Source organism: Dysidea avara, chromosome 2 (genome assembly GCF_963678975.1).
Source record: "Dysidea avara chromosome 2, odDysAvar1.4, whole genome shotgun sequence".
NCBI lineage: Eukaryota > Metazoa > Porifera > Demospongiae > Dictyoceratida > Dysideidae > Dysidea > Dysidea avara.
In genome coordinates, this window is record NC_089273.1 from 8472881 (window position 1) to 8617059 (window position 144179).

Here is a 144179-nt window from a genome sequence, read left to right on the forward strand (position 1 = left end):
TCATATAATAATATTTTACTTGACTGATTACTCTATTAGCTCAATTTGGACCATTTGTTATTGAGACCACCAATGAGTGAAAATCTGACAAGTACTTTGCACGACGCATCATGCAAGTTAAGAATACGTCATCTAAAGTGAGTACTTCTGTATGTTATGTAGTTGACTGCTATTTGCCACAATGACACAATATTTGTGCCCACTGAACTACACACTACAGCTGATTACTCCTCTTAGGATTCAACTCCTCGGACCATTAACCAATTCCAGTACTTGTGCTGGCCAGATCACTCCTGTCCATCAGAGGCTTCCTCCATCATGGATATGATTGAGATAGTTGAAACTGTACAACGTAAGAGTAAGAATGGAACCATCACTGTCCAGAGTACTTCAACCTTTTGCAAAAAAATTTCGTGCAAAAAAATTGCATGCGAAAATTATAGCAAACTACATACAGTAAGGTCATCTGTCTATTTGCATACAAAATGACTTGCTGGGTAAGGTCAGGAAATTTTAGCCCAAAGCTAACTTGAATAGACAGGTTTCATTGCATAACCATCATTTCAACATAGACTGGGCCTGCAAAAATAGGGCATGTGAGCACATAAAATTTGCCTACTTTTTCAAGTTTATCGCCCATAGCTTTTTGTGCCAACATGTTTTTACTTTGAAACGTTCAGCAGAGGCTTTATATTACAAGTTGCAGAATGTAATATTTTATTCCAATACTGAGATATACCCTGTTGTATGACAGGGTGTAGTTTGTGCCCACATGCCCTATTTTAGTAGGCAATGGTAACAAATACAAAGCCTAAAACATTCCTTCCTACCAACCCGGGGTAACATTTGTAGCCTTTCATGTCTACACATAGGAACTTGCACAAGTACAGCATAACAGCACTACAAGGAGGCACACTTACCTAACATAGTGGGCACACATCAACTCAATTTGCTACTGTAGACCTAGATTTCTATCATCAAGGGTCCTTTTATTATGGGCTCTTGCTATTATTAAACCAATCAAATTTCAAGTTATATTAGTATGCAGGCCAACACCACATATGAAATCAGAAACTTTAGACTTTTTGATTTATTGAGTCTCCTGATGATGTTAGAGAATTACAGAAAGATATTGATGCACCCTTTTGTTGGTCAAAGCTATGGCTTCTATTATTTAATATTACAAAGTGTAAGGTCCTCCACATTGGTTCAAGCCACTATCAGGTTCCCTACATACTGAACAGCATAATAATATTATTGAAACCGTCAGTAATATGAGAGATCTTGGTATACAAATTGACACCCAATTAAAGTTCCATCAACAGACAACTGATGCCGTGTCAAAGGAGAACCGAGTACTGTCTGTAATCAACAAGTCTTTTGAATATTTGACTAGGCCTGTGGGAATTATGCTTCAAATTTCCATCATTATTCTATGCTGAATTGCTCCTAAAATTTCATCAATATGTTCATTTTTATTCTTTTTATGATTCTGGCTTCATCATTATTCCTCACTCAATTACAGTTAAGTAGTTAAACACCAAAACAAAGCAAAACAGTCAATCTAACACATGCAAAAAGTCTAGCAAAACATTGCATACTAATTTCTTAATTATTATTATAATATATAACTGTCAATAACTGCATTATTATACACATATATACTGCATTATTATACACATATAGCTAGCTAATTTAGCTTTTTTCTTAAGGATTTACAGCACAAGTGCTGAAGGTCTGTAGGACACCTGATCCTACAGCCTGCTCTTCATTAACAAACAAACAAACAAACACATTAACTTTATTAAGTATGTTTGAAAAGATGAAGAAAAAAGGAAAACATCCATGACTGGACCTGGGAAGGCTCGAACCTGCAGCCATCTGATTTGCTCATAGGTAAAGTTCAACAACTATTATACTGCAGCATTAATAAGGGCACCTCTATGTAGTCTTGTAATGAACTTAATTAATTTTGCTGCTGGGAGTTTAAAGAAGACTTCAACAGTGAAAAGGCTCACTCAGATGCTGCTGATAATGACTGCTATGTATTGTTTTCTGTTACTTAGTTTGTCTGGTGTTAGTTGAATGTGCTGATTATTCATGTACTATTCTCATTTATTGGTAATATTCCCAAATTATGCTAGAATAATTCCAGTATACCTTCTGCAATCAAAATTCCCAAAATTATTCCCACAGACCTATATTTGACCATCAACACACTACCAGTTCTTTACAAGACTTAGGTGCATCCAATCTTGGAAATTTAGCATGGGGACCCTTCTATATATCCAAGACATCAAGAGAGTATAAAGAGTACAAAGATAAGCCACTAAAATTAATCCATCATTAGCTGCCATGATTCCTTATCTAGACAGATTAGATACATTAAATTTACCATTATTACAATTCAGACGGAGAGAGGAGATATGATCTTTAGAATGTAATCCCAACAGCAATATATAAACTAACCTGTGACCTTCTTCATTCAGTAAAACAATAAACTATTTTCTTCTCAAAGTCCACAACTTGTCTATATGCTTTGGCTCACTTTACAGAACTAAAACCCACTATTGATCCTATGAAGTGTCACTATATTAAAGCAGAGGAGATCACATGGTTTCATCAAAGAAACTGGATAATTTCTGAGAATGCTTAGAATGCATTAATGAAAATAGGAGGTAAGTTATATCCCTCCTAGGAGGGGATATAACTTGTATATACTACCTCCATTTCTCATTAATGCATTCCTGAGCACTGATAGCAGTGCTATTATACCACTTATACACCTTCTATTCCCTTTGAAGTGAGGTGTGATAGTGGTATATATACGTTACATTTATATTTGGTCTCTCAGCAGTGACTTGTCATTGCTCTTACATTATCCACAATCAAAATTCACATGGTCCCATATAAATACGCTCGCGAAACTTTCCTGCAGTTTCCCACACTTGCAGGTGAGTCACCCAAGTGGAATATATTAGTTGTAACATGGGCACGAGTGATTTGCTTGAAATATATACACGAGCACAACGGCTGCGGCTTCATGTTCGTGCATATATTTCAGAAGGCAAATCACTCGTGCCCATGTTACAACTACTATATGCAAATCTCTTTTCCTGTAATTAGATTGTAAATTGACATTTACACATTCAGATAAATTATAATCATTCAATAATTTCTTTATAATAAAAATTAATGTTTTATTGTCTTGTCTAAAATAAATGCATACATAAAGGATGTTTTGGTATACAAAAAATTAAATAATGAACTAAATAGGTATAGTTTTTTAATTACACATAATGTCGATGCATTGAAAAATTCATATAAATTAGAGCATAATATTATGTAGCTATACTAGACATTTGCTATAATAATAATTACTGTATTAGTCCACATGAACAAAAGGTGTTCAATGAGAGTAGCTACAGTATATACAACCGAGATGCATGTTCATTTATTATCCGAAGTTTGAAAATATCAACTTGTTAGTTTCTTTTCTATTTCTGTTTATCATCTCCACTTTCTGATCAATATCTGCTTTTATTCGCAAATTAGTAATATTTGGTACCCTAATGTTTTTCAAGCTTGAAGCATTTGATAGCTGTTTGAATACAACTTCCTTTATAGTTGCATAACTAAGGGGATTATTGTTTATTAAAAGTACTTTAAGTGTAGAATGATATGCAAGTGAAGACGCTGCCAATTGTCTGGCTGCAGAATCCTCTATATTGTTGTAACTTACATTAAGAACTTTAAGTGCGGTACTCCTTGACAATGTACGAAAAATTTTATCTGCACCTGAAGTTTGCAGCATGGTGCCTCTTAAGTCTAACACTTCAAGTGATGGGTTCTGGTTTATAACTTGACATATTTCAATAACAGCTTTCTGATCCACAGTACCACTCTCCCTCAGTGTCAATTCTTTTAAGAACTTGGTGGATTTCAAAGATGCCACGATTGCTGCTAAACCAGCTTCAAATTCATTTTGTGACACATTCACCACCTCCAGTTTCTGCTTATCTTTTAAAGCACTGGCTAATTCATAAGCTGCTATAATAGAGTTAATTCCATTGTTGTTTATGTTGAAGACTTTCAAATTGTGATGGTGCTTTTGTAAAGCTTTGCAAAGTTTAATACATCCTAAACTCTCCAACATGTTTTGTGAAACATCTAAAATCTCTAGTGAGGTGTTGCTTTTCAAAATTGCAGAAATATCATTTGATGCTCTTACCTGTATGTTATTGGAACTCACATCTAATACTTTTAAGGAGTAAATGTTCTGTAGAGCACTTGCGATGTCACTCATTCCTTTAGCTTCAAGAGCATTCCTTGAAATCCTTACTTCTGAAAGGTTCGTTTTGCTATTAAGCATAGAAGATAATCCAGGTGCTGCATCTGGGTTTATAAAATTGTTGTGTAAGTCTAACACTTTTAACATTGTATTTTCATTAAGGGATTTTGAAATAGCTAAAGCTCCTTGTGATGAAATTTTATTTGCACCCAGATCCAAAACTTCTAGGCAAGTTTTGTTTATTAGGCTATAGGCTATGACCTCTGCTGCGTCATCATCGATACCGTTTCTGTTCAAAATAAGTGACCTCAGATTTTGGATATCTTTTATGCCCTTAGCAAACTCCTTCACTCCAATGGAACCAAACTTGTTTTGGGAAACATCTATCACTTGCAATAGTGGTGACACTCTTATGGTAGATACAAGACTGTCCACAAATCACTCATCTTTTAAAGAACAGTTTGGAATTTTCATAACCGTTGCATTTAGTTTCAAATACTTTACAATCTCTAAGTATGTGGATTGCCTAGCATGTATTTTGATATCAGACATGATGATCATCTTAGTGGTGCTGCTGGCAGACAAGCTATTGACCAGATTATCTACTGCAGTTTCACACAGACTGGGCTCAATGAGAGAGAAATTTGATAAACATTTTAACGAAGACAATGCAGTAGTAAAGAAATTTACCATTGGTTTCTGTACACCAATCTGAGAAAACTGCAAAGTCACAAGATTTGTATTCTTAACTAATAAGTTTAAAATATCTTCTAGATGCTTTACATTAACTGGACAGTTATACATGCTGAACTTGGTCAACTCACACTTGGTACTGTACAATCCTATGACTGTAGTAATGTGATCCCCTAGCACACTGTTTACATATAAATGACAAGTACCAACGATTTTTAATGAAGGAAAACTGCTAATGCTTTGTTCAATGTAATCTGCTGCATCAGCAGAAATCTTATTACCATCCATTAATAGTAGCTTCAGACATGTATCATCAGGCAAATATGATATAAGTGACTTAGCTCCTGCATCTCCTAGCTCATTATTTGAAATGTATAGTTCTTCTGTTTTGCAAGATTTCACTAAGTCTGCTACAGCACCTGCGCAAATTTCTGAAAGCTGATTGCCAGAAAGGTTCATGATTTTTATGCATACTTTGGATTGTCTGTTTGAAAACAGTGCTCTCCATAAATCACGAAGACCATGGTCGTTGATATGACAGCTTGAGATATCTAATTTCTCCCACTTTTCCATATACGAATAAGTTAAAAAGAAACCAAGAGTAATAACATTATTAGGAGAAAGAGTTCTTTTACTCAGATCTATTTGTTTCTTCTGCACTGACTCACTTACAGCTTTGCACATGGTTTCATCTTGTGCTTCCTTAAAACACTGAAACAAATAAAGACACTTTATTTTATCTTGCAATATCTTAGGTGAAATGTAAAACTCTTTAATTTTAAACAGTTTACTGGTAAGGGAAAACTGGTTACCGGACAGGAAATGCTTAAAAGCAAAAACTTTACCTTTAGTAATGCCCACATATATGATCCAAGTGTTCAGGTATCTTTCATTCCAGAATGTATCTCTGAGAAGATTCAACTGTTTATCATCAGGTAATGATTGTATGTAATATGCTGCGAGGTACTCTTGGACTGATGAATGAATGAAATTGAAAGACAGGGTCTTTCCATTTGTAGTAAAGTGCTGTGTGGCTTGTAACAAGCCAAACCCATGGACTGTTGCACAATTTTCAGTAATCTCTGGGTACACTCTTTGAACCTCTTCCAAACCAAAAACCATGTGATCTTTCTTTAATGTATCATATGAAAATTGTCCCAGTTTCTGTTTGATGGAATCAATAGATGAATCCTTCTTCTGAACTTCCTTGTGCGTTTTCACATCTTTTTCAATGTGAAGTTTAATGGTCAAGTCAACAAATTTTTCATAGAACTCTGTACGAGATCGAGGGAGATTATTCTTTGTAAACAAAAAGAGTAGGATGGTCATGTACAATGGAATATAGCACATACTACTAACAGTAGGATGACTATCAAAGTATTGCTTCAGATTTGTAGTGTCATCTGGTTTGTTTGCCAATGCTTGTTGAATGTATTCTTGCCTATCATTGTTTGTAAAGCCTATTATTTCTTTTCGACAGTCTGCAAACTGACATACAGATCCATATGTGAATGAGCGAGATGTTATAACTATGTCACATTTGCGTAATCGTTGGCGACTAATCAACTGGGAAATCAAACAATCACCCGGTAGCTCTACAGACAGTTCATTGTATCCATCTATTAAAATTACGAGAGTTGCTCCTTCTCTTTCCTTTATGTACTGATAGATCTCGTCAATTGTCTCTTCACATTCAAGATGGCAGCAGTATTTAATTAGATCTTTAACTTCTTTTAGAACTTGAATTCTTTGCTCATGAGCACGTAAAAGAAATAGAAATTTCTTTGTAGAAAGAATCTGATCTTGAGACCACTGGTAAGCAATTTCTTTGCACAAGTACGTTTTACCAATACCAGGAGGTCCATCAATTAATATGACTTGTGGTGAAGACATACCTTCATTGTCATGGAATATATCTGCAATAGCTTTAGTTACATTATTTTGTGATAAATATGCTGCTATTTCTATTGAATTGATGCTCAATTGTCTCAGTGATACAGGACGCAAACTATCAGGTAATTTTGGGATAGTATTGATATTCCCTTTGCATTTCAATGCAGCCATCACATTGATCTCTTGCTTGGACTTTCCTTTAGGTGTATTTTTATGATGGACTAATGCAATACTATTAAAGAATTTAGGCTTATCTGGCCATAGGAGCCATTTTTCTTCACCTCCAGTAAATTGTGTGTCTTTGTAAAGTTCCTTTAGGTAATTTGTTGTTTTCTGTATTTCAACACCTGCGGAATGTTACTGTAATAATGACAAGTATAACTACTTAACTGTGGGATATGTACACAAACACATGGGCCAAAAATTAGCTAGCTAACTAATTGTAGTTCTATGCATTGAAATTATTAACAAGTACAAGAAAAAAATAGGAATTTTAAATTAAACTAGAGTTGGGACAATGTAGTGCCTCAACAAAAAGTAGCTGGATCCAGTACTATAGCTACTATGTATTGTATTGTCAAATTACTGTAAAGCAGCGGCGGAGGAAGTAGTTGATATGAGGGGGGCTCTGCTGGGCTGACCCAGACTTATTTCTGTAGTTTGGTAAGGTGAGACCAAAAAAAAAAAAATGGCTACCATTTCTAGCTGATAAACTACATAAAAATCCTTACATAGCTTGCTACACACTGACTACTTTATTAGAGTGACTGCTCTATTAGAGTATCTCGATCTTTATATCACGGTTTTCAGCCCCACTCCAAGAAAGGTAATTTCGGTGTGATATTATTCTGAGGGGTGGCTTAAGCCCCCTAGCCCCCCCCCCCCCCCCCCTTTCCGCCGCCTATGCTGTAAAGCTATGTTTAAGAAGTTAATAATCCCGCTGTGTGGTGGAGATTCTATTATTGAATACACGTGCAGTAAGGATATTTGGTCCTTTATTGCTTTACAGTAACTGGACAATATGCATACTAGCTACTCCCGGATCCAGTACATTTTGTTTGGGCACTACATTATCTCTACTCTAGTTTAAAGTTCCTAATAATTTTTCTTATACTTTTTTGTAAACTTTTTTATAAATCCATGACTACTTACACTCTTGCATAAATAGCACAACAAATCTTGCCCAGGGTGAAGAACAGTACTCCAAAGTGAGGGGGAAAGTCTTAGGGGGTGGAAGTAGGCCCCGGCCATTTATGCCAGCATAGTTTAAAGCATAATAGGTGACCAAAAGCATCAGCAATTGTTTAGCATGCTCAAAATGATACAAATCACCATAAAAACATATTTTTGAAGTGCTGTACATACAAACTCTATTTTATATAATTATGAAGACTCTTGGTATGCAACCAAGTAAAGTACTGTAAATTGTAGCAAATGAGTGCCACAAAATCAATATTAAATAATGTGGCTCCTGTAAATGAATTATAGAAACAAATGGTGGATAAATTTGGCCTTTCTGTACCCAGTTTTTACCTAAAGCCATCACTCTATAAAACTAATTTATTGTGTTAATACAGTATATAGCTACACCCTTAAACCTACAGCCATTTTAAAAAAATGCAAGTAATGAATACACATAGTCCAGTAAACTGGATCATACACGTGCCTTTCAAACCAAAGTTCCATGATACAAAAATTGTTAAAGTTATCTAAAAACAACAAACACCATCTTACTCACCATTAAATTTTGGTTTAGTGCACCAAGGCATGTACTTGAGTAAAATGTAATTTTTACAATTTGTGCTGCAACAATGCAGAGGAGGTTGGACGTGCTATAAGTGCTACTTAAATATATTGCTCTTAATTGCATTCTTTTCTTTGGTATTTCACGTGACCCTCAATAGTCGCAATACTAAACTGAAAAACTGTGGAGTTCACTGCGGTCCGTTAAATATTCAGATCGTCCTTCACGTAGGCTTCAAGGCTAAGTACTTTGTTTTCTCAAAGCACTTGAGATTCATGCTGAAATTAACAAATTGTGATTTGATGCATACAACTTCACCAGACTTGTCACATACGTTTTCTATAATGAAACAACGACCCTTCACTGCGTTACACTTGAGATCACTGTATTACCTTCCTCAATAAAACCGATTTGCGTAACTTATTTTATTGGCGCTTTAAACTCTGGCTTTGTTACCAGCCAAATCAGTGGGGTTTGCTGGGGATTGCCACGCCGTTAGATTTAGAAATACATAAACTTTCAAATGTACTATAGTTTTAATAAAATTGTCTTGAAACGAAGATTTTCCAATGAAAATGTACAGCTCACGTGAACGCGTCCAACCTCCTCTAGCAACAATGTAATCAATTATGCTTGTCATCTATAAATTTTACCATACAAGTACCTCAAGTAACTCTACCCTTTGACATGTTGGTTGCTATGGAAACTTGTTTTAATTGTACGCTAATTGGATACTACTGCATTTTGGATTTTTTGTATCTACTTTTTGGTATTACTTTAAATCTTCAAAATCTTGATATTCATGGGTGACTAGTCAAAACTTCAACAAATCTATCAGAGCAAATTGTAAAATTTGTCTACAATAAATACTTTGTAAGAGAAAATGTCCATTTTAGGCAATTTCGTAAAAACATTTCTCCTCCTACAGATAATTGTTACAAAAAATTTTATTGATACCAATGTGCGCATAACAGGTGGGGCTAAATTTCTTACAAAGCAGATTTTGCAATATCTGTTTATAGTTGGAAGCAAAAATAAAAACATTAAAAAACCACTGAAAATAGTCCAATTTCTATTTAATGCACACCAGCAATCAGTGTAAATTGAAGAATTTTAATTAATTTTGGTAGGGTAATTATGCCTGATACTTTCCCACTTCAACCATGGGTAGCAAAAGTTCATAACTATAAACACTTAAGAATATCGTAAAAACCTTGATATCCTATAAAAATGTATAGGCAACTCACAGAGCCACTTTAGAAATTAATTAAATTTAAAGATATACTTCATCGCAGTCATCCAACCCAGAGCTTCCCACTATACTTTGGAAAGCACAAAAGAACTATCTCTCCATACTCCTTATAATGATGTACAAAAGAACATAATTCGGCTGTACCTTCATCCTATCAACTATCTCCTAACGTTATGTTGCTCCTTATGTGATAGCGATAGATATCATGCAATCAATTAAATGTGCAATGATGAGATGAAGGAAAAAGGACATGAAATGATTCAGTGCTTTGTAGTGGGTGATTTTCTTGTAAGTTTATACGTACACAGTTAGGTAACTTACTCTTTGCCAATTAATACAATCTGTTATTCTTAGAAATGGCACGTATTCATTACTTGAATTCGTATAATTAGAAAATATGGACATGCGCCCTCACGCAGTAATTGCATTGCTAATGGAAAATGGAAGGAAACCTTCAGAGCTAAAGGTAGCCGAGTTAAAGCTGTGGTTGACATGTAGAAACGTATCTACAAAAGGTAAAAAGTCTGATTTAATAGCAAGGTCAGTTCTAATTTAGCCAAGCTAGGTAGCTGCACAAATATCAGTGGTGACCACACACACCCCCCATCTCAGCATAGTCGCTGCATTACCATGATAGTCGGCACAAAACTTTTTGGGAGCCCAGCGAGCATGACCCTTTTGTGTTACTGTCAAACTTACCTGCTACACACAGTGGCTCAATAAATGACAGCAACAGAAGACCATAGCAAGTGTACGCTTTATTAGAGTAGTTTGCGAAGGTATGTGCTATATTAGAGTAAGAGGTGTACGTTCTATTAGAGTAATTGTATAGAGGAAATCTAACTTATCTATCATTATTTGAGCAATATATGTACAATATAATACAGTTGTGTATATTTTCAATAATACGTGTGTGTTGTTACAGAGTGAATGCTTGCATCAAGTTTGGACTGACAGGTGGTCGTGATGTAAAGTCACTGCTTTCAAGTAGGGAGGCTGAGGATATATATTATATTTCCTGAAGGTAGCTGGGTTAACCTAAAAACAGCAGTGTTTCAAGAAGGAGAGTTTTGTTTCACTTCAGCTGAAATTGTTTCTTATTTTGTCTCACGATCAGTCCTGATGGTTTCCTGCAGGTGATCCAAAGCCATAAACCAACGGCTGAAAACTTGTTTATCTGTGGGCATATTCAGTGCATTGAGACAGTGAAATACGATGGTCACCTGCTCTTTAAGGCAAAGAATTTACCTGAAATGAAAAAGGATAAAGTGTACATCATAAAAATAGGTTTGAATTCTATCTACCATAGATTCTCTAAAATTTCAGCATCTCTAAATTTCGGCAAGCACAGGAAAGTGTCTAATTATAAGCGCGTTAATTTTTTTGGAACTTGGAGAACTAGTTGACAAAGGTCTCTTGAGTACTGAGGATTCTCAGTGACCTCACACAATATGCTACCTCCATGCTGGATGAAGCACCAAGTGTAAAATTGTTAAGGGAATGTACCCAACGACATCATCCTGTGACATCACGACTACTGCAAAATGATCTTCGCATGGTTCGTTCTGTACACAGAATAAAATCTCACCTGGCCCCACATCTCCTTGTAACATGATACACCCTCAGATAACGCTTCATTAAGCCATGGAACACTTCATACAGCATCTGGTAGCGAAATGTATCATGAGATAGTTTAATAATATTACTGATTGTGGTTTCTATTTTTATTACTTGGTGAAATCCTTTATTACATCTGGGTGATTGTATTCAAAAGCGATGTGGTAATGACATTGACCATCCCTCCTGGATGATGTAGGCAATCATAGTATATAGCGCTGTGGCCAAGTGAGTGTTGTGGTACCATCAGCTCCACTTCAAGGCATTCCTGTTGGTCCCTGTAGAAAGAAATCCAGAAAGTAAGCAGTAAACGGATCGCAAATAACATAGCCATGAAGCGTGCAGACTGTATAAGGATAGATCCCTAAAAATTCTACAATAGCACTGGGTTGGTACATTTTTCCCTAATTGTTCGACCAGACACAAACGGAATTAATTTATTTCTGCTGAACTTTTAGGGAATCTACGGTAGTTCATTGGATATATTTATGCCAAATGTGGATGTCCAGCAGGCAACGGTCCACAAGGTAGCAGTAAGCACATTGGTACCATATCTTATGCTTTGGTGGATTATTGCAGGCTACATATGTTTCCCCAATATGCAACATGTATAGATATTTCCCAGCAGTGGAATATACCTCGACCTACACGTATTGAGCCAATCCCTGTTGAAAAGCTTGGGTATCGTCATCGGGAGTTGCATTCTACAACTTTACGAAGTAAAGGGTCAAAGATGCTGTATGACCCTCACCCAGTTAAACACAGAGCAGTAGATCCAAAGCTCTTGGAGAACCTACATTGCAATTTGTTACAACTTGAACAAAAGTGTGCATTTACAAATATATTCCTACCAATGACTGATAACATTGAACTTGATCATTGCTACCATAATAAGAGTACTGACACAACCAATAACAACAGCACTGTGGATACTACATCAACATCCACACAAGCAAGTACACAGAAAGGTGACGACAATGAGGAAGAAGTCATTGATGAGAACACTGAAAATGTAATGTTAACATCTACATCAGCCAACCCACAAATAGGCCTGCGCCTAATATGCCGGCATAATTTTGAGAATAATAGGTCACCAATTTTGTGAGAATAATTCCGGGATAATAGGATGGTTACAGGAATAATTTTAGAATTATCGAACATTCTGGGAATAATCAGTGGAATTAAGGGGTGTGCCTCTTCTTGATTAGCTAGAATAACGAAATAAGCTACTAAGAATGATAGATAACTGGCGTTATTATACGAGTGCTGGCTGAAAGGAGCTGAAGAGCCTCTAAAAGATTGATTTACTCTAATAAAACGTTCAAATACTCTAATAGAGCAGTCAGATCATTTCATGTTAATAATCTGTAGACAGCATCAGGGATTTAACTACAGTATTACCTGCAATTCTCATAATTGTACATCTTATACTAGTGTATTTCTTTAAGTCTTTCAACAAACATATTGATATCATTATCCGCTAAACTTAGCATGTAGTTATAGCTCTACCTTTAATACACTGATAATTGAAAACTCTTTGATTATTACTCTCAATAACTATTTTAAGCCTGTTGTAATAGCTATAACAATTATGTGTAAAGTTGAATGTTTCATTTATGGCTAGCTATTAATTAATTCTGGTAAAACTACTTCTTATATCAGTATCTTGAGAACTAAGCAACTATAGCTACAGAAACTAAATGTGGAATAATAGGCTAAATAGAAGAATAAAAAAAGAATAAAAAAAGAATAATAGGAGAAAATGTTTGGGAAATTCTGGAAAGAGTAATAGGCCTACCCACAAATGAAGAGATGTTTGAAGAAAATACCAACCCTTCTAACCCTGATGAATACAATGACACCACAAGTTAGTTTGACACCACTACATGTAGCTAACAAGCATCAGCAGCGCATGCAAAGCACTAAACTATTGTCACTTACACATGCGTATTCTTGACGATGTATACATAACAGCTGACCAACATGTGTATTCCAATTTACTTGTTTCAATATTATTTTGGAAGCCCTAGTATTGGTGGAGAGCCTTGCAATTGACTGACAGCAATGGTAAAAATGGATAAAAAGTATGGCAATAGCACACTCATTGTATTTGAATCAATATGCCAAAAGTTTCTTGTTAAGTGAATTTGAAACATTTCTATGAGAGAATTACGGCTGTAGCTTTATCCAGTTTTCTGCTACTCTTGACTAAGTGCATCAGGCAAGCAGCAGGAAATTTCATTGAATGATTTAAAAATTCTGTGGCAACTTGATGAAAATGATTTGGGTCGACCTGAAAGCACTTTGGTCTGATTTTACCCATCCAATGCTGTCATGTCATGGTGAGGGAAAATCATGGCAGGTGATATTTTATCATGGACCATGCCCACACCTTCATCATTCCTACCATGCAGCATGATACTATAGAGTACTATCGTATAGTATGATACCAATACAGAATCTGTAGTAATCATCACTTACATTCAGACTGAAGTGTAGAGTTCACAGCAGTAAATATTTTTGGCCATGATGCTTCTTCATCAACATTAAGCCATTCCTTCAACATGACTTCACAGTATTTTCTGCAACCTCCTTGGTTGTCTTTTTCTATTATATCTAATTCTTCATGATGCATCCCAAGGAACACTCCAATCCTTTTCCATTCTTTTGCAAAGTGGAGTAAAACCTTTTCATACAATTCTTGAAGGGTGGGACGAGAAGCACCTGTATAAAATTATTTAGCATGCTCAAAATGATACAAATCACTATAGAAACATGATTTTGAAGTACTGTACATATAAGCTGTATTCTATATAATTATGAAGACTCATGGTGTGCAACCAAATTAGGCTTGCACCAATTATGCCGCCATAATTTCGAGCATAATATGCTAGCAAAAGCATCAAGCATCATGCCAGCATAATAGGGTGATTTTCAGGAATTTTAAATAAAACGTGCAATGCTCACGCAAAAAAAATACTGCACAACACAAAAATATTGCACATTGTTACTGCATTTCAAGTCAAAAACCTTGCAGTGTTATTATTTTTACTATTTCTTGACTGATTATTAACAATAGTGATGCACCAATTAATCAGTTAATAATCAGAAATCGGCTTATCAGCCACATTTTTGCAATATCGGTATCAGTAAAATTAGCCGATTAATCAGCCGATTAATTTTACAGACCCTGATGATATTGTTTTCATAAAAGTAAGATTAAAATAGTGTTTTAAAAATGACAATTTTACCAAATACATGTGAAATTTTGGTTAACATTAACATCACATAGGTTATCAGTATCAACCAATATGTGAATTTCAATATTGGATAATCGGATAATCAGCTAAATCTCTTATCGGTGCATCACTAATTCACAATAAGATCAAGATACTTTAATAGAGCAGTCACTTACTCTAATAGAGCAGTCAGGAAATGCAGATATACTCTAATAAAACAGTCAGCTCTCAAGCATAATCGTGATTTTGAGGGCATAATTTTGAGCTTAATAGGCTGGATTTTTTAGCACTACTCAAAAGCATAATAGGCAATTTTCAAAGCATAATTGGCTCAAGCCTATGTCTAAACGAAGTAAAGTACTGTAAATTGTAACAAATGAGTGCCACAAAATCAATACTAAATGATGTGGCTCCTGCACATAGAAATATTGCAGGAATGAATGGTGGACAAATTTGGCCTTCCTGTACCCAGTTTTTACCTAAAGCCATCACTCTAAAACTATTTTATTGTGCTAATAAAGTATACAGTTTGTATGAATGCTTTATTAGAGTATACTTGACTTTTCTATTAGAGTATCTTGATCTTGTATGTAAAATGCTTTTTCATGTCCCATCTGTGGATTCTTCTCTGAGAGATGAATGTAAGTTTAATGTGTCTCTGAATTGTTGAGCTGTATATGCTGTATACTGTTACTCACTCACTTTTGTGCTACCATGCCCACCAAACTTAATGTGTTAGACCATAGATCAAGACACATGGTAGTGTGTCATGCGGCCCAAGAAGCCGGCGTGCCACAGCGTGAGTATATTAATAGGAAGAAAGAAAATGCAATTTTCACACCTTTGTAGCTCTGTGATCCTTTATTTGATTGCAGCTAAATTTGCTACAGAGGTGCCAGCTAGATAGGGAAGTCCACATTCCACATTTAAAGAACATCGCTCCAGTAATTTGTAAGATACGAGCAGCCAAAGTTAGGCTATTTTTCGTTTTTTTCTTCTACTTCTGCTTCTTCTTTTCGCACATTTTACAAAATCTGCCATAAATTGCGAACACGTGCTCTGATCAAGCTGAAATTTTGCACACTAAAAGGGCTCACTAAGGCAGATCTCAGTACCACCTTTGGTAGGAATCGGATAAACATATATGGAGTTATGACTGATTATTTGCGTAAAATAAGCTAGAAGGTCTGTCACGCCCACAGGGTAAACTCCATGAAGGAATGAGCTGAAAATTGCTATGTAGATGGAGTAACTATCGTAGGAGTACCTTTTAGTTGTTTGAAAGGAATCCAGATAAAGACCATTGAGATATGACATAAAACCCAACCTGTGTTACAATTATGCAATCGACTTTTATGAATATAAAAAAAAAACATTAGTTTTCACGCCTACCAGGCAAACCACTTAGAGCAATGAGCTGAAAATCGGTGTGTAGCTGAAATAACCATCATAGAAAGTCCTCTTGCAGTAGTACAGAAGAATCAGATCACAAACTACTGAGTTATGATTCCAAAGCCAACTATGTGTAGCCAATGCAAGATCAAGATACTCTAATAGAACAGTCACCCTAATAGAGCATTCAGCTACCTTTATAACAAGTCACACTGAAGAGAGTTCAGCTAAAAAGAAACTACCCAGTTGAGAGTTCATCTACATAAACAAGTTAGCTACTCTATAGAGATCAGCCACAATGTTCAGCTACAAGTAAGTCATACTGTAGAGTTCAGCTACAAACAAGTCACTCTGTAGTACAAACAAGTCACCACATAGACAGTTCAGCAACCAATCAAAAAACCACCCAGTAAAGAGTTCAGCTATACAAATAATTTATAACTCTATAGAGATTTCAGCTAGAAACAAGTTACCCTGTAGATAGATCAGCTAGAAGACATCACCTTGTAGATAATTCAGCTAGTAGTGAGATCAGCTAGAAGAAGTCACATAGTAGAGAGTTCAGTTACTATAAGAAACCACCATGTAGAGAGTTCAGCTGCAAACAAATCACCCTGTAGAGAATTCAGCTATGAACAGATCACCCTGTAGAGTTCAGCTAGAAACAAGTCACCATGCGGAAAGATCAGCTAGCAACAAGTCATCCTGTAGAGAGACCAGCTAGAAGAAATCGCTTTATACTGATGTAGAGAGTTCAGCTGCAATTAAATCACCTTGTAGGAGTACAGCTATGAACAGATCACCCTGTAGAGAGTTCAGCTAGAAACAATTCACCCTGTAGAGTGATCAGCTATAAAAGTCATTCCATAGAGAGATCATCTGGAAGAAGTTACCTTGTAGAGAGATCAGCTACAGAGAAATCACCATGTAGATAGTTCAGCTGCAAACAAATCACCCTGTAGAGAGTTCAGCTATGAAAAGATCACCCTGTAGAATTCAGCTAGAAGCAAGTCATCCTGTAGAGAGACCAGCTAGAAGTCGCTTTGTATGTAGAGAGTTCAGCTATAAAATCCACCCTGTAGAGAGTTCAGCTGCAGATAAATCACTCTGTAGAGAGATCAGCTTGAAGAAGTCACCTTGTAGAGAGTTCAGCTACAAAGAAACCACCGTGTAGAGAGTTCAGCTGCAAACAGATCACCTGTAGAGAGTTCAGCTAGAAAAAAAACCCTGTATAGATATCAGTTAGAAACAAATCACATTGTAGAGAATTCAGCTACAAACAAATCACCCTGTAGAGTGTTCAATTACAAACAGATAGCCCTATAGGGAGTTCAGCTGGAAATAAGTCACCCTGTAGAGAGATCAGCTAGAAACAAGTCATCCAGAGATCAGCTAGAAACAAGTCACCCTGAAGAGATATCAGCTAGAAGTAGTTACCATGCAGAGAGTTCAGCTACAAAGAAACCATCATGCAGAGAGTTCAGCTGCAAACAAATGACCCTGTAGAAAGTACAGCTCCGAACAGATCACCCTGTTGAGAATTCAGCTTGAATGAAGTCATCCTGTAGAGAGATCAGCTAGAAGGATCACCTTGTAGAGAGTTCAGCTACAAACAAATCACCCTGTAGAGAGTTCAACTATGAAAAGATCACCATGTAGAGAATTCAGCTAGAAGAAGCCACCTTGTAGAGAGTTCAGCTACAAAGAAACTACCATGTAGAGAGTTCAGCTGCAAACAAGTCATCCTGTAGAGAATTCAGCTACAAACAAATTGCCCTGTGGAAAGATCAGCTAGAAGAAGTTACCTTGTAGAGAGTTTAGCTACAAAGAAACCATCATGTAGAAAGTTCAGCTACAAAAAAGTCATGCTGTAGAGAGATCAGTTAGAAGACGTTACCTTGTAGAGAGTTCAGCTACAAAGAAACCATCATGTAGAGAGTTCAGCTACATCCTGTAGAGAGTTAAACTAGATTGAAGTCATCCTGTAGAGAGAGCAGCTACAAAGAAACCATCATGCAGAGAGTTCAGCTGCAAACAAATGACCCTGTAGAAAGTACAGCTCCGAACAGATCACCCTGTTGAGAATTCAGCTTGAATGAAGTCATCCTGTAGAGAGATCAGCTAGAAGGATCACCTTGTAGAGAGTTCAGCTACAAACAAATCACCCTGTAGAGAGTTCAACTATGAAAAGATCACCATGTAGAGAATTCAGCTAGAAGAAGCCACCTTGTAGAGAGTTCAGCTACAAAGAAACTACCATGTAGAGAGTTCAGCTGCAAACAAGTCATCCTGTAGAGAATTCAGCTACAAACAAATTGCCCTGTGGAAAGATCAGCTAGAAGAAGTTACCTTGTAGAGAGTTTAGCTACAAAGAAACCATCATGTAGAAAGTTCAGCTACAAAAAAGTCATGCTGTAGAGAGATCAGTTAGAAGACGTTACCTTGTAGAGAGTTCAGCTACAAAGAAACCATCATGTAGAGAGTTCAGCTACATCCTGTAGAGAGTTAAACTAGATTGAAGTCATCCTGTAGAGAGAGCAGCTACAAAGAAACCACCATGTAGAGAGTTCAGCTGCAAACAAATCACCCTGTAGAGAGATCAGGTACAAACAAGTCACACTCTAGAGATATCTGCTAGATACAAGCTACCTTATAGGGATCAGCTACAAACAAATCACCCTGTAGAAATATGTGTTGGAAGCAAATCACCATGTAGAGAGTTCAGCTAGAAACAAGTCACTCTGAAAAGAGTTCAGCTACAAACAACGAGAGTTTCAGCTACAGTTCAGTTATGTAAAAGAAGTCACCTTATTACCTACAGTATGTGATTATCAATCAGATTATCAATCATTGTTAAATATACAAATATTTTTATCAGAAAGAAAGCTGTACACAAAATTTGTTCCTTTGTTCCACAATTCCTGCAGAAAAGAAAACAAGTTAAAAGGAAGCACCAAAGCTAGTTTATGGCCGGCTTTGTGGCTTGCAATACAAAAAGTAGTGATATCTAAACCAAAACAACCAAGCTGTAAAAAAAGTGTAGCCCCAAAAAGGCCAAGATGAAAAAATATGTGAAATCCAAGGTGGCAGCCAAGAAATGGCTGTGATTGTAGGTTAATGGCAAAAATTTTAATTATGATAATTCAGGTGAATTTGGTGACGAATCCTAGTGGACGAGGCAATGCAAATTCACCTGAATTGTTGTAATTAAAATTTTTGCCATTATCCTACCATCACAGCCATTTCTTGGCCACCACCTTGGATTTCACATCTTTTTTCATCCTGGCCTTTTTGGGGGCCGCCCTTTTTTTGCAGCTTGGCTGTTTTGGTTTAGATACTGTATAACAACAAATATTGGTAAAACTAATATTTTGGCAATTTGCTAAAAATTTGCAGTTGGTGAAATTTTAATTTGGCAAAATGCTCACTTACAAAACTGTAGAGAGTTGAGCTAAGATAGAAGTCACCCTGTAAAATGTTAATCTATATTTCTAGTCAGTTCAGCTACCTACGTTACAGTTTCCACTTCTATATGTTACTCCCAGTCAAAACATGTAAATTTACGGATTATGGTTAATGTATTTTGACCCTGTTTGATGGGGGGTAAGTTAATGTGATACTGTAATGAAAAATAGTCCAGAAAAGTATAGAACTTAGGATAACTGTGCAACTTAAGATGTACAGGGTGACTTGTGTGAATTATTGTGGTGTGCAACTTATTGTCTCTTATGCTAGGTGCAATCAAATGAGACATTATAACTTCCATTCTACACACTGAAGGAGTAACTAACATGTTGCATCCTGCACATCTCCACATAGATCAATGTTGCATGGAAGCGGGTAGTCTGGGGATGCACAGATAATTATTCTCTGGCAACAGAGATTCTTGGATAACCCTCCAGACACGGTAGCATCATTAACTTTAACAATGCTTACTATTTTATATTTACTAGTTTAGCTACAAATGTAAGCATTAACTATCTGGTAGCTGACTGTAGCTATACCAATCCACTTTGATAGCCATCAGAGCCAGCAGATAATACTCCACACATACAGGTGTCCCCTAGTGTAAGCAATTGATTATCAACCAACATCTATTATCAACCAACTTGACGTTTTTTGTCGTCTCATAGAATCTGGACTAAAACACGGAATTTATGTTGCATTGTGCTGCCTTGTTTTGCTCTCCTACTAGCTTAATTAACCCTCTCACCGCCAAATTTGTAGAGGCTCCAAACTACTGTTTCTAAACTGCTGTAACTTAAATATCATACCATATAATCATATAAAACTATTATATCGAATCACTCACTATAAAACAAGGAATTCGATTATGAAGTTGTTGTTTACACAAGAACAACCACAAATCCATCATATAACTTTAAATTACGGAAATCGATCTAAGTGAAACCAAACATGAAATTTCACTACTTTACACTGCGTAAAAAGATATGCTTTCATAATGTTTCTGTAATGAAACTTAAATGAAATTTTCAGGAAATATATAAGTTTATCACAAAATTGTCATAATTCATGAACATTTCCTGAAAGGAATTAGGCACATTCGTGTATATAATTACCGAAAGATAAATCAATTGTGACAATTCCTTACACAATTCCATATACATTTCCTTTAATTCAGTAATTATACACATTCGGGTATTTCTGACTCAAGGAATCGTCATAATTCATTATGCGTGAAACATCAGGAAACATAAATTTTTGCACAGTGTTACTGGCTAGCACTGTTTGTAATAATACAATAAACATCACTAACTCTGTTTACAGTTGAAGTGATTATCTCTAAGTCTGGTATTCCAGCATTTGAGCAAGTGCTCATGCGCATACAAGCACGAGGTCACTATTTCGAGCCATACAAAAGTAGCAATACACCTCTCCAACCTATATAATCCCTATCCTTACTGTTACTCTTTATTAGTAGTGCCATTATCATGTCGAAGAGTCGTCTACAATGCTTGTTATCAATGTTCCAAAAGTACACAATTGCATCATCTAAACGCACAATAGTGCGCGAGAGACCGGTTATCCATGTTCTCGTTCACTTAAGAGTGTGCCTACTACAGGATAAACGCACGGGCTACTAAAATGCTCGACTGAAGTTACAGGGTTTTTAGAATGTGATGCTACGGGCATTTATAATCAAAACCGCCATATGGCGGTTGTGGCAGTGAGAGGGTTATCCCTTCACCACCAAATTTGTACTGTTTATAATAACACAACAAACATCACTAAACAGTTTACAATTGAAGCAATTATCTCTAAGTTTCAAATTGGTTTTCCAAAATTTGAGCAAGTGCGCATGCGTATACAAGCACGAGGTTTCAAGGCGTATAAAAGGAGCAACACACCACTCCAACCTATATAATTCCACTCCTTACTGTTTCTCTTTATTAGCAGTGCCGTTATCACGTCAAAGAATCATCTACAATGCTTGTTATCAACGTTCTAAAAGTATGGGATTGCATCATCTAACCGTGCAATAGTGCGCGAGAGTCCAGTTATCCCTGTTTCCATTCACTTAAGGGCGTGCCCACTACAGGATAAGCGCAGGGGCTACTAAAACGCTCGACTAAAGTTACAGAGTGTTTAGAATATGATGCTACGGGCGTTTATAATCGAAACCGCCATATCCGCCATATGGTGGTTGTGGTGGTGAGAGGGTTAAACTAACTCTTATTATATTGGACTGTTGGTTAAAGATGAGAGATTTGTCTATAACTTTATCTGTGTATGCTACTCTGTTATTCTTGGCATAAAATGGTGTTTGTAGTTTAACCACATTGTTTCTTTTGTTACAGTGTACACACTCAACCTTACACATGATGTTCAAGCAAAGAAGGGACAGGCTGAAATTATTTAACGTTACAGGATACCACAAACCCACACATACATTATAAATAATTTTTCATGATTTAGGGTTTTGATTTTTCTTAATCCATTATTAATTGTTACCAAATATTTATGCATTTAATAACTTCTTATTAATTGACATGGAACTCAAACATTGTCATGGAAACATACGTTCCCCATGCCAAATAATGAAAACTATGAAGCAAAAATTAGATCAATGAAGAACCATGAGAACTTACTAAGGTTTAAAGAACATCACTTGTGAGGGACTGACAGGAAGATTTGTGAATAATGTGTATAGTTGCTGAAATATGGCAACAATATTATGGCCTAAAACAAGACAATGTTGTTACAAAATTAATAAATTATTTAAATTCATATCACAAGCACTAGAAACATTATTTATTGCAATTGGCTCTATCAGGACCTAAGCCAAACTATGTAGTAGTTTGTTTATACAAAATGTTAACAACTTATTTGACAGCCCTGATTTTTGATTCAGAAAAATATCACATTAGTGAGCAAAACTACACATGCACCTGCAGGTGCGCCAGTTACTAAGTGTATGGTTTCTATGTTATCTTGTACTGTTATGTGCTTTCTTGTACCTTGTAACAGTTCAGTCAGTACGCTATTATTCTCCCAACAATTTAAGCCTGGTACCAGCTGATACACAACACAACAACACCTAGCCTGCCTTAATTACTTAATTAAAATTTTGTTCGACAGTCACTCACTATCCCATAACCTTAATTAATTAATAGTTATTATATAATTATATATAATTTAAAATCCTTTCACAGCCATTATGGATCAAAAAGACCTAGTTTTGGCACATATGCATTTAAACCACTCTAACACTGTTGTACTTTATCCAATGCTTCTAACTTTAGTATCAGCTTGTTTGGTACATGATATTGTAGAAAGCTCTTTGACTATTCGACTAAAAATAGAAACAATGGAGGCCACATGTGATAGTGATGTGGAAAACATACTGTAAATTTTTGTGAGGTAAGTCCACAAGTAACAGTATATGTCTACAGGGGCGTAGCTAGCCAAAAGGTGATGGAGGGGCAATCATGCCCCCATGCCCCCATGAAACACTTAAAACCATTCATGATTGCAAAAAGGGCTAATGATCCAATGGTGGGCTAGCCAACATGCGGTGTTGTATTACTACAGCTTACACAACTAGCTACGTAACTATTTCAGTATTGATTGCTTATCACTGATCAATGATTCAATGGAGGTATATTCATCGAGCATCATTGCATGTGACACAACTGTACTCCAACAAATTCATCCACAGTCTGGTAAAGCTATATTGTTAATATTTTAGTGCTAATACAAGGTTCTTTATGTTAGCCACACCTTGTGCTGCAGTCCTAGCACACTGCTGACAGGATGAAATGTTCACTCATTTCACTCGGAAAAATTCAAATGCCACGTATTGCATGAAATCTCACCTGTCTTTCTTGCTAGCAGAACTTGTAAGTTTGTGACTGATCCGCCTGACTGACTGATAAAATTTTAAAAAATTGACTGCACTACCATACAAAGATCTAGTGTGATCAACTCGAGAAAATAAACTTGGTACAATTAACACCTTATAACCTCGTAGGCATTAGGTTCTTAGCGTCATCTGGTCTCCTTTGTCACTTGTGAGTTGCGATTCCTGCCGCGGCAAGGTCCTTAGAGCGGGTTACTCCTTACATTCGAAATGCTCTATCACATGAGTAATCTAGGCTAAAATAATATAGAAGTGTGTCTCTAATACTTTCATTCGGTGGATTCATGAGCGAGTTGAATGTTGTGTGTGCACGTTCACTAGCAACCCCTGGTGATACCGCGTAGTAGCGCACATAGCTAATTTATAGTCATTTGCGTGTCAGTTAAATACTGGTATAAGCTTGTGACGAAGGTTTAAAAAACAAAACAAACAAATAAAACAACTACGGTGATGGGGGACAAATGCCTCCCTTTTCCCCCCTTCGCTACGTCTCTGTATGTCTATTGGCTGTAGAAGTTTTCCACTGTCTGGAATTTCAGGAGGCATTCGAGGATGAATACTACACAGATTTTGAAGAAGCGAGCTGTGACAAAGATAAGGCGGAAGGAGATTTTCCCACTGGTGATTGGCTAAAGATGCTAATAGATTGTGATGTCCTGATCGACGAAGGTTATTTGTCACTTTCTCAGCTGGCAACAGTAGCAGGATGAGACTCCTTCCTCTTGTTAGATACAAAAGTAAGAGAGGTGATAGATGGCAGCCCAGGTAAGCTGTAGTATAATTATTTCCCTAGCATTAACATTTTTCTATAGACCTTAGCTATTGTGCTTCCTTGCCAGTAGAAATTTCAGCCACGCCTATTCCAAATGCTGAATTATCCCATTCTAGTTCTGTCACTGTTTGTTGCTGGTAAGTGAACATGCGTACATGCAGCAATCTACAATATTTATAGCTATAATTGTTTTTTCTCCAGAAACACTTGTACCAGTCCAGCTAGAGACAATGGAAGTGGAACAGTTTCAATTAGAGATATGATTACCAGCCCAGCTAGAGACAGGGAAAGAGGAACACTTTCATTTAGACTAACCCAACTAGAGAAAATTCAAGGGGACCACGACATATAAGCACCAGTCCAGCTGGAGACAGTGACAGTGGAACACTTTTAATTAGAGATAGAAGTACCAGCCCAATTAGAGACAACAAAAATGGAACACTTTCATTTAGAGTCATCATCACCAGCCACGACAGATTCGGTTAAAGATAGAAACACTAGCTCAGTTAGAGACAATGAAAGGGGAACACTTTCAATTAGAGAAATCATCACCAGCCCAGTTGAGATAGCGAAAGGGAAACATTTTCTGTTAGAGAAATGATCACCAACCCAGCTATAGATAATACAAGGAGAACACGAGATAGAAGCACCAGCCCAGATGGAGACAGCAGAAGGGGAACACTTTCAGTTGAAGTAAGAAGCACTAGAGACAGTGGAAGAGGGAGCGGCAGTAATCGTCGTCCAAGGAGAAGTAGTTGTAGAAGGGAAAGCTCCAGTCAGTTCAGAGACAGGAGCACAAGTTAAGTCAGAGACAGAAGTAGTAGTCACAAAAGAGTAAGTAGTAGTAGTCATGAAAGGGGAGATAATCATAACAGAGGAAGCAAATAATCACAGAAGAGGAAGCAGTAAAGTCGAATGCTCAGGGAAACTACTAGATGTGCCTCCTAAAATAAAATGCTCGGGGCAACTACTAGACACGAAAATAAAAACTTTCGGTTTAGTAACCACTTCCTCAATTAGATTTGTGATGGTTTTTCAATCGAAATGTATTGGACATGCCTGTTCCAGCTTGTATTTTTGCCAAAAGTATAATTCTTGATATGAGTACCTAGAAGGGGTTTGAAAAATCCATCCCTAGCCTGACTTTGATCTGCAGGCCACCCGGATACCGGCCAAGTGCCACACCTATCGTTGTTCAAATGAGAATACGCGCAACAACGTCGATAATAATATTTATTGGAGTCAGGACTCTTGCTTACACTATCTAAACAATAATTTAGAATGCACGCAACAAGGTCGATAATAATATTAGATAATAATTTCACAATATTATTATTTAGACAAGCATTTTGGAATTTTAAATTAGATTAGGGACAGTGTATAATGCTGCAATAAAAAGTACTGAAACAAGCTGGATCAGAGTAGTACATAATGTCCAAATACTGTAAAACAATAAGAAGTGAATATCCCTACTGTGCTTTCAGTGTAGTACAGTAGGGATATTCAGTTCTTATTGTTCTACAGTATTTGGACATTACTTACTACTTCGATCCAGCTTGTTTCAGTACTTTTTATTGCAGCATTATACACTGTCCCTAATCTAATTTAAAATTCCAATTTTTTTCTTATACTTGTTTGTGAAGTTTTTGCAAGCTCATGACCACTAAATATCTGCTGAGTTACTAATTACTCACAGCACTATTATACTAGATTATGACTCATACAATAACTACTGATCAGTGGGCATGGCTCTACATAGGCCTGCAGACAATAATGGAAGTGGATTCGTGCATACCTATGGACTGATGAGTGCGCATGGCTACCATATGTCTAGACAGTAATTTACATAAGTGAGCGTGGATTCGTGCATACCTACACACTGATGAATGGACGTGGCTACCATATGTCTACAGACTGTAATTTACATAAATGGACATGGCTACGAAAGAAGCAGAGTTGTGCTATGACGTGTAGTAACACATCCACTTTACTTTAGCACGGGGGGTCAGACCCGAATGATCTGTAAAGTAGGACCTGGATGATCTGACTCGGTTTAACATTGTTACTAAATAAACTATATTTATTGACTTACACATTGCTATATAGTTCGCCGTGAGTTGCTCTCTCTGATCGATATCAACAGCAAGTCACATGTGCGTGTGTTTCTGGTGCAACCGGCAACCACGTGTATTCGAATAGTTTGATGCAATATACATCGGTATGGAAGCCGAACTGTAGTCTATTAACACTCAGCAGTAGAACCTAGACTGATGGCCATGGTAAAGAAGGATAAAAGGTAAGATTATAGCGCAAGCATTGTATGCTTATCAATATACCAAAGGCTTTTTCTTAAATGAACTAGAAATGCTTCTGCGAAACAATTAGGGTTGTAGCTGTAGCCACTTTTCCGCTACGCTTGACTGAAGGCGTCAGGCAGGCAGGCAGGCAGTAGAAGATTCTGTTGAATAATTTTTTTTCTAAATTCTGTAGCAACTTGACGCAAATGTTTTGGGTCCATCTGAAGACACTTTTGGGCTTGGTTTTACCCAACCAATATTGTCATGTCATTGTGAGGAAAAATCGTGGCAGGTTTTTGGGTTATATTATATCACGGATTGCCCCCACACCTTCGATGTCTCTAATATACACTGTATGATAACGTAAGGGGTGTCTGGATTCAGTGGAATGGAATGGAATGGTACTTAGGTAATTTCAATTAGTGGTCACCTCTTTAAAAAGACCACCTTCTAACAAAGACCACCTCTTTACAAAGACCATTTTAATATCTGAATTGTTATTTTAGAGCCCTACAAGACAGTCTTATTGATGAATTGTGTGCCACATGTTATGTCTAGAAAAGCGAGTGATATCCAATTTATGATACAATGCAGTAATAGCCATATACCCCATACAAAAACAACTTAGCTATACAAAAATGATGTGTCCACGAAACTAAAAGCAACTGGCAACTAAAGGAGCTAATATCTGGTGAGGCCAAGAAATGAATGCTAATACATACTGGAAACTAAGTATAATTCACAATAATCTTGGTCTTTTATCATTGACTTGTGCAGTCTGACTGTATTCCTAATTAATTCCTAATAGGCTAGTAAATTGGTACCCTTATCAGGGCCGGTGGAAGCTCTTAGTGGCTGGTCAGGCAACAAGCCAGGTTTTGATTCAGGGATTGTGCTGAGTGTGCGAAGCATGACGAGTGACTGTGCTGCGAAGCACTCTGGCATGCAAAGCATGCCCCTATAGGGGGGTGTGGGGGCATGCTCCTCCAGGAAAATTTCGAATTTTTAGTGTTAGTAAACCACATTCTGAAGTAATTTTAGCACTTTACAAGAGTTGATTTTAAGATATTGCTTCATACATACACTGACTTTTGTAACTTCCCTAGCTGTCACATTACCTTTCTATATGTTGTAAAGTCTAATTTCGTTTATACAATTGATCAGAGTTTTACAGGCTTTGCCTTCTTACCTGTACCCCCAATAATAATAATAACCTACCTTTCAGCAGAGCTGGAAGAACGTCCACCGCACTGGTCATCACGTGCTTCGATCATTAGATGCACGAATATAATAGAGGATAAGCAAGTGGTAACGTGAAGTCGGTTGCACATCCTTTTACTGCATTAAAGGTTAGAATGGTTGGTGTCTGTTTAGAAACATATAAATTAGTGCATGTCATGACAACATAACTACTATACGGAGATACCTTATTAGTGTGTAGCTATATTAGCTTAGCTAGGCATGCGCTCACATGACTGGCTTGGGCTGTGAAAATCTGCTACGGCAGTGGCCGTAGTGGCCATAGTGCTTACACCGGCCCTGTTTATCAATAGTCCGGCATTTTAGAGGAGAAAAAAGGCGACTAAATTACTAGCCAATTAGAGTTACAGGGAATTAATTAGGAATGCAGCAAGACTATACGAGTCAATGATAAAGGACCAATTTTTTATAAATTATAGCGAGTTATTTGCCAGTATTTCTTGGCCTCACCCAAATATTAGCTCCTTTAGTTGTCAGTTACTTTTAGTTTGATGGGGACATCACATTTGTACAGCCAAACTGTTTTTGCATGGAGTATATCGCTGTATTACAAATCTGACTTTTCTAGGCAGGTGGCACACAACTGATCAATAAGACCATTCTATGGGGATACACTCTAAAACAACAAGATAGCAGCATTTTAAACATTAAAATAAAACAGTCTTTATAAAGAGGTGGTCTTTGTTAGAAGGTGGTCTTTTTATAAAGAGGTAACCACCAATTGAAATAACCAAATACCGTTCCATTCCACCATTCCATTCCAATCCATTCCACCATTCCAGTCCACCATTCCATTCCACTTTATCCAGACGCCCTAGCCTAAGTAATAAATATTATTATTGACCTAGTCTCGCGTGGCCAGACCACTTTTTCTCCGTCACGGTGTTATCGATTGGAGATTATAAGCTCCTACTCTGAAAAAGGGTCTGGTCCAGAATCAATGAGCCTTATCCGAAATTACATCACAAACATAAAATGGCTGCTGTAGTGTGGGGACGTTCGTAAAATTTGTATGGGTGACTATGGGAAGAAAAATTTTGAATGGCGATATCTCAGCTAAGACGGAAGATATCGAACTCTAACCAGCAGGTATGGTTATAAATTAGCTTAAAGAATAGGAATCTAGCGTTGCTTTGAAAATCAGTCGAAAATCGCTTTTACGCACTTATTGTAATGTCTTATAGCCATACCTGCTAGTTAGAGTTCGATATCTTCCTTCTAAACTACAAATATGCTATACAAAATTCTAACTAGCTTAACTACCAAACTAAGTACTTTAACTACAAAACTAGCTACCTTAACTACAAAACAACCTTAATTAATAACTTAGTTCAACAAGTCTATGCCATCTTCTGGGCATAAGCCATAATGCCTCAGGATCATTTTGGCATTATATCGCCAGAGAGTAACTGACAAGCGCTGAAGCAATTGTTTCCTTGCTAACTGTCTGGGAATACCACTTTTAACAGTGGTACGGTCGGCAATCGTGGATAAGGTTGATAAAGCAAAGGGTGTCCAAACACCAAACGACTCGCAAACCAGGGAAAAAAATATATAATCACCAAACACCAAATGACTCATAATATCTTCCTTCCTGGCTGAGATACTGCCGTTTAAAATTTTCTTCCCATAGTCGCCCATACAAATTTTACGAATGTCCTCACACTACAGCGGCCATTTTGTGTCTGTGACGTAATTTCGGATAAAGCTCATACGTTAACTTGTTTTCACACCCCAAGCTAGAGCTCAGGGTGTTTAATCAACTTTCGTCATAAAACGTATACTTCCTTTTAAATTTCAAGCCACGTACGCACTGGAAATGCATGAACGATTGCCGGTAGCGTTGATGAGAGACACTGAAGCTGTTTTTCTACGGTTAAAAAGGTCACGGATCGATTCCTTGTGAAACTAAAGGCTAAAGAGCAAGGAATCAACCCGTGACCTTTTAACGGTAGAAAAACAGCCTACGTCTCTCTCATCAGTTTATTCACCGCTACCGGCAATCGTTCATGGCTATTCTCAGTGCGTACGTGGCAAAAGGAAGTATACGTTTTATGACGAAAGTTGATTAAACACCCCGAGCTGTTCTAGCTTGGGGTGTGAAAACAAGTTTACGTATTGATTCTGGACCAGACCCTTTTTCGGAGTAGGCGCTTATAATCTCTAATCGATAAGCGCCGTTACTGAGAAAAAGCGGTCTGTCCACGCGAAGCTATTATTGACCGTGACCTTGTTGCGAACCACACAACAAGGTCGATAATAATATATAATATTAGATAAGAATTTTATAAATATTATTATTTAGATAGCGTAAGCAATAAAATTTTATTATCGACCGTGACCTTGTTACGAACAGCGATAGGGACTAAAGTGAAATGGTACAAGTACATAAAAGGGGTTTGATAAAAAGGCCTGACTTTGATCCGCAAGACACCCGGATACTGACCAAGTTCCACACTCGATGGAGACTGTATCGTTACGGCAGGTCGACTGATGGCTTTTTGGATTGCTCAACGAGCTTTCTGCCATACAAGTAGTGTCTCTCGTAGTACTCATCCCAAGACTCAGCCATAATACACAGAACTAACTAGCTAGCTACCACACAATAATTCTTGCGCCGGTACCTTTGGTAGTACTGAATAGTTGTAGCTCGATGAGTTTATCATCCATCAATGCAGTAGTTTCCCAAAAATGAATGACAACCTCGATGACAACTGATTACATCGGCTGAAGGGACTATTTCAGTGTAATGTAATAGAAAAATCACGTGCATGGTTATGACCATCCACACTTACAAAACTCGTATTCACACAACACTGGAACTGTTGCTTTGGTATGTACAGTAGTTTGCAGTGTTCGGTGCGGCGTCACATTCCCCAGCAAATTTAAACAGGTTGTAGGACCAAAGCGTCATACAGACTTTCAGCACTTGTGCTATAAAGCCTTAATAAATTTTTAAAAAGCGTATGTACAGTAGCTATCTAATAATACGACATTTCAGCCATTGTGGTGTTGTTACCAATGGTGGCAGTGCTCTATACTGCTGCTGTTGGTGCATGATGTGTTCACTGCTGGCTCCGTAAGTAAATAGCTAATAAACAAGCTGCTTTGTTAATGAAATGCTGTTGGTGATTTCTTTTAATGTGCTGCATCATTCAAAGAGGATTCACAGAGTCCCCGCCTCATCTTTAATCTTTTCCCAGTTTCTATAAGTGCTGCGTATACTAATAGCTGTGCTTATACCACCCAGTATGTTGGAAGCAGGCAAACACTGGCAAAGTTGTGTGGAGTTTACAGATGATGTTCCTGCTATAAGACCCTAGTGACAATGTAGATGTTATTCCATCTGAATGTGAACAGCTTAGGTGGCAGTGCCACATGCTGAAGGTGCAAGATAGGTGCGCACTGGAGAATTCTGGGGGAGGAGGAGAGGAAGTCCCAAGAGGAAAGGCCCAATAGATCCCAGAGACGGGGGCCTGAGGATGAAAAGTACTTGTAGTGCAAGACAGATTCTCTTCATCGTTTACTGAAGGAAATATTCATCTCAATCACCCCACTAACTTTACAACATGCACCATGTGATTGTAACATGCTTTTGGTGTTAAATCACCCAGTCTCATGACTGAGTGGTGTGATATCCTGTTTCTCCCTATATGGTGTAATATTTTATGACATCTTGTGAAAGTGAAGACACTTTATTGGTGTCAAATACAGTGGAACAGATGATTACATACCAAATTGGCAATGAATGCAGCACGAATTCAGACATAAATGCGAAGTGGATACTCACTACATACAGTATCAAAGATAGTACTGTTACAGTAACTTGAACATATGAAGCCACAAATGTGCATGTGTAGGCTGCTACGTATACATTGGGACTATTCTATAGTTATAAAAGGGTTATTAGCTGTGGTAAGTGATACTAATGTAGTAATGTAGTATCACTTACCACAGCCAATATCTGGGAATACCTTTTATAACCACACTGTTAAAATAAAGAGTAACCACCACTCTGAAGAATTCCCAGTGTAGGGAGGATTTAACAACCCATGGAGAGTAACCAACACTCTGAAGAGAATAACCATTACTCTGAAGAGTAAGTGACACCAACTTCAGAGCATGTGTTACTCCCCAGTTACTCCTTTAGAGTAATGGTTACTCCCCAGGGGTGTTAAATCCTCCCTACACTGGGAACTCCTTGAGAGTTGTGGTTACTCTTCATTTTAACAGTGCAGTTTCTGTAACAGTACTATCTTTGATATGTACTGATTATCCACTTTGCATTTACTTCTGAATTCATGCTGCATTCATTGCCAATTTGGAATGTAATCTGTTCCACTGTATTTGGCATATGTTTTCACTTTCACAAGATGTCATAAAATATTACAGCAGGAGTGCATAAGCAACACATGGTGTGCATTTGTGCATAAGTATGTACATACAAGTATCACGTGATTCACTTAAGCAGTTGATAACAATAAATGCATTGTCAGTGTTGGGACAGTTGCTTTTATATTAAGTAACTAGTGACATATTACATCTTACTTGCAACAGAACTACTTAGTTACAGTTACATATTATCCAAAAAATAAAGTACCTACAATATTACAGTACTTTGTATCCACAGCCTTAAGTGAAACTATACCACTTTATCACGTGACATGATTGCTTTGCTGGGCAATGTGCAAATCTTGGTTATAAGTAAGAAGCTGGTGAATAAGCTTCATTCAGCAGGCTTTGTTACTTCGAACGCGTTACATTAGTAAGTAAAGTAACTCAGTTGAGTTATATTACCTGTTTTTATAGCGCATTTCGTTATAATTTATTACTGAGTTACCACAAAAGTAATAAGATCACCAAATATGTTACTTATGTAACGCGTTACCCAGGGGAGGATCCAGGGGGGGGGCTTTGGGGGCTGAAGCCCCCATTCATATTTAGGCTTTACTTGATCAATATGCTGAGTATTATAATGAAATTTTGTCTTAGCATAATTATATGATCACTAATAATACAAATACTCATAAAACCACCTTATAAACATCTTTCCAAGGTATTATCAGTTGATTTATGCTAAAGTTTATGCAACAAGGACCCGGATCAGCATTGGAGGTGTACAAGATCGAAATACTCTAATAGAGCAGTCAGCTAACTACTCTAATAGAACATTCACTAGAAACATGTAGTTGGTTCTGTTATGAAATTTTTCTACATCTGCCTGCACCTATACATACAATGAAGTGCATTGGTCTGTTTAAAGGGCTTCATTCATCTACTTGTGTAGTTAATATGTATGGCAATACTTAATTCAGGTACACAATTTCCATGAAAATGCTCTCAGATTCAATCTTGTATATTCAAATTTCAAAATTTTCCACTTTCAACATTCTTATTCTAACATGCACCTATTCAGTGTTGTGCAATTGTGAGAGGGGTGCATCATGTACTTGGTTGTCTGTACCTACCCAAACTTTTCCATTACCAAAATGCTTCAGAGAGACATAACTATAATCTAAAGGCAGTATATAAAATATCTACAGGTATGAATTTTATGTGGAAATGTCTCCAAATTGCAGTATTTTAGCATCTTTTTCAAAATTTTCCTGGGGGAGGGGGGGGATGCCCCAGACCCCCCTAGTTCCATTCACACACCTCTACCCAAGAGATTAGTACCTTGAGTTAGCCCCCCCCCCCCCCCCCTTTTATAAATCCTAGATCCGCCCCTGTTACCCCCAACACTGGTTATTGTGCAATGATCAGCTGCATGCGCAATACTAGCTATATCGTCATCATTAGCATCAAGAAAATGATGAGTCATTAAAAGGCTGGCTGGACCGAGGGGTCCGCAACCAAGCGTAAATCTCGTACGCTGCGATAAAAATCTAAGTGTAAATCTTAAATTTTCGAATGAAAATTATCCGCAATCTCCCGTAAACGAATCGCACGTGATTAATGCGTCACACTCGCAGCACGTTTTCGAAGGTGCTACCGCGTGCTAGCTGCAGCTGTAAGTGTAAGATTGATAGAAGCAGTAGAAGGTTTGTGCCTCGTGTTTTAGTCGCTTTTCTAATTGCACTCTCACTTTGTATCCAGTTGCAGTTGTCTATGTAATGGAGAATAAAGATTTATCTCAAGATTTATGCTCCAGGAAACAATATATAGCAGCATCAAGCGAAGCATCAAGTGAGTGCATGAATTCAACAAGCCTGCTCGATCATCTGGGGGTGAAGGCGTGGACAATGAGAGGGACAATTCGATAGAAACCTCATCTCAGACACAATCCCAAACTACCACGACCTGCCCTTAGACCATGCAGTCAAACTCAAGGTAATATTTGAAACGATAGCTAAACTTTTGGTTAACTCTATAGAACTAACCCTTGAGCGAAGCATTAACATAGAGCTCCATATAGAGTAATGATGGCACAGGTGGTACCAAATTTTCTGAATTGTGGCTACGTATTGAACGGATTCCATTGTACAATACAGATAAGTAAATATTTCAAATGGACAGTGATTATGGGGCACACATCTAAGTGCTGTTCAGTTTATTCTAAAGAAGTAGTTTCCAGACTTGAAAGGGCTTGAGGAGTGCACTTTCGTATTGTGCGAAGAAAATGTTTTAATGCCTGAAAGTGTGCAAATTTTGCATGTAAATGGAAACCAATGGATAACGGTATCTACAATGGATCCAGGTTCAATGTAACTATATATGATTCATTGCACTTTACATTGCACCAAAGCACAAAATCACTTCTAGCACAATCGATAAAACACCAAAGAAATACATTACAGTAAGATTTGCTAATACTAACAAGCAGGCTGGAGAAAATGACTGTGGTGTGTTTGCTACTGCATACTGTGCAGCACTTGCTCATGGTGAAAACCCCAGCACTTTTGTGTACATGCAAAAGATTATGAGAAATTACTTACTAAGTCATTTAGAAAATGGTACAGTCCAGCTGTTTGCTGCGATAAGACAGAGGAGGATTGTCCTAATACAATCATGGTAGATGTATTTTGCTGCTGTAGAAACACAGATGATGGAACCAAGATGGTATTGTGGAACAAGTGTAAAGACTGGTATCATCTGAGCTGCATTAGCAGTACAGTTAAGAAAGGAAAGAAGTGACATTGTAGTAACTGTCAAAAGAGTTTGTAGCTTATTGTTATTGTTGATGTACTTTTCAGATTTCATTAATTTAATTGCAATTAAATAAATAGAACGTGTGGTATAAATTTTCACGGTACAAGGGGTAGTCATTACTCAGTCTTGTAGAACCATTTGCTACTGGGATAAAGATTTTTGAATGGTAAAATTGATCACTTGATTTCATCCAAAAAGGTGCCTTGATTGCTTGACGATTTAGATTTAGCAAAGTCTTGTAAACTCTCATGAACATATTGGTTGGCTAAGGTGCTTGATCATCCAATTTTAGGACCTCTTGATTGCTTGATGTAGTGAAAATTTACCTTTTGATTGCTTGATTTAATTTTAGTTGCAGCAAGGATCCTGGTCACAAATGGTTCTACAAGACTATTTCTTACATATGAAATTATGTGATGATATTACTGGTAGACCCTCAGAATTACTATTCTGTAAAGCATTATTATTATTATATAAACATGCAACTTAAGCTTGTCAACAAAACTCTTGAAAATTCTGATAAATCTGCAGAGTAAGTCTTTATAAATCTGTAAAAATCAGTAAATCTTAAGGTAAATCTGATAATCTTTATAAATCTCTTTAAATCTTTATAAATCCCTGTAACTCTCAAGATTTAAAATCTTTTACACAAATTTTATCCCGTTGCTGACCCCTCGGGCTGGACAGTTATATGATCAAGAGTTCATTATACAGGGGTGGATCTAGGAGCTGGCAAGGGGAGGGGCACAAACAAGCTAAGTTGGTAGGTGGATGGGGAGAGCAGATTTTCTTGTTAGTTGCTGCATTTTTGAAGCAGCAAATAATCAACTCTTAGTAGTGTCTCGCTTTTGATTTTTGCCTTTTTGGCTTTTTAGATGCTGTTCAAAGGCTCTAAATGTCTTAAACAACAGCAACACGATAATTATTTTAGAGGCGCTTAGTTTGCACGAAGATGTTCCCGGTTTGACAATTTCACGGCTAGTTTGGCTTTGGTTTCAGATGAGTTTGCAATAAATACTATCAAGATATGCACATTTTGAAGAGTTTCATAAACTGATCTTGACCTTAGTATTTACTAGAAGTATGGCTGGCTCCTCCATAAGGTCAGGAGGGGGATCCTGGAGTCCGCCACTGTTATATACAGTAGTAAGAGAATATCTAACTGGGATTCATTCAGCAAATGTACTGCCAGTAGTAGACCATCAACACCTTACTCTGTCCTTTACAATAGTGCCTTCATTATATTCAACACCAAGAGTAATTTATAGTCTTGTCAACACCAATCAATATTTTTTCTTTCCATCACACAATCAATACCTGTATGTATGCCATCACAGGCATAAAAGGTGAACTTGTGGCAGTGCACTTGCACAGGCTACAGGGTATATTGCGCATTTGATACTCTCTCTTACTTACTTATACTACGAACTTGCGATTATATATATGGCAGTTAAATTATTCAACATGTGTCACTTTCACACCTCAGATCAAAGGAAAGCCAGTGCATATATATCACATATCTCACTGACTCAAAATGTTAACAAGATATACACACTGCTACCAGTGCGTATATCTCGTTAAGGCAGTGCGTATATCTTGTTACACACTTCCTTAACGCGATATACACACTGCCACCAGTGCATATTATATAGTTATACAACGGCCACGAGTGCTCTGCCTGATATAAACGCACGAGCCTGAGTGCCGTTAGGCCCGAAGGCAAGTGCGTTTATACAGGCAGAGCACGAGTGCACGTTGTATAACTGTTATGTACCACTCACCTAATAGGTGGGGAGAGTCTCACAAGACAGCTGTAACACTTATAAAGGCCAGGTTTCTAACATCGATTGTGGGTAACCAAGCCGGGCGTTGCGATGACGTTCCCCTTGCAGTACTGCAGCCACCTGAGATATTGAAAGCTAGTACGCTATGGGTTATATCACTAACCTGCATTCGCTGTTCGACTCTCATCGTGTAGTGCTCAGCGTCCCATATAGACTAAGCACCAGACTAATCGCCATAGTGATTCTCTCGAGCAAAAAAAAGCAGCTAAATAGACGGTTTAAGTAAACAAAACCTAACTACTAAACGATACTAGTCTAATTCTTACTATTCACACTGGCTAAACTCGAATCTGGTGGCATGACAAAACTGGTTACCACAATCGAACGTAAAGGTTAGTATTATTTAGAATATATTTGTTTTATTGAGTCATTGTCGAAGTGGACTACAGTTTAATCTGGACTAAGATGGCACCAGACTAGTAAGGTGTATAAGCACGTTTATATATATGTAGACTAGAGTTGTGGCCACCCGCGTTGGATTTTTCGATCGCCATTGGCTGCTTGTAAACATTATACGTATTGGTGACGTTATGGCCCACAATCGACCTTTACATGTCAGGCTATAAAAGAATTCGAGTGATCTGTGAAGTGTCTTTCCACCTATTAGGTGAGGTGTCGTAGTGGTCTTCGCCACCGGCACTTGTGCCAAAACCGCAGCCAGTGCAATATCTGTATATTGCACTGCGGTCAGTGCATTATAACTTATAATGCACTCGTTGTGGTCTACAAAACCACAACCAGTGCGTTATAAGTTATAATGCACTCGCTGCGGTCTGCAGCAGTGCAATATACAAATTATGGCACTGGCGGTGCCTTTGAACTGCCCACGCAGAGTGGTACATATCTCGTTAACTTGAGACATTACACACCTAATAGGAGTTAGGGACCCGCCGATTATGCTCATAATTTTACCTATTATGCTATGCTGCACTGCTCAAAAATTCACCTATTATGCTTAAATTAATACTCAATATTTACCTATTATGCTCGATTATGCTCAATGTCCATGCCTTAGTTCATATGCTTTGCTACTAGTTTAATACTATATAGAAAGAAAAAAATGAGTGGCTGGAACACAAATAATAAATTCTTGTTGCATGCCTGCATGTAAGAGAAAAGATCGATATACTCTAATAGAACAGTCAGTTTGATGATTGTTCTATTAGAGTTACTGGCTGCTCTATTAGAGTATATTGATCTTATTTTGCAATTGTCATTTTTCCAGCAAGAATTTACACTATCGTACAAATATTTAACCTATTATGCTGGCATTATGCTCAATGCTTTTAGGTACCTATTATGCTTAAAATTATGCCAGCATAATCGGCGGGTCCCTAATAGGAGTGCACACTATATCCAGAAATCATCAAATTTCTTTGATGTTATACTGTTATCCTCTTCTCTTATATAGGGAATCAAGCAAGCTGTGATTGTGGGATTGAATTCTGCCAAGCAACCTGTGATTGTGGGATTCGATTTTAATACATCAACAGTAGTTGGTTTTTTTTTTACTTTTGTAAATGTAGCAATTAATGTAACATAATTAACTCTTAAAATTGCTATATTAGCAAATATAAAATCAAGCTACTCTTTGATGTATTAAAATTGAATCCTACAATCACAGTTTGTTTGGCAAAATTCAATCCCACAATCACAACTTATTTGTTTCCCTGTATAAGGGAAGGGTATAGCAACTAAAGGTTTTGCCAATTAGGTGGGTCTACATGCTAAAGTAGAACATATTAGTTATAGTTATACCAGGGCACTTGTGCTTTGCCTGTATATACGCACTCGGGCCTGCGCGGCCCTCGTGCTTGTGCATATATATCAGGCAAAGCACTCGTGCCATGGTATAACTATTAATGTAGCTATAACTGCCATTATTATCATGAGTTCATAATATAGATAATCCTAAAGCTGCAGCACATGTTGCTGTCAAATCTTCAGTGCTGATCACTGTAAAGTGTTAATAGTAGTAATAGTAAAGTAATTAAGTAAGAGAGAGTGTCAAATGCCCAATATACCCTGTAGCCTGTGCAAATGCACTGCCACAAGTTCACCTTTTGATTACTGTGATGGTATAGACAGGTACTGATTGTCTGATGATAAGAAAAAATTATTGATCAGTGTTGAATTATGATGAAGCCACTATTGTAAAGGACAGAGTAAAGTGTTGATGGTCTACTACTGGCAGTACATTTGTTGATGAATTCCAGTTAGATTATACTCTCTCTTACTACTGCATATTATGAACTCTTGATATAATTGTCCAGCCAGCCCTAAAAAATGGCTATGGCCAGGCATTGATTTAGAAATTTATCACAGGGATGGCTAAGTTTCAAGTTGGGTTGGGAGTAAAATTATACAGAAAGTTACAGTTAGTGTACATAACACACTCATACAGCATACCAAGGGCGTAGCCAGCCAATATTTGATGGTTGGGCATAACATCAACTTAAGTACACACACAAGAAACACGCTCACTTTCAAGTGAGACATTATCAAAGAAAAATATGAAAAGTGTCAAATGTATGCACACAAGGCCTACAGCTACCTATGCCTATAGTGTAAACAAATGCTGCTTGCATGCATGCAAACATTTACTAGCTATATGCTATTCTATTAAACTTGTAGGGCAGGCATCCACCGACGATCATCGTAGCCAAGCATCACGTGACATCAAACTGCTGAACCTACAAGAACCAACTATCTAAACAGTTCATCACACATTTACTACAATCAACTGGCAGTATAACTTACACACCAACCACCACAGCGATATGTAATGCTTTTTTAAGTAAATGCCACATGGCCCCAAATGAAGGCCGGAGGTGCTAATTTATGAACTATAAATAGAGTCTTATCACAAATATCAGCATGCCAAAAATGCTTTGTCCCAGACTTATAGCAGCCAACGTACATTTTGCATGAATTTGGTGTAAACCACAACTCGGTTAATCAGTGCAAATTGTGCATGTGACACTTTATAATGACTTGATCTATTCTCCATTTCCAGCTCCATTTGCATATGCCATTATTGTTATCTAGAAGAGTATGTTTACCCGTTTTCTTCCATCAGCAGTAAGTTAAGCCATACGGTACTTTCCTTATGAAAATATATGCTTAACAAGTCCACTGAAATGAAATCGTTTGCTGCCAGCACCATCCACACTGAATACTACTGACGATTATCACTCACTGTGACTTAAAGATACAGTACCATGACTATGGTTCCCACCCTTGGCTACACCCCTGCAGCATACACTTACTCTAGGGGGTCTGGGAGCATGACCTCCAGGAAATGGTTAAAAATTTGTCTTCCTGAGATTGAATCTGGAAGAGATTTTGACTTAAACTGATTATGTGTTGATTAATGCCAACTGTTGACAACTGCAATGCTATAATGTGAAGTGGACAACTACACCATAAGGTCATATATAAAGCCATAATTTTCGAGAGCAGGCATATGATACTACAACCTCTTAGAGTCCATTATTTTCTTGTTCACATGCAGGCACACAATAAAGAAAAGGCACCAGATGCTGAATTTCAAGGTTGCTGCTTACACAGTATAAATGTAGTTTATCTCATCAGCTCCTCAACTATTGGCAAGCTGTTAATATGGTCAAAATATCAACAAATATTAATTTTAGAGTTGCAAAAAAATTTAGGCTTTTGAGCACATGATTGAGTGCTTCCATCTGCAAAGAAGAACTAAATAAATGGTCTGTACAATACAAGATTGACCATAAGTACATTCACTACAATTCTAGAGTTATATCCTTACCTTAAAATGTTGGGGACAGATCTGCTTACGTGCTAAGGATGATAGTGAAATTTATCCCAATTGGACTAAGGAATCTGAATCTTGAAGCCAGTGGACTGAATCATCACTTTGAACACATGGCTACAGTTTTGCTTTAAAATGAGCATTTAAAGCCATTCAAGCCAATTGCTGAATGCTTACAAGGATGACTGCAGGAGGGTACTTTGGTTAAACTATTGAGAAACAATCGGAATTTTCATAAATTGAGATGCTGCTGTTTTTAGCAAGAATATATTTCACTCAAGGGTGGGTAGAAATTGAGCAGTGAATGCTATAATATTTAGCACTGTAAAAAGTGAAGCGTGTATGACACATAAAAAATGTTGCAGCATACACACCATGTGTATTGTGACTTTTTTGGTGTGTCAGACACACTTCTGACACACTTCAAGTGTGTCTGACACACTTCATGTTTTAAAGGAACTAAATATTTAATATGTCTAATGCACCCATATAAGTGATTTCCAAAATTTGGTCATAGATATTGATGAAGTCAAGTAGTATATATTACAAACAACTTCATGCAGGAAAAGCAAAATTAATACTGAGCATAATTGAATTTGAATTTACTGTAAAACACTAAATCTCAATGCTCGAGTCATGTTGGTAGTCATGAAAATATGTCCTGTATTGTAATTTAAGTAGTCATTAACTAGACTAAATCCTGCAGTGTGTGTACCAACCGATTATTGGAGAATTACAATTAAAATTCCATTGCTTGATTTAATTATAAAATAGACACCAGATTTTCAGCAGATAAAAAAAGCACATTTTGAATTTTGTGCACTGATACTACATGTCACGCAAAGAGCATACAGCCACTATTTACATATATATATAAATATTTTTTTAAATTTATTTATTAATGCTTTACAGCACAAGTGCTGAAGGTCTGTAGGACACCTGGTCCTACAGCCTGCTCAAAGACTTTAGCTACTAGACTTTAGCTACTAGACTTTAGCTACTTAAGGTGTGTTTGAAAAGTTGGAGTATATATATATACAGTATATATATATCTAATCCAAAACAGCCAAGCTGTAAAAAAAGTGTGCGGCCCTCAGAAAGGATATGGTGAAAAAAGATGTGAAATCCAAGGTGGCGGCCAAGAAATGGCTGTGATGGTAGGTTAATGGTAAAAATTTTAATAACGACAATTCAGGTGAATTTGGTGCCGCTTGGTCTTGGCACAAAATTCACCTGAATTGTCATTATTAAAATTTTTACCATTAACCTACCATCACAGCCATTTCTTGGCCGCCACCTTGGATTTCACATCTTTTTTCACCATAGCCTTTCTGAGGGCCGCACACTTTTTTTACAGCTTGGCTGTTTTGGATTAAATTTCATTTCTTTTTGTATTTGTATACCCCAAAGCCGGCCTTTGGCCAGCTTTGGGACTTTTTTAACCTATGCTTTTTTTCTTTACCACAGGAAGAAGAAAAGATGAAGTAGATGTACTTTAAATATTTTATCAGTAAATGTACAAATTATATATATATAACACATAATATTATATTGATTACAGAAATCTCCATGGTGGTTTCTTTGTAACTGAACACTCTACAAGGTGACTTCTTCTAGATGCTCTCTCTACAGGGTGAAGTGTATGTAGCTGAACGATCTACAAGGTAACTTCTTCTAGCTGATCTCTCTACAGGGTGATGTGTTTGTAGCTGAATTCTGTACAGGTGATTTGTTTGCAGCTGAGCTCTTTACAGAATGGTTTCTTTGTAGCTGAACTCTCTAAAAGGTAACTTCTTCTAACTGATCTTCCTACAGGGCAATTTGTTTCTGGCAGAATTTTCTACAGAGTGATTTCTTTGCAGCTGATCTCTCTACAGGGAGATTTGTTTGTAGCTGAACTATCTACAAGGTAACTTCTTCTAGCTGATCTCTCTACTGGGTGATTTGTTCATAGCTGAATTCTGTACAGGTGATTTGTTTGCAGCTGAGCTCTTTACAGAATGGTTTCTTTGTAGCTGAACTCTCTAAAAGGTAACTTCTTCTAACTGATCTTCCTACAGGGCAATTTGTTTCTGGCAGAATTTTCTACAGAGTGATTTCTTTGCAGCTGATCTCTCTACAGGGAGATTTGTTTGTAGCTGAACTATCTACAAGGTAACTTCTTCTAGCTGATCTCTCTACTGGGTGATTTGTTCATAGCTGAATTCTGTACAGGTGATTTGCTTGCAGCTGAGCTCTTTACAAAATGGTTTCTTTGTAGCTGAACTCTCTACAAAGTAACATCTTCTAACTGATCTTTCTACAGGGTGATTTGTTTGTAGCTGAACTATCTACAAGGTAACTTTTCTAGCTGATGTCTCTACAAGGTCACTAGTTTGTAGCTAAACTCTCTACATGGTGGTTTCTTTGTAACTGAACTTTCTACAAGGTGACTTCTTCTAGCTGATTTTTCAATAGGGTGATTTGTTTGTAGCTGCACTCTCTACAAGGTAACTTCTTCTAGCTAATCTCTCTACAAGGAGATTTGTTTGTAGCTGAACTCACTACAGGTGATTTGTTTGAAGCTGAACTCTCTAAATGATGGTTTCTTTGTAGCTGAACTCTCTACAAGTTAACTTCTTCTAGCTGATCTCTCTACGGGGTGATTTGTTTGTAGCTGAATTCTGTATAGGTGATTTGTTTGCAGCTGAGCTATTTACAGAATGGTTTCTTTGTAGCTGAACTCTCTACAAGGTAACTTCTTCTAGCTGATGTCTTTACAGGGTCACTAGTTTGTAGCTGAATTCTCTACATGGTGGTTTCTTTGTAACTGAACTTTCTACAAGGTGACTTCTTCTAGCTGATTTTTCAATAGGGTGATTTGTTTGTAGCTGCACTCTCTACAAGGTAACTTCTTCTAGCTGATCTCTCTACAGGGAGATTTGTTTGTAGCTGAACTCACTACAGGTGATTTGTTTGAAGCTGAACTCTCTAAATGATGGTTTCTTTGTAGCTGAACTCTCTACAAGTTAACTTCTTCTAGCTGATCTCTCTACAGGGTGATTTGTTTGTAGCTGAATTCTGTATAGGTGATTTGTTTGCAGCTGAGCTATTTACAGAATGGTTTCTTTGTAGCTGAACTCTCTACAAGGTAACTTCTTCTAGCTGATGTCTTTACAGGGTCACTAGTTTGTAGCTGAATTCTCTACATGGTGGTTTCTTTGTAACTGAACCCTCTACAAGGTAACTTCTTCTAGCTGATCTCTCTACAGGGTGGTTTGTTTGTAGCTGAATTCTGTACAGGTGATTTGTTTGCAGCTGAGCTCTTTACAGAATGATTTCTTTGTAGCTGAACTCTCTAAAAGGTAACTTCTTCTAACTGATCTTTCTACAGGGCAATTTGTTTGTGGCTGAATTTTCTACAGGGTGATTTCTTTGCAGCTGAACTATCTACAAGGTAATTTCTTCCTACTGACCTCTCTACAGGGTGATTTGTTTGTAGCTGAATTCTGTACAGGTGATTTGTTTGCAGCTGAGCTCTTTACAGAATGGTTTCTTTGTAGCTGAACTCTCTACAAGGTAAATTTTCTAGCTGATGTCTCTACAAGGTCACTAGTTTGTAGCTGAACTCTCTACATGGTGGCTTCTTTGTAACTGAACTTTTTACAAGGTGACTTCTTCTATCTACAGGGTGATTTGTTTGTAGTTGAACTCTCTACAAGGTAACTTCTTCTAGCTGATCTCTCTACAGGGAGATTTGTTTGTAGCTGAACTCTCTACAGGTGATTTGTTTGAAGCTGAACTCTCTAAATGATGGTTTCTTTGTAGCTGAACTCTCTACAAGTTAACTTCTTCTAGCTGATCTCTCTACAGGGTGATTTGTTTGTAGCTGAACTATCTACAAGATAACTTCTTCTAGCTGATCTCTCTACATGGTGATTTGTTTGTAGCTGAATTCTGTATAGGTGATTTGTTTGCAGCTGAGCTCTTTAAATAATGGTTTCTTTGTAGCTGAACTCTCTATAAGGTACTTCTTCTAGCTGATGTCTTTACAGGGTCACTAGTTTGTAGCTGAATTCTCTACATGGTGGTTTCTTTGTAACTGAACTCTCTACAAGGTGACCTCTTCTAGCTGATCTTTCTACAGTGTGATTTGTTTGAAGCTGAACTCTCTACAAGGTAACTTCTTCTAGCTGATCTCTCTACAGGGAGATTTGTTTGTAGCTGAACTCTCTACATTATGGTTTCTTTGTAGCTGAACTCTCTGCAAGGTAACTTCTTCTATTCATCTCCCTAAAGGGCGATTTGTTTGTAGCTGAACTCTCTACATGGTGGTTTCTTTGTAGCTGAACTCTACAAGGTGATTTCTTCTAGCTGAACTATCTCTTTCCATAGATGCATGAACTCCCTACAAGGTAACTTCTTTTAGCTGATCTCTGTACAGGGTGACTGTGTGTGTAGCTGATCTCTGTACAGGTTTCTTGTTTCTAGCTGATCTCTTGAATTCTTTTCAGGGTGACTGCTCTATTAGGATGACTGCTCTATTAGAGTATCTCGATCTCGCACTTGCTGCACCAAGTTGGATTTCGTGTTATAACTCCGTGGTTTTAAGTCTGATTCTTCTACACCATTGATGAGCCTTTCTAAGATGATTACTCCACCTGTACAACGATTTTCAAAGCATTACCCCAAGCGGTTTATCTGGTAGGCGTGGCAAGCAGTCGTTTTTTATTAGCTAATCTCGATTGCGTATCTGTTACACACTGTTGGTATTTTCGTTGTATCTTCCTGTTTTTTAGCTCGATTTCTTTCAAACCACAAAAGGTTTGAGGTTCAATAGTTAACCTATTCACCCACCGAGTTTCAGCTTTTTCCCATACGCGGTTTACCCTGTAGGCGTGACAACATATTGGTGTTATTTTTTGTGAATAATCGCTCATAACTCTTTGCCTGTTTATCGTATTCCAGCCAAAGTTGGTACCGAGATGCGCCTTTATATCCCCCTTCTGTGTGCCAAATTTCAAGGCAATCGGATGTGGCGTTCGCGTTTTATAGTAGTTTTTGTAAGTGTGAGACAAGAAAAAGAAAAATAAGAAGAAAAAGAAGAAAAAAAAACGAAGAAACTGAGCCAATTTTTGAAGTCGCATATCTCGGGAACGCTTGAAGCGATTTCGCTCAAATTTGGAATGTGGAGTGCTGCAGTTGGAGGACATGTCCACAGCAAAAATCGTCTTGTTTCATCAAGGAAGCACAGAGCTACGGCGGTGCGAAAATTGCGTTTTCTTTCTTCCTGTCAATATACTCACGGGTGTTACGCGCCGGCTTCTTGTGCCGCACGACACACTACCGTGTGTCTTGATATATATATATATATATATATATGTATGTTAAAGTCAAAATGGAATCACTTGTCACCAGCAGAAGACAACCTTCATAGTGAGCTTGCTAAATCACTTATATGGCAAGCTCATTGCCATTAATTCTGTGTAATTCTAAGTTGAGAACTATGTTCAGTAAAACTGCAGTTTTTCCAACCAAATGAGAACTTGGCAATACAGCCTATTGGCAGTATTGAAGCAAAAAGATCATTTTTGACATTCATTTGTGGTTAGAATACATGTTATCATGACAGATGACAAGTTAGGAAATCTTGATAATGCAGGGATTTGACTCTCCATTATGTTGAATTGTTGATGCAATTAGAGTTACAATAGAAGTGCACATCACGTTAACTATCTGTGGATCAAGTTGTCACCTGGTGTGGAATTTTGTTCTGCATTCGGTGTACTTTTCAGCTTCAGGTTTCTGACTCCCTACTTTACATACTCACTGTGGCCTTCTTGCAGGTTCCTAGAGGGATAGTTCACTAATAAATAAATCAATAATGATGATTGAATACAACATCATTATTATTTTGGTAGTCTGTGCAAACATGCATACTGGTGGCTAGCCTGTAGAATATATCATGATTATATAAATGCAGTTTCTTGGCTAAGTAAGGGGGGAGGCTAGCCAACCCTCTAAATCAGCCCCTAGAGTCCTAGAAGGAAGCATTATGTTACTGCAGTATAATGGGAAACATAGAAGGATAAAAACTTGAATATAAGTGGCTGATGTTACTGGCAATACTAAAATCAAACTTAGAAGAACATGTTCCAAGAAATTTTAGGGATTTTAAATTTATTAGCAGGGATTATAGAAATAGAAAACAAGGGACCAAGGTCATAACACACCTGTAGATATACATATTAGTGGACATTTCCTACGTCAGTCTATATAATATTATTATAGCCATAACCATTTTCTTAGAGCTGGCTTGAGCAGTTTCAATGGCAACAAAATAGTTTAACATTTATACTGCATCTATACACTACAATTTTTATAGAAATCATAGTACTTACAGCTGCCAACATCTGGGAATTCCTGCTATTTGTATGGAATGGAGAAGTCCTGATGTGGCAGCCACCTACACATTTATGCTTGGGCTTCTTTGAAACGGTTGTTATAAAGTTACTGTAACAGTATCTGTATATACATTATATTGTAATGCAGTATGGGGACCATCATGTATCCTTGGTCAAAGAAAAATTGAGAAGATTCAGTGAAGAGCTACATGATTTCGAAAATATGTCATACAGTGAGGCTGTCTACACTTCATCTATCATCTGTAGCCCACAGTTGTCACAGAGGGGACTTGATTCTATTATATATACGCACTTCTTAATAACTATTTCAGTACAGATTTCTCCACATTATAATTCTAACTCCAATACCACTGCCACCAGTGGACATCAGTTTAAGTTGATCATATATCGAATCAGACTCAACTTTAGATCCAATTACTTTATCAAGAGGTTGATAAATGACTGGAATGCTTTTCCAACATTTGTAGTTAACACTGATTCTGTAAATGGTTTTAAGTTCCTTTTATGTTGATAGCTACTTACTTGACTCTAGGTTTGTTTTTGTAGAATTGAGTGTATTTTGTACTGATCCGGTATACAGGCTGTGCCTTTAGTGGTACTTTAATCATAATCATATAGCTATTTTTATGTACTTATATAGTCCATTATATGAAAGCTCCCACATAAGTCTTATACAAGGGTCAAAGACATCGGTCTAATTTTTTTCTGTTTCTCTTGTCATTTTGCAATTACAGCTGTTAATAATATTTGACTGTTCAGTGTTCACTTTGCATTTATGTCTGTATCAAATTCATTTCATTATCTTCTGCTCTATGTCTGTAAATCTTTTCTACTGCCCAGTCAATTTCTAATCCTATTCTTTCATTCCTTGTTGGTACCCAAATGTTTGATGTGCTTGACAGAATATTAGCAATGCATATGACAAGCATAAAATCACTAGAATGTCACACATCACATCACATTAAACATCATTCCATGACTGTTACATTTACATCAAACAATTACCGTATGATCTTTACATGTATAGCTGCATGAATATCTGTAACACTACCCTGTAACCATCTGCCATCTACACAGTATGAGTCACTTTGATAGAATCCAACAGTAGCTGCCAGAACATCTGCAGCAATCCCATATACTACAATTCAGAAACGTTTGTGCATAATTATTTCAGATACAAAATAGCTGCAGTCATAGTCTATGGGCTGGTAGTTCGGGCAACACTGCATGTATTGGTGAATCTCCTCAAAGAGTATCATGCCAATAAGGAGATCTCAGCATCCCAAACAGCTGTAGACACTTTTCCTTTCATAATTTTCATAAGTTTTCTTATCACTGACATTCAAAGCTAAAAATATCAACAAAACTAGCCACTATTTTACTGGGCATGATGTAGTGAATCTGTTTAACTTTATTCAAGTCTGTACAATAAAGTATGCAGAATCTATGACCATTTTTACAATTTGAAGAAGAGTTACTGTATGCATTTTCATCATCTTGAAATCAACGGTCTTTATTGCCTTCCCCTTCACTCCAATACTAATATAATTCAAAAGCCCATTCATCAAGGATGCTGTTAAACATTACCTCAACTCTGTGCATTGTATTAGTATGTGCCAGTGGAAGTTGTTCATCTTAGTCATGCAAAGCCACTACAGTGTTAAAGGGTTAATCAAAGACACAGCATAGGGCAGGAGGATAGGATATACTGTAGGTAGATTTCTATAGGGCAGTGGCATAGCTACCATTGAGGCAACCGAGGCAGTTTCCTCACTAAAAAATGCTCAACTAAACAGGCTGAGCAGGCCTGAGTTTTGGCACCCTGAATTTTCTACTCAAACGTTACTAGATACTAGACAGCTAGCATTACCGTACCACACACAATAGTATCTATGGCTGTAGTACTAAGCAGGGCCATAACCCATAGTGACACCGTCCGGCATTGGATGGATCACTTTTCAGCTACTTGAATTTGTAAAAAGATCGAGATATTCTAATAGAGCAGTCATCGTAATATACTCTAATAGAACATAGAACATTCAGTACAGATTATAGCCACTGTTCTTATTACACTGCTTGGTCTAAATCATTTACATTTATGTTAATCAATTTATCATGCATATCATGTATTAGCAGTTAAAATTTTAAAAAATAGCCTCTAAATGCCATTTCAAAGCATATATTTTCAAAACTTTCCTTAAGGGAATAAAGGGAGCATGCCCCTAGACTCCCTAGCTTGACATGTTTAGCACATGCAGTTGAATATCACATCAAAGAGATAATCTCTGACTTAAAACATCACATCAGGTCAATGCTGAAAAAGTAGTGTGCATGACTGACTATGACCTCCATTGCAGTCCATGATGGCCTCATCACTCAAACTATCTCTGGAGTAGTCTAATTCAGTTTTTGTGTTGAGTGCAATTATTAATTCAAGCATGGTATGCATATACTGTAGTATTAACTAAGCTGGAACATTACTTATGACATGTAGAAAATGCTTAGAGTCTTCTAAAACAATTTCTTCCATCCAGCCTGAGAGTCAACCTGTAAATGCTGTACCACCCAATCTGGAAAGTGTGCATGAATGAGTTAAGTCCAGAAGCTTACCCTCTCAATTATTTCAATGTATAAACTTTGCCTCGGTAAAAATTTTTTCCTGGCTACACCACTGATAGAGTATATGAATGATATAGAATGATTACTCTATATTCCATATAAGGCATTCATCCTATACGGTGGAACCTCTTTATGGACATTCTGGTAGCCAAACTCGGGCAAGCCAGGGCCACTGAGACCATTTTACCCCCACCATCAGCTGCCCTGAGCAATTAAATACGTGGGCCGGCTGGATTAAAGTTAGCTACCCCATTATTGTACAAGGATACCAGTAGATAGCGTAACTTACTAACCGTGTCAATGAAGTGAGATCATGTGATTAAAAAAAGGCGCAGCATTGTGACAAGGAGTGAAGGACAAGGAACTGTGGGAGGGACAGTTAACAATTGGATTAACTTGTGTTACTATTGGTGCAGTCAAAACTCGAATCAGAGAATAAAGGCGAGATATTTGAGGCATTAGCACCTGTAGATACTGCTAAGTGATAGTTCAAATGGTATGGAATGCTTATTCAGTCAACAATTGTTTTCTTTTTTTTATTTCTAGGCTGTGTCACTGGCAGAGCAGTCATCACGTGATGTAATGCCATTAGTGCCTCGTATTTTAATTAAGGTTTCTTCCAAGTCTGGTATTAAGACAGAGATGTGTATATGGAATAAGAAGGCCAATAGCTAGTGTTCACCTAGAGTAAGTTTAAGTACATTAGTCATGCATGCAGTAGTGTAGGTATAAGTATACGTAGCGATGTATACACGTTTTTAAAATACTGTATTGATGTCCATAATTATGAAGATGGGCATGTGTATGTGTGTTGCATGGTTGAAAGGCTTGCCGCCCATTGCCCTGGCATGACAAAATGTCTGGCTACGCCACTGATTCTGGAACCTAAATTTTTTGGTCTCTGTTGTAATGTGGAGGTTTTCCTCTTTTAAAGGTAAAAAAAATATATTTACCAGATAGAACCAAAAATTTGTCATTATGTTAGTCCTTAATTTCAGGAGTTTGTTAAGAGAGTTTGTGCTGTACAATGAAGAAAATAGGATGATGTCCTATTCCATATTGGGAGTTCAATGAATGCCATATACGCATGCACATTCATCCAGTACACTGTTAAAGTTGGGTGTTCTCAAACACCCATGTTGCTGTGTTACCTAAACATCCACACCTGCTTTAGTGTACCCTTGGGTGTTTGCACTGCACTAATTCAATTTTGAACACTTCTTGGTGTTTGTCATCACCCTTTGGTGTTTATGTACACCTGGTTTAGTTAATAAAATTATCACAATTTGGTCACACATTAAGTTTGTAAGTCAATAAGAGCATACAGGCTAGCATTTACAAACAAAAATATCTTCCAACTAGCATTGCACGTACATTAAATCATAAACAATGAAGAAGGCAAAACAGTGGAAGACATATAGCATGTGACTCTACTACTGATGTATTCATGCATATGCATAAGATGTACATGCAATAGATTTGTGTAGGTGTTAATTACAGTGTGATGGCATTATCATGTACCTGTACATATACACTGAATTATTTCTTGTGACAACCATGCAGTAATTCACTTCAGAGCCTTTTAAAATGAAACCCACAATCAAAAGTCATGCTTATTAGTTACATTATAAATACAAACTGAAAACCATAAGAGGTAGGAAGAGTTGATGATACTGAATGTATGTATTACTATCACATATCCATGTTTCTTGTATGTTCTTTGTGTCAATGATATAATGTTGTTTGAAATTGTTCGGTGAAAATGTGATTGGCTATACGACAAAGAAAACACTCCATTTCCATTTTCTTTGAAAATATCTTCTACACCCCGTGGGAGTAATTGAAGTACCTTATGGGTGTAACACAACACCCTTAGAGGAGCTTGGTATAAATGGCAGCTATAGCACTCCAAAAGGTGATTTATAAACACCTTTTTTTTACAGTGTAGGATGAATGCCCTGTACTCCATATAGGGCATTTATCCTATATTCACTACTGCTTAGTGGTCTATTGCATGATCATATTCAGCTTATTATAGTACTGGGTTTCAAAGGAAGTCATAATGAGTCAAGTACTTGTGTGTTATTTATATAAACTTGAAGAGACTGAACAGCTCTTTAGTGTTGTCACAGTAAACTAACTCTGCTTTAAAAACAGAACTTATTGAAATCACCATTCCTTTAATACCACAGCTGTGTTAGCTAACATGCTGGGGCATTTGTTGACATAACCAGTTAAGCACTGCTTTTTCTATATAAGGGCACGTAGCTGCAATGGCATTTCACAAAAGATGAAACAGATATTCTAAGCATTATGCTCCTTTGTGCCTTGCAGCACTTTTAAACTCCTGATAATATGGGGTTGCTGCCTTTTAGAGGTGAAGGATGTGTAAAGCAAGACTAGTTGGCTTGGTCCACAGAACACTAGACATTATTTATAGTGGACAGTCCTTCCTAATTTAGGTAGGTGGGTCTCATAATTAGAAGAGGAGAATGGTACACTGGTATAAAAATGGCATCTAACGTACAGGTCAAGATGAATATGACAGACTTTGACCTCTCTCCTACCCACAAACAGTAAGCACTTCAGTGTAATGCAATAAAGACATTTTGCATGCTCGACTGTGGGTGCATGCCTGGTTTCCTGACATTAGTTTGGGAAAAGATGTAACAGAGTTTATGTGTGTCTGTCCACACACTCATGTGATCAATCAAGCTTCAAGGTACAGAAAATTAGGGCTGTGTGATAATGAAATGCCTATATCTCGATAATAATTGTAGTTCGATAAAAAGTGGTCTGCACAAAAGAGTATAACTACACTTTCATACTTTGGTATGTATAGACCGTACATAATATATAGTTTCAGCAAATGGACATGGGTATAAAATAAAGCAGTTTGTAAGCTAAGTCAGCAGGAGAGTGGAAACAATCCATAAGTTTGTCATCCAAACAGTTTAGGAATCTCAAACATTTACATAAGTTTACTATTATCTTGATAGTAAATTTATCTCCCATCCCTACACTAACCAACAGAAAACAAACTTGTATTCTATAGGCTATTGACAAACTGTATTAAAGGTAAGCTTTCTTAAACCCCCCTAAAACCACACCTGCCCCCAGACACACGGTGCTACAGAACTAAAAGAGGTGTTGCAATGCTTCATTTTGGGTGGTACAGAATAGGTGCAATCATAGCCCCTGACACATGGTGCTACAAAACAGTTGCAACACATCATTTTGGGTGATATACAATAGGCAGCACCAATGGGTACAGCCATAACCCTTTTTTGCTTTCGATTAGTGCAGTCACAACACCCCTTTACATTCTAGTTAAACAGGGGTGTTACAAGGATACCCAAATTTTAACAGTGTAGTCACAACATAATTATGCACTACATAAACACCTCAATGGTAAATAAATATTTTCATGTGGTGAACTGAGCATAACCTTCCAGCTTATTCTACACCAATCAGGAACAGCTATATTTGCAATAGGCCAATAGCTAGAGATACCTTGGGACTGACCAATTGCAAAAAGGTTCTGGATATCAAGGTGCCAAGATATTGAAAATAGGACACTTGTATAAGGTGGGCATTAGTAATGGTACCAAGGTATTCCTTAGCATGTAAGTTAAGACATCCCCAGTAGATATGTATGTATAGCCACTTAGTTTTCTACTCTCTCTTGCTGAAGTTCAGTATTTTTCATTTTTTGTATATCTATGTTCCCACATACTTAATTACTTTAATACACCTAAAACCCCATGTCCTTCTTCTAAAATCTCCTACAGGAGCATTCCCCAAAACTCCATACTTTGCATACACACTAGCTACAGTAGTTGTGGTAACATTCTAGCTATTCAAAAATTGTGGATCTCCCATTGTGTGAGAATGACCATGATGATATCAACATTGCATATAGATTCTGTGTTTTATCGATACAATATGGTACATAAATTACAACAAAACATTTTCCTAATGCTTCAACAATGTTGTATATAGTTACTTATCATACTAAGTAATAATATGTTCCTAGCAAGCGTGTATGTCCAAAACCTAATGGAAATGATGCATCTGGCAAAGTTGCCTATTGACTTGGCTTAAAAATTAGATGAACATAGCCATCACAGCAAACAACAGCATGGTCAGTAGTCCAAGTCCGTTCACTATGTCAGCTCCACCATCACCACCACCAACACCAAATTGCTGGAGTGAAAAAAGACAAAAATTAATATAGTCTAATATTTTCATAGTCACTACAGGTTACCACACACTAATGTGTTCTAGTGTACGCAAAAAGGTAACACTTGTCTGCACTTTTAAAAGTAAAAAAGATCTCACCCGATCATCTACCAAAGCTCCTACTATCTTAATTTTCTGACAAAGATAGTTTATGTACACTAAATTAATATAATAATATTATTGTTATAGTCTACTCATAATTGACACTAATGTAATAATAATTAAAATATGGAAAATAGAGACTGCAAAAATAGAGATGATATGCTGTATATCCTCATATAACAACTACATTCGAATTAGTGGCCTTATATTATTATCCATGCTACTGCTGTTTCTGTGAACTTAACACACAGAGTCAATTCTGCTGGCAAAATTGTTAGCCTAATAGTTGGGTAAAAGGAACGAGCATATTGCTGGAATAATAGGTGCAACTTTTATAAAGTGGTAACTTGGGAACATTAACATTGCAGTCAAGATCAAGATACTCTAATAGAACAATCACTATGTTAAGCAACATATAGCTACGACTGCTACGTAGCTTCTTCCTATGTATGGTACAACCAAGTAAAAGATCGAGGTACTCTAATAGAACAGTCACTTTAAAGTGAACATGTAGTATGCACTTTAATAGTCAATTAATAAATATTAAAATATGGAGCATAATATGTGAAAAGTAAAAGAATTGCTAGAAAGAAAAATAGATAGGAAGAAAGCAAAATAGACGTGTCCCTAATTGCAGTAAAAAAAGAAAAAGAAAAAAGAGTCAAGCAAAAATCACATGTTTAACACACACAGATCTCTATTCAGACTTAATGGATTTGGTAGAGACTAAGGGAAAAACAATAGTTTCCATAAATCTAAGCACTAAGAATGCAGCTGTGTATATTTGAGTCAAAATCAACCGCATGGGCACAAAAGCCTAAAACCAGAGAGCACCAAGTGGCTACACTATCAGATCTTTTGTCTAATTCAGGATGGTATTATTTATTTTAAATTTCAGAAATATTACAGCATACAGTGGTATTGATCTTGTATTACAATGTGTGTTCTTGGTATTTCTTTTATTTACTCACTAAGGCTTTACAGCACAAGTGCTGAAGATAGGCACAAATTTTGTCCAAAATGTTTCCAGGAATTTTGTTCTTCAGTGTCCCATTATGCTAGCTTTTGCTCTTAGGTTAACAATTTTTTGCAATTATCTTGGAGCATGTAACCAGTGAATGCTCTAATAGACTATTTTACTACAAAGTGACTGACTGCTCTATTAGAAAGTATCAATCTATTTTCAGGAATTAAGTCCAATAGTAAAAACCCACCTATTATGCTGGCATAGCGCTCTAGCCTATACTATACCTTCTATTATGCTGGCATATTTGACGCAGGCCTAGCTGAAGATCCTGAGGACTCCTGGTCCTACCGCCAATGTAAAGATGTCATATAAAATGTGTTTGAATAGGTTGCACATGCAGAGGAGAAAAATTCATATGCCCCAATAATCATTTATAACTTAAAATGAAGTGCAATTATGCTTCGTTTTCAGCCATGTTCAACCCATTTCACAGCTTCACAGATAAAGAACAGTATGAAAAACATCAACCCAGTTACTACAGAAAACACTGGACAATTTTTATAATACTTAGATAGTCAGCAGTGAGCATTAGGCTATTATGCTCCAAAAATTGGGCAGTATGCTTTTGAGCAGTGCTCAAAAACCACCTATTATGCATTTTAAACTGCCAAAAATTTTGCTACCTCCTTTGTCCTTTGGCTAACAATGCTATTTTTTTTGCTAATAGTAGACCATTTACATTGTTGTTTCAACTTCAAATAGTTTACTGTGTTTTATTAGCTGGTTGCTGTGTTAGAGTGTTTCATTCCTGTGTGACTGTTTTATTAGAGTAGCAACTGCCCTATTAGAATTTCTGACTGCTCTATTAGAGTATCTTGATCTTTTTAAATGGAATTGCCAATTTTCTTACTGTTAAAGCTTTATAATCAGCTCAAAATGCTAGCATAATTCCTGATTCCCATGCATACCGATTATGCCCAAAATTATGTTGGCATAATTGCTGCAGCCCTAGCCAGCAGAGAAGAAGACATAATGCACTACCGCACATTGACACCTGGCATAGTAAGAGGAAATTGATGGAACACAAAGATAAGTACATGATGCATGCACTGTAGGTACTTGGGTATGCCAAAGGCACTAGTCCGATATCTAACAGTGAAAAAATTAAGCCCATAGCCTTAATGATTATCGAGTTATGCTTATCTGAAGGCACCAGGCAGGCAGTTAGTCAGTAGAAAATTTACCTAAATGCAACATTTTAAAGTTTTGTAGCAACTTATTGGAAGTGTTTTTGGCCACTTGAAGACAGGCTTGAGTATTCTTCAACAATACTACCAACACATCATGAAGGTACTGTAAGGCTAGTTTTGGGGTGATACTTTTTGCCAGAAAAGTCCTTAATTCTTCATAATTGCTATGAATGCCTGCTATGTGCTTTCTAGTTCTACGAACACATTTCCCCATGCCAGTTTAGATATTGAATTCTCTGCAACACCACATAATATAAACTCCAAAGCAGTAAAATTTGTAGTTGTTACGTAGCTTTAGACAGCATCATTTTATTCACAATGTTAAAATCCATCCAACATGGTAATGACATCTCTAAAGTCCATGTTGTGCTGTCCATTTCTACTATTAATAGTCACACAGTTGGTATGCAGGTGAAGAGACATTCCACTGTTATACAGATGATTTGTATATACCACTAAAAAAACCTACACAAACCACATACTTCACAACCATCAGGGGCTGCAATTCCACAAGCATCGAGAAGCTGCTGACTTGTATAGTTGAACTCAAGAATTTCAGTATTGTATCTAAAAACACAAAAATAAAATTATACAAATATTGCATCAATGTTACTATATTTATCACATTTAAGCCACAATTAGCTGTTGAGGGTAATGTACTAGTTATATGTGTATATATTGTGTGTGTGTGTGTGTGTGTGTGTGTGTGTGTGTGTGTGTGTGTGTGCGTGTGTGCGTGTGTGTGTGTGTGTGTGTGAGTACAGTAATGAACGATAGTTTTCTTAAAGGTAATCTCTAACTTGTATATATATATAATTCAAAATACACAATTTATTACTTGAAGCAATGCAGTGCCTGCATACAGAAAATACAGCATGAGATGATGTTGAGAGATAATTAAACAGCATGAGGTGAAGCCGAATGTGTATTAGACTTGAGACACCCTACTACTGAGTGCTGTATCATTCAAGCATAGGAGGTGCTTCAAGAATAATGATGTATTATCTAGTCATTTTTTTTAAAGTGCACTTATTTCAAGTGCTCAAACTGCTTCAGTTTTGGGAAGCATTCATGCAATGTATTTCTGCTAACAGAACAAATATCCAGGTTCAGTTAGGCTAGTTTTAACATTTTACAATGTCATGCATAGTAGCAGTGGACGTTTGTTGATGCAAGGTGGAATGACCAAACCAGAGAATCTTGAGTCTGAGGCACAACCACTTAGAAGCTTTCATGGTGTTTTATCAAATTTATATGCAAAATTTGAAGCATTTCAAGAAACACGCGTTAAGTAAGTTATTTGCATCCCACAAAAAGTATTATGCAGCATTTATAGCACAAAACTGCATGTAGACATTTGGAAAGCCCTAGTAAAGTAGGAGATACACATTAAGTTAGAACACTTTTTGGAAGTGCTTTGATCATTTTATTAGAGTGGATCGTTCCTTTTTGCAGTTTTCAGTTAGCACTTCTAAAAATATAATTTTAACAAGGTCTTATTCTGAGGGAGGGTTGCTAAGAGGACTGAGGAAAAGTCCCCTAGCTCTTCCTTCCACCATCTCGTCATGTATGTGATCAACCGTGCTGTCAGTAGATAAAGTAAATAGTACGTAGATTTTTGAAGTAATTATTTTGCACATTAATTTTTGCTAAATCAACTATTAAGACTTATTGCTGTGAAGTTTCACACCCATAACTACTTTTTCTAGGAGATATACTAATTGTATCAGACCATGTAGCAGTTTTACATTGTGTCAGATACCAATTAAATTACAAATTGGGTGATTTGTTCATCCCTAAAACCAAACATTCTCTTGTTTTTTTAATTAGTACTAAACATTTTTTTTATCTTTACAATAATACATGTGATTTAATTGTGTGAAAAACACATGATTAAACTTTCAAAAATCGCCTTTTATCTATTTTAGAATGAAAATCTTTAATTTGTCACCAATTGTCGCACACCTAATCACTATGCAGTACTATAAACTGATAATGAAAAGTTAGTTTGTTATGTATTAGACAGTAAATTAGACATATCTTTGGAATGTTTCAATGTATCATGACAACATTTTAATAAGAGATAGATAATCACTCAGTGCTGTATTGCAGCAATCAATCAAAAAGAAATTTAACTTATGTGGATGATTTTCCAAAATACAGTCTCAATCCAGAATGTTTGATGTATAAGAAATAATTATAAAGACAACAGTAAAAGGATGGTATGAACGACAAACTCACAAAACAGTTATGTATTTACTTACATTGTGAGTTCATAAGCTCCATAATAGCAACATCCTAAACCATCAACAAACCTGGTTGTTTCCTATAAGAAATAACAATGAATAAACAATAATACACAATTGCTAAATGTCCAGGGTGATACTGTTAATAGCTGTTAATTACGTTACAATGCAAAATTGAGGACATGATTAGTTACATGGCATTTTAGAGATTTTTTTACAGTAACATCTAAACAGCATAATTATGTCAGCGATTGCACCAAGAAAGCTTCTTCTAAATACAGTAGATCCAAAGATTTCAATTGAATTAATGAGGACAATAATAAAAGATCATCATTTACACCTCTTAAACAATAGGAAATGTATCACTGGAGCAGTGGCAAAAGTTGGACAAAACAGCTCTAGAGGCCCTCTACTTCAGAAATCAAGTAATTTACTAAGTAGGCCAACAGCACTGGCCTCATGAAAGAATGCAGTGAGGGAAATGTGTATTCACTTAGTTACCCAGCCATCTTTTGTATTGCATCAAGTTTACTGAAGATAAGTGAGTGGCTGAAGCACGCATAATAGCAACACCACTGTATTTACAAAGAGAGTGTATGCAAACTAGACTGTCTATTGTTATGGCATTGTTAATGATTAGCTAACAATGCATCAATGGACTATGGCATATCTGTTATGTACTCTTTGGATATAAAATAATATAAATTGATATTAAAGCTATATAAACAAAAGGCTTCACTCCAATATTTCAATGCAATATAAAATCATTGCTTCTTCAATTCAAGGTGCAGCTTAAATAAACTGATTTGTTGCTGTGGATTTGGTATGGAGCTGCTCTTGGTTAAGTATGGAGATTTAAGTTTTATATAGATCTGAGTTTTCCTTTCATCAAACTAAGCAGCATGAAATTTCTTTTTCAAGTCAGAGACTATAAAATAGGAGGCGTGATTGCAATAGTTCCAAATTTTGGTCTCTCCAGCAAGATGATTAGGCTTCAAAGTTATGTTGTGACCACCTACTTCCTAATAGAAATGGATCATGTGATCATCAATTGATTTTTTCTATAGTATTACAGCTACATACTACAAGCAAAGTTTCACTAATATATTTTATATTTATAACACGCTTACGAGGGATATGACTAAAATATATGCACGATTCACGAGAGCTCGCAGCGCTCTCGTGAGAATGCATATATTTAGTCATATCCCGAGTAATCGTGTTATAACTGTTATATTCTACACCCTAGTAGATGAAAACGATTATAGATAGTAAGTTACAGTGAAACAGCACCTCCCGGAGATGGAAATCAATAGAAATTCTTGATGGATCAGACGTTTTACACTTTTGACAGTGCCGTGCCCACATAGTCATGATTAGTGAGTTATCCACGAAGGAGACAAGAGTTCATCGAAACTTGTTCCGGTTCCTGAGGTGAATAATTGTTGGTTGATCTAGGCGCTTGTTATTAGAGACTTGTTTACCGTTTAGATAAGGATTTTGCAGAATGTGTGAAATTACACCATATATGGTAAGCTTAGCCACAAAGCGTGGTATATCAGTTATATACCACAGTTTGCCGTGGTATATCAGTTATATACCACAACGCGGTGCTTTTGATCTCAACCACAGGTGTGGTATATATATATATATTCTAATATTTGACTGTGACACCATTGACGAAGCTACTATAGATTAGCATAGTACGTAAATCTTGGGGTCCTGCCATGAAACATTAGGGTTGTTTGTACAATATGCAAGATCACGATACAGCATTATGCAAACATTATCCAGTCTCTCTACAGTTCTTAAACGAGAGTAGAATGCAAAAAAGATATAACTGATATCATGGTAAAGGGAAAGAAATCTCAGAGTATCAGATTACTGGTGACATGTAGAAAGAAAGGTATAATGAAGCTTAGTAAAGAAACACTTTATTACGTGAGCGTGTAAATCCTGAAGGCATGTCTGTATCAACCTTTTTTAAAGCTTGGATCTCTGAACTTGAATGTCAGCAGTTTATATGCTTGATTGTTGCATTACCTGACTAATTGTTTTATAACTATTATATACCACACTTTGCCATGGTACATCAGTTATATACCACAGCACAATGCTTTTGATCTACACCACAGGTGTGGTATATTTTAAATAAATGATAAATTTTGTCTTACTCTTGTATTCATTTTATAACTATTGTAGATTGTTGACATAATAATATCATATACTACCAACTACACAATGCATACCGTGGCACACTCTGCATCACAGCTTACTCCATCTTGCTGAGCAAATGATCTACAGAAGCCAAACTGCAACACAAAAAGAGGAATTCAAAGTACAGACAATTTATTGCACCCTGTGCAGAGCGTAGACACTTACTCCAAAGCCAGCATCAAATCGTTCAAATGCTAATCCTTCTTCCATATCAATAATAGCACAGGTTTTACCATCATCTTCATCAATGGCACAAGTTAAATCAAAATCACCTTGGTCTGATCGTGAAGCAAATCCCTAATCAGATATGAATTACTGCATTAATTTCAGTTAACTCACCATGTTGAGAGCAATGTGGGACTTATATATAGTACAAGTATGCACAGTAATTGAGCATTAAATATAACCGTATGCAGTGCTTAAACTGGTGTAGTATAAAATTCTGGAGCAACAATCAAGAAGAAAGTAATTAGTTTATGATTACCACAGAACATACCAGTCACTGCTTGTTACTGTAGCCAGAGGCAGCAGAGACACCTATATTTAGGGGGGAGGGGCTGGGGGTATAGTTTGGTGATGCCACAGCCTAGTTGTAAGTTGAAGATCAAAAATAAATATAAAAACACCTGGTTGCAATAGTTGCCCTCTACCAACTAGACTATATCTCCTTATTTATAACTACATATGTAGCTTGCTACACTGCTCCTCAAAGAATACTGTGACTGCTCTATTAGAGTATCTTGAATGATGCTATTACACTAGGCTCTCCATCACAGCTACAGATGAATTTAGGGGGCTAACCCCCGTCACTTTTTACAGGGGATACAGCCCCCTTATCCCCCCTTCTCTGCTGCCCCTGACTGTAGTAGAAAGTTGATTGTAGTAGCTAAACACCTGTTCGGCAACAACCAGGAATCACTGCTCATTACTGTCACTGATATATGTATAACTAACAGTTGTAGCCAAGTTGAATCAAGCCCACTTGAAAACTGAAAAACTAGATGTCTCATGGCTTACAGTGGAGAATGGTGGGGCCCAACATTTTGAAAATATACTTATGGTAGTGCTCAGAAGGCTGGATAATCAAGAAAGGTTTAGATGTGTATGTGTAGAACTTACATCACAAGCTTCAATTTTTGCAGCTACAAGATTTCTGCAGCTCTGTATGCACAGTTGATTCAACACATTTGCAGACAAATCAGTAGCATCGGTTGATTGCGAATAAACTTCATAAGCAGTTGAGCAGGCAGAATTTGCTTCAAGTGCAGTTTCTGCCATGTCACATTCAGGATTGTATTGCTATAGAAATATAATTAATTAAAATATGACAACTACATATATTAGAGTGCATACATGCATGCATGCTCTCTATGGAACTGTTTGGCATTTAACAGCTGGTCATGGCTATTTCACCTCAACTAAGTTTACAAATTTAATAAAATACAGCTGTCAACCAGGCATGCAATTCAGAATTTAGTTATGAGAACTGGTATATGTAATAGTTAAACTTCAGACCACAGAGGTCTAAGTAATTTAGCAACCCAATGGTCCTGTGTCATTGCACCTGAGTGAAACAAAGGTGCTACTACAGGTTACTAAATTACTTAAACCCCTGTGGTTTGAAGTCTAACTATTTAGACCCTTTATGCAGTTGTAATACTTTAACACCGTTGACAACTGCTTGTAACAGAGAAATTTAGCGTTCAATAGTAGAAACAAGCCATTACTCCACCCACAGCAACAGTTACTGTTGTTACTGGTTTAAATTAATTTTCAAGTGGCAATGTGTTGCCAATGCTACCAGTGCAAGTTTGCGTAACAAACATGAAAAGGCTATAAGTAAACATGAGAAGGGTCTAAGTAACTTAGACACCTCCAAAATCCACCAAATCCACCACAAAAAGGATCTAATAAGGTATAGCTACATAACAAGTAAATAAATTATAATGGTTAGTTATTATGCTATCATTAATTTATTACATAGTGTGCATGGTATATCATCGTAAAAATGATGTCTCTGATATTAACAAACACTTGCATAATTATTTTGAGTGACAAGGAAACAAGGAATGCATGTTCTCCTCCACTTTTTAAATTAGTTTGATACTCACTAATTAGGGATACATTGACAATTACAGCAGTGGTGCAGGAAGGAGGAAGTAGCTGGTGTATATGACCTGGGAATAGATTTCTGGCAGTAGGAAGTCTGTCGTAGTTAATTTAACTTTTGTGATATCTCAAAAAATTGACCTGGATCCATATAAATTTGAAACATTTCAAACTCACCTAGCCATAAAAGGCTGTTTTCAGTCAATAAAAAGCTGCTTTTGCAATTTTTTGTGTTACTGCACATGTGCAGTTAATTAGTATACAGCAATTTTTAGAAGTACAAAACAGCCTACAACGACTTTGTAGGCCCCAGCCTATTATGCTTAAAATTTTACTTATTATGCTTTGAGCATTACTAAGAAAATAAACTGTTTAATACTCAATTATGCTAAAAATATTATGCTTGAAAACTGACTGTTGTATGCTGTATTAGAATAAGCGACTGCTCTATTAGAGTATATCAATGTTATTTCTGATAAGTGTAAATAACCAACCAAGATATGGTTGATTATGTGTTTGCAAACATGAAATGCAGTACTAATACATATTGGCAATGACAATTTGCTTTCCTTCAGGTATGCACATTTTAAATAAATTTTCAAATATCATTTCTAACACGCTGGCATTATGCCTGATGCTTTTGGTCATCCAGTATGCTTTATAATTTGCCACGTAATTGGCCGGGGCCTAGACTTTTGGAATGCTTAAGACAACTACAGTAGATACACTCTCAAACTATGTAAGAGGTAAGTGCATGGTTTGAAATCCACAATAGGCATACTTTTTTTACTTTAAAACTATTTTTAAGAACTTATTTTAATGAAGTTATTTAACTGTTCTGTTAGGGTATTTAAGGTTTCTTTTTGGAGTACAGTGTTCAGTCTCTTTCATGGTTTTCAGCCCCATCCCAAGAAGCATAATTTTGTTAAGATATCATCCCTTGGCAAACTTAGAAAAGCTTCAAATCCTGGTCCTCCTATCTCCTCTTTCTACCACCTATGAAGTGCAGTATATTAGTACTCTGAAGCAATTGTAAGTTTGAAAAGGAAATCCATAATTGTACTCCAGTGTTTTCACAAAAGTTAAATGCAAAAAAGTGCGGGATAAATGTCCCACTTGCTGCATGACTATTATACGTATAGTAGTTTTTATGGGGATATGTGGTAATCACTTACTGGGCATCGTCCAGGATCTTGAAATCCACAAGCTTGATGAAGGTCAAAACCTCGTCTTGATAATATGTCATTGGCATCACTGCAAGGTATCAAAACAGAAGAAACATCAGATCATACATACGTACCATGCATCAAATATTTGGTAATTGACAGATAGCAAATTTAAATACCCATGTAGGGCAGCACCTTAAAATAATATTCCCAGAAACTAGCCTAAAAATTAATATACACTATATCATGATCTGGTATTATTGGTTGTGTACTGCTGCATCTTGGTAAATCACAGTGGGAAATTTCTAAATAAATACTACTACTCAATTGTAAAGATCAGAATTTTCTTATATAATTGGCTAACTTATAGCTACATGTATCCCAATCGATAAACTTTTAGATAAATGTAATTCAAATTGACACTCAGAGACTTTTTTAACAGTTAGCAAATTCTAATAACTAATAATATGATCACTATTAATTAATTTACAAAATCAGACATATGGGCATGTAAATTATATTACTCACACAATACTTTAAATATGTCAGCATAAAAAAATTAGCACTTGGAAATTTGGCATCAGACTGTAGCTTTAGACAGATAACCAACTTGCTTTGTGACCAAGTATAGCATGTACCTACAAGTTTATATGATATTTATACATTTTGCAGTTCATGAAATATTATTAACCACAAGTGAAAATCTGACAATTTTAGGTTTTGGTGTGTTCTGTAGCTGAAAAGATAGTGAGGGTATAATCAGAGCGGCGAAATTAGGTGAAGAAAATCTCTAGAAACTCTAAGAAACTGCAACACTCCTTTTCCTTTATCTTTATCATTCAAAGTTACATTATGGTACTACTATTCTTTATTGAATAATGCTTAAAGCTGTAACCAACATGCAATTTAAGGTATGTATTAAAGCTTTAATAACTGTTATAGCTTTTGGAGGATACACCCCAGCCCAGACCCCTTGAATTAACCTTAAATTTTACCATACTGCAGCATTTATGCTGCACACTCCATATGACAGCTTTAGCATTGCCACTGGTTGAGACTAATGGCAAACAGTTTCAAAAATAATTATTGGAGCAACTCAAAATATATATCCTTATTCATTCTATCAAGAGTTTATAATGTGTTAGGCCATTATAAACTCTTGATTCTATATTGTTGCTAAATTCAGAAGTCTAGAATTTCTAGTAGGAAATAGCCCCAGCCCCCTAGGTATAGACCACACACCACATGCTAAGTATGCTCACACAAAATGGGATCCTAGCTGGCTAAAAGTCGAAGTTTCATCTGCTATAATTACAAACAGTTTTATACATATTTTTTATAGCAGCTCACCGTATAATTTCATAAGCCTCATGCCAGCAACATCCTGATATTTCAACAAACTGAGTTATTTGCTAAATAATAATGATAAATCTCACACAATACATACTATATATATTGTATATTGACATTATAATTTAATAATACATACGTACATATATCAAACACAGCGACAGCTTTCACATAACACTACCACTCAAAAACAAAAAGAATTTTATGCTGAAATGTGGTCATCATAAGGGGTGTCATTAACTTTTTTAACCTTTTGAATAAGATCAAAAAATCGTATTCTTTCTCTGAAGGGCACCCAGAATAAAGTCTTGTATGTGCAACACTAAAATAAGCTATCATTCAAACAATTTATGACAACACTTGTGGAATGCCTTATACTGTTTCCCTTTTTTTGAAATGTTGTATCCGATGACTCTACTGTTAATGTTGAGCCCACTATACTGCTCTATTACAGTGTCTCAATTGTACTGATAACAAGTCTATGATTAATTTTAGTTACTATCACACAGCATTCACTACTCTTATGCAACACGTCAAAATTTATAAAAAAAGTTGTGAGCTTCTTTATATCTATGTTGTTGTTGCTGGTGTTCAACATACTAATACAGTAGTTACATATGCCTTAATATTTTAAATGATGCTACTTACCATGGCACATGTTGGACTGCAAGATGATCTATCACTAACAAACGATGAGCAAGCACCACCAACAGGCTATTATATTTAATAATAACACAAAACTTTGTTGTCAAATGATACTTACCACAAGTGATCCTAAAGCTGTTGCATATTCTGGACTTTGAGTAATATTGCGATAAAGACAGCTCTGACCATTGCTATCAAAGCTACAAGCAAGTTCCAGGTGAAGATTCCTTACATGTCCATCTGCCTAATAGTGAATACACAATGAATATGTATGAAAGTCAAGATGTCAGTATATACACTGTAAAACTGTACTGCAGCACTTTTACATGCTACTGAAGGCATGTATGTATGTGTGTATGTATGTATGTATGTGTGGTAATAATTTAGAAAATAATAAATGCATTACAGTACATCAGATTTTTTTTGTCAAAGACAAGAATGGTTTAGGACATATCAGTGTGTACATGCAACCATAGATAATAGAGTAAAGGGATAGGAAACGCAATAACGTGACGTCACAAAATACGTACATTTCTATTGGAATTCCGTGTAGTACGTCACGAACATACTCGTTACGCTTGCTGCGCTTGTATCAAAGAGAAACAAATTGTTGTAACGACAGAATTTTGTAACCAACGACTGTGAAACTTCGCTACAGTGAACTCAAGTAAGTAATCGAGGGAATTAGGATGGTACCAACCCTCAAGGAAGTTATACGCAAAAGTAAAGGAGATTGAAAGTGAAAAAAACGGCCCAAAAATTACTTTAAACCACTTTACTTTCTTCGTAAATATATTCTATCCTTTTAACTGTGATAAACCTATTCCTTACCATTTAACAGAGGGAACCAGAGGAAATATCGGAGCAAAACAGGAACTGTTGCTTGAAGAAACGACTAAGTATCTTCCATTTTTAACCAAAAGTTTTAACCACCTTGCAGTACAACGCAACGGTAAAAGACTGTGTTGGTGACACGCCTAGCTTACCACAAGATTCGAAAGTGGAACCGGCTATAAAAGAAGCGGTATGGAAGAGGCATGAAGGTACGATGAGCGAAAGTGTGACAGCGTGTAACAATCACGGTTAATGCGATACGCTTTGTTACAAAATCTACGGTCTGAATTCTCTCGCCAAAATCTCTCACATAGGCCTAAATACTTACTGTAGTCTGTTGGATTACTATTTACGCTGCTTAGAACACTAATTCTCACAAAACTGTCTTGTCCTTTCAAGTCACGCGTAACGGAAATCAAACCGGAAATCGCTTGCGTTTCCTATCCCTTTACTCTATTATCTATGATGCAACTTACTGGATAGCATCCGCGATGTATTTTGTAGAGAACAGAAAAAAGACAGTCTAGGCACAGCACTTGTAGAACATCTTTTGATGGATAATCATCAACATTTCTAGCTTCTTCATAAGTATAATAAGCTTCTAAACAATCAGGACTAAATTGTCTCAGTTCAGCAACAGCAGCATCACAAGCTTGATTACCAGCACCAGGCTAAAAATACATAGTATTTAATAATTAATTGTGCAAAACATATTATATGGTATGTCTAACTGAACTGACCACATATTTCTGTTGTGCAGATAAGTACATTCAGTTGGGTACTTAATTCATCTTTGCCATAATTTTAGATTGACTTTATTTCATACTTATATGTCCAAACAACTGAACCAGCTATAGGCTGTATTTTATAAGCTGGAATGTTGCTCATCTTTTATAAAGGTTTACAATCAACAATGTGGTTTGGGTAGCACACATCTTTTGGTGAGTAGATTAATTTTGTTTTGATTCTTTGACAAGTGTTGGTTAAGTACACATTCAACAAAGTGTGCAGGAGGAAGTCAGAAACTATTATCCCCATTAACCGCTTTAAAAAAGTGAATAGATTTTAAAAATGGCTGCTTACATTGGAGTAAATGTAAAGAAACCCTTTCTATGGGGTGACTTGTAACTTAGCTGAACTCTCTACAGAGGGACTTACTTAGCAGCATAGCTGAACTTTCAATAGGGTGATTGATTGTAACTGTTTCTACATGGTGACTTGTAATTTTACTAAACTCTCTACAGGTTGACTTTTAACTTTACTACTGAATTCTCTACAGGGGAGAATTACTTAATAACATACTAGCTTAGTAACAGGGTGACTTAATTGCAACCGTTTCTACATGTCTACATGGTGACTCGTAACTTAGCTGAAATTTCAACAGGGTGACTTGTATCTTAGCAGAACTCTTTCCAAGGTGACTTATTTAAATGCAGCTGAACTTCTGCAGAGTGACATATAACTTAGCTGAATCATCTACAAAGTGGCTAACAATGCAGCTGAACTTTCAGTATCAAACACACCAGATAGTTGTGTGAGAGTATATATGTTTTTGGTGAGTTTGAGGCAAGCAAACCAATTGAAAACTTACCTCATACAGACATCTTATGCTTAGCAGGCAAACCTCATAATCATAGTTAGGGTTGGTTTCAGCTTTGGTTTCTTCTTCATTTGGGAATTTTTATATGGGTGAGTCAGGGTGACTTCTGGACGAATAGCAAAAAAGGGGACTTTATGGATCGTTGTGAAAAGAAAGATTCCCTTTTAGCAAAGGACCAGGTGGCACCAGATTATCCACCTGAGTGGCGTTCATGGCCAAATCTAAGTCTTGCATACTATTCACATGAGTATTACTAGATCTCCACAAGGCCTTAACATTTATATAATCAGCTGGCCAGTTGTAGCCCAGTCTACATTTAGAATTACACAGTCCAGGCAAGTTACCATTGCAAATGTGGCCCAGGCGGCTTCTTTGATCTGGAGTGTTGCAATTATAACAGACTCATAAGGTATGTATCTAATTTGCATCCCTACATCCCAAGGGCAGATTATTTACAAATTAGATGCAAATGAAAGCTGAATGGGTGTATTATGAACTGTTTGCTGCATCCTTTTCTACAGTTTGGCAGTTTTTGTGTGGACATAACCATGGGACGTTTTAAATATGTACTTATTTTCTATGTTCATGTGTGAGGTATAACTGATTTATTTTTAGTGTTGTACAGTTGAGCCATTTTAAATAAGAACTTGTTGGCTGTAGGTAATGAATGTGTTTGCACAACATATACAGTAGTTCCTGGATACTATTGGGTTGAAGCTAAATAACTAATTATACATAAACTGACTGTATACATGTTTGAGCATTTAAGAGTGGCATTCTATCAAAATATAGACATTATTGGTTGGCACTACAAAAACATGTAATTCCTTACAACACACTCTCCTGGATTACGTATGGAACAAGCAGTGTAGAATTCATTGACAGTGTGAGATTGTGACTGAACAAGAGCTCTAAACATAGAATAATTGAAACAGTTATACATAAATGCATTTATATAGGTTATATAACTTACTGCAGTAGGGAATAATAAGCATTTGAGCAGCATCCTATACTGTTGACAGTGCTCCTTGCAAGCTAATATACCATAAAAATTCAGTAAGTAATTGCAAACACAGATTATAAATGTATACCCATTAAAAGGATATTGGTAAAAATGTAGAATTACAGAATGGAATTCCACATTCATCTATTTAATCATGTGATTCATATAATCAAGTAAATATGAGTCTTGGCATGGCATTGTATCTAGCAGAAGGTCTACAATTATTCTAACTAGTCAGACCAATTCTTGTTCAGCAGAAACAGTGTCATGTCCTTGTTAAAAGTGGATAACAAGAGCGAATCACAGGACCTCGCAGAAGTCAAACCAGACAGGAAATTGCAAGGGAAACTGGAAAACTTTCACTTCAACTGCCACACTATTGACTAGTATGATACATTGATTATAAACTGGAATCTGCAGGTGCTACCTTAGCAAAAAAGATGGCTAAAACACTGACTACTTCACAGAGGTATCATTCAGTGACTATCTTTCTCTACCTATAATCTGTGTTGATGAGTCAGTATTTGTTTTAAAAGAGCAGCACAATGCACCATGAGCATTTACTTGATTTTATGAAGCATGAAATAAAATTAATGGATGCAGGGAACGAAATTCCATAATTCCATGTTTTACCTATAGCCTACATTAAATACTAACAAAAGAGACTATTTTACACGTGTAATTTAATATAAAATATGTATATTCTGTAATCTTAAGCAGAACCAGCTGGCATCAGAGCTCCTATTGTGCACTCTAAGGACAGTATTGTAGCTTTCAAGAATCTTTAATGATAGCTAATCCAGTATGTATTTGAACACTTATATCTATTATTGTACAGCTGAGTTTTCATTATGTACAATATTTCTGAAGGTTTCAAAAATTAACTTTTGCTATTGTATTAGTGCTGGAGTATACACATCCATGAAAATTATAATGATAATTGTGCATGCTCATATACGTGAATAATGATTTGCTCATTACTGTTTTAGAGAATATACCCACTACTTGAAACCATATACATGCACATGCATACACTACACATGACACTGCACACATACACACACACGTATACACACACGCACACACATACAACACAGAGGGACATACGGTTTCACAAGCACTGCTGCAAGTTCCAGAAGCTATGAAAGTACTACAGTCTGTTTCCTTTAAAACAGAACAAACTATTGTAATACACAAAAAGTCAATATTTTATGCACAAATTATTACAATTAAAGTCAGGTCAAACATGTAATACATGATAATCCTTACATAGTTGTGCATTAATAATACTTACAAAATTAGCCAGAAATGAGGCTGGATAACTTAATCCGCAGCTGTTCTCTCTGTTATAAGTGCAAGCAAATCCCACTGCACTTAAGTGTATCTCTTGATCATTCTAATCATCGAAACAAGATATGTAAATAAGACAAACTCAAAAATATTGCATAGCAAAAGTACTCATGATTTGAAATCTTTCTGTGATTTGAAACCTGATTTCTGATTTGAAATCTGATTTCTGACTTTCAAAATTGATCATTTTGAAATGCACCAGTGCGACTGTAGTGTGAGTTTAACACTATATAATTTAGTTATTACTGTGACTTGAACTGTTTGATATCTGTGCATAGCACCATCATGAACATTATTATAAAAACAGAAGCCATCAGCTTCCAACAGAAGCCATTTAACCAGAATATCATTTCTGAACTCATTGCACACACCTTAACTGACTTAATAACCACGTTTTGTAACATGCTTGCAAGTTATCAAGTTCTTAGTATTAGTATTATTAGATGGGCTTGGATGCCTAGGCAATGCTTTTATAGTGCCCATATCTTGATTGTCTTCCAAAAGTTATCTAAATGCTGCCTGAATGTTGTAACTGTAGGAGCTGTAGTTAACAACAAAATCAGGTAGGGCATTCCAACTATTCTGTCTAACAAGTAACCTTGACTGTTCCATGAATAGCTTGGACCCCTGGTGAAAAATGAGTTGAAAAAGTTGGAGTTCTGTGTAATGTTGTACTCTGTGCTATATTCAGTGTGTGGTGCGAAGACCTTCCATATCTTGATGTCTTCCAAAAATTAATATCAAAAAGATTTGTAGCTCAGCATAGATCATTTGGTCATGGGTTACTTTATTGCTTAAAATTGTGACAAAACAGAGACATACGAGCTCATCATTTCTGTTGGATTTGTTGTAATGTACAAATAAAGTAGTACCATCAGGTTGAGGGTGCTTATAATGACTTTTGTTAACAAAGCACTTATGTAACACATACTCTGTATAGGGACCCGCCGATTATGCTCATAATTTCACCTATTATGCTATGCTGCACTGCTCAAAAATTCACCTATTATGCTTAAATAATTAATGCTCAATATTTACCTATTATGCTCGATTATGCTCAATGTTCATGCCTTAGTTCATATGCTTTGTTACTAGTTTAACACTGCATAGAAAAAAAATGAGTGGCTGGAGCATAAATGATAAATTCTTGCTGCATGTAAGAGAAAAGTTCGATATACTCTAATAAAACAGTCAGTTTGATGATTGTTCTATTAGAGTTACTGACTGCTCTATTAGAGTATATCGATCTTATTTTGCAATTGTCATTTTCCAGCAAGAATTTATACTATCGTACAAATATTTAACCTATTATGCTGGCATTATGCTCAATGCTTTTAGGTACCTATTATGCTCAAAATTATGCCAGCATAATCGGCGGGTCCCTATCTCTGTACACTGTAAAAAAATGTTGCATAACAGGGCACATTTTAGTGTCACTTGTTGTGTGCAAAGCCATCCCCAGAACTCAAAATTTGACTACTTATCTGGAAGATACATAATACTGGCAGGTATTGTTATTAAGTAGGATATCCTGCAAACCTCCTTATATTTAGCTAAATGTAACTATTGGATCTTTTATGGTTGCAAAGGTCAGAGAAGTGTTTATTAAGCTGATTAAGTGTTGATGATCATGATTTAGCTAGCTAGCCATACCTACAGTATAATATCATTGCCAGCTATAATCACTGTAATAATTCACAGGCTTAACGTATATGGTGGAACAGTTTACAAAATATTTTTGACTGCCCTAGCTATTACACTTAAAAAATAAAACAAGTTGATGTTGTGTTACTTCTAAAAACCAGGTGCCATGCAATTACTACTATCCCATTCTAACTAAATTAATCAGCCATGTATATAATTTAGTTTATATTCATGTTATAGTTATTATTAATTCAGCTAGATAATTAAAATTTGTAAATACTGTAATTTAGTGTATTTCATAATTCATGAATTATTTTGTAATTTGGTAATTACGTTGCTATGCACTGCTAAGCAACGTAATACTGTATGACCTTCAGCTTTCTGGCTTATCTGTTAATCTCGTTTCCATCAAGATTGGTTGTTTAGGCCATTTTATGCCAGACACAATTCCCCAAGTAACCAATGCTTGTGAAATGTCAAAGAAGATCATATAAGATCCCTGTTTGAGCAGGCTGCTAGCATTGCTGTCTCCTGCTCATGCAGAATTTTTATTTCTAGAGCCTCCCCAGACTGGAACCTATCCATTTGCCTAAACTGAACTTTTCTGCATGTTATAATTATTATTTATTATTGTTTTAAAGTTGTTAAACGTCTATAAAACCGATAGGGAAGACCGTTTAAGAAGTATATAAAGAGTCGCCATACCCGTATTTCAGACCTCCCAGAAGAAACTACCTCAGAGCAAAGTTTATGTGTGTGGAAGTTTAATACAGACTTAATTTAGCTTTCAATTCTTACGTGCTGGCTGTTTTTTATCATTTTTAACGTTTTTGCTCACGTGGGTGCGTACGGACAAACAAACCTAGATCGGAGTGTCTATATCCACCGGTATACCGGTGTCAATAAGAACCACTCACTAGCTATTGACACGGGTGTGTATGCCCCAAGCATTCGACTTTAGGGCACGCGTCTAGTAGTTCCCCTAGCATTCGACTTTAGGGGAAGCGTCTAGTAGTTTCCCCTAGCATTCGACTTTAGGGGATGCGAAAAGTAGTGTTAACGTTAGGGTTAGGGTCGGGTTCAGCTTTGGTTCCTTGTTCTTGTACACCCTTGTGGTTTGCCACTATAGTTGCATTTATAATGTAGAAAACGAAGGAAGGTAGTAGCTGGCAGCGGCGACTCAGTGGTAGGCCCCGTGACTCAAGTACGGAGGGTCTGGGGTTGGGGATCTGCTTTCAGCCAACTTTTTTTTTTCGTTTTACAGTACCTTTTGCGTAAGTTTTTTTTTTAGTTCACTGGTGGCAATAGCCTTTCGTGGCTCTAAGCGCCACCGGTATACAGGTGGCTATAGAGCCGGCCAACATAGATAGGTACACACGCACACGCACGAAAACAATTTCAGTAAACCAGGCGTGCGCCCACAACCGGCGTGCCTGGTTTAAATTTATTTAAGCATGGCAACCACATGAATAGAGTGTTTACTGGAAAGAAGTGAAATCTCGCGTAGCCAGGCGTTTTTTTTTTCATTTTTGTGTGTTGGTGGAGAAAAGGCTTCTCCACCTACACACAAAAGGGAAAACGCCGTCTGGCTACGCGAGACTAATGATGAACTTCAAAGAATTTTCCATTGTTCGTTCCCTTAATTTCCAAGGGGGGGTGTCACTCAAGCTATTGTTGTAAGTTTACGGAATTATACGTAACTCACAAGAAGTAAGGATCTCCAAGATGTTTCAAAGCTCCAACCATAGATAATATATATACCTCGGGGGTATATATTATCTATGCTCCAACAAGGTAATCCTAAGGCTGCAGCACATGTTGCTGCAGACCTTCAGTGCTGGTCACTGTAAAGCATTAATACAATACAATACAAGCATTTCGCCGTGATTGTAATGATTTTACTCTCCCAGCTGTTGGTAGCACGCACCAAGAAAATATTATACCAGGTTACAAGTGAAGGTGCGTATTGGAAAATACAGAGAGAAATAAGCAGAGGTCAAAAGTTCTATAGGAAAATGACGCTCAAGCCACGGGTCAAAGACGATAAACGCTGCAAGTCAAGAAATTGTTCCCGGTCAAGACTTTTGACCGCATTCACAGATCTACCTGCAGCGTGTGCCGACGTGGCTGCACCCCCTTGCTTTCCCCTTCATCGTTCCCATTTTCCTAGAATTATACTGATAAACTTAATCCTAATGGATTTTTTTGTTTGTTTGTTTCACCATGTCCTCTGTTTTAAGAGTCGGGCGCCTCGAAACTACATCAGCCTGTTACCCCGTGCGAGGTCTCGTGCATATTTTTATTATACGTGTAAACATGTATAGCTATAGTTACTCACCCCAGACAAGCACGCTGTGATATTTTGTCGAGTGAAGGCTTGGCAACCAGTATCACATAGCGTAGCTGCTTGTTCAGCCGTGATGGATTGTCCACTCAAAATTGATCTGATGACTTGTTGAGAGGCCATTGCACAAGTTTGATTTTGAGCCAAAGCGTCTGATGCGACGATGCAAGTCTGGCCATTAATGAGACCCACGGCCAGTAGCAGCAAGACTACAACGACTTCTCGGACGAGCTGAACCATCTCTTGAACTTTTAACAATAATAATCTCCTTGTTAATATCTAGTAACTATGCCTTAGTATGTGGAGTCGCAGCAGATTTATAGCTGATAGCGATCTAGTAGACTATCGTAAATCTTTACCCCGGACCAGCGTTGAAACCAGGTCGGGTCACTAAAAGGAGGTAGGAAACCGGAAATGGGAAATGGGAAACAGAGTATTTCTCTTTAGTATATGGTGCATTATTGCTAGTGTAAGCTGGATAAATGAGACTTCAATGAGTTTCAATGGCTCAAAATTTACCATATAGTAATAACGCAGGGGGGAGGGGAGCTAAAGTCATCCCCCCTTCCCTCTCCCCACTTTTACTGGACAATGCCTGTAAGAAAAGATCGAGATACTCTAATAAAGCGGTCAGCAACCCTAATAAAGTAGTCACAGAGAAGCAATGTAGCAAATCAAATAGGCATTTTTATGAACTGTATTTATATATTTAGTGGAATGCAGCCATCGTTAGCAGGTGGTAACCTATCTTCTTTTTCTTCAACTATTCAGAAGTTGGCCCCTGATTGGCCTGTTCCACCGCCCCTGTTAAAGCATATAGTAGTTATTATGACTTGAAACATTAATTTATCGACATGACATGGTGGCGATGACTGTGCTATATTCTTTAGTCACCAACTTTAAGGACGTTTTTGTCAATCTATATCATTTGTTCAAATCTATGCTGTCCTACCCAACTTGCAAGCCAGTGAGTCACCTCTGGCTACAATTCTAATAATTTACTTGTAACACCTTTTAGACCAGATATTGTCATTCACAACATCATCACTTCTAGCTCAGAATCAATTATTACTACCTGACATATGCCATTAGTCAGGCAGATATCATGCATAGCCGACCACAATGGAACCTGCCTGACAAAATGTCAGATCAAAATACAAGGAAGTAGTCCAAGGTCGTATAGTTTTTTTAGTGCATATTAAGTAAGTAGTGAACACAATCGTACCGTTATACATACTAACAAGAGTTTATAATGTGTACCCTACACATTATAAACTCTTGAAACTGAGGTTAAGTAAATCTATTGGTGTGTTCCCTGAATGCCAAATAGTGTAAAGCAGCGGTGTATCCATGTCAGGTAAAACTTTAGTTTGCCTGACATTTTCACTGGAGTTTTAAAAAAATTACAATTGTCTCTGTTCTAGCTTAACATTTTTTGAACTGACATGTCCATTGGACTCTAATCATCACCTCTCACAGGCTCAATCTTGTAAACCCTTGAAATTAGTGTATTGGGACATTACCAACAATTTTCTGTCAGGAACACTTTGAATTTCCTCCATTTTATTGCATGGTTTACCAATATCAAAAGCTTCAGTGAGACAAATTTTTGACAGTGCCTCAAAGATTTGAATCATAGCGTCTCAAAAGATATTTATGGCACGGAACTGAAGGGAGTGGCTGTACCCTATACTTAAACTTTGAATCTTGTAACTAAGAAGTGATTGTAGCATTATATATTTTGCATTTTCACCCTTGCCATTCCTATGCTGGTTTCATTTTTGAGCTAGTCTTTGTGGTCTCATGTGACTAAGGATTTTCATGCATATACTTAATGTATTACATTCTCTCATTTTAATAATGATTGTTTTCAATCAAAATAAGGTATCGGTTATTGTCAGTCAACATCATTTATCATTCACCCGATAACTTGCATTTATTGGCCAGTTTAAGGTATAATAGAGTCTTGTTCGCAATTATCAAAATAAATTTCAAGCAGACTGACAAACACCTAAGTTTTAAACTCATTTTCTAAATGAAATCAATAGGCCAATTCTGGTAGTATATTTTAGCTCTCATTTTAATAACGATGCTTTTCAATCTAAATGGCATAGCTAATTATAAATACTTACATTTTATAGCTAAATAGCAAAGTAGCTAATTGTCACAGAGAAAAGTCGGTGGCCACTCTAATCAAACACTCTAATAGAGTACTGTAGTCATGTATAGCAACTGATTTGAACTGACAGAGTATATGAAAACGATTACAGTAAAATAAATAATGTACCCTGTTATTTTAAATAAAACAGATATGATTGCTGACCAAAATAGTGTATCATGGTCAAAAAACAATGTGCTCTTAACATGTACTATTGCAAGGTGTAATACTATAAGTCACCTAGCCTACTTACAGTCATAATAGTACTGGTAGCATAGAAAGTTGAGCATATAGTGGATTGGTGTCCTGTCCTAAATCACACCAGGAATCACCATGTCCATAACAACTAAAACTGGGTTTTTTGCATGGAAGCACGTTGTTTGAAAATGATATGCATATAGTTTCTTTTTGAAGGACCAAGCACAAGTGTACCAATAACTAGTGACAGTTCACTTTACCCAAGTTACTACCAGGCCACGTATGCTGAATGTGTGTGTGTCATCATTAAACATGCAAATATATGTGTCCATGCAGCTACGTACTTCCATAATTCTTACAAAAGCCTGATTAATCATAATCTACATGAAGTCAGTGTCGAACTTCAAAACAAAAGTGTTCTTGTTCTATCCAGTAGGATTTACCTAATGAAGAGACAGGAGTACTTATGACACTGGGTAGAGGAATCACAACACAAGGTACTGAAATATGAGCTAATTCAAGTTGTCGAGGTGATCTACAGATCACATGCCTGAAGAAGAAGCTTTGTACAACATGCAGCAATACTCTGGAGAACACTTGAAGAACTGCTATCATTCAACCTTAATTTGTTCATTTTTACTCTACTCCTCACTCCATCAGCTAAATTAGCACGTTTTTGCCACTGTGGACATGTATGTCCAGCTTGCACCTTCACTGACCATCACTTGTTAGCAATACTGCCAATACACCCAATGATTAAGCACCACTAAAATACTTCATTTCTTCATTTCCTATTCCCTGAGGTGTCACTAAAAGGAGAAATGTAAATATATTTTCGGTTTCCTAGTTTTTAGTTTGGTTTCCTTATTTTGAATTGCTTATTTTAGTGACAACAGGAATGTGAAAATTATTTTCAGTTTTCTAATTTCTACTTTCGGTTTCCTAATTTCAATTCCACCGTTTAGTGACAAATGTGAAATTAGGAACTACTGAAACCAGAAAAATAATGAGGAAATGGAAGACGGAGTAGTATAGATATTCACTGTATTTGGCAGTATCGTTAGCAAGTGCATGAGGGTGTCAGTGAAGGTAGCTACATGCTGGATATATTATGAGTCTTCAGTGAATTGCAGTGGTTCAAAGTTTGAGACTAAGGCCTAGAGCATATGACTTTGAAGCATTAACTTAAGCATATAAATGCTTGCATATTATCGTTAAATATCGAAACAGTTATGAACTTTTGACCTTTTCAAGGTGTTGCTGACAAATCTTATTAATTTATTAGTTACAACATTATTGTATACTAATGTATATGAGGTTCACAATAATAATTAGGTAAGAACTCATATGGCTTCATATTTTTAGCACTTTACAAATCAGCCTTGCAATCAGTTTTACCTGAAAAAACCAACTGGGGAGGCTGCTGGAATGCTACTGTACCTTGGTTAAATGACACAAAATAAGTCAAATGTATAAGTAATATAATATCATACTCCATCACCTCAAAGTCATGTTGAAGAATACCTCATGTTGAAAAGTCTGGGGCATTTTATTGCTCAAGATTTACCGATATCAAAAGCATCAGTGAGCCAAAATTTAGACAGTGTCTCAAAGATTTGAATCACAGCATCTCAAAAGAGATATTTATGACACGGGAATGCAGGGAGTGGCTGTGCCTTATACTTGAACTCTGAATCTTGTAACTTTTAATTAGAGGTAATTGTAGCATTATATTTTTGTATTTTCACCCTTGCCATGCTCAAGCTGGTTTTCATTTATGAGCCAGTCTTTGTGGTCACATGTGACCAAGGATTTTCATACTTAATGTACTACATTCTCTCATTTTATAACGATACTTTTCAATCAAAATGGCATAGCTAATTATAAATTCTTGCATTTTATAGCTAAATAGCAAAGTAGCTAAGAAATTGTCACAGAGAACAGTCGGTGGCTACTCTAATCAAATGCTCTAATAGAGTACAGTAGTCATATTATATCAACTGATTTTAAATGATTGCTTTGTTAGAGTATATGAAAGTGATTACAGCAAAATAAATAATGCACCCTGTTATTTTAAATAAAACAGATATGATTGCTGACCAAAACAGTGTATCATGTTCAAAAAACAATATGCTCTTAACATGTACTATTGCAAGGTGTAATACTATAAGTCACCTAGCCTACTTAAAGTCATAATAGTACTGGTAGCATAGAAAGTTGAGCATATAGTTGATTGGTGTCTTAAATCACACCAGGAATCACCATGTCCTTAACAACTAAAATTGGGTTTCTTACATGGAAGCAGATTGTTTGAAAATGATACATTTCTTTTTGAAGGAACCGAGTGCAAGTGTACCAGTAGCTAGTGAGATTTCACCCAAGCCACTACCAGGCCATGCTGAATGTGTGTGTGTCATCATTAAACAATTATATGCATCCATGCATTTATGTGTTATTAGCAGCTACTTCCATAATTCTTGCAAAAGCCTGATTAATCATAATCTGAAGTTAGTGTCAAACTTCAAAACAAAAGAGTTCTTGTTCGATCCAGTAGGATTTACCTAATGAAGTGACAGGAGAACTTGTGACACTGGGTAGAGGAATCACAGCAGGAGGTACAAAAATATGAGTTGAGGTGATCTATAGTATGTTCATGTTGAGCTGAATACTCAAAAACATTTAATAACTCAAGGATGCAATTGCACACGATCTTGAAATTTGGCTCATTTGTAGTACGTACTGCTTGACCCGCTAAAAAATATTTCAAAATTTTTTTTGTTCAAATGTTTGACATAATAATATTTACGGTCAATCTAAATTTTCACAATACATTTCCTATGGGGAAGCCATATAAGTACAGTGTCCATTACAGCCCTTTCCCATTCTTGTAATGGAGCTAAACCGTACGTGTCTGTTGTTGACACCTTTGCTGTTACTTGTAATCATCTGGTTGGCTGAAATGTTAACTCTGTTGAGAAAAAATCCACTTTTAAATTTTAGCTGTTTTTCAGGATTCAGTTCAGCGTGAACATACTATACATGTTGATCACATGCCTGAAGAATGAAGCTTTGTACAACATGCAGCAATACTCTGGAGAACACTTGAAGAACTGCTATCATTCAATCTTTGTTCATTGTCACTCTACTCCTAGCAAAGTCTCACTCCATCAGCTAAATTTGCAATTTTTTGTCACCATGGACTTGGCTTTACGTCCAGCTTGCACCTTCACTAACCATCACTTGCTAGCAATACTGCCAACACACCCAATGATTAAGCTCACCACAAAAAATACTTCATTTCCTCCTTTCCTATTCCCTGTGGTGTCACTAACGAAAAGGAGAAATGTAAATATATTCCTTATTTTGCTTTTGTATTCCTTCTCTAGTGACAACAGGAATGTGAAAATTATTTTCAGTTTCTTAATTTCTATTTTCGGTTTCCTGATTTCACATTCTTTCTTAAAGTGACAAATGTGAAATTAGGAACTACTGAAACCAGAAAAATAATGAGGAAATGGAATACGGAGTAGTATAGATATTCATTGTATTTGGCAATGGCAGTATTGTTAGCAAGTGAGGGAGTCAGTGAAGGTAGCTACATGCTGGATATATTATGAGTCTTCACTCAGTTGCAGTGGTTAAAAATTTGAGACTAAAGCCTAGAGCATATGACTTTGAAGCATTACTGAACTTAAGCATACAAATGCATGCATTTTATCACTAAATATCTAAACAATTACAAACATTTGACCTTTTCAAAGTGCTGCTGACAAATTTTATTAATTGATTAGTTACAACATATTGTATACTCATGTATATTATGAGGTTCTCAGTAATAACTATTAAGTTTGTAGTAAGGATTGGTAAGAACTCATATGGCTTCATATTTTTTGCACTTTTAAATCAGCTTTGCAATCAGTTGTACCTGAAAAAAACACCAGGGGAGGTTGCTGGAATGCAACTGTATCTTGGTTAAATAAAGTGAAGAGACGAATGTTTCAGTGTACAGAGTTTTTAAAAATTGCTGTACCTACAGTACAATCATGGCACCGTAACTCAAGTATCAAACACACTAGTTGTATGGATGTTGAAAGAGCTGGGGCACTTCATGTTTAAAATGCTTCTCATAATCGTAAAAGTTCATGCCATACCATGCCTGCCCAGTGGCCTTGAGGTGATAGAGTATTTACCAATTTAACTATTCAGTCAACTTGATGTATCTTTTCTGAATCACCATGACATGCATTATTCAACATGAGGCATCTTTAACACTTATTCAACATATCTTCAACATGAGCACCCTTTTCAACATGAGGAACTTTACATATATAAGTATCTTTCCTTTTACAACATGAGGAACTTATACAGCATAATTATGGTATCAGTATTAGCCAAGCCTTTTCAAAGTGAGGAAATGGTATATATCTTTTTCCTTTTCAATGTGCAGGTAAGCCTTTCTATTAAAACAATTTCTATGTTTCATTGCAAAGATAGTATAAATTTATGCACATTGTAATGTAATCTGCATTGATACATACATAGTTACAGCTATACACAGGTATACATGCTTAGAAAAGATACATCAGTGATCATCATTAATTGACATTCTAACCATAGAATTAATAAATCACTATAGGTAGGCTACAATAACTAAAACTGTAGCAGTGATATACAACAGAAGATAGCCAGCAATCAACCTATGAACTGTGCCCAGTGATTTAACCTGTCAACTCTGACCTCAGCCAATCCATCAGGACAGTAGCTAAGCAACTGACTCAGCAAAACTCAGTAACCAGCCGACTCAGCATATGCCACCTAATAGCTACATGAACTCATCAGTGCACACTGCACTTATGTGTATGTTACCTACACAAACAAGTTTGTATAAAGATGTTGTAAATACTTTCATTAGTTGTGCTCAAGTCAATCTTAAGTGGTGTTCTAGTCAACAAACAGACATGTGCCTTTGCCTTCAACAGCGAGCAACCGCATGTGGCCCTTGCCACATACTAAGTAGCTACTGACAAAGTATTACAAACTATTCTTCTGCTTGAAACAGACAGGAAGTGATACACAGAACATGCTAAATGCACACAGCAGCATGCCAGTATCAGTATTACATGTGTTGACGGGTAATCACAACAGCTAGAGTTTATTATAGTACACAGGTAGTACTGGCCAAGCATGGGTAGCGCTTAGATGGCTTAGCAGTTGTTAAACATTGCCAGTTGGCTAGCAGTTAGGTGGCTTGTGATTATAACGTTTGGGCTACACTTTGATAGCTTCAATTTCCTTTTAACATTCCTCCAAGCAATCCATCATAGCCATTTACATAACTATTATGGTGGAGCTCACTAAGGCTCGCCCCAATTTGTAAGGAGCAAACTGTGACTGTGTTGTTGTACAGTATGGATATATCCAGGACTACCGTATAGCCGTAAATTTTCGAGGGACGATACTTTCGCGAATTTCGTGAGTGATGACACGTGATTTATACACATAGCTCTATTACCCGCTTTCTAGACTTTCGTGAATTTAAAAATGTGAAATTCGTATTTTCCACAGTTTCGCGAAAGTTTCATCCTTCGAAAATTTCCCACTATACGGTACTGGATGGGAATACTAAACTACATACACTCGTCTGTGTTGTTATATCAACTTCTTTAGTCAGGCTTTAGTACCATGCGTCCTGCACTTCAGCTCTTGTGCTGTAAAACTTTACGGTATACCGTAGGCGGGGAAAGTTACGCGTGGGAAAAGTTTCGCAAATTTCGCGATTGCAGTAGCTATCGCGAAACTTTTACGCCGGTTAGTTCTACATGCTTGTATTTTTATTTATTTATTTATTTATTATTACTTTATGGCAGGTATGCCAAGGGTCTGCAAGCAACTGGTGCTTGCAGCCTAAAAAAGCACAAGTTATTATACATACATTTAATTACTTTAATTAATTATAACTTAGCTATAGTGTTTGAAAGTTTGATGGTGGTGAGAGTTCGTGACATTTGCTGCACGGACATAGATAATGGTAGGTACAGTGATTGTCATCGTCAAAATGAGTTACAAAATGATTCCACATAAATTTCTTTAGTTTAGCCTTGATGGTTGCAATTGATAAATTGGTATTGATTACAGGAAGAGCATTCCAGAAACGAGGAAGACGATGGAAATAAGAGTTTCTATTTAAGTTGGTAATATGGAGACGATGTTTGAGTTTATTACGTGTAGAGGATCTGGTGTGACCCTGAGTAAATGTAATGTACCTATTAATGTCAAAGTTTCTTGTGGGTGACTTAAGTAACTTGAATGCAAACAGAACATCCTAATCTCGAGGATATACATGAGTGGTAGAAGATGGAGTTCTAATAACCTGGATTTGTAGCTGATATTATAATTATTCAAGATGTGTTTGACGTTTAATACGCTCAAAACACAAGATGTCCTTGATTAGGTACGGTCGCCATAACTGAAAGCAATAGGTAAGATGAGGACAAACTAAAGTAATATACAGATGTAGCTTGACTGATGGGTAGTGATTGGAACAAAAAGTACGTCATATCAGAGCCAACGATTTATATGCTTTAGATATTATAGAATTGTAGTGATTTGACCACTTCAGGTCACTGGAGACAATCACTCCCAGGTCTTTTTGAGTCTCCTGACAATTGAGTTCTGTGCTGGAAATAAGGTATCTGGTATTGGACGTTGATTTGAAGGGAACATGTACACACTTGGTAAAGTTGATAGTTAGATTGGAAAGGAATGTTTGGTGAATAATAGAGTCAACATCTTGCTGGAGCTTGATGCGGTCCTTATCACACGAGTATTTGTACAGTAATAAATTAGCATGCAAAATCAACATCGCGTAACATAGCTTAGGCGCCACTTAACCACAGAAAAATCACTCAACAATTTTTACAAATTCATTATGAATACTACTAACACACATACACACCTGTCTATCTTCTCTTGCAATGCACCATGCCACTCATAGTGACAAAGTGCAGTTACCATAAAACGCATCATGTGACACAGAAATGGTGTAGCATGACTAGCATCACCTAACCATAATTCTACTTGAGTGGTCTGCATATTCACCTGTTTAGTTATGCCAGTTAGTTTACAACACAGGTAAGTTGAAATCAACAGATGTGTAGGAGTTGGATAGTGTATTGTGTTCATGGAGAACCATGTAATTCTCTGGCTATCTGTTAGCAAGACCACTTGATCAGTGGTATGAACGAAGTATTGCTGTTTTGTAGATGGCTAAAACTATAGACTAGTACAGTTAACTGTATGTGCCTGTGCCTCTAACATGCCAGCCAAGACACTGAGCTATGCATACCTGAATGTGTAATTGAGTGAGTTTAAACAAAGTGATGGCCACTGATACACTGCTAATCACTTTTGATAATGAAAAGATGTTAGAATAAATATGAGCTAGTCCAGTATTCCAGACCAGTCAGTAGTGCAGTCGAGTGAATAGATACACTCATCATTATTTTTTTATCATTGTCATAATTATCTAATCAAAAACAGCCAAGCTGTAAAAAAAGGTGCAGCCCCCAAAAAGGCCATGGTGAAAAAAGATGTGAAATCCAAGGTGTCGGCCAAGAAATGACTGTGATGGTAGGTTAATGGTTAAATTTTAATAACGACAATTCAGGTGAATTTGGTGCCAAGACCAAGTGGCACAAAATTCACCTGAATTGTTGTTATTAAAATTTAACCATTAACCTACCATCACAGCCATTTCTTGGCCGCCACCTTGGATTTCACATTTTTTCACCATGGCCTTTTTGGGGCCGCACCTTTTTTTACAGCTTGGTTGTTTTTGATTAGATACTTCTTTTTGTATTTGTATACTGTAAAGCCGGCCTATGGCTGGTTTTGGGGCTTTTTTAACCCATGTGTTTTTTCTTTATCACAGGAAGAAGAAAAGAACTTAAAGAAGAATTTTAATACTTCAATTAGTTTTGATTTTATTAGTAATTATACAAATTATATACATATATTTATTACATGCCCATTATTCCCCACAGGATATTTTTTTGCAGCTGATCTCTCTACTGGGTGACTTAAAATGTAGCTGAACTATATACAGCATAGTTTCTTTGTAGCTGAACTCTCTACAAGGTGACCTCTTCTAGCTGGTCTCTCTACAGGATGATTTGTTTCTAGCTGAACTCTCTACAGGTGTTTTGTTTGCAGCTAAATTCTCTACATGGTGGTTTCTTTGTAGCTGAACTCTATACATGATGGTTTCTTTGTAGCTGAACTCTCTATAAGGTGACTTCGTCTAGCTGAACTCTCTACAGGGTGATTTTTTTGTAGCTGAAATCTCTACAGGATGATTTGTTTGCAGCTGAACTCTCTACATGCTGGTTTTATTGTAGCTGAACTCTCTACAAGGTGGCTTCTTCAAGCTGAACTCTCTACGGGGTGATTTGTTTCTAGCTAAACTCTCTACAGGTGATTTGTTTGCAGCTGAACTCTCTACATGATGGTTTCTTTGTAACTGAACACTCTACAAGGTGACTTCTTCTAGCTGATCTTTCTACAGGGTGAATTGTTTGTAGCTGAACTATCTACAAGGTAACTTCTTCTAGCTGATCTCTCTACAGGGTGATTTGTTTGTAGCTGAACTCTCTACATGCTGGTTTTATTGTAGCTGAACTCTCTACAAGGTGGCTTCTTCAAGCTGAACTCTCTACGGGGTGATTTGTTTCTAGCTAAACTCTCTACAGGTGATTTGTTTGCAGCTAAACTCTCTACATGGTGGTTTCTTTGTAGCTGAACTGTCTACAAGGTGACCTCTTCTAGCTGATCTCTCTACAGGGTGATTTGTTTCTAGCTGAACTCTCTACAAGTAATTTTTTGCAGCTAAACACTCTACATGGTGGTTTCTTTGTAGCTGAACTCTTTACAAGGTGACTTCTTCTAGCTGAACTCTCTACGGGGTAATTTCTTTGTAGCTGAACTCTCTACATGATGGTTTCTTTGTAGCTGAACTCTCTACAAGGTAACTTCTTATAGCTGATCTTTCTATTGGGTGATTTGTTTGTAACTGAATTTTCTACAGGGTGATTGGTTTGCAGCTGAACTCTCTACATGGTGGTTTCTTTGTTGCCAAACTCTCTACAAGGTGAATTCTTCTACCTGCATGATCTCTCTACAGGGTAATTTGTTTGTAACTGAACTCTGTACAAGGTGCATTTTTGTAGGTGATCTCACTGCAGGTTGATTTTTTTATAGCTGAACTCACTAAAGGGTGATTTGCTTGTAGCTGAACTCCTTGCATTGTATCTAGTTTCTAGCTGATCTCTCTACAGGGTGATTTGTTTGTAGCTGATCTCTCTACCAGTTGATTTGTGTGTAGCTGATCTTTCTGCAGGTTGATTTGTTTGTAGCTGAACTCTCTACAGGGTGATTTACTTGTAGCTGAACTCCTTACATTGTGTCTAGTTTCTAGCTGATGTCTCTACAGGGTGATTTGTTTGTAGCTAAACTCTCTACAGGGTTATTTGTTTCTAGCTTATCTCTGTACAGGTTGATTTGTGTGTAACTGATCTCTCTACAAGCTGATTTGTTTGTAGCTGATCTCTCTGCAGGTTGATTTGTTTCTAAATAATCTCTCTACAAATTGATTTGTTTGTTGCTGATCGCTCTAAAGGTTGATTTGTTTGTAGCTGAACTCTCTGCAAAGTGTTTTGTTTGTAGTTGATCTCTCTACAAGGTGATTTTTTGTAGCTGACCTCTCTTCAGGGTGATTTGTTTCTAGCTGACCTCTCTTCAGGGTGATTTGTTTCTAGCTGATCTCTCTACAGGGTGATTTTTTGTAGCTGACCTCTCTTCAGGGTGATTTGTTTCTAGCTGATCACTCTACAGGTTGATATGTTTGTAGCTGAACTCTCTACAGGGTGATTTGCTTGTAGCTGAACTCCTTACATTGTGTCTAGTTTCTAGCTGATCTCTCTACAGGGTGATTTGTTTGTAGATGATCTCTCTACAAGTTGATTTGTGTGTAGCTGATCTCTCTGCAGGTTGATTTGTTTGTAGCTGATCTCTCTACAGGGTAATTTGTCTCTAGCTGAACTCTCTATAAGGTGATTTGTTTGTAACTGATCTCTCTGCAGGTTGATTTGTTTTAGCTGAACTCTCTACAGGGTGATTGCTTGTCGCTGAACTCCTTGCATTGTGTCTAGTTTCTAGCTGATGTCTCTACAGGGTGATTTTTTGTAGCTGATCTCTCTGCAGGTTGATTTGTTTCTAGCTGATCTCTCTACAAGTTGATTTGTTTGTTGCTGAACTCTCTGCAAAGTGTTTTGTTTGTAGCTGATCTCTCCACAGGGTAATTTGTTTGTAGCTGAACTCTCTCCACAGTGACTTGTGTGTAGCTGAATTCTCTAGAGAGTGATTTAATTGTAGCTGAATTCTCTACAGGGTGCATGACTTGTTTATAGCTGAACTCTCTTCAGTGTGACTTGTAATGTTCTGAATCTCTACAGTGATATATTTGTAGCTTAACTCTCCACAGGGTGACTTGCTTCTTGCTTAACTGTCTATTAGATTAACTGTTTGCAGCTGAACTCCCTACAGAAGAACTTGTAATGTAATAGAATTCTATAATGGAGTAAATAAATTATCTGAATGCTCTATTAGGGTGACTGTTCTATTAGAGTATCTCTATCACGCATTTGCTACACGGAGTTGGCTTTCGAATCATAATATTTTTCAACCTAATTCTATTGTTGCAATCAAAGATGTGATAAATTTTACCCAGCAAATACCCCTATTTTCCAAAGGAAGTGCTAGAAATCTTTTGTTCAGGATGGCCAGTGCCTCAATTTCGGCTTCACAGAGAATATTTTATGGTAGAAACTCTAAAGAATGGACAATCAACCCGGACTGCTTTCAATTCTGTATATAAGTTGTAACTTTAGTTTTGTAATTTAATTTTTTTTTCCTTGCCATGCCCACTGCTGTCCACACATGTGGTCGCATGTTGTCCGAGGACACATTCACATTCTCTTGTAGTATATCATTTGTTTGTAATCAATCATGCGTGTTTCCTCATCAATTATTAATGATGGTTTTTCTGGTGGGGTCTATTCTACGGAACGGAACGGAACGGAATGATGGACTAAACTACGGAACGGAACGCTTTCTCAAATTGAAGCCTGCAGTTTACCGTTGCTGAAACTGCTCTTACATGTTATCGACGGACCTTCAGAGGGTGATTAAACATGCTCTCAAGAAAGATAGAAACAATTAAAGGACTGATTGTGGGTTCTTGTTGGTTGTCATTAGTAACGAAGTACTTATTGTGGGATTAACTGTCTCAGTGATGAATTTATCACGAAGGGTATTTAATTCATTGCTTGTTTCATCAAGGCTAATAGTATGTGAGTTGTTTATGCTTACTTATACACTCTGGGGCCTGGGCCGGTGTTTCAATTATGCATCTGTACACTGGAGGTACACTACATAGAAAGCAAGGAGACAAGAAAGAGTCAGTGGAATTAACTCATTCAAAAAGTTAAGGAATTTCATGCAGTGTGTTGAGCAATGATACTGACAGACTGGGCCGTGTGCCATAAGCTATATTCTGTGAGCATCAATAAAGTGGCATGCCTGAATCCATTAACTACTGCAGTGGACTAAAGCCAGCAGTGAGTTGAAAAGTTTCTGTTGTCAACTGCTAACCTTTAAAGCCACTCCAAATAAATTCTCTGTTTCCCGTCCACCGCCCGCATCTAGTTACTGTCAGCTCTAAATATTCTATTATTCCGTATTCTTTCATTATTTTCCGGTTATTGTTGCATACTGACAGGCTCACTTGAAACCATGTCAGCTCACGTGTCAGCAGTGCTATCAGGTCGACACAAACTTCACGTTTGTGCTATTTTTGCTGCGTAAAAAGGAAGGAATAAGCTTAAGCATGCTTTTATGCAGCTTTTTATGGTTGTGCTAGACAAATAATGGCTTAAAAAGCTGCTAATCTTATAATGAATAATGGAAATGGACCGCCCGCCCGCATGCAAATATGCTTGAGTCCAGGACGGGAAACAGAGAATTTATTTGGAGTGGCCTAATCAATACTTGAGACCAACCAGATCTCCTAAGACTCCCATGTATGTATGTGTACTATATTGATAGCCACCACAGTGATTTCTGTAGTATAACATTTCACATACTTCTCTGCACATGTACAAAGAAGCTAACATGCATACTGTATTCATTTGTATCCTACTTGAATATGCTGCAACATTGTGGCCTGTGTGGGTACCCGACCTGGCAATATACCTTGAAATCTCAACTGTATAGCTGATCAACACAGAGCAGGACAAATACATGAACTTATGAACCCATTGGACCAGCTGGACTGGGAATCACTCGAAAATATGTACACAAATTTAAAAATTATGTATGTTGCACACAACATGATAAAATTGATATAATATTTGATTTGTTACACTTCCATTCAAGAGAAGATAGAGTGGATTATTATGACACAGCCAGTATGATTTTGGATAGTTAATGAATCATCTTTGACAGTGCTGTCTAAAAGGTCCTTGGTTTTAGCTATAATATGTCGGAAACACCAACTTCAAGTGTATTTGTAATTAGTACATACTTTATGATAGCACATATATATTTATATTTAGTATGTAGCTATTTGTATGTGAGGTTAGAATTTTTGCAATTAAAGATGCAGTAAGATTTCATTTTACTTAGAGAAAATTTCAGCTCGTCATTAAAACTGGATTTATTTGTTTACTGTGCAGAAGTCACACAAGATTATAATTCACATGTACTTAAGTTATTACAAAACTGAATGAAGGAGGGAGAATTAATTACATAAGGGGGAGTGGGTTCCAAAGCTTAATTACTGAAGGGAAAAAAATTTATATAAATCAATGTTCTGTTTGTCATTAGCTGAAAATATCCATTCCTTTAACCGAGGGTCACAATGGATAAAGAAATCTTTAGTGATATCAATGTGGTCATTAATAATCTTGTACATCATAGTGAGTTTAGCTCTGACTCTTCCCTGTTGTAGTGTAGGTAGATCAACATATTAGAACACTGGAGTATCTCAAAAAATCATTTAGACAGAGTCTGGTAGCTGTCTTCTGGATGGCTTCAGCTTTGTTTTTGTGGGGATCCCAAACAGGTGGTGCATATTCCACAATAGGTCTAACCATGCTTCTGTAACAATTGCACTTACACAACTTGGGAACGCAGTGATGTAAAATTCTGTGTATATAGAAGGTGTTGATTTGGTTGGCTCTTCTGATTATGATATTCAAAGTCAGCTTGCTATCAAAACCCCTAGATAGGTAGCAGACAAAACTTCCTTGATTAGTGTGTTCTAGTATGTACGATGGGACTTCTCATTTGTCACTCTTAAAAACTCACATTTTTGAGGATTGACTGACATCATCCAAGTGTGAGACCATTGGACTAGCAAGTCCAGATCTTGCTGCAAGGCAACACAGTCATCTGAGTGTATTGTGTATAAAAGAGTACAAACAAAAACATCACCACCATAGTCCATTGCAACTAAAATTTGATGAATCCAATCTCATAAATCTTCACATGTGGTCTGAAACTCTGAAAGTGATACTTCACTATACTCACTCAGCCACGTAGCTATTATGCTGAAGTTATACTGAATCAAGTTGTGATCAACTAACCTTTTCCTGTCACCAGTGCCTTTCTGGAAGATGTGGCCAGTTTATTGTGACTGTGCTCTGAAACTGATGAAATTGATTAGCCTTCTGAATAGCTTGTCAATACCGGCAGAAACAATTAACTGACTTCCAATTCGGCATCTGAGCCACTGCAACAAACTCGCCTCAGTCACCAATAAATGAATTAAAGAGCACTGCTTGGTATATTAGGGAGGAGAGCAGTCACTGAGACAGCTAATACGACAATTACAAATTCGTTGCTAATAACGACTAACACGAACCCACAATCAATCCTTTAATCATCTCTATCTTTCTTGGAGGTATGTTTGATCACCAACTAGAAGTTCGTTGATAACTTGTAAGGCCAGTTTCAGCAATGGTAAGCTGCAGGCTTCAATTTGGGAAAGCGTTCCGTTCCGTAGTTTAGCCCATCATTCCGTTCCGTAGAATAGACCCCACCGGTTTTTCTCCAAATAAATAAAAACGAAGAAAAAAATCGAAACTTTGGCAGCTCGTATCTCGGAAACGGTTGGAGAGATTTCCTTCCAATTTGGAATGTAGACTCCCATGGCTAGCGGGCAACTCTGTAGCAAATTTGATTCCAATTGGATAAGGGATCACCGAGATACAAAGGTGTGAAAATGACATTTTCTTTCTTCCTGTATATATACTTACGGTGTGGCGCGCCGGTTTCTTGGGCCGCACGACACACTAACGGGTGTCTTGATCTTTTAATCATGTACGTATGTGAACAATAGCTGTGAGGGACCTGCAGATATACATATAGTGTATGTATTTGCAGGGGCGGATCCAGGGGGGATTCCATGGAACCCCCCTTTTGAAAGAGCCTCTCTTACTCGAGATACTTTAATAGAGCAGTCAAATCGATATACTCTAATAGAGCAGTCACAGTAGTCTTTTGAGGAGCAGTGTAGCAAGTTATGTATCTAGATATAAATAAGAAAATATAGTTGGTAAGGGTATCTATGGTGAGGGGTAACTGTTGTCAGCAGGGGATGACCTTTTTTTTTTTTTTGCTCTTCAACTTACAGCTAAGCTGAAGTTGCAATTGCAAAAATGGAACCCCTCTTTTTAGTAGTCTGGATCTGTCCCTGATTTGTATCTGACTTTATATTCTTATTAGATAGATTGTGATGTTTAAGTGGTGGTGCAGTTAGTGGTTCACAAAAATAATATTCATGTAGGAACATGATTCTTTAGCTTATTTAATGTCACTAGCAGATAATATGTGCGGCATAATAGTGTACGTCTATATATATATATATATATATATATCTGTGTCTGTATTTTGGAAAGTTGCTGTCAAAATCATATGATACTTTATTTCTTATCACAACAGCAGAATTTGCATTTTGCAAACTATATTCGTAATTTTATACTAGAAAGAATACATAGTTTTCTCCTTGAATTTCAAGGAGGTACCAAGAAATACTTATGAACACTGTTGGATTATTTGAAATACTTATGAACACTGTTGGATTATTTGAAATACTTATGAACACTGTTGGATTATTTGAAATACTTATGAACACTGTTGGATTATTTGAAATACTTATGAACACTGTTGGATTATTTGAAATACTTATGAACACTGTTGGATTATTTGAAATACTTATGAACACTGTTGGATTATTTGAAATACTTATGAACACTGTTGGATTATTTGAAATACTTATGAACACTGTTGGATTATTTGTTATGCAGGAGAACTCAATAGAAATATGTGTAGAATTACACTTAATTACATGTGTGATTTAGATCCATTTCCAAATTTTGTTCACATAGTTAATGTATTCTTCAGTCTCTCAGCTACTTCATTTACATGTATGTATATTCAGTGCTATGCATACCCATATATGTCATAACCTTAAGCAATTTAATATATTTGTGTGAACTATAATTATTATGTAATGATGCTACATGAAGTTTATAGGGTCCAAGCAGCTTTTTGGCATAATGTTTAGGAATTTTAATGGCATCACTCATAATGCTGGAATATGGTCAGCATGACATGAAAGAATAAGCAGACAAAATCTTCACTACAAACAAGAAACACTATTATTGTGTTGGACACCAAATTCACTAGGAAATGGTATAAGTATTCATGTACAATTATTATTGTTGTAATTATTATTTAATTTTATTTCTAAGATTGGTGTATCCATTTTAAGATGTAATGGTAGGTATATATTTTATTGTAAAGTACAAGCACTGTTATGCATAGTTATAACAGTAATCCAATGTTTTAGCACTTAAGTTGGAGTATATGCATATGCTGGCAAACATAATGAGTTGATATTTCTGGAAATTCTAAAAAAATGGATAATGAATAAGTTTTAAAGTGTACTAATAAGTAGATTCAAGCCTACGGTGTTGATGGGATATAATGCAAAGTTCAGCAATCATGACTTATTACTTGACAATATTGAAGGTTGAAAACACTGCAGTGAACAGGAATAAATCATAAACCCTTTTTCTCTTCATTATTATAATATTCTAATTTTTTTGCTTAATCTGATGAAACAGCCAAATACTCTTACCTACTGTGGTTTCTGTTACCACGACATACACATGCAACTCTTGGCCTACACCATATAGTTACATAAAGATACCTTACCTAACAGCACTATGAAATTTGTGAATATATTGCTGCTATGCTGTAGTGTTTAACAGTTTAACCTTAACTAGGCTCAGACTTTCTTTGCCTCAACTTTCAAGTATTTTAATTAACTGTTTTGCACTTCTTTATAAATGATAACAATGACTTTTGGCTTGCCAATTGTTAAATGTTAAATGCTTATGTGCCTGACTGCCTTATTATAAATACTGATTAAGCTACAGATCACTACTTTCCTATTGTGTGTGGGAGGGAGTGTTGGAAAGTGGGAGCATGGCTATATATGACACTATAGTATAAAACAGAGTAGCAACGTTGATCTTTTCCATGTCATGTAATTTTCACTGATAGACATTTTACCATATGACAAATTCTACTAATTATGCTAAGATGCTTCACAGCACCCAAACTTATGCCAGCATGATAATATAGACTGGTGTCTATCCCAGATAACATATCCAGTAGGGTTGGTGCCAACAGTACTTAGGTATACATGCGACTCTCAATCAGAGTTCAGTCTTACTTCTTGATCCGTATTGCGTTTCTAGCTTATTCTGTTCAATATTATTGCTATACGTAACTATTAGTACAAACTTTGATTCAACAGTGCTCATGTAGTACAGTATATAGCTTAATTTAAAATAACAGCAGTGAAAACTGTCCATTAGAGGTACAGTTGAAATTTCCTAACCTTATTGAGCAGGTGGCCTGCATAGTTGCATTAGGCTAATCACATAATTAAATACTACTTCATAGGTTCAGATATCAAGTTTTCCAAGTAATGCAATTAGATGTCCCTTTGTATAATGTTACTGTGCTCTGTGACATGACGTAAGAAAGCAGTATTTGTGTGGTAATTGCAGTCACAATACTGAGAGGAAGCAAACATTAAACTTTACCATAAATTTGCCTGAGAATTCCATTGTTAGGCTGCTAATTAGTAAACAGCTAATTAATTTAATTAACCCATGTATTATAAAGTACCAGTATGCAGTTTCAAAGCAATAGCATCTTTCATTGAGGGTAACTAGAGTCAATTGTTGCAAAAGTACAAAATAGAAAACCATAAGTGGTGACTATACTATAGTGACAATGCACCACACTCACTTAACATCATGCTACATAATGGCGATGATGCTGATTCTAGGGAACTGCGGAATATTTTTAGGTACCCCATGCTATATTGATATATTATCCTTTCTAGCGATTCATTGCTTCTCCAGCTATCGTAGTCAAAATTATCATGTACCCAATGCTTATTATTTGAGGTCTTGTACATTACCACATGCTATAAATATTGTCCCCTAATATACGTACATTTATCCCAAAGTGATGATTTCTTAAAATATGGTAAATTACATCTGTTTTTCTTCTGTAATTGTAGAGGCAATTATTAGCAAGTATAAGATTGTAGCTTAACCATTACATAGTTTTCCTAGTTTTGCAGATGAGAATTGCCTAACACAAATTGTTATCATATTATCATTACATTTACAGTATCAGTGGCTCCAATGTATCATAATGATTCTCCAAGTTTTATGACTATACCATTCTCTATTGCCAGTAAGGAACATGACCAATATGTTCACATATTAAGTGCAGCAATTTCAAAATGTATTTCTCGCCATCTCAATGCTTTAATATTTGCTATATTCTCACAATTATTCAGTATACGTAGTTAAAAACAGGCAGAAATAGAAGATCACAGTATATTATAGTTTATCAAAGATTATTGCTGCACAAAAGGAATTGCCATCACAATTCTGTTCTGCAGCTAACAAAGCAAGCATCTTTCAAGCATGGCTCACTCAAAAATAATATAAGGTAGACACCCTGTCACTACTATTTCTAGCTACTCTCTAGCAATATTTGTGTCTAAGTTTTATTTTTATTCATGTGACTGCCGGAACAATAGCAATAGCCTACGGGTAGTATTGCTGTGGAGCACCACTAGTGATGATCACTTTACTCCACTACAAGTAAACACCTATGCCATTCAACTCGACCATGCGTTTATAAACACTTTTTAGTTGACCAGTATTTGCAGGTAGCTTATAATGGTCAGATCACACACGTCATAATCACAATGCTGTGTGAGGGTATGGGCTCAAATCCATGTAGGTTCATTTTTTTCCAACATGTTTGTGTACATTTTTTTCTTTTTTCAGAACCTTTTTGCTACTCATTTTTTCCTTCTGTTATGAGTTATTTTATTGTGACACCTCTCATCTCTCATTGGGAATTTTATTGTGAACCTTTTTATAACACATTTATACATCTCATTATGCACTGTAGGTAGGATATAGAGCAGGAATGCAGGTATCACTTAGTTAAGGCCTTAACCAATAATGTCTTTGGAGCCACCGAAAAAGCAATCTAGAAGGTCAATATGACTCTGCCATCGCACAAGCCATTTGTGTGGGAAAACCCTATAATATGGAGGGAAAGCCCATATAATATGGAGGGAAAACCCTATAATATGGAGGGAAAAATAGCTGTATCACTAACAAATGAGGTAGGAGATGGTGCAAGCAGTAGAGTGTACGTAGGTACAATGAATTGTAGAGAATTTGCTGTTAAGAAGTTGATGGGTTATTCATACATTATCATCCTAAAGTAGCCAAAATATACACAGCAAAACTCATAATACTGATACTATCTCCTCTGTATTACTCCATCTTTGGACCATCTTGGGACCATTATTCAAATGATGTTAAAATTTGCACAGTAATGGATTAGTGCTATGACTAGTAATCTACTTTTGCCTCAGGCAAGGCTGTACTTGAAAAATATTTATTCCAAGACGGTTAATCAAAGAGTGTTGGTTGCAGGATCCAGAAGCAAGACCTAATGCACCAGCAGTATTGAAAGTTTTAGAAGACTTCTTTGATGCGAGGCAAGAGAATAGTGTGCATGATTGCCCTGATAGTGATAACTACATAGATGAGCCAGATGTAGATATTAGTGATTTTGGTGCTAGTACTTATCAGTCTCAACAGTCACATGAAGCACCAAGCAATTCTATCTCTCCTCACAGTTTTCAACCTTCTTTGGCTCCTTGCATTATAACAGAATTAGAATCGCTAAAATCTAAGCTGGAGGTGGCACAATACAAAAATTTTCAAATAGCTACTATTGAAGCATTGCAGGGTGGAAACAATGTCATCGTTGTGCAGCTGACAGGTTCTAGTAAATTTCTCTGTTATGTTGCATCAGCCCTCATAAACCCTGGTAAAATAACATTAGTTATTGAGCCACCAATAGCAGTTATTACAAACTAATTTTCAAAATTTGAAATAAAGGGGATAGATGTATTAGCACTTGGCGGTGCTGCAGGAAAAAAGCCAAATGAATTTTTGCAAAGTGTTAAGGAGCCTTGTAATAGTGAGAGACCTCTCATTGCATTTTGCACCTCTGAATGTTTATTTGGGACACCAGCAAATGAACGCTACCAGGCAACGATTGGGCAGTTTAGTGCATTAAAAGACAAAGTAGATAATTTGCATCGCATACATAGTATATCCTGTCCTATCAATGACTAAATCACTAAGCATTAAACTTTGCAATGACATTATGGTAAGGATCTAGCACTTATTTGAAATGGCTGTGCATGGGCACACTATACTGACACAATATACTGACACAATAATTATTCTACATCACATTATTGCCCTGTATAGTCTACTCTATACCCTGCCTATTAGCATCAACTTGCTTAAAAGCTAATACTCAATGACATTTATTGCAAGTACACTAAAAAGTATTGTTGAATTTTTGAAAAAGATATAAGTGAACAATGAGAAAGATAGGTGCATGGCATGAAAAGTTATACACAGTGGAAAACAGTATATACCTTCCTATAATCATGTACCGCCTGTATACACTCTCATGCTATAACTTACTGTAACCATGCTTAACTTCAGTGACAAAAAGTAAGCATAAAACTACACTATATATGTGCTGAGGTACACTGTATTTGGTAGGTATATTGGTGGTTATAGGTGTAGCTAGTGATAATGAGTGACATTATAGTTATTCCTTTAAATGATACAACACATGTATTTCAAGTGAGTTTAAATATAACCTCCTTAACTAAGTGATACCTGCATTCCTGCTCTATATCCTACCTACGGTGCATAATGAGAGATATAAATGTGTTATAAAAAGGTTCACAATAAAATGCCCAATGAGAGATGAGAGGTGTCACAAAAAGTTACAATAAAATAACTCATAACAGAAGGAAAAAACGAGTAACAAAAAGGTTCTGAAAAAAAGAAAAAAAATGTGCACAAACACGTTGAAAAAAAATTGAACCTACATGGATTTGAACCCATACCCTCACACAGCATTGCAATTATGAAGTGTGTGATCTGACCATTAAGCTACCTGCACATACTGGTCAACTAAAAAGTGTTTATAAATGCATGTCGAGTTGAATGGCATAGGTGTTTACTTGTAGTTATGCATGCGGTTTACAATAGAATTTCACTAAAATATGGCTCTACACTCCTGTCTTCACGGAACTATGGAGAAGGAACAAAAGCATGTAGCAATTTGTAACAACAAACTTGGAGTTGCCAGATAATGAGCACTTAATTCCATTATTGTTACATGCTTTGGTTGTCGAGTTAGCGGCGGCACAAGGAAAGAATGCAGATAGACAGACAAACAGCTTTTCAGCTTTATACTGTACATTTCACAAAAACTAGCAACTATACCACCAATAATGCATGCTTTCATATTAACATGGCACATGTGACCCAGTCTGACAAAACCAGTCTTTTAGTATATCCAGATATCCAAGTTTGACAACTAATAACATAGTAGCCATGCCTTTGTGAACCTACTAAACAGTTACCTGCTTGAAACTTTGCTATTTACATTTGTTATAATACACAACAGGTTTAAGTTTTAAAGTTTCTAACTTAAAGATAATCTATGTCTAATTGAAGCGGTGGCTTTTTACTGAATCATATCATACAGTACTATAATTCATTTATTTTCACGCAAAACAATTTTCGTAGTAAAAAAAATTTGTGAATTACTACTCTACAAGAGTATCTCAATCTTTTGCAAAATATATGTGTAAGAATTTTCACATAGAAGTTTTGCATGCGAAAATTATTTTGCAATGGAAAAGGTGAATTGTGAGAATCACAATTTCAGTTAACAACGTTGAAAACACTGTTTTTACACTAAGTATGAAATTAATATGTTACTACTATGCAATTTTTTGTACATGTGTACATGAAATGGTATTATGTATTAATAATGTTTACAAGAATAATTTACAGCAATAATTAGTTAGATCCTGCAATCTTTTGGCCTAATTTTCATTTCCCAGGTAGATATGCGCTGCCACTGGCCATTGAGGAATGCTGTTTTCCTGTTGGGATGGAACAAATGATTTAGAGGAATGTGGGTGCAGTCTCTGTACCACCATCCACCAGTACTTCCACCTGCCCAGTGTATTGCACAATTTTTTTCCCAGAGATCATTGTCCTTATCCCTTGATGTGAACTTCATCCCATTCAGAGAAAGTGTACTAAATGGATCAGTTGTAGCTCCATCAAATCCTGATATGGTTAATGGATATTGTTCAGTGGCTGATCCTACTCTAAAGTTACTGTATGATAAATGACTTTTAGTTGTATTGGGAAAAATATAGTCAATGCGTAGTTCCCACTGTTCTTGATTGGTCAAAGTGTGCATTCCACGTAATCCAAACCAAAATTCTTCAGTCAGGCTACCAAATCCATCTTCATATTCATCCCAATTCCTACTATGAAAGTCAACACTTCCATCTTTTCTCCTCTGAATAGCCATCCTCCTCCTCCAGTGGTAGTATCACAGTATACTCTAGTGTTGGAACACTTCACTCCACCAAAGTTACCGATAGTGTAGACACCTGGACTCTTTGCATTGCAATGAGTATTATTATAACCAAGACAACAGCAACTTTCAATGGGTCCACCATTAGTTTGACACTCTCCATCAACCAGTACTATTCCTATAGCACTAACCACTAGTATTGAAATAGTGATACGTAGTACTGATCATTGTAGACTTCTCAACACTGATTAACTGTAAGCACAATGTGACTACACTTTTATACTGCTTTGAATTTCCTAATATGGGAAAGTTCCTATATTGTAGTAGCAATGCAACATTAAGTGCTTGCTCTGTACCATAATATTAACCACAAGATTACCCATCCTTATTAGGTAACATACTAGTGTGTTATTGTAGTGTGGTCCCCACCCTACATCTTTGAATATTATACCAATCAGTCTACACATTTCTGTAATGTGTACATGACAGATGAATCTCATGTACTAATATGGTAATCATTACAAGTAATCCAATCAACACCCAGTGATACAGTAGTCCAGTATAAGTATACAATAGTCACATATCGTTTGAATGTATTTTTTGCTAATATTTTTATAGTATATAATGCATATGTAGAGTAGCTATACACAGCAGTGCATGTATAGCCATTACTCGTACTGCAAAATTTACAATCTAGAGTGTTTTTTGTAAGAATTATTACAACCGTGGGAGGCAAGTGAGGCAGGTGTCCCTATTATACACAGTATAAATCTTTTTAGTAAAGCATCTACACTGCACCTACAAGTGATGTAAGGACAAAATCCCATCAGGTCCACAAGCCTATTACAATTTCCATTGGCACAAATAACGCAATAGTCGGTCAAGGAGACTACTTCATACCACAATATTAATGCTTGGGCAGCTTGTTGCTCAGTTTACTTTGGCTTTCAAACAGCCTTTGATCCAAGTACAGCTACATCATTCACTTGCAAATGTGGAGTTGACTCCAGATCCTTACCCAAAATGATTTCAATAACTATCAAAATTACAACCGGGTCAAAATGTTTATTTAGGTAGTACAGGACACAGTATTTTCCCAGCAAGAGAAATGACATCATATCTGGTATTGGAGGTAGCCAACCAGGGACTCTGTCTATGCAAGAAAATAGGACTATACAGTTGGTGGTCTCTGATGTAGGAGTTACCCTTTTCTTTGCTTTCTATGTAGGTATGAAAGTCAGTTTAATAAGCCTTTCTTGTTAAGCCCCAGCTGGAAACAGTATTAGTGCTACAAATGTTGCTCGTGTTCCTTGGCATGTTTGTGGAGACCAATATAAGAGATGATAGGGTGAGGGGCACAATAGTACAGGTACACTGTACAGTAATAATATAAATGAAAAACACGCAACTGTAAAGAAACAGAACATGCTAAGTAAGGATTATTACAATAAAAATTATTGCTTAAGCCATCATCACCTGATTCAGAAGTGAAAATATTATCTATCTCTACTCTAGCCCATATTGCTACCTATCAATAAACAAAGTATGGATCCAGTTGACAAACCTCTTGTCACTCTTCATTACAAAAATGTACTCTACACTCTTAGTGAATTTTTATCCTTACACTTGTAGCTACTGTAAATCGATAATATACCAACAATGAGCATTCCTTATTGCAGATAGGTAAACTGTTTAGTAGAATAGGTGCAGTCCTGGTCTGCCCAGTGTGTCAGTTAAATTAATTTTATTAAAATTAATAATATGAAGTGTATGGTCCTGTTTGGGTGGAAAGGACCTTCAGGAAAAGATGTCTCTTTGTGAAGGACTGGTGGTCTATCACTCAACAAGCATCTTTGTGCAGTTGCTCTCATACCATTTGAGCTATGAAGCATAAATAGCTTAACTGTCAAGCTTCATGGGTAACATAAAATTTGCTTATTTAGGTATTCAGAACTTACTCCCGGGCATACAGAGCCCTTGTACATTCCACTATATACTGTATCTCATCATACGAACTTATCTAGCAACTAAGACTACTTCAACTTGATTGGTTGCTTCACAAGCAAAAACGTTAAGACAATAGAGTCAGTAGATCAGCATATAAATATAAATACAACTGACATGAGAACACAAGTGAAGGGAACTGTAATCTTGACAAAACAACAGATTTTAGTAGTATAGCCCATAGAGCTAGGTTAATATGCTTGTAGGTAGATAGCACTAAGAATATGAGGCTTGTGCTCACTGTTCAGACTTTAAAGTGCTTGATTTTAAACGCATTTGTGAGACAGATGGGCCCATGAAACAAGGAATCAAGTTGACAAGGCCAAACCTACCCATATAGACACTGCTATAACTACATTCCCAATATGATTACCAACATGCTGTACTACATTACATATCAAATGTGTGCACTTCTAAATTGATATTCTAGCACATGTTGAACACAGTAAAATTTGATCATATTTCATAACACATAAGCCCCAAGTGCATTTTGTGTCTTATAAGTTTGTCATAACTCAACACTCAAAATACAAATTTAATAATGCTTAATGCAGTACAAATGTCTGGCCTAATATCTATTGCTAATGCCCTAAGAAATTAATGCTCTAAAAGAAAGGTATATAGTTCTCAACATGGGTACATAGTATTCACAACAAGTTCTAAGTATGCGGTCATAACTACAAAACATTTAGTCATCAACTTTATTCATCACTGCTACGTTTACTGTGCCCTTTAGATTTACCACTATCAAGGGTGTATCCTCCTCTTTTAGCACCCTCGTCATCACTGTCTACCACATCACTGGAAGAAGCTAGAGCAAATGTATCAGGGTGTCGAGAGCATACTTGTTCAAGAAGCATTAAAATACGATCTTGTTTCATCTTATGCTCTGCAAGCATATTCTTAACTTCTGCTAGTTCCTTTGCTTGATTAGCACTTTCTGACTGCCCCCCATCCACTGCATCTTTGCCACTGCTACCACCTTGTTTTACCCTTTTCCGTACATCTGCCACCATCACACTTATGTCTGAAATTTCTTCCTCAATTCGTTCTGTAGCAGACTGCAATATGATATAAATGCATTCGTTGCAGCAACAATAATATTGTTAAGCATATACACAATGTTATAAGATTCTCTTGTCGCAATGCTGGCCAGTATGAGGTTCAAGGTACACAATGTTTCAGACACAACAAATTCACAATGTTACACATTACCATGCTACCACTGCTTCAATAGAAACTGTGATATATACCATCTCTAAGTCACCACGAACAATGGACAATTCACACACCTTAACTATCAATCACTGACTCAACAATGAAGTGGCATTGGAAGTGGACATTACACTTCACTTTCAACTAGGTTTACAGCATTACAAACACAGAACAGTAGGAGAAGCGACTCTGCAATCAATCCAGTCACCATGGAAAATACATGATGAGTCCTGTTTACAAATGTGGGAGCCATCGTGCTATACATGAATTGACACCTCGGGTTGTCAGCAAAGGAATAGGACACAGGGAGGACAAAGGTAAGTCCATGATGCATGCATTATAATGTACCATGGTATGCCAAAAGGCATCTGTCGGACTGAAGGACGTTGAACAATTAAAAACTCAAGCTGCCATTATCAAGTTACGCTTGTCTGAAGGAATCTGACAGGCAAGCAGGCAGTTAGTCAGTAGAAAATTCCATTGAAAATACAATCTATTGGAAGCATTTAGGGTTACACTGAAGGAACTTTTGGGCTTGGTTATACTTAAACAATACTGCCAAGGCACCGGGATGGTATTGTGAAGCTGGTTTTGTGAAGCTGGTTTTGTGGTGATGTTTTGGCCATAATAACCCAAACCTCCATGATCACTAATATACAGTACTACCTTACTGTATGATGTGCTTAATATAATATGCACACTTAACAACTAGACTCTATGATAACAATGGAACCAAGATACGTATAGCTCATACCTTTTCATCCACCACTTTTATATCATCTTGGTGACTTTTTGATCTTCCAAAATAATAAAGTTTAAATCTCTGAAAGCAATTGTACAGTTGCTCAGGATAATCTTCAACTTTAGAATCCGCAAATTTTTGTGTGTCAGGTGTAAAGTACTCCTTGTCCATTCTCTTTATGAATAAATTTCTGATGAACCCAAGATCCTCAAGATGCATAGTAAAATCAACCTGTTGAGTAAGCAATAATTAGGCATATAATAAATTAAGACTCATAGACATCGATGTTTATGTAAAGTGTGATAATAGTCTTGGAAATATTCACCTAATTGCAATGATGTTAATAATGCACAGAGACATATTTTACGTTAAATAGCATTAACATCGTTGTATTTGTAGCCATGCATTTCTTGCATGCCACCTTTGATTTCCCAACTTTTTCACTCAGGCTTTTTGAGGCCATACCATTTTTTCACAGCTTGGCTGTGTTAGTGTGGATTATCTTAATTACCTCAAGTGCTAAACGCTTTAGATGAGATTCATCCTGAATTCCTTTAATATCATCAACAGCCAAACCAATCTGTATGTGAGAGAAAAGCTATTTACTGTCTGCAAATTCATATCAAATACAGGTACTTCGATTATTTAAAATACATGCATATACGAATATACAGTGTACAATGATTAATTTTTAGGCATGTAATTACTTTGTACGTTAAATTCGAACAAAACAAACAACTTCAGGTTCACTTTCAATCTTGACTTTAAAAGTTTTTACTAGTATCAAAATTTAAGCCTCCAAAAAAGGTGAATTATTTAAAAAAAACTACGTTTTAATTAAATTCACCATACAGGTCTTACCAGCAAATTGATCAATACAATTGGCATCACTATTACAAATACAATCCATAAAAGATATGTTGCTCCTGGATAAAGTACTTCAGGTTGTAATGGATCAGGATTATCTGCTGTGGCCAATACACGGTCTTGGTCACTATTGTAAAATAGGTCATCAAAATCAAACTCTCCCAAAGTCAACATCATTGTTCTCAGTATGGCATTAGCCGGAGTTGAAAAAGCTGTCTGCATATCCTGTGTACATGTGCATACGGTTATTGTAATACAATGCAAGTTAAAGTGCTGTAGTAAAGAATTCATCCAAATAAGGTGAATGGTTCATGATATCCCATCAAACAGATCAACCCAAGACACCAGCTACGTATATATGTACTATCAAACAACATAGTATAATTTTGTAGAGATCACAAAAGGTTTGTACCTTCCCATTACTGTAGTGCTGGACAAAGTTACTTGGTAAATTTAATAAAGTTGCATTCTGTTATCACCAATTTATCAGACACAATAAAGGCCTCTATGTATGCCTTGTAGCCATACTGGTATATCCACATTGGTTGTTCTCTTTACAGCTTTATTGTTCAGCCTTAACAGCAAAATTGAAAGTGCTGGTTCATATTGACAAACAGATTCTTGACGAATCCATTAAGCAAACGAATGAAATTAATACACCCGCTGTCAGTCAGTCAGTCAGTCAGTCGGCTCTCCTCCATTCACTAATAAACCAAAGCTTCCTAAACTAACCACCTAGGCTCTGAGATGATCTGACATTGTGGAACACACATTTAAATCTTTAAACAGACTGTACAGTACCAGATTCCCTACAGACCTTCAGCACATGTGCTGTAAAGCCATAAATAAATTGATGAATAAGCATTCTGAGACCTTTTGCAACCAACAATGCAAAGATGTCTAAGGTAGCTAATACTGACCAGAAAACAAGTGACCTGACCATAAGACCTGACCAGGCAAGTGAGGTGATCACCCTGATACAAGAGCCTCCAGCTATGAAACATTTCTTACTTAAGACTTTAGGAAAGCTATTTGATCCCTTGGGATTTCTGAGTCCATTTAATATTAGATTTTGTTTCAAATTCTATGTGTGGAAGGTTCAGATTAGATAAGTCATTGAAGAGAAACACGGAAACAATTTCCTATATATACTACTATGCTGGACAAGGTTAGAATACCTATACATATGTTATTTGTGTATAATTCAAATCCTGTTCACATTCAGGATGAGATAGAAGCATTGAAGTACAGTAGTGTACTGGTCAGATTCAATGCCAGTTCTTTGCTGGATCAGAAACGAAAGACTGTGGAGTGTGGAAGCAGTACGTATGTAACTCACATAGTCAGTGAAATTTGTTGTCTAACATCCAAACAAAACTGGAGATACTGCTCCAGCCCACTTAGTCTGATTGACATGTTATCTCAGGGACTGAATGGATAGAAGTTCTTGCCAATTCCTTATATGTAGTATTCACATCAGGCTACACATCTACCAGTAATTGTAGAAAGGCTAGTCCTTCCCACCGCGAAACGCTTTGCAAGAAGGCATCCAGCACATATTTTGGTTGTCTCCAGCACTGTATTGCATGTCAGATTTCCCCTACCCTCTAAATATCTGACATTAAATTTTATACATTTTTACAATGGGCACAATGTGTGTGTATTAATATGTGACTATCTCAACATAAAGTTAGTGCTGAGATAGTCACTCACAATACACAGTGCACATTTTAATTGCACAACTGACTTCTAAATTTTCTTTAATTTTCTCAGCCTTATCTACAGTATCAAAGGAATAAATTACCAAAGTTTCAGTTTATTGTGGAGAGTGGTGTAAGTTTCAACTCTGTGTATCTGTAAGTTACAACCACTTTAAAAAGTGCCTACAATTTAACTTTCAAAATAATTGCTGTACAAACCAATCTGCCATTGTTACTACTTTGTAGAGCTGTAACTCCAAATGTTTTCAGCAGATTCAAAGAAAATAAAGATTAATAAAGAATTTGAACAATGCGCTCTTAATCGTTTAGGATTTTCACAGATACAGTCACATATTAGTGGTGATGATTGTATGTAAATTCACTTACCGGACGGAAAAATAACATGTAAAATGTTAGACCAAAGGAAATCACAAACAGTATTGGTAACAGTAGAATCTTCAAAATTGTAGTCAAAATGTGTGTAAACATTAAAACATATACTCCAGTGAGAGGAAACTTCTTCAAAAACAACACCAAGTTTAACCAAGCAATCAATAGTGTGACAGCACCAAACTCCCATTGCCAAGGTTCTGTACACTGACAGTCAGCTGCTAAACCAAATGCTACAAAAGCTATAGAGGATGAATATAAGTACAACTCCATCCAGTTTTCAAATTCAAGAAAGTAGCCAAAATGTCTGTAATAGACTTGGAAAAGCTCAACAAAAATCCTGATCATAGAGAATGCAATAATGATGATGGCCGCAGCAATCAGGAAACCCAGGTTGCCATTTCCTGTGTAAAACATATACATGTGTATCAGCTGCAGTATTTGTATTTGTGACAACTGAATCTGTAAAAAGGAGTGTTAATATCCTTTCCCATTGCATGTACCTGGCCATAACTTGACTTGTCAATAAGGTATCAGTTGAAATATTACACTCCAAACATACTACTACTGCTTGGTGTAACTTTTAGATGATAGATTAAATACATGAGGCATTACATTACACTTGGAAATTTGTAATAGCTGTTAGTCCCCTTTTGCAGATTTGGTCACATTCACTGAAATCTTAAAACTATTGTACTTAAACACAAAGAGTACTATTAATTTAAGTAATACACTACATTGTCATCAAACACTTTACCTCCACATCCAGTATTGGCAGTACCTGTAAGAGAGTACAAAAATTAATTTGATTAAGATAACTACAGTATTACTATGGACTTTATTATACAATACATGTATGGTGCTGCAAAGTCATTCTAATCACTTACATTACTGTTAAAGGGGGTGGATAGTTGCACTTTCAGTATAACAATCTATCGGTTATAGAAAACAGGTCATGGCAACTACCAGAGGCTTACTCAAGAGCAGCAAGATGGAGAAACTTTAAACCCTAATACAACAGCCATGTTTTAATAGGACAGTGTTAAACTTTGTAGCCATGCAACAACACAAAATTAGACAAAAAGATTGTTGGTTTCCATTCCACGCTATCTTTAGCCAGTACTTTTCATTACAGTTCACTCCTGAGTCTCGCACCTACCTGGTAACAAGTGAGATGAAGCATATCTTCATGACCCTGCTATACAATACTATGATATAAATATTATATCCATGGCATGGTGTAAGTTTCTTATCCTGACCATTAGCCGTCCTTTTGTATACCATAACTAGCTACTGTATAGTAGCAAACTACCATGCACCATTGTACCTGATCCTTACGTTGAGGACCATACATTGAGAGTGCATAATCTTATTGCCACAATGTAGATACAGATGTTTACATAAAACTACTACAGTAGCTATATACTACCATTTTAGAGTTAAAGCTAATAAATCTTCTGCTCCCAAACTACTTGCTATATCAACTACAGGATATGTCCTGGTTACCCCTTTCCAAACCTTGGATCCATCCCTGGTATTTTTCCTGATAATATGAACACAAACAGATACTCAATTATTTCATGGAAACCATGCACAATGCATTTTAATTTTGAAACAATCAAAAAAAAGTGTATTAGTATATGAGACATGTAATGTACAGTGTCTCCTTCAACATTATAAAAAGCATTATCCCAAGCAATTGTAACTGTGAAAAGATAAAGGCCATAAATTGTTGCATATTATATCATTATTGTTGTTAATATTGTTATATCATTATAAAGGCCATATTGCTGTGTGCTAGTCTGTGAGCTCCAGTTACAGAATAGCTGGCAGTCAGTTAACTGACAACTTTATGTTAATAAAAGACATTTTCAAGTTTCATATATACAAGGTAGTTGTTTGGATCACTCTGAAAGGGTATTTAGGGTTACTAATGTATGTGAGCAGTACTGCCAAGGATTAGTATGAGGCTATTTCCAGGTTGACATGTTTGGCAAAAAAATCACAACTCTGTGACCCCTAATGTTGAGTACAAAATACAATTACATACATACAATTAAAAAAAGAATCATTGCTTTACATGTGAACTTATGAACACTATTAAAAATTAAGTATAAATATTCTCTATATGTACTCACTGTTGCCTGGAGCTCTGCCTGCAAAACAACAAAAACTACCATGATAATTAACACATGAACATACATCATGTACATGAGCATGTGGATACATCAACATCTGATCCGTTGAGGTAGTTTATGATTGTTAAGTTCCAGTGAATTATTGTCTGTCCCTGCTACACTGTTTATTGCCTTGTATGTAGTTCAATGCATTAAAAGTTTGCACTTACAAATGTCATAATATAAAAAAAGAATGGGAAAACAAACCAAGTCTAAGCATTATACAATCAAGATACTCTAACATCTGTCAGAACCTCAGCTAAATAACAAGTCATACTTTAGAGAGTTCATGCAGTTAAGTAACAATTCCTATATACTAAAACAGGGTTATATTATGTGACAGAACAGTGTCATCATTGCACATGTTTCAAAATTCATTTAACTGATTCTCTGTTATCTATTGGGACAGAGAAATGGACTGGCCAAGCTTCATCCTTTTAAGCTGAGTAGTATGGGAGATACAGTAGTGGATAGTCTGATTAACAATTAATTGGAGTGATTTTCGTACAGAATCTATCTAAAAAATAATCAACAGGTACTTAAATAAATAATCATAACGCAATTGTGTACAGAATAGAATTTAGACTTCATCGTGAATTTGTGTGATGATATCAGGATTTGTGTTTAATCGGAGTGTTAATTACCTGTCTATAGTAAGGTGATAAAACTTTGCATAAGTTTTTTGTTTAACTTGCAGTTTTGTCATTGTACAAAAGTACTATTATATTGTGCATACCATTGTTCAAAGTTCAGTTACGTATTATAATTGTTGCACAGTTATAAATTTATACATGTAAGTAGCAAAATAATTCAAATAGATACACACTTGCACAGTGGTCCCTCTATTATCTGAACTCGTTGGCCCTTGGTGCATTTAGATTTTGGAAATGCTAGGATTAATGAAGTCTGTTCATTTTATAGACAGAGTTTAATACTCTAATAGAACATACACTTTAGGCAAAATACTCTAATAGAGCAGTCATTTCTACTGTTCAGGTAACAGTTTGTTCAGATACTGATGGCTGGATAATGGAGGCTAGCCACATATATCATTACCTGTAGTAAAGAAAACTACAAGTAAAAGGAAGCCCCAAAGCTGGCCTATGTCTTGGGGTCTGGAATAACAAATAACAGCCAAACTGTGGAAAACGAAGTATCCCCCAAAATGATTAGCATTAACATCATTACTGCTATTTCTTGGCTACCACTTCTGATTTCACTTTCTGGCAGCACCTTTTTCACAGCATGCAACTGATTGTTTTAAATTAGATACTCTAATAGAACAAATAAAACAGTTATCTGTACACTTCAAGTTCCTTGTATAACATCCACCCCTCATCCCCAGAACTACAACCCAGCCTTTATCTTGTTTCAACAATCAGATGTATCCATACCCACATGCCCACTTAATACTAGTATACAATTTTACAGTATCTTACATCACTTAGCATAGCATATATTACAACAGAAGCTTACAATTCCTAATCTTTGGATTTTGCAGTGCCAAGGTAAACCCAGTGTAGAAACCAAGAAACACCAAGTAACTGAACAGGTTGATGTAGTATATGAATATTCCATATGACCTCCACTTGTAGGTCAGCAGGTGAGATGACAGGGGATGATTGAGTAGTTCAATACGTTTGTTGTCAATCTACAAGTAAATATGCAAAAAATGAAATGCATAGCCACACTGACTCACACAATAATGTAATAATACAGTGTAGCACCTGCTAGCTATAATGCTACCATTAAAAATCTAAAAACATGTGTGTGTACTTATGTATTGTACATAGTTGATCATTATGTCCACATATTTCTGAATTTTCAACTACATTGCAATTTAAGAAAATTTGTGCAAAATTTGTTGTTGTATATATCCTGAGCTGTACATACTCCAGAAAATAAGTGGAAAGGCAACGTTTAAATATATATCCATGCACTGCAGTATTCCATTTAGCAGAGAAGTGAAGTCCTGCCAGTATTCGTTGTAAGGTTTTGTTTTCAACTATAAAATTGCTTTGTATACCTGTACTTATATAATGAAAATAATTAAGCATAATTAAAAGCTAAAAAGTACAAACTCTACTCTAGACTAGGATTTTGTGTGTATATTAGTATGCCAATTAAGACATGACACACTTAACTTACCATAACTTGAAAAGTATGTGCCTCTTTCTTGAATTGATATGGTCTCCAGTTAAGATGTCCCCTTTGGCTAGGACTTGATAAAGATAACACTAAATCAGTTATTTGTATAGCTTAAAATGCATGACATCATCTTATATTCTGTTGTCTACACCAACATATGTATATAGTTTTTATGTATGGCTTTAGTAACACTGTGCTCACCAGAATTAATGACTGAAACACTTTACACATCATTGTGCTTTGTTATTGTGATACACAATACTTACTTTGAATCCACTGGCTGTCTTTTCCGTGTTTTACTGTGATAATCATCCAAAAACTCATAGTAGTATTTCTTAACGTAAGTCCCATTCTGCTTTTTGGTTGTTGTCATGCATTTGTTGAGCACAACTTCAGCAACATCTGTATAATTGGAAATTATTGGAAATTATGACTATTTATCCACCAAATATATTATACAAATCAACATGGAATAGTAATGCCTACACATAATAATTATACGTATTATGCATAGATCACCAGAGTAAGGAAAGGTACATAGCAGAAAATAATTGGTATAAGAATGTATGTGCATTCAATAATACTACCATTATGCGATGACCATGCAGTAAATTACAGTGAAATCTGCTTGTAAAACTGGGAGTCTAAGAATAATTTGAATGGAATGCTCAAACTTTGATGAGATGCACTACAATACAAGGATAACACTAATATCTGGTGAAAACGATATTGTGAGGCTGATATTATTGCATAATAATGAAAACATGATTGATGTTTGATAATCAGTTGTTTATGGTACATACAATGTGTAACTGCATAATTTATAATATACCATTAAACAGAATAAATGAAGTGTCAATGCAAACAAACCTGGCATCAGACTAATGAGAAGTTTCAGTGGAGTGCGTTCTCCAGATTCATCATTGAGAGCACGCCACCTCAGAGCACTTTTCCATTTAGAAGAGTTAACAATACACATGCAAACATCCCTGTTACAAAATTAAACACGTCACCATAAATACTGGCATAGGCACATAAATATAGTTTATGTTAGTAATAAGGTTATACAGCTACCACACACTTTTACACATACAAATTAACACTCTAAATGTTTTTTTCTATAAAACTGGAAATGTTAGTTTGCAACAAAAACCCAATGGCATAAATCTTATATTAATGACTCTCAGTTAAAAATGTAATGAAGTATGTACTATAATAAGCCATTGACACTGCAGTTGTTTTTAGCCTTCACCTTCTGGTTTCGAGCATTACAACAATATAATAATCATAATAATGATATACACTGTACGTAATAGCTTAATATCAAGAACTACAATTTTCACAGTACACTAGATCACAGGACACACATTTAGGTTAAACAGCAATTGACTATGTTGCAATATACTTATCTTGAGATGCATATCACAGCTGTACACTGTTATGCAATAGTGCATGGTTTCAAGGTAAAGTGCAATAAATAAAGAGGTATTGTTAGCTATATATGTGACTGTTTCAGCAAAATCCTGCCTAGTTCGCACAAGCATACTTTTTTGAAAATTTTTAAAAATTTATAATAATAAAAAAACAATACACTGGGTTTAATCAAGCCATTACTCATGAAAGCCAGTCTTAAACTGACTGCATCTCATCTTACTCACTGGCTCATGGATAGTACATATATGTTTGTATAGCTGCTGTAGTCCCAACTAGGCATGAGGCTATTATGCTCCAAATATTGAGCATTATGCTTTTGAGCAGTGCTCAAAAAATCACCTATTATGCTTTTGAGAATTGCCCATTATTCCCAAAATTATGCCACCATAATTGGCTAATAATGCCAGTTTATTGCTGTATCAGGCCACTTTCATTGGTGTTTAAGCTTCAAAAATCTTGAATTCTTTAGCTGGTTGCTGTATTAGAGTATTTCATTTCAATGTGACTGCTTTATTAGAGTAAATAATGTTCTTTGACTGGTCTATTAGAGTTTCTGACTGCTCTATTTAGAGTATCTCGATCTTTTTTAATGGAATTGTGCAATCTGCAGTTTTTCCTACTGTTAAAGCTTTATGAACACCTCAAAATGCTAGCATAATTCCTGATTCCCACACATAACTATTATGCCCGAAATTATGCCAGCATAATCGCCGCATCCCTAGTCCCAACAGTATGAGTGACACATGTATCTGTTTACGATGAGGCAGATTTAAACAGGATAGTTGTCATATCTTCACTTAAAATGCACTCATATTTGTATGTGCAAGTGCCTACAGGACAAAACTATATTCCTTGGTTGATTTGCCAATTCATGGTGAACATTTTAAGCTAAACTTCAACTTTGTAGATCAATTCAAAAGAAGGTATGGCTGCAAATTTAAACCCCTATGGTTTACTTTTAATATAGTTGCTGAACAAACTCATTTGTGACCTGGTCTGCGAAAAGGGCTCTTATCGCCTTTTCAATTATGTAAACATGGTAACCAATAACTTAGCTTGTGAATAAGATACAAGCCTACAATTTGGTCACTGTACACTCCTAACATAGCACTAGCTGAGGGTGTAATTACAAGATGATAGATTTAGCTGATCAGGAGTTATGATTTGCCAAACTTGGATAATTGGAAAGGCTATAAGAGCCCTTTTCGCAGACCGGGTCACATTTCTTTACTCTTCCTAATGTCTAGCTATAATTCCAAAGCTACTCACCACAACAGACTAAAACTTTGGTAACCAATTCCATTACACTGTAGACAATGCTGACACAATAGAAAGAAATTAATTAGGAAATTGTGCGAACTAGGTGGGTGTTTACTGAGATGGTCACATATGCATATAATGTAGATGACATTATTTAACATACTCTTGACCAAGTAGAGTAGAAAGGACAAGGCAGTTTCCCCTTATACTCCATCGACCCTCATCATCTTCAAAAAGTTTATCAACTCTGACATCAGCACCATCTTCAAGCAAGCGTTTTACAATCCTCACATGACCATTTATACAGCTGACAAATAGTGGAGAGGTCTGCATGTGTACAAAACTTACAATGAACAAGAAAATAAAAATATAGGGTGACTGTTGATGGACAATTAGTTTAAAATACACCTGTACATAATGCATTGTTTAAGATTATAAGTGAAATTGAACTTTGTCACATTTTTGCTAATGTAAAGGCATACAGAGAGTAATCATACAGTATGATAGTACTGTATAGTAGGGACCACAAAGGAGTAGGCATGGCCCATGAAACAACATCACCAAAAAACCAGCCTCAATTTTCCCTGACAACGATGAGGCAGTATTAGTTAGGTAAAACTAAGCCCAAAAAAGCTTTCAAATCGGCCTGAAGTGCTTTCAACAAGTTGCTATGGAATTTTAAAATATATATATATTTAATGGAATTTTCTAATGACTGACTGAGTAACTGACTGATGCCTTCAGACAAGCATAACTTAATAACAGCTAAGGCTACGGGCTTGAGTTTTTCACTGTTCGATGTCACTTTGGCCCAAGAGGTGCCTTTTAGCATACCACAGTACGTACAATGTTTCTTCATGGACTTACCAGTGTCCTCCTTTGTGCCCCATTCATCTTTGCTGACAGCAAAAAGTGTCGATTTGGTGGTAGCACATGATGACTTCCCTTCGTAACAGAAATTGTCCGTATTTTTCATAGTAGATATTTTGATTGTAGAAGTGCTTTTTGAACAGTTATTGATTCATACTGCTGTGTAATGGGTTGGACATAGCCGACAATGAAACGTATCGGATACTTTAATTTTCAGATGATAATTGATACACAGCACCATTTCTTATTTTGGGATGCATGGATTGCAGAGGTGCTTTCGAACAGTTCTTGATCCGAAATGCTGTGTAACGTGTTGAACATAGCTGACATGCAATGAAGCGTAATGGATACTTCATTTTTCAGACGATAATTGATATAGCTGGGGCACACAGCGCCATTTCAGATGCGGTACGCATGGGCTCACCCGTCATAATAATTATTTACAAAAGTGTTAACAAACAAGTACAGAGAAAAATTTGGAATTTTCAACTATAGTATCACAGTAGGAATATAACACTTTTTATTGTTTTACTGTGATTTAATATCGTGCACTACTCCAGCTTGTTTCAGTACTTTTTTTCAATGTGCTATGGTCCCTACTCTAGTTGAAAATTCCAAATTTTTCTGTGTACTTGTTATATAAAGTTAGACAGACTATCATCTAACTACATCCAGTTGCAGTCAAAGAGTTCTTGTCAACTAACACAATAGTAAAGCAATTTCGTGTACTCATGTATAAAAGACGTACACAACTGGCATACCAAATGTACAGGAAGTTTACTTACTTCCTGTAAAACAACCGCAACCGCATAATCACCAAAAGTTTGTTCTCACAGGCACCATATATTATGTCACTTAAATGTGTCTGTGAGAACAAACTTTTGTTGTGATCATGAATCAAACACTGCACCTATGATCCTGCTGCGGTTGTTTTACAGGAAGTGAGTAAACTTCCAGTACATTTGGAGTGCCAGTTATGTAGGATTAGTAATCATTTAAATGCTTAATTACAATACTCAACATTCTTTACACACACTGATGCTCAAATGAAGCGCTCGTCATTTGATTACTTGAAGATTTTTAGTGCAAGTTTCTATACCTCAACTACAGCCACATAGAAGGACATGTAATAGAGAAAATTTGAGCTGCATTCCACTGCAAACCACAGAATAAACTTTATCCATCAGAAGGACCCAAAATAATGCCATATAATACGGGTATGAGCAGGCCAATTGTTACATTCACATATTTCCTGTGTATTTTTCAAATGTGTTGTTAAAGTTTGTATGCCAACTGTCTGTTACCACATCAAGTGACTTTTCCAATAGCTGCAATACATGTTTACTGTTTAAATTTGTAGTGATATGATATACATTATTTATACGTAACTATAAAACCTCTTAGTATGTGAAGCTGAAACTTCACCAAAGCATACATTAACCTAATAATATAGAATTTGAAATGTGCACTATTTTGCATAAGTCATAATATGTTTATTACATTTAAGTACTGTACCTTCCAATTATCTTCATAATTGTTTGCATCAGAAAACTTCCCATCAATATCAGCCCCTGCCTGGATGAGGTACTCCACTATTGCTTCATGTCCATGGTAGGCAGCAACACACAATGGAGTTTGGCCAATCTGGTCATCACTGCCAGAAATCAGAGAAGCAAATTAAATCATCGTACAATAAAGAGCGGTGCTGTAACTTCTTTTCATTTTATTCACTTTTCAAGTCCTGTAGGGCTCGCACCATAGCCTAATTACTCCCTTTACACCTTACACTTTCATTTTGAAGAAAAATTATAGTCTTCTCTGTCACCCTTTTCCCACCATCCTTATTGGAGCTTGCTGGAAAAATCAACCTCACAAAAGACAAAAATAATAATTGGATATTGGCTACTTGTACAGTGGTTGCTCTAAAAGTAAGAAATTGGTGCAAAGGTGTGAAAATTTGTTACTTAACCATTGGTAGGCTACATACAACACTCTTGACTTTTTGATGCTTGCAAAAAAGTGATAAGATCAATTTTTCCAGAGAAAATCACACTATTACATATTTTTGCTATCAATTAGTGATTGATATGTGTCAGTGGTGTAGTGGGAAGAAGGATGAGTCAATACAGAACAACAATAGTCATTTCCCTGGGCTACTATCACCTATATGTAGACACCAAGTGATTATGTAGAATCAACAAATGTCTAACAGGTTAAAAAAGCAACCCTTAGACAGACTTCTTGGATTTGGATCTATTTGTGTCTATTTCAAGCTGTTTATATGTGTATAAATAAAGAGAATCCTGATAAGAGGTAGCTACATGACTCAATTGTGATACTGTAGTATAGTAGTATGTGTGTGTGTGTGTGTGTATGTATGTGTGTGTGTGTGTGTGTGTGTGTGTGTGTGTGTGTGTGTGTGTGTGTGTGTGTGTGTGTGTGTGTGTGTGTGTGTGTGAGTGTGTGTGTGTGTGTGTGTGTGTGTGTGTGTGCATGTGAGTGTGTGTGTGTGTGCATGTGAGTGTGTGTGTATGTGTGTGTGTGTGTGTGTGTGTGTGTGTGCAGTCGCTGTGCACACATGACCATCGATCTCATTTCATCTAGTGCTGATTCATTTAAAAGTAGTTAATTAAATAACACTTACACGGCATCGACATTAGCATGATGGTTGAATAGAAGCTTTATGATTTCCAAGCTCCCGGATTCTGCAGCATAATGTAGTGGTACACATCCATTGCTATCCTTTAAGTTTGGATTTGCTCCCCTCTTCAGCAACTCAACACAATTCCTAAAATAGAAACAACACATAAGTGTATGAATCACCATATTTTCTACCCTGATTGAATCAGATATGACTGCATTTGTAGATGATATCCATTCATGTACACAGTAGCATTTTGTGGTTTATCAATTGTTGCATAAATCAAAATTTTGTGTTCACAAGAGATTCAATCACTAATCTACAGTTTAAATTTTAAATGGTGTTGGGTGTGTGCATGCTGTGTGTAAGGACACAGCAATTATGCCGGCATAATTCTAAAATTAATGGGTATATGTGAAATTGGTGATTATGCTGACATTTTGAAGCAATTGTGCAGTATGAAAATCTTCAGTTTGCACAATTTTGTTACAAATGGTCACAATACTCTAACAGAGCAGTCGGAAATTCTAATAGAACAGTCACACACTTATAGAGTAATCACATTGAATTGAAATGCAGCCAGCTGAAAGAAAGATAACTATTTGAAACTGAAACATCAATGTAAACAGACTAATACAGTAATAAACTGACTGTTGGCCAAAGATGAGAGAATAATGGGCACATTTCAATACCATATTGCACCTATCAGTGTTATCTCCATGTCCCTCCTATTGGGCATAATGGGAGGGAATGGTGGAGATTTGACAATTTGAAAAATCAAATTCTCCATCCATGGGGGCACAACAAGTGATCTATTCCACATGTGGCATGGCTACAATCCACTTTAGTAAACAAGTAAATACTTACACAGCTTGCAAATTTTAAAAATGTTGAGTTGTCAAATGCCCCACTAGTGAGACAAAATTTCAGATTCAATTGGGCCCCTCCTTATTTCACTAATCCTCTAGTGAAATAAGGAGGGGGTTATAGTTGGGCTTAATATTGATAGGTGCATCATAGGACCCAACCGAATTTGAAGGTTTCATAATGCTGTTATACCGGGTAGAACAAAGCTGTAAACAAAGCAGAATGGCTACATTTCTTTCCAATCATCTAGTTGGGGGTCACTTGATTGATATGTCTGGTCAGAATTATTCTTTCCTTTGATGTGGTATGTGTTTGTTCACCAGTAATAAATTATGTATGTTACAAAAAAGTAAACAAACAAGTGTAAGATATATATGAAGAGGGATTGTAGAAATAAAAGCAAAGAATTAAAATTTGTAAGTATTAAAATTTGTCATATTCTATGTACTGTATTACTAGGTTTTAGCTGAACTGTTATGTTGGAACATTCACTAAACAACAGATGTTTATACTGCACATAATATCACTCACTCAGCATATCCACTTCTGCAAGCTTTGTGAAGGGCAGACTGTCCAGTCCAATTTCCATCATCGATCAATGCATGTTTGGCAAAGTCATGGCTATCTAAAACTTTCTGTGTACAAGAATCATGAATTAGTAGCAATACAAACTCATTTTGTTTTGATATATATACAGTGTAATAATTTATATTCAGCAGTTGTGAGCCTTACCACAATCATATGCATTGAGTACACTTAATATAGTATTCAAAAACATCATCTGTATGCATAAAAAATTGCCCAGGTGTGTTTTGCGTGTGTTTTTTGTTTCGCTTGAGTTAGTCAAATGGACTTGGTAGCCTCACGTTAAGGCTAAAGACCTGCTTGGCTTCATATAACAATTGCCACTTGTGTTACATATTATACCATCATGAAAAAGTTTCACAACATCATGGCTATATCAACAGCTAGCTTGCTTTGGACTAAGTGAGTTATTTATTTATTTTATTTTATTCATTTATTTATTAAGGCTTTACTGCACAAGTGCTGAAGGTCTGTAGGACACCTGGTCCTACAGCCTGTTTAAAGTTGTTATACAGTACGGTTGGTTGTATTTACAGTAACAATTTTTAACTCATTGCTCTTGGCCTTCCCACTAAATTGCAGTACTTAAAATTGTCAATATTCTTGTGTGTAGCTACAGTTTATCAACAATTTTCAAACATTAGGTCACAATTGTGACTGGATTTTAACATTGTGACCGGATTTATGAAAAGGGGTCTTCCACACACATCCAATTTACCAACTTTGACAATCAATAGCTTCTGACTGAAAAATGCTATTGCCTTGAAATTTGCTCTGTTCTGAGCACCAACAACATACTGTAGTTTAATGGATGGAGAAAAGTTTGGGTTTGCATGTGTCTCAATAACTAAGCTGTGGTCATTCAAGTTCATGGAATCGGATGTGTCTGGAAGACCCCCTTTTGCATATCCAGTCTCATATTATGTATCCTTGGAAAGTTAGGGTGTTGGTAATGAAGCTTATATGTGACTGAATTTTGGGCCATATGGTCACACATGAATTTTAATGTTTAGGTAATGCTGTTTAGTGCAGGGTCCAGCTTTAAAAACATTTCGAAAACTGTCTTGTAATTCAAGGAATTGAAAATTTATTTTAATCATTAACAAGTGGATTTACACCATAAAGCTCATCATTTAATCACTTAGATGTCAAATGCACCCATATGAGTGATTTTCCAAAATTTGGTCACATATATATTATGGATCAATATTAAAGCAAAAGCTTCCAGTGAGTTCCAATTACATACATGCATGTAGGTATACTCAGCATGAGTTTTCAAAAAAACGTTATTTGCAGCCTTGGAAGGGTTGCTTACAGATTTACTACAATATAAAAGAACCATGCATAATTAAGTACACTTAAATGGGCTCTCAATGACTATTCATACAAGAATCTCTCTTTGAATTCACTGACCTTCATCACATCAGCATTGTCACTGGACACCATTAGATGAACAATGTTGTTCCCCTTACCATCGGTACGTGTCAATTTAGCACCTTCCTTGATAAGAACGCTCATCACTTCACTACTGCCTTCTGCAGCAGCCATTAAAAGTGGTGTATTAAGTTCTGCATCTTCAACTTCTAGTTTGTTGTTTCTATGAAAACAGACAAATTCCCTTTAAAGTAGTCGTGCCAAATGCTGTTGTAGATTTATACACACAATCTGTTGACTGAAATTGAATTTATTATGTGACCATCTCTGGGAAACCAGCCTCATCACATATTTTTAGGTATTGAAAAATGCCATTAATTTTACTGTATTCGTTGTAGCTTACCAATGGCTGAGGCTACGTGTACTAATTTACCATACTGTTTGCCTTACAGTACACCAGTGTGTAATACCTGTTTTCTGTCATTCTATATTGCCTTTTGTGTAGTTGAGAATGAATCAAGCTAACTCTAATCAGGATGGTGTCATGGGTGGAAAACCACAAATTTTAAGGATAAAGCAAAGACCCTCCCTAACTTCAAAAATTCTTAACACTTGACAATGTGTACTTAATGCAGTCCCCAGAAGTTTTATGCGGGTTAATTATTCATTTATTCTGCACAAAAGATCTAACACAAAAATATGTGATACCTAAGCAAAACACACAGACCAAAAAATAAAAGAAAGCCAGTGGGGGAGGAAGTACTTGATGTGAGGGTAGGGGAGGGGGAGTCATTGGTATTTGAACTATTAGTGCATATCGATATCGATCTTACTACAAGAAGAATGGCTTCGTCGATCTCGCCTATGCTATGAAATGAAAAGCAGTGGCCAAGAAATGATGCAATGATGTTAATCAATTAAAACCCCTTAGTCACCACTGTTGCCCATATGGCAGCATGGCATCATAACTCACCCATATAGCTCATCCAACTTACCCGTACTTTGTAGCAACTATTGTTATATAAATATAAACTATTAAATCTCCTTAGTTTATAGCAAGCATTTAGATATACAGTTACTAAATAGTTCTGTATATTGGGCAGTTAGTAAGATGCAATTTTGTATTTTGGTCGGTAGCCACTGAGAATTTGGCCATTAATGGGTTAATTACATAGCAATGCTGTTATAACTGCTATTAGCAGGAATAGAGACTTCATTATAAAATAAAACTCACTTTTCAATCAAAAAGCTCACAACATCTTTTTGGTTTCTTTTGGCAGCATAATGAAGTGGGGTCAGTGAAGATGAATCCTTAGCTTCAATGAGATTAAGGGACATGCCAGGATCATGGGTATATATCTTCTCCATGATACTGCAGCTATTGACTGCTGCAGCCAGATGAAAAGCGTTAGCATTGTCTTTGTTAATGTCATCAATCTGAGCCCCAATTTGCAAGAGAAATTCAACTACACTGTCATGACCACCTCTGACAGCCAGCAGAAACATTGTGTTTCCATCTTCCTCCTTGGCGCACAACAGCTCCTCCTTGGATTTAGAAACTCTGCTGTCATTTCGAATCATTGCTACAGCATCCAGTTTACCCACAGTCACAGCAACATGGAATGGGTGCATTTCAAGCTTATTTGTCAGCTTGTAGTCTGCGCCATTTTTGATGAGAGTAGCAACAGTGGTCAGGTTACCACTAGCACAGGCTGAGTGTAATGGTGTGTTACCATGTTTGTCTTGCTTGTCAATTTCAATACCTTCAACTTTTAGTAGGATATCAACCATAGCTGTGTTTCCTCGTCTGCAGGCAGCATGCAAGGCAGTAATTCCTGCACGATTAGTTTTATTGACATTCTCCCGTACTGAGGCGCACTGTAGCAAAGCTTGAAAAGTGGAGTTAACTTCTCTTTTCACTAGTGGGACTGATATAAAACTGAAACGATCAGTGAGTCTACATGGCTCTTCAGCCACATCATCAGAAAATCTGAAAACAGCTAACACCAAAGGAGGATTTTCAGCCTGATCACTAGTGGGGCGATTCAGATCTAAAGTAGTATATAAAATGTGCATATGTAATAGAGATGCAACAATATGGGTAAATAATATGGATAAACACACTATTGCATATTGCCTTTTAAAGATACTGCTGTATTGCAATATTTGGATAAGGGCCTCTGGTGAACTTGATGATAAAGCAATTGCAAATAACCCATAACTATATAAGCTTAAGATACCACAATACGTATCATAAAGCATGCACCCACCAGTCAAAGCTGCTAATGGCTGACAGTTATCAATAGGATTTACAAGTAGGCAATATTACAACATTGGCTATCCAAATACACAAAATGGAATTAAATGGAATTCAAAAACATTTAGGACTTTTTGCAGATTCAGTCAATCCAGTCGCATATATTATATAATCTCTGTAGTGTCATATGTGAACATCTCAGCATGAACCTATATAGTTTATCCAATTTCTTTTATTGTCATAGCATTATCTACAGCATCCAAAGAATGGTTTCAGCCCATCATGGTGAGTAGTTTTGACATTATATATAGCACTATATAAACAGTAGGAAGAGTTAAGAAATTGATTTGTACAGCAACTAAATAAACTACAGGCACTTACATTCGTAGCCGTAATTTTGTTGGGATTTGAATTAATTGTATAGCTACCACAAATCGACAAATATACCACAGCTTAATACCACCTCTAAACATACTTTGTATGTGTTTCAAATAAAGAAATAAGGACAATTTTGTTTATATCCACCACAGTATAAACAAATGCATTTGACACACATACAATTGGGGAAACAGTGATATCTGTACTCTCCATGATCAGGCTAATAAGATGGTGTATAGGTTTAATTGCATTATAGTTTAGCATGCACAATTTTACCTACTACTTTCGTAATTGTGCAAACTCTGATAGGTTTTTGCTGAGATGGTCACAACATGAGATGGTTGCAATGCATCAACTAACCTGCTCCAGCATCACGAAGTCTGTACAGCAAGCGTATATTATTTGTGATGACTGCATTGTGTACAGCATTGTAGTGTTTGTCATGATCATCAACTTTATCAATTAGGGGCACATCATGGTATGGGTCATACAAGGGATGTGCCTTGTGATAGTTGTGCTTAGGACGATTCTTTTGTTCATAGTCTAGGTATGTTATCCACTGTTCCACTGCATCTTCATCATCCTCCCTGACAGACTGTGGAAACAATAAATGAAAGTTGAAAGTTATTATTGATACTACTGTACATGTGTACATTCAATAGACGCCATCTGATTGATATAGTTCACTACTGCATATTCCAGTGACCATCACTAACCGGTGATACTCAATGTACAAACAGTCTGAATGAAGGTTTAAAAAGTTGTTTGCAATGTATTTGTTTGATGTAAATAATATCGTCTATGCAAAATCAATTTGGCTGTGAATAAAAGGGTGCATCGATGAAAATAAAGTAACTGGCAACCAAATGAGCCGATATCTATAGTAGCTGAGAATTAATGTTAATACAGCTTGGTGTAAGGTTTTTAATATTAGACTTTTATCATTGACTCGCATTATGATCTAGAGCTAGATTTAGTCTTATTGCATTCCTTATTAATTATTCGTTTTAACTAGTTATTTAAATTTGATCACATTTTTATAGTCAATATAGAGTAAAATGCAGCTAAATTACTAGATTTAAAAGAAATTAACTCGGAATACAACAAAATCAAATGTATGTAGTACACGATTCAATAATAAAACTTAAATGTAAAATCTTTGCTTATAATAATTCTTAGCTGCTCCAGATATCAGCTCTTGTTTTTTTGTAAATATAACTGTATGATGAGAGGGACATGCCCCCAAAAATTTTTTGACATAATTATATAGAAGCCGTCACACTGAATTTTGGTCACTACTGGGTCTGGGATTTTTTCTGCATTCTTCACAGTTTTAGATACATGTTTCTGACTCCCTGTATTCACAGGCTTAAACGACGTAACTGTCAGGGAAGATTCAGCTGTAGTTGTGATTAGTTACTTGACTGCCATATTAGAGTAAATCAGTGTTTTAATGCAGTGGGAGACTACATCCCTACCACAGGCCCATCTGTTCAGGGTGTATCCCAGTTCATTATTGTGATAGTTGCTAAGTCAGTTGCAAATCATATTGGACCAAGGGATTATCGAACACAGTAAATGGCCCTAGCTATCTTTATTCAAAAAGTCAGGGGATATTTGTCTGTATATGGATTATTGAGCAATAAACAAACATCTCAAGATACATGCCCACTCCTTCTCCCTGTGGAATGGCTGGCTGCCTAACCATATTTTTGACATTGAAAAATTAAGATGTGATTACTGGCAGCTTTCTAGTACATCGTCTTGCTGATGACCAGGCAAAGACTGCCTTCTTCCCAGAGCTGAGTATGGGCTTGTATGAGATTTGCTGCATGTCATTTGGGTCCAGGATCATTTCAGCAGTAATTAATGGATGATGTTCTTCATGGGTTTCCCTTTGTTGTCCTATACCTTGATGACATTTTGCAGACCACACTGAGCATGAAGCCCACTTGTGTCAAGTATTAAATCTCAAAATTCCAATCAGTTGGACTTACCTTAAAGGTAGCAAATGTCAATGTATTCAGTATATATCTTCTAGCAGATCCAGAAAGAACACAAGCTGTTGCACAGTGACCAACCCCTAACAATGTCAAAGCAATTTGCAAAGAGTTCATTTCTTGGATTGGCTTCTTACCACAGATACTACATCAATAAAGTTGCCGGTATTGCTGTCCAACTGCACCATTTTCATGGAACCAAGCACGTGAGCATGCCTTTGCCACTTTGAAATGCTATCTGTTACAGTCACCAGTCCTAATTTACTTCAACAGTTGAGCCATTTCCACAAGGAGACAGCATGGCAGAAAGATTTGATAGATAAAAAAACTTGGATTGTATGTCAAGCAAGAATACCACTGGGAGAAATGTACTTTTGCTTACATAACTACGTACAACTCATACATCAATTGGCACATCTCCTTTCTTGATGATATTTGGCAGAGAGCCCTGATTAAGTGATTCCTCTTGTGCTCAAGCATGTGATGCTACTTATCAAAGTCACCTACAAGCTGAGCTGGCTATTAGTAAATTACAAGGGGCTGAACCAAATACTGCAAATACTCGAGTACTTGTTAAGGATTTTGGTACTCGAACAGTAAAATTTGTACCCAAGTACTCATTAATATTACATGACCCAACTCACATGATGCATTTGCCATCAGGAAGTGGCACAACGAAGGCTATAGAGTTTGTTTGGCATAATTTCTATCCAGGAATGCTAGCATCTGTACTTTAATACAGTGTGTGTATCATCAAGACACACGATAGTGTGTCGTGCGGCCCAAGAAGCCGGCGCGCCACACCGTGAGTATATTAACAGGAAGAAAGAAAACGCAATTTTCACACCTATGTAGCTCTGTGATCCCTTATCCGATTGGAACCAAATTTGCTGGAGACGTGCCGCCCAGTTAGGGTAGTCTACATACCAAATTTGAAGAAAATCGCTCCAGCCATTTCCGAGATACGAGCGAACAAAATTTCGTTTTAATTTCTTCGTTTTTTTTCTTCTTCTTCATCTTCATTTCGCACACTTCGCAAAATTCGCCATAAAACACGAATGCGTGCTCGGATTTGGCCGAAATTTGGCACACTTAAAGGGCTCATTAAGGCGGATCTCCGTACCAACTTTGGTAGAAATCCGATGAACATTCACGGAGTTATGACCGATTATTTGCGTAAAATAAGGTCGAAGGTCTGTCACGCCTACAGGGTAAACGCCTTGGAAGAATCAGTTGAAAATTGATATGTAGATGGAGCAACCATCGTAGGAGTGCCTTTCTGTGGTTTGAAAGGAATCGGGATAAAGACCATGGAGATATGACACGAAACCCAACCTGTGTCAAAATTACGCGATCAATTTTTATGAATAAAAAAGGCAGGTTATATAGAGCCGGTACTGGATACACTATTTTGCCGGCAGTGGAGGGTATAATACTTAGAATGTTACGTGCATTAAAAAAAAATTGTACAAAAAACCTAAGAAAGCGAAAAAAAAAGTTGTCTAAGCGAGGGTTCGAACCCGGGCATCCGTACTCATAAGCAATGTTTGTAACGATTATACCACAGGTGCTGCAGCTAGTCATATTATTTAGTTTCTACGTTATAAACATCCGACTGAAGTGACTTCTATATATAACAAGAGTGAAGAAGCTGAAACCAAAGCTGAACCCTAGCCTACCCCTAACGCTAAGGAACTACTTTTCGCATCCCCTAAAGTTGAATGCTCGGGGCAACCTACTAGACGCGTGCCCTAAAGTTGAATGCTCGGGGCAACCTACTAGTGCCGGCACAATAGCCGTTAGTGTTTGCAAACAGGTACCGGCTAAATATACACTTCGATAAAAAAACTATTAGTTTTCGTATCTACCAGGCAAACCGCTTAGAGCAACGAGCTGAAAATCAGTATGTAGCTGGAATAATCATCATAGAAAGTCCTTGCAGTAGTACAGAAGAATCGGATTACAAATCACTGAGTTATGATTCGAAAGGCAACTAGGTGCAGCAAATGCGAGATCGAGATACTCTAATAGAACAGTCACCCTAATAAAGCATTCAGCTGCATTTATAATTTACTCAGTTATATTACATTGTAAGTTATTCTGTAGGGAATTCAGCTACAAACAAATCACCCTGTAGTCAGATCAGCTAGAAGAAGGTACCTAATAGAGAGTTCAGCTACAAATAAGCCATCATGTAGAGAGTTCAGCTCAAATAAATCACCCTGTAGAGAATTCAGCTACAAACACATTGCCCTGTAGAGAGATCAGCTAGAAGAAGTTACCTTGTAGAGAGTTCAGTTACAAAGAAACAATCATGCAAAGAGTTTAGCTGAAAACAAATCACCCAGTAAAAAGTTCCGCTATGAACAGATCACACTGTAGAGAGTTCAGTTAGAAACAAGTCATCCTGTAGAGAGATCAGCTAGAAGAAGTCACCTTGTAGAGAGTTCAGTTACAAAGAAACAATCATGCAAAGAGTTTAGCTGCAAACAAATCACCCAGTAGAAAGTTCCGCTATTAACAGATCACACTGTAGAGAGTTCAGTTAGAAACAAGTCATCCTGTAGATAGATCAGCTAGAAGAAGTCACTTTGTAGAGAGTTCAGCTACAAAGAAACCACCATGTAAAAGAGTTCAGCTGCAAACAAATCACCTGTAGAGAATTCAACTACAAACAAATCACCCTGTAGAAAGATTAGCTAGAAGAAGTTACCTTGTAGAGAGTTCAGCTACAAACAAATCACCCTGTAGAAAGTTCAGCTACAAACAAGTCACCCTGTAGAGAGATCAACTAGAAACAAGTCATCCTGTAGAGAGTTCAGCTAGAAGAAGTTACTTTGAACAGAGTTCAGCTACAAAGAAACTACCATGTAGAGAGTTCCGCTGCAAATAAATCGCCCTGTAGAGAATTCAGCTACAAAAAAATCACCATGTAGAAAGACCAGCTAGAAGAAGTTACCTTGTAGAGAGTTCAGCTACAAACAAATCACCCTGTAGAGAGTTCAGCTACAAAGAAACTACCATATAGAGAGTTCAGCTACAAACAAATCACCCTGTAGAGAGTTCAGCTACAAACAAGTCACCCTGTAGAGAGATCAGCTAGAAACAAGTCATCCTGTACAGAGTTCAGCTAGAAGAAGTTACATTGTAGAGAGTTCAGCTACAAAGAAGCTACCATGTATAGAGTTCAGCTGCAAACAAATTGCCCTGTAGAGAATTCAGCTACAAACAAATCACCTTGTAGAAAGGTCAGCTAGAAGAAGTTACCTTGTAGAGAGTTCAACTACAAACAAATCACCCTGTAGAGAGTTCAGCTACAAACAAGTCACCCTGTAGAGAGATCAGCTAGAAACAAGCCACCCGTCGAGAGTTCAGCTAGAAGAAGTTACATTGTAGAGAGTTCAGCTACAAACAAGTCACCATGTAGAGAGTTCAGCTAGAAGAAGTTACCTTGTAGAGAGTTCAGCTACAAACAAATCACCCTGTAGAGAGTTCAGCTACAAACAAGTCACCCTGTAGAGAGATCAGCTAGAAACAAGTCATCCTGTAGAGAGTTCAGCTAGAAGAAGTTACCTTGTAGAGAGTTCAGCTACAAACAAATCACCCTGTAGAGAGTTCAGCTACAAACAAGTCACCCTGTAGAGAGATCAGCTAGAAACAAGTCATCCTGTAGAGAGTTCAGCTAGAAGAAGTTACATTGTAGAGAGTTCAGCTACAAAGAAACTACCATGTAGAGAATTCAGCTATAAACAAATCACCCTATAGAAAGGTCAGCTAGAAGAAGTTACCTTGCAGAGAGTTCAGCTACAAACAAATCACCCTGTACAGAGTTCAGCTACAAACAAGTCACCATGTAGAGAGTTCAGCTAGAAGAAGTTACATTGTATAGAGTTCAGCTACAAAGAAACTACCATGTAGAGAATTCAGCTACAAACAAATCACCCTATAGAAAGGTCAGCTAGAAGAAGTTACCTTGTAGAGAGTTCGGCTACAAACAAATCACCCTGTAGAGAGTTCAGCTACAAACAAGTCACCATGTAGAGAGTTCAGCTAGAAGAAGTTACATTGTAGAGAGTTCAGCTACAAAGAAACTACCATGTAGAGAGTTCAGCTGCAAACAAATCGCCCTGTAGAGAATTCAGCTACAAACAAATTACCCTGTAAAAAGATCAGCTAGAAGAAGTTACCTTGTAGAGAGTTCAGCTACAAACAAATCACCCTGTAGAGAGTTCAGCTAGAAACAAGTCACCCTGTAGAGAGATCAACTAGAAACAAGCCACCCGTAGAGAGTTCAGCTAGAATAAGTTACACTGTAGAGAGTTTGGCTACAAAGAAACTACCATGTAGAGAGTTCAGCTGCAAACAAATCGCCTGTAGAGAATTCAGCTACAAACAAATCACCCTGTAGAAAGATCAGCTAGAAGAAGTTACCATGTAGAGAGTTCAGCTACAAACAAGTCACCTTGTAGAGAGATCAGCTAGAAACAAGCCACCCGTAGAGAGTTTAGCTAGAAGAAGTTACATTGTATAGAGTTCAGCAGTTTAGCTGCAAACAAATCGCCCTGTAGAGAATTCAGCTACAAACAAATCAACCTGCAGAAAGATCAGCTAGAAGAAGTTACCTTGTAGAGAGTTCAGCTACAAACAAATCACCTTGTAGAGAGTTCAGCTACAAACAAGTCACCCTGTAGAGAGATCAGCTAGAAACAAGCCACCCGTAGAGAGTTTAGCTAGAAGAAGTTACATTGTAGAGAGTTCAGCAGTTTAGCTGCAAACAAATCGCCCTGTAGAGAATTCAGCTACAAACAAATCAACCTGCAGAAAGATCAGCTAGAAGAAGTTACCTTGTAGAGAGTTCAGCTACAAACAAATCACCTTGTAGAGAGTTCAGCTACAAACAAGTCACCCTGTAGAGAGATCAGCTAGAAACAAGCCACCCGTAGAGAGTTTAGCTAGAAGAAGTTACATTGTAGAGAGTTCAGCAGTTTAGCTGAAAACAAATCGCCCTGTAGAAAATTCAGCTACAAACAAATCACCCTGCAGAAAGATCAGCTAGAAGAAGTTACCTTGTAGAGAGTTCAGCTACAAACAAATCACCCTGTAGAGAGTTCAGCTACAAACAACTCATCCGGTAGAGGGATCAGCTAGAAGGATCACCTTGCAGAGAGGTCAGCTACAAAGAAATCACCCTGCTTCATATTTTCTTCTTCCTGTAGTAAAGAAAAAAATGACAGGTTAAAAAGCATGGCCGGCTTTGGGGTATACAAATGTAAAAAGAAGTGAAATCTAATCCAAAACAGCCAAGCTGTAAAAAAAGTGTGCGGCCCTGAGAAAGGCTATGGTGAAAAAGATGTGAAATCCAAGGTGGCGGCCAAGAAATGGCTGTGATGGTAGGTTAATGGTAAAAATTTTAATAACAACAATTCAGGTGAATTTGGTGCCGCTTGGTCTTGGCACAAAATTCACCTGAGTTGTCGTTATTAAAATTTTTACCATTAACCTACCATCACAGCCATTTCTTGGCCGCCACCTTGAATTTCACATCTTTTTTCACCATAGCCTTTCTCAGGGCCGCACACTTTTTTTACAGCTTGGCTGTTTTGGATTAGATTGTCTTTACTCGAAAAAACTGTAAACTGCTTAAAGTCAGTATAAAACATGTCTAATGGGTATGACTAATAGGTAGTTAGTATTCATGAGTACTCGACTGTTAATTCTAGAGAGTACTCGAATACTAAAAAACCATGATCATTTCAGCCCTAGTTTGTAGAGGGAGGAAACTTTAATTGGTGAATAGCCAGATTAATTGCATTTTAATAAAACTTGAGCAAACTAAAGCTTGACCTTATGCAGCTATATTTGAGGTGTTATGATTTAATGTTATTGTTGTGGGTTAATTAAAATTTGTAGCCTGTAGGGTAGGTTTGGTAGCATATACATAATGTTTATTAGGATATATAGTATGGTAAACAACCACAGAATTTTAAAGAAAATTGAAATGTACAGAAGCCTGTTGAGGTCAGGATATTTAAGGTATCCTTGTAAACTAATTAAGAATCCTTATTTCTCTGAAAAACAAAATAGCCCCAGTTGTTAGCTGAATGAAGATAAAAGTACCAGCATTGGTGACACAACCCAGGTTTACACAGAATGAGGGTTTACAGAACACTCCATGTTTGAATGGTTAGCAGGCTATTCTACACAAGCTATAATTCATGTGGTGCAGCATTTCTAGTGTGTTTTATACTGCTTTACATAGTTCATAGTACAATTTACTGTCCAAAACACATTGCATATATGGGTCGGCGTCAACCACAACAATATACTAGTCCACTTCAGATGTTGCTTCAGTTTATCAGCAAACACAGTGGCAGCTGTTCAGTTTGACATTCTAGTCAGTTCAATATCTCTATAACATTCTGCAAACATATATGTAACCAGGCCTACAAAAACAGATTATGTGGGCACAAACTATGTACCATCACACAATAGATCATATCTTAGTATTGGAATAGAATATTTACATTCAGTAACATTGTGGTCATAGCATAAAGGCATTAAAACGGTATGAATCATGAAAGCTTTAATAAGTATGCATCCCTGTTTCTGCAGGCCCAGTTACATAATGATGATGGATTTAATAAACATTCTTGAAGTTTGTGAATATTTCATCATTCAGAAAAATAATGGTTAAATCTGTAACTAGTGCAGCAGAAATAGAAAATCATTTAATAGTGGCCTAATAAAACAGGCACCTGTTATGCATGCTCCATTACCTTCTTTTGTGCTGTTTTTAACACTATTTTTACCTCACACACTGCACAGCCAGGCAATAATTAACTTGCAGTCTCCCTGCAAACTATTTGAAATAAATCTCAGAGGAATAAAAGGTAATTTTAAGTGGTGGAGTGGTGATGCTATCTGCATACTGGACTGCGTAGCAGTATAGGACTCAGTATAAATGGTTGTTTGGGCAGTAATTGTTAATACATGCATCACTTAAATAAATTGCATGAATTTATAAGGTGGTATTTGTATAGATTTGGTTTGTGTTAATGCTCCAACCTTAGTGAAAGCTGTCTCTGGTTTGGGTGGTTTTCTGTCTGCTTCATCACTAATGTTCTTATTATAATTACCCATTTCCAAAGCCAAGTGTTCAGGCACTGGTTCACCACAGTCCAGTTCTCCATTGAGAGCCTCAGCTGCATTTATGGCATGTGGACTATTTGCATGAACTTGTGAGCCTTTCACATCTTCAGGAGTTTGGTTCTCAGTAGAAAGGATATCAGTAAACTGCTTGGCACTATCTTTTTGATTCAAAAGGTTGTTCGCTGACATTGTGTGCTCCCTGATATTTACAAATTAAATGTTATTGACAATAATAATTATTATTATGTGAAAGGATTAGTGAAAAGGTATGTACCTTTTTCAAACACAAGGTTTGACCCATTTTTGAACTTGAAATTTCATAAAATTTTATCAATATTATCTAGTTGTCAGAAATGTCAACGAGTGAAGCTACATTTATAAATGCTAGGAGTCAACTGTTATAACAATATTTGCTTGCCAGCATGTAAAACGTTCAACATTTTCAAAAATCTGCATACCCCAGTGACCCCACAGTATAATAACACAGTATATCAAGCTCATAGGCTATTCAAAAGTGAAGGGAGGACACTGGTCCCCTTTGTTGTAAGTTGCAGTTAGAATGCATGGCATTGTTGGTTTAGATGTGAGTTTTTATTATCATGATGTGACATACTAGTGCTGTCAGAGTTGACGTCACTGTAGACCTGTCACCTTCTAACAGTTATAATCAAAATGACAAGCTTCTCTATAACACATTTTTACACAGTGATACAAAGCGTTGACCTTAAACTGCAACATACAGTTGTATGATTAACTCCAGTATGACTTACTTGATTACTTATGTATGTATGTAGGTGGGATGAACCTCAACCAATGGCCTACAGTGTTTCCCATAATTCTTACTAAAATGCCATTCCTTTCTATCTTCTTTTTCTTTGCTAACTAAACAAGTCCCCTGCTGTAAAATATTTACATACCTTTAAACATCAAGGAGCACTGCCCTTGAAACCTTAAAATAGTATATACTTTAAAGTAAAATAACTAACATGTTTCTGCTCATATCATAGCCCAGCCTTAATGGTCAAACTTTAAGTACCATGACTAAACATATCCAACTATAATACTTTTATAGTACTGGCTATCCCATATACTTACATTGGACACATTTACGAATTATAAAGCCATTCAAGTAAATTAAAGTAATAAACACAATTCAGTTTTCACATGATGTAGTTAATGCTATTGATCATGCAAACCAGACAGACATCACTGGCTTTTTTAGAAAGTCTTCATGACACAGAATACATTGTAGGACTCTAATACAATGTTTTCCATGGGTGTAGAAATTTAATTACATATGTAAAGTGCTAGAGGTCATTGAGGCTTCAATACCGCTACTTGGTCTGGGTGCTCATTTCAAAGGATTTATCTTAATGGTTTCCTTGTTGGAGTTTAAATGGGTTAACTGAAGTCCTATCACATCAGGTGTTGAAGAGCTTCCAGTTTTAATCATGTAAATTATTCATGACCAACTTGAAGTTTTTCATGAAACACAACATCACAGGATTAAGGTGTGAAAACTGCTGTGTACACTTGAGATTGCATATTTGAGATAACTGATTGAACTGGATACATGCTTGTCCAATAATGTATTATGTAGACAAGCAATGGTCTAGTTAGGTACAAAGAAAAATGGCTGGCCATAGCTATATGCACACATACAAAAATCAACCACAAAGTGTCCATTAATATCTCTCTCTCTGGACCTATACGCATTATGTACATGATCTAGTCTGGCAAAACCAGTCTTACAACTTTTCCTTGACAACTTGTCTTCTGCAACTTGAAACTTGCTGGATACCTTAATGTTAATGTTGTTCCATAGCACATTCAAAATTTAATTTCAACTAGATACATTTATAGGCATGGAAAGTTTTGACATAGTCCTCAACTGATCTTGCACTGAAAATTGATGGTAGCTATGGCTGCAGTCGCTTACTGTAAGTAGTATGACGATCAAAAACTTCTGAAGTATGATCATTGTATTAGTGTGACGATCACATGATTCTCGTCTTAGTCAGACCAGTTTATTTTCATGGCATCTTGTGTAATATCATCTCAAGTAATATCATCAAGAATAATATCATCTGGACTAGTAAGCCATGCATCTACAGCTTAATACGTACATGCAGTGCCTACGAAATATTTGACTGCAGAAACTTAGCAAATGCTGAACCTGAACAATCAATAATTTGTCTGTGGTTTAGCTATTACATTATCACCTTCACCTGTTTATGATAATAGAAGCCATTGTGAATAAATTAATTTGTTCATGCAATATGGCATCATTAAACTCTGTACCCACTTTTGCTGAATGCCAAAGCTTCACTGAAATCACCATTAATCTACTTTACTAGCTGTATACTAGCTGTACATGTGACCTGTTAACTAAAACATAGCTATTGAGTTTCAGGCAAAGTGACTTTTTCCTGTACTACGTAGCTATAGCTACAACATCTTCCACAATACATATGTAACTGTATTGTACAGTTATAATTATAATGATGAAATTTTAAGGTTGAACTCGCAAGCAAGAGTATCCGATTCATGCTCTTGTAGCTGACTAGCCTGACTAATGTACGACTATAGCTAACTACATGGGGACACAATTCCTGATTCCATAGGATCCATCAGAAATTTTTTCTTTACTGAACAGGCCAGCTAAGCTGTTTTTCAGCTGTGTTCTGAACAAACAAGCATACACTATACAACATAATCAAATTCAAGTAAAGCTGCCGGGATAATTATTATAGTGACTGGTCTCCTTTCAGTTAAAGGCTTGCTAAATAATGTTGCTAATTATTTTTCTGCCATACAGCCTGTAGATACAGCCTTATACCACTATGGCTCTGTAGTCCGAGCTGTAGCTAGTCTCAAGATTCTGGGGATCAAGCTACTGTATGTCAAAACATTTGGTTGGCCTGGAAGAGCCTGGCTTCGTTAGCTATTTCTCCAAACCGTAACAAGGAAGCTAAACCTCAAGCTAAACTGCGCAGCAGAATCCTGCAGATTCAGATCCGGCTATCTACCTACACAAAAATGCTGCTACGTACTGTAGCTACCTCGAAGTCTGCCAGTGATACCATTCGTTGGCAGCTGCAGCTCCTGCAACTTGGTCTTAGCCTAGTAGCTACATAGCTAGCTAGTACGCACATCATACATTTAGCTACTGTACATAATCACCTGTTCCAACTCCGATTAATAATTCTTTATCTTTGAGTCGTTCACCAGCTTAGCTAACACAATTGAGAAATTTAGCTTGAGAATCCGCAGGTCAACACCGTCCATACTCTTTTATGGGAGTGTCGCCCACTTATAAGGCCACTCCAAATAAATTATCTGTTTCCCGTTCACCGCCCGCATCTGGTTACTGCCAGCTCTAAATGTGACTGAATTTGACAAAACCCGGCTTCGACGCACAAAACTTCGTTAGGAGATATGGCGATTTTAAGTAATCATTGTGTAATAACTTCCCAGTGCCTACAGCTGTGCAAACAAAATTTGCACCAAGTATGCATCTATTTACTAGCTATCACTGAGTGGGTGTATACATTTCTGATATCCAAAATTAGCCCTGTTTTGGGTAGCTTTTCTCGAGTGGGTAATAATATCACAGGTGATAGTAATAGGGTGGGAGGGTGGGGGTGGATGGTATTCTTAATATACGGGTATAAAATGGAGTAAGAAGACGATTGGAATCCAGAGGCCAAGTTTGGGCTCTCCATGGCCCTCAAATCACTCCAAATTGACCGAGAACACTATTGGTGAGCTCTCTGTGAAGTCCCAGCTCACTACACACCATCATCACAAAGCCATGGCCATTCAATGGCGCCAATCTCCCACTCGTGGCTTTGACAGGGTCGGAAGAAAGCTGCCACAGAAACCAGACTTGCCAGTCCCGAAGGAAGTACAGTGTGGAATGTGATAGTGTATTAGGCCAGCAATCCATTTCTGGTAAAAACGTAAGTTTGATTTTGTGTGTGTGGAAGCCTTGTTATGTGAAATCCGGTCACAAATATCCATTATTCCGTATTCTTCCATTATTTTCCGGTTATTCTTGCATACTGATAGGCTCAGTAAAAACAGTGTCAGCTCACGTGTCAGCAGTGCTATCAAGTCAGCACAAACTTCATGTTTGAGTTATTTTTGCAACTTACAAAGGAAGGAACAAGCTTAAGCATGCTTTTATGCAGCCTTTTTGGGAGTGCCAGGCAAATAATGGCTTGAAAAGCTAGCCAATCTTATAATGAAATAATGGAAATGGACCGCCCGCCCGCATGCATATATGCCTGAGTCCAGGACGGGAAACAGAGAATTTATTTGGAGTGGCCTAACCGCAAGCTATTGCAAGGCACTATTTTAAAAATTTGGGAACCCCTGTTCACGTTGCACATGCAGTTTCAACCTGTTTGTCAGACCAAGTCTAAGATGTACAGTAGCTACGAATTAAGCTACACTGTATAATTATTAATTATGTAGTATTCAATGTTACAATACCCGAAGGTAGCTACGTAGATATTGCTACGTATCAAGTGTAGATAGCTACAGTAGCTAGCTATTAGTTTAGATAGCTAGCTACGTAGCTAACTATGGTTTGCTAAACCACATTGACAGAAGGGTAGCTGAGGTGAGTAGACTCTACATTGCAAAAGCAGTTGTAGACTATAAAACAGCAATAGTTGTATTTAGCTAGCTATCACCTATTTTATGGAATCTTATAGCTACACTGGCTGAAAGATTATAATATGTAGTCTCGCGTAGCCAGACCCTTTTCTTTCTTTTGTGTGGGGGCGGGAAAGAAAAGGGTCTGGTGAACATAGTATAGCATCGTCGTTGGGCTATCCCGAGATTGTGGGGATTCTACTGCGCAGCTTCCGGATTGTTGATTGGCACGAATGACATGATTTGCTAATATATGCGTCATTTGCATCCTGTTACCATAGCTACTACTGAAATATCTATGGTAACAGGACGCAAATGCAGCAGAACACGTCATTTGCACCAAACAACAATCCGGAAGCTGTGCAGTAGAATCCCCACAACCTCGGGATAGCCCAACGACGATGCTATACTATGTTCACCAGACCCTTTTCTTTCCCCGCCCCCACACAAAAGAAAGAAAAGGGTCTGGCTACGCGAGACTATATAATATGCATATGATGTTCAAGAGTCATCTCTAGTTGTTGGTCTTTCCAGTGGCGGCGAAAGGTGGGGGCTACAGTGGCAAAAGCCCCCCAACTTTCAAAAAGCAGGGGCAGAGATGTGTTTTGTGACGTCATAGACGTATCACGTGATCAACAACGTATACGCTGCTTACAGGGTCACTGTAGTGGCATATAGCTCAAGAATTTAATGCTGAATTATAGTAATGCTATTATTGCTTTATGACTATTTATCTAGTATTACTGTGATTAAGAATATTGGCTCTGAATGCACTTCACGCACTGTGCATGTATAGCCACAATAGCTATACTCAGCCCACCCCCCCCCCAACTTTTCATACCTTCCTCCACCACTGCTTTCTTGGATTGGAATCATGTAGGTGATGTAGTTATGCATACAGTATTAGTGTACTGATGATATATGGATAGTGCATGCAGACTAGGATTTTACAACACTAGAAAGCAAATGTTTAGTTACACTGATGTGTGATACGTGAGCCTGAAAATGCTTGGTTCACACCTACAGTTGTAAATGATACACATATTTAACTACTCCTAACCTGTAGTTATATGATGCTCTATGGGAAGCCATCGATGTATTTAGCTAAATAGACATTTATAAAGTCAGTGGCTATTTTTTTATGTGGTAAAGATACAGACGACAATCAGAATTAATAAAGATAATAATTTCCTTCTATAATAAACAGATCAACATGCATGTAATTGTACTGAACTGTAGCTACGTACTAGCTACAGTGTAGGTGGTCAATGTGCTTGTTATAGTGTTCATATAAACAGTAGATACTTTTAATAAGTCCTGCATGTACTGATGACATCAACACCTTAATGTCATCAGTGAAGGGTAGCCAGCTAGCTCTTAAAAATGGCAGGTGAAATTTCACACTTACAAAGTACACATTGGAATAAATTTTTGGCACTTTCAGTCTCATTAACATGCCATAATTGGCACAGTTGAGACTCGTACTGGTTCTCTTTGATGACAGTCTCAAATTACATGATCACACTCCTGCAGTCACTGCTAAAGCCAATCAAGTTTTAATGCTATTCATAACTTGGGACTACTTTGTGATTCACACAATATAGGAAAACATATAGTAAAGGTATACACTGTATTGTCCCTATCTTGTTAGCATGGCCTGTGCTTATTTTTGTTACTACCAGTACTGAGTGTCAGGCATTGGACAGTGATCACAGAATATAGAGCACTGTAGCCTAGAAAACTAAGCAAAAATCTATAAGTAAAAAAGTATCATAGGTTATGAAACATACTAATATTGTGAAGCATAATATCTTTATTGTCCTTGCATTTATTGCTACTTTTAAGTCTACAGTCATCAACTAGTTACGTAGCTAGATAAGTTGTTAGCTCCAACTTTACATATCTAAATACATCATCAAGGCATGCTGGTATCACATACCAGAAGCTAATAAGTGCCGAAGGCACAACATTTGGATTTTTTTCTTCTACTTCTGCGGCTTCAGCACTTATAAGCTCCTGCACATACACATTAAATTTTGCACTCAATGTTACAAGATGTGTAAACCCCCTGTATTATCCATTCAACACTGTGATCTTTTGGAATTAGTTAGCGTTCTAGTATAACTATGTAGCTACATGATCAAATCCATACAAGATCAATAGCTAGAGATTGATGACTCAGCTCAGTAGCTATACACTCCTACCTGATACTTGTGTGGCACCATGTTCTCTGACACTGTGTAGGAAGCTATACGGTGCATTTAGCTAAATGGATGTTTAAATGCCAGTATTTATGACAACTAGAAACTACAACCAGCATCTGTGGTAACCTTCTAGAAAGGATAAAACAATTATTTCCTTCTGATGAACAGAATACAACATAGCTGCAGGGGCGGATCCAGAGTTTCGAAAGAGGGGGGGCACCTTTCTGAAAAACAGTTGAAGACCAAAAAAAAACTTGCTGAAAACCAGTTGAAGACCAAAAAAAAAAAAAAAAAAAAGGTCACAACAATAATAGCTAGTTATCCTTACCAACTATATCACGTCTGTTATGTAAAATAAAATTCTATTTGTAGCTTCATAGGTAAGCTACACTGCCTCATGAACATTGTGACTGCTTTATTAGAGTAATTGACTGCTCTATTAGAGTATCTCGATCTTGTATGCAATTTCTTGAGGGGGGGGGGGGCATTTGCCCCAAATGCCCCATCCTGGATCCGCCACTGAGCTGCTACTGTAAAGGTAGCTAACTAGATACAATTAAGTTTCATCAATGTCAGTATTGGCCCATTTGCTTGTGTAAGTGTTCATGAGTCAGTTAGAAGTCCTGTCCTGATGATCTATATAGGACTCTAAAGGACTCTCCATTATGGATACCAACACCTAAAAACCATGTAACAGTTACTGTATTGTAGCTATTTAGCTAGCTAGCCCTTAAAAGTGGCAGATGATATTTAGCACTTACAAAGTACACATTTTTAGGTCTCATTACACACCATAATTGGCACAGTTGCATGATACTCATACTGATTCTCTTTGATGAAAGTCTCAAAATTATATGACAATGTTCCTGCAGTCACTTCTAAAGCCATTTAATGCCATTCAAACCTGCATGTAGCTGGGGACCACTTTTGTAATTTACACAATAGTAAGATACATAATAAAGTTACACCCCATCCTGTTTGCATATTCTGTTCTTATTTTTATTATCAACTTTGCCAGTTGGGTACTGGAGGGTGAACACAGAAGACATAGAGTTGATGTATCACTAGCTTAGGAGACTAAACAAAAACTATTCATCATTATTATTTCAGTAAAGTATCCTATAGCCATGAAATGTACTATAGGGAAGATCGCCCTTTCCTTTACAGTCATGCAAGTCTATAAGATCTTATCAACTATAAAGTAAAGCTATACTTTATAGTATATGGTATGATACCATATTTGTATGTATCCATTTGAATCCTTCTTTAGTTGCCTCAATTCAATAAACTATAACCTTCAAATTTGCACTGAAGCCAGATCATGATCAAGCAAACACACTATAGAGTTACATAATAATTATCTACCACCACTCTTCTTTTCAGCAATAGGAAATCCGAGTGAACACATACCTACATAAGCATACAATCATATGCATACTGTATCCCGCTGGATCAAAGTGAGGTTAGCAAGCACAAAATTAGTCAGGTATTCATCATATTACATTGCACACTATGCAAATTGCACATATCCATATTTGCAAGCTATTATATTTCATATACCTCGTACAAGTACAGCTAACAAACACATGATCGCACTCCCACAGGTAATCATAAAGTATCAATGCATGCCTTACAAAGTGATATATTACCCAAGCATATATGCTGACCTACTTTCAGGACTTTTAGTTGTGATGGCATATACGTCATGCTATATTCAAAGAGGCTTATCAGTTATAGCTATAGCTATTATTATAATGTGCAAGTTAATTAATTGCAAATCGGTGTGGCATTCATGTATCAACTAGCCAAAGCACTAGCAGTGTTGAATGTGTACTGTGCATCATTAATATATTTTGTTTCACTACGTTTTATTGTTTGGATCCCTAGCTACCTACAAACTACATTAGCATTTTTTAAATACTGTAACTCATTAAAATTAGTATGGTTAATGTTCTAGGGAAACTTACTATGTATAAGAGTTTAGCATCAGTTTACACAGACACCCCCTTAACCTATATGGCCTCATTCAAGTTATGCAACTAAAGACTTACATATGAGTATTAATTGTACATAGCTAAATCACTGATAAGCAGTCTAGCTACTGTCTGTGGTAAACAGGTGAAACCCTAGCTGGCCTATACTGTTAGTGATGGTGGGTATATTGTATTTATACAGCTGGTGTAAAGTTTTAGGTTAAATTAACACTATAGAAACTAGGTTAGTAGTTAGTGACTTCACTATTAAGCAACTCTTGACTAATTAATTTCAGACCACCCACCAGCAACTGGTAGGGCAGGATTTGGTCTATTTGACAGTTTATTATAATATACACTGCATCTTCACAACTACAGAATTATTAAGTAGTCAATGATATGTATTGAGCCCATTGTGAACCCACTTTACTCATGAGATCCATGCAAAATTTACATTAGTTATAATCCAATGAGATCAATCTTTCTTATGTTGGTTATAGCAGCTCATGATCCTACAACCACAAACCATACATTACATTTCCTAGGCCTGATCAAATATTTCACTAAAATAATATATCAGTGATCTTTGAAAGCCACTATTTGAAAAAATTAATGCTCAGTTGGGCAAGGTCATGTGCATTCGGACATCATCATGCATCTCAACCCTTCTCGTGCAACTTATATAAGCAACTGGAAATGGCATGGATGGTAGTGATTGATAGAGCTATCCTTGGGTTATTTAATAGTTATATCATGACTACAAGGGATTTGCCTGATATATTTTCCCACACCCTCGGGCTGTAGGCCCAAGGGTACAGGAATATATATCAGGCAAATCTCAAGTGGCCATGGTATAAGTAATATATACCACTTGCATTTGGGTATGTTCACCTAATAGAGACAAACCACATTATTTTTATACTAAGGTATCTAGATATCAATTGTGGGTTTAAATTTTAGGTTGTGGTGTTCACAAAAAGGAAATGATTGTGGGTTTTGCTGGTTTTAGTGGTACCATTTCTAGTCAAGTAACCCAGTTAAGGATGGCTAAAATAGTAAGGTGCTAAGTGCTGAAGACAATGGCGGATCCGGAGGGAGTTTCAGGTTCAGGAATTTTTCATGATCCCAGACTGAGAAGTGTATATAACTAGTCCAGCTGGGGTGAATGAAGCTAAATCTATAGTTTATAATTAAACTAGTCAGCAATGAATCAGTAAAAATCACTTACCAATCCAGGCCTTTGCAGAACGTTTTGAAGCAAAACAGCACTTGTACTCATTAAAACAATAATTATTATTAGATGCTTTAACATGCTTAAATGCCGTAATGGCATTGTCAGTGATTTCAAAGGCAAAACTATGAAATTTGGCCAGTAGAAAAAGTCCCAATATAATACACTATGTATAACCCTTGGCAATTTTATCACCCATATGCATCGCAAATAAATTTAGGGCACACACACTGTTTTCAAAGAGGGGGTTTCAGTTGAAACCATTGCAACTCCCCTGTATCCACTATTGGAGGATTATAGGTTACTGACCTTGAGAATGTCTAAGCCATCTTGTCACATACGTAGTTGAAATGTACTGTATAGAAAAACCATCCCCAACAATTATTTAGTGGTGCATAGTAGCTGAACTACGTGACAATGACTCATTCAATTAAGAGAATGCCAGCTAAGCCTATATACTGAACAATTCAAAACTTTAAGCAGCTCAATATAAACAACGCCACAAGGCACAAAGGAGCATAACACTCAGGATATATTTTATAAAATGCCTTTGCAGCCACATGTCCTTATAGAGAGAACAGTAATTGCCTGGTTATGTTAACAGGTGCTAGCAGTTAATATGCAACCATAGAGTGTCAGTAATATTGGTAAGGTAGTTAAAAGAATGATTTCAACAGAGCTCTCTTTCTGGTCCTCTATAGCACAGAGAGCTTACAATATGGTTACTTAGTTCATTGTTAAAAATTGTTCAGGCTCTTTAGTATACAAAAAGCACACAAGTACTTCGACTCATTATGGCCTCCTTTGAAAAACCGGTATCATTAACAGCTTGAAGGTGATGATGCAATAAATCACTGAGCAGCAGTGAATATACATAGGATGAATTCCATATATGGACTTGAGGCTTACTTGAGATTTGTCAAATGTTGGAACCACTAGTATCACGCTCCTTTGTGCCTTTGGCACTTATAAACTCCTGATATAAAGAATCAAGGGGAACTGGTGCTTTGTAGTTGCCTCAGCATCAAAAGCAATGTGATATGGGCTATATCATAATATCACTCTAACCACAGAGCAATATCTTGATATCACCCTGTGGTCAGGGGCTCAGGGAAAAATGTGAAATATAACCCTGTGGTCTCCTTTGATCTGAGGACTGGTGTCAAAGTAGTATATATTCAAGGATATAAGTAAATTAGAATTTTGTTAATTGGGATGATAGCTGGTACCTGTTTCCCAGAAGTGATAACTTGATCAAATGTTAAAGCTCTTAATCTGCTGTGGACAGCAAGAATAAGTAGCTGTTATTAATTCTGTGTATTAGCTCTAAGTGTTAAACAGAATTCACTTCACCATACAGGGAACTCAAATCATAAACCCCAGGATGTCATATATATATCAGTTATCATGTGGTCATACTTTTCACAGCCACTAAGTTATATACATATTTCTATAATATACTATTGGCTGTGAGAAATTCCAACTACAAATTGTTTAACTGAAAGGATCAAACACATCTGATCTCATGAATTTTGTGATCTATTGATTAGCGTACATATTGAAGTCTTTTGCTTATAGCATGCAACAGTAGTTAGAGTACAGTAGCTAGTACAGCACTCATTGCAGCATTTAAAATGGTAACATAAGAAATTTATAACCTTCAGTTACAATACACCTCACAAAAATCCGAAATCAAGACACACGGTAGTGTGTCGTGCGGCCAAGAAAACCGGCGACCACACCGTGAGTATATGTACAGGCAGAAAGAAAACAGCTTTTTCACGCATGCATAGCTCCATGGCCCGTTCTCCAAAGCACACCATTTATAGCTGTCCCCCAGGTAGGGTATGTCACTCATTAAATTTGATTAAATTCGCAACAGCCATTTGCGAGATATGGGCGTTCAAACTTTCGTTATAATTTCTTCATTTTTTCTTATGCCGTACGGGGGCTACTGGGGTTTCGATTTCTTTTCCCACACTTTGCAAAAATTGCTATAAAATGCAAAGGTGTAACTCAATTGCCTCGATCTTTAGCACAAATGAAGAACGTGTAACGGTGGATTCACGTACCAAGTTTTTTGTAAATCTGAGTAATATTCAAGGAGTTATGGACGTTTATTCACGTAAAAAAAGATCAAACTTCAAATCTGTCACGGCTACAGGGTAAACCAAGTATAGAAATAACTTGAAAATTGGTGTGTAGATAGGCTGATCATCATAGCAGTGCCTTTTGATAGTTTGAATAGCAACAGAGTTACAGCGACAAAGTTATAAGACAAAAACTAAGCAAGTGTAAAATCGCGGGATCAAGATACTCTAATAGAGCAGTCACCACGGGGTAAAAAAGTGTGCAAAAAATGTCGAAAAAAAACTTACCAGAGTTCGAACCAGGGACCTCCATACCTAACACCTGCATCCTTAACCACTGAACCACTGCTACCTTGACTGAGCACCTCACTTAATTTCTGCTTTATAAATGAAATTTCTAGTTGAAATCTGCTTATAATCAAACGTTTGTAATTTCATAGATCTACCAATAGAAGTACTAGATTTTCTAGAACATTCTATGTATGTTCTATTAAGTCCTCAAAAATATGTGCACTCTATTAGAGTATTACAATAATATGATCAAATATTGAATTAAATCATGCAATGAAATACATTTATAAGTCTGTCTTCAATAATCATCATTGTATCTACATAGAAAAGAAGAAATGTGAGTAAAAACAAACCTCAAAGTCAGCCATAGGCTGGTTTTGGGGCCTTATAAAGTACAAAAAGGAGTGAAATACACACAAAAACAGCCAAGCTGTGAAAAAA

General features: G+C 36.7%; 5 protein-coding genes across 5 annotated transcripts; all 5 read right to left on the reverse strand.

Annotated features, from left to right (window-relative positions):
* Positions 1 to 3457: 3457 nt before the first annotated feature.
* LOC136247762 (NLR family CARD domain-containing protein 3-like) lies at positions 3458 to 4438 on the reverse strand. The gene has a single exon (XM_066039588.1). The coding sequence runs from the start codon at positions 4436 to 4438 to the stop codon at positions 3458 to 3460; it is 981 nt and encodes a 326-aa protein (XP_065895660.1).
* Positions 4439 to 4717: 279 nt separating this feature from the next.
* On the reverse strand, positions 4718 to 30576 carry LOC136246552 (nucleotide-binding oligomerization domain-containing protein 1-like). The gene is made up of 3 exons (XM_066038051.1): positions 30456 to 30576; positions 13972 to 14214; positions 4718 to 7224 (listed from the first exon to the last, which is right to left on the reverse strand). Exons 1-3 carry the CDS (start codon positions 30499 to 30501, stop codon positions 4730 to 4732), a joined length of 2784 nt encoding a protein of 927 aa, XP_065894123.1. The 5' UTR covers positions 30502 to 30576; the 3' UTR covers positions 4718 to 4729.
* Positions 30577 to 53555: 22979 nt separating this feature from the next.
* On the reverse strand, positions 53556 to 70625 carry LOC136247763 (uncharacterized). The gene is made up of 15 exons (XM_066039589.1): positions 70596 to 70625; positions 70476 to 70532; positions 69339 to 69400; positions 69198 to 69276; positions 67242 to 67436; positions 66050 to 66175; positions 65935 to 66000; positions 65287 to 65348; positions 63946 to 64024; positions 61781 to 61960; positions 60827 to 60958; positions 60694 to 60756; positions 58463 to 58524; positions 56681 to 56765; positions 53556 to 53843 (listed from the first exon to the last, which is right to left on the reverse strand). Exons 1-15 carry the CDS (start codon positions 70623 to 70625, stop codon positions 53745 to 53747), a joined length of 1377 nt encoding a protein of 458 aa, XP_065895661.1. The 3' UTR covers positions 53556 to 53744.
* A 28076-nt stretch (positions 70626 to 98701) lies between these two features.
* Positions 98702 to 99223, reverse strand: LOC136247764 (fibrinogen C domain-containing protein 1-like). The gene has a single exon (XM_066039590.1). It carries the CDS (start codon positions 99221 to 99223, stop codon positions 98702 to 98704), a length of 522 nt encoding a protein of 173 aa, XP_065895662.1.
* Positions 99224 to 101677: 2454 nt separating this feature from the next.
* Positions 101678 to 134607, reverse strand: LOC136246554 (transient receptor potential cation channel subfamily A member 1-like). Its single transcript, XM_066038053.1, has 20 exons — positions 134471 to 134607; positions 131204 to 131486; positions 122499 to 122733; positions 120738 to 121554; positions 119543 to 119726; positions 118076 to 118179; positions 116681 to 116824; positions 115552 to 115690; positions 113330 to 113493; positions 111343 to 111461; positions 110739 to 110874; positions 110473 to 110545; positions 109801 to 109975; positions 108286 to 108303; positions 106905 to 106928; positions 106145 to 106551; positions 104052 to 104282; positions 103702 to 103770; positions 103203 to 103421; positions 101678 to 102294 (listed from the first exon to the last, which is right to left on the reverse strand). Exons 2-20 carry the CDS (start codon positions 131474 to 131476, stop codon positions 101935 to 101937), a joined length of 3891 nt encoding a protein of 1296 aa, XP_065894125.1. The 5' UTR covers positions 131477 to 131486; positions 134471 to 134607; the 3' UTR covers positions 101678 to 101934.
* Positions 134608 to 144179: the final 9572 nt, after the last annotated feature.

Coding starts and splice junctions, on each gene's coding strand:
- LOC136247762 (XM_066039588.1), bottom strand. CDS start 4,438: ATGTTAAAAGTGTTAGACTTACACAACAATTTTATAAACCCAGATGCA.
- LOC136247763 (XM_066039589.1), bottom strand. CDS start 70,625: ATGTATTACATGTTTGACCTGACTTTAATT. Junction 66,001..66,049: donor CAGCTTTAGGATCACTTGTG/GTAAGTATCATT, acceptor TAAATATAATAG/CCTGTTGGTGGTGCTTGCTC. Junction 60,959..61,780: donor CAAAAATTGAAGCTTGTGAT/GTAAGTTCTACA, acceptor ATATCTGATTAG/GGATTTGCTTCACGATCAGA.
- LOC136247764 (XM_066039590.1), bottom strand. CDS start 99,223: ATGGCTATTCAGAGGAGAAAAGATGGAAGTGTTGACTTTCATAGTAGG.
- LOC136246554 (XM_066038053.1), bottom strand. CDS start 131,476: ATGTCAGCGAACAACCTTTTGAATCAAAAAGATAGTGCCAAGCAGTTT. Junction 106,552..106,904: donor TGCCAATACTGGATGTGGAG/GTAAAGTGTTTG, acceptor TGTTTTACACAG/GAAATGGCAACCTGGGTTTC. Junction 103,422..103,701: donor TAAAGCGTTTAGCACTTGAG/GTAATTAAGATA, acceptor CTTACTCAACAG/GTTGATTTTACTATGCATCT.
- LOC136246552 (XM_066038051.1), bottom strand. CDS start 30,501: ATGGATGATAAACTCATCGAGCTACAACTATTCAGTACTACCAAAG. Junction 14,215..30,455: donor ACTATTCAGTACTACCAAAG/GTACCGGCGCAA, acceptor AATTTTATACAG/GTGCTTCTCGTCCCACCCTT. Junction 7,225..13,971: donor CTCTACACTTCAGTCTGAAT/GTAAGTGATGAT, acceptor AACATTCCGCAG/GTGTTGAAATACAGAAAACA.